At 34.0% G+C, this 144,179-nt stretch overlaps 2 protein-coding genes, 5 non-coding genes and 1 pseudogene across 12 annotated transcripts; 3 read left to right on the top strand and 5 right to left on the bottom strand.

The window, feature by feature from the left end:
• Positions 1-13,625, bottom strand: part of LOC115874498 — an 84,986-nt pseudogene extending 71,361 nt beyond the window's left edge.
• Positions 13,626-24,868: 11,243 nt separating this feature from the next.
• Positions 24,869-25,030, top strand: LOC115874836. Its single transcript, XR_004048912.1, has one exon. It is a non-coding gene; the product is annotated as a U1 spliceosomal RNA (small nuclear RNA).
• Positions 25,031-29,704: 4,674 nt separating this feature from the next.
• Positions 29,705-29,895, top strand: LOC115874841. Its single transcript, XR_004048915.1, has one exon. It is a non-coding gene; the product is annotated as a U2 spliceosomal RNA (small nuclear RNA).
• Positions 29,896-30,379: 484 nt separating this feature from the next.
• On the bottom strand, positions 30,380-46,424 carry LOC115874834. The gene is made up of 3 exons (XM_030890146.1): positions 45,960-46,424; positions 41,954-42,636; positions 30,380-30,829 (listed from the first exon to the last, which is right to left on the bottom strand). Exons 1-3 carry the CDS (start codon positions 46,226-46,228, stop codon positions 30,435-30,437), a joined length of 1,347 nt encoding a protein of 448 aa, XP_030746006.1. The 5' UTR covers positions 46,229-46,424; the 3' UTR covers positions 30,380-30,434.
• Positions 46,425-47,968: 1,544 nt separating this feature from the next.
• On the bottom strand, positions 47,969-48,130 carry LOC115874837. Its single transcript, XR_004048913.1, has one exon. It is a non-coding gene; the product is annotated as a U1 spliceosomal RNA (small nuclear RNA).
• A 2,968-nt stretch (positions 48,131-51,098) lies between these two features.
• On the bottom strand, positions 51,099-51,260 carry LOC115874835. Its single transcript, XR_004048911.1, has one exon. It is a non-coding gene; the product is annotated as a U1 spliceosomal RNA (small nuclear RNA).
• Positions 51,261-51,618: 358 nt separating this feature from the next.
• Positions 51,619-143,302, top strand: LOC115874833 (proton-coupled amino acid transporter-like protein CG1139). Of its 6 annotated transcripts, none has more exons than XM_030890143.1 (10): positions 51,619-51,751; positions 105,670-105,819; positions 105,918-105,953; positions 109,184-109,258; positions 113,907-114,057; positions 120,386-120,507; positions 126,603-126,963; positions 130,311-130,489; positions 131,242-131,423; positions 142,724-143,302. In XM_030890143.1, exons 2-10 carry the CDS (start codon positions 105,776-105,778, stop codon positions 142,975-142,977), a joined length of 1,404 nt encoding a protein of 467 aa, XP_030746003.1. In that variant the 5' UTR covers positions 51,619-51,751; positions 105,670-105,775; the 3' UTR covers positions 142,978-143,302. The 6 variants fall into 6 exon arrangements, with proteins under 6 accessions (XP_030746003.1, XP_030746000.1, XP_030746001.1 ...); XM_030890140.1 differs by lacking the exon at positions 51,619-51,751 and adding an exon at positions 100,678-100,903; XM_030890141.1 differs by lacking the exon at positions 51,619-51,751 and adding an exon at positions 100,678-100,986.
• Trnaa-ugc lies at positions 104,790-104,861 on the bottom strand. The gene has a single exon. It is a non-coding gene; the product is annotated as a tRNA-Ala (tRNA).
• Positions 143,303-144,179: the final 877 nt, after the last annotated feature.

Raw genomic sequence — 144,179 nt, 5'->3', positions numbered from 1 at the left:
CAATGAATTCTGTTCTTCTTCATTTAATGTTGACCGTTTTTTTCCTTGAAAATGGTTAATTTTTGAGAGAAGAAAAAAGTTACAAAGAGTAAATGTCAAAGTTAGCAACCAGGAGAAGTATTTTGACACAATACTGTAAAATACCGTATGATCAAAAAGAAACGGCGTCAAATACGGTTGGGGAATTACAATACAATCGATGATAATATTGATGAGGTTAATCTCTAGACGTCATTTTCTAAAAATTGATATAAACTTTAAAAATTAACGATATACAGGTGGTCCGAACTGTAGTCCTGAAACTTCGGCAGCATATTTTGCAGATAAAAATAAGTAAAAAGTTCGTATAAATGTATGCTCTAAAATGCTTAGTTTCGAAGATACAGGCTGTAGAAGTTTTATTTTTATTTCGATTTTTTCCAAATAATTGTTGAAGTAATATTAATATTGAATCTAGTTGCTCCGCAAGTAAAGGCATACAAAAAAGTAAGAACAAGCCCTGGTGGAACAAGAAGTTGGCCAAACTTAGATCGGAGGTCCGACGACTCTTTAATAGAGCTAAATCCAGTGGCGAATGGCAACTCTACAGCGAGAAATTAACTGAGTATAAGAAGGAGATAAGAAGGGCAAAGCGGTCTGACTTTAGATCCTTTTGCGAAAACATCACTTCTACTCCTGATGCAGCTAGATTACACAAAGCTATGGCCAAGAGTGGATCTATCCCCAACATGGCACTTAAGAAATCTGACGGAAGCTACACGGAGGGAGAGGAAGAGAGAGCAAATCTCCTACTTTATACACACTTTCCAGGTAGCATACCTATTGATACTTATGTAGCTCCCACTGAACCCCACAATCCTTGCAGGGAAGATTGGGGAAGTGGCCAAGCTAGTAATAACAGAACAAAAGCTGAAATGGGCGATCGACACCTTTCAGCCCTATAAAGCAGCAGGAGTGGATGGGATCTTTCCTGCCCTTCTAAAGGAGGGTCAGCAAATAGCTACTCACCATCTACTAAGCATTACAAGAAGCAGTCTAGCGATGGGATATATACCAACCACATGGAGAAGAGCAAAAGTAATCTTCATACCCAAAATAGGCAAAACTGACTGGACAAATCCCAAGTCATTTAGGCCTATTTGTCTCACATCGTTCATACTAAAAACGCTGGAGAAAGTAGTTGACAACCATATTGGAGAAAATCATCTAAAGGTTAAACCACTGCATGATAGTCAGCATGCATATAGAACGGGCAGATCCACAGAAACTGCTCTGTACCAATTAACGGAGCTAATACAGACAAGTCTGGATAGCAAAGAAACAGCAATTTGTGCCTTCTTGGATATTGCGGGGGCGTTTGACAATATACCACATAAGGTGGTCAGGCGATCTCTAGAAACAAGAGGGGTGAACAGAACTATTATTCGCTGGTTTTGGGAAATGCTGTCAACACGAACAGCAGAGGCTCAGATGGGCACCAAAACTGTAGCTGTTAAAACAACGCAAGGAACTCCACAAGGTGGAGTAACCTCCCCTTTGCTGTGGAGCTTGGTGGTGGATGAACTACTAGATGAATTAACTCTAGCGGGAATACACTGCATTGGGTATGCAGATGACATAGTCATGATCGCTCGGGGGAAACATGAAGGCACCTTGTGTGATATTATCCAAAGAGGACTCCGTATCACTGAGAGATGGTGTAGGACTGTCGGGCTGAGTATCAACTCAGACAAAACCGCGATAGTGCCATTCACCAGAAGGCGAAGTCTGAAAAACTTGAAAAGAATCCAACTAGATGGAAAGGAAATACTGCCAACACAGGAAGTTAAATACCTGGGAATAACCCTGGACAGTAAACTCCTGTGGAACAGGCATATTAAGAACACTACCAGCAAAGCCATAAAGGCTCTCATGATATGCAGAAGACTGGCCGGAAATAGATGGGGCTGCTCCCCTAACATTTTGCGCTGGATGTATACCATGATAGTAAGACCCATGATTACTTATGGAGCAGTTGCCTGGTACACAAATCTAGAGCAACGGACGGCAAGGCTAAACCTGTGCAAAGTCCAGAGACTAGCATGCGTTTGCATCATAGGAGCCATGAGAACCTGTCCAACAGCAGCAATGGAAGTCATTCTAGATCTAACACCACTGCACATTGTCATTGGTAGATATGCCAATGCGACAATGATTAGAATGGTCACTAACGGAATTAGTACTGGGAGAATTGTCAGATCAGGGGCTTGGAACACCCTCAAAAAGGAAATACTACTCCTGCAACTCCCAGTGGACGATATGCCAAGAACGTACAACTTTGACAAACATGTCAATGTAGTATTGAGCAATAAGAAGGATTGGAAGAGCGAAACGCTTGCCCAGCAGTTAAAAGACCATACCGACCATACCATAACTTGATATACTGATGCTTCCAAAACCAATACGGGAACAGGGATCGGAGTATTTGGGTCGAGAACTAATTACTCCGAACCAATGGGCACTTACCCTAGTATCCTACAGGCAGAAATCTACGCTATCGAGAGATGCGTACAACTTATCTTAGATAGGAACTATCGGAAACAAGAAATAGCCATCTTATCTGATAGTCAAGCAGCGTTAAAGGCGATCAACTCAGTCTCAATCAATTCGAAATTGGTCAAAGAATACATAGAGAAGCTGAATAAATTAGGCAAAGAAAACAAAGTCCTCCTACACTGGGTGCCTGCTCACCAAGGGATAAAAGGCAATGAAAAAGCAAATAATCTAGGTAGAAAAGGAGCGAACACTCCACTAACTGGACCAGAACCGTTCTGCTTTCCAAGTGGTAACCAACTCAAGGAGGAACTCAAGAACTTGGAAGATTCCATCCGCAACCTGGAATGGAAATCTTGCAATGGTCTAGGACACTCGAAGAAGTTTCTGAGGGCTTATGATCAATAAAAATCACAGATCTTCCTAGGTCTGAGTAAGAACAATCTTCGGATTGTCAGGGGTTTTTAACAGGACACTGTCTCCTCAATGAACACCTCAGTAGATTGAAACTAAGAAGAAACGGCGAATGCAGATTCTGTGGGAAGATGGGGAAACACCAGTACACCTCATCACTGAAAGTGCGCCGAGACGACAACCATTTGTGCCATGAATTTTGGTACGACTGATATTGGAGATGGAGAACTACCCTCTATAAAACCGTCCCAGATACTGGCTTTTGTCAAAGCCCTGGGACTGTATGATGAGTTATGATTCAAGAAAGGGGGACACAATGGATCTGTAAGGTCGAAGTGATTAACCCCCCTACCACTCATTCTAAATTCTAAAATTCTAAAACATTAATATACAGATGAAAATTGATGTCTGGAAGTTTTTTGACATGGGAAAGTTGATTTTGATGTCAATATAACTGCTATTTGTAGGGACGTCACCTACATTCGTTTTAACTGTTTTAAAGAGTAACAACTTTTCGTCCGTACCTGTATAAAACTACTTAGTGAAAAAATATACATTTCCGTGATTTTTGACGTAAAAAATGTCTCTTGTTAAAAATCGCTACGAGCAACCGATCTCAAGATATTTAGAATGGCAATAGTTAATACATGTCATTATTGACAAAAAATAAACACGTTGAATAAATTGAAATGAAAACGTTGAATAAATTGAAATAAAAAAGACACTGAAATAATGAATTTGGAAAATTATTATTTTTTTAAATTAATCATAAATTTTTCTGCGAAAAAATTTATGATAAAACCGTTTCTATTAAACTTTTGGCACAAAAAAAGTTCTAATTTATAATTTCAGTCTAATAACTATTTAGTAAACATGTTTAATTTATGACAATTATGACAGGTATTGATAATTTCAATTTCAAATATCTCGAGAACCATTACTCTTAGCGATTTTTACTAAGAGACCTTTTTTACGTAAAAAACATCCAAGATATATATTTTTTTACTCAGTAGTTTTATACAGGTACGAACGAAAAGTTATTACTCTTCAAACTAGTTAAAAAATATGTAGGCGGCACCCTCTACAAGTAGGAGTCATATTGACATCAAAATCAAATTTCTCATGTCAAAAAACTACCAGGAACCAATTTTCATTCAAATATTGACCTTACTTCAAAAATTATTTGGAAAAAATCGAAATAAAAATGAAACTTCTACACCCTGTATCTCCAAAACTAAGGAAGACATACATTTATACGAACTTTTTTACTTATTTTTATTTGCAGAATATGCTGCCAAAGTTTCCAGAATACAGTTCGGACCACTCTGTATAATTATAGAAACATTAAAAAAGTATAGAACCCCGTTTTCATACACACAAATCTATTTCCAAAAATTATGTTTTCTTAAATTTTAAACTACCTACACCAGTTAAAAATAAATTTCACTCAAAATAAAAATAAACTACAACCGTCTTAAGGGTAACTGGCAATAAGCGCCATTAAAAAATAAAGAAGAGTATAGGCTAAGTATATAGAAATAAAGAAGAGTATAGGCTAAGAGTATAGGCTCGTCTGGAGCTTCATCACGCCAAAATTATCATCTATTATCATTCCCAGCCGTCTTTGACGCCGTTTTATACTATAGTTTGTCCAAGGAGTCAGGGAATATTTCGGCAGATGACGTCCAAATAGGACAGAAAATACAATTAACCTGCGAATTAAAATGACAGACAATTGTCACTGTCAAATGTACCCTCGTTGGACAAACTTTTACTTAAATACTTTTACTTTTTAAGTGTATCAATAAGTATATTTATTAATGAATAATTCATTAATATATAAGGATAAAACACAGTTATTGTTATTAATAATAAAAATATTTTGTTTTATTTTCTTGGTTCCAATAAAAAAAAATATGTTGTAATAATATATATTCATTCATTAGTTTGGTGGAAATAAATAACAACACCCACAAACAAGGTCACCAGCCAAAAGCCAAGGTTCTTTACGAATGTCGCTTCCATATAAAGATGCGACATTAAGGTGTATACTCACGCACTTCAAAAATTTATTTAATAATTAAATATGCGTTAATAAAACCATCATTTTTAACACATGCTCTCAATAAAAGTAATATCCTTTTAGTACATGTGTTAAAACACTAGTAAAAGTAAGACAGTGATAAAGAATATAGAAATACAAATACAATAGTATTTTCCCATCACACCATTTTAAGAAACGATGGTATGAAAGAAAACTCGTATTGCTGTTTTGACTAACTATAGGCAATGATTCAAAAGTAGTTTTATCGGTAGCTTTTTCAATTTCCATTGAGAGAAATTAGTTTTTTCGATTACTTTCTATCGGGTTTAAAAGTTATGATTATCTGACGTGATTTATTAATAGAGACAAATCAATAAATTCTAAAGCCGGGTCCAGACCAAGGCGACAAAAAGTAAACACGATTTTGAGACAAATACAAGACAAACTTGAGACAAATTGTCCACTCCGCAAGGACAAAAGTACAACAAAGTCAAAAGTTTAGTTGTTGCGAATGAGTTTTATTAACCATGTGTGATTTCACTGGTCTCCTATTGTTGGCAGCACCCGCCATCCACACTCCACACTGCGCCGACAACTTGTCATTTTAATATACGAACAAAACATAGACACTTTGATATTTACCAACTCGAGACGGGACATTAAAAAGTCTCCGAATTTTGAAACAAACAAAAATGACACAAAAATATCGCAGAAATGTATTGGATTTGTCGCAATTTTGTCGTAAAATATGAATGTGTCTGTCTTGTCGTTGTTTCGTCTGCTTGGTCTGGACGCGGCATAATATTTGTTATCTTAGCAAATTAGGAGCAAGCAGAAAGTAGTCTCGACTGACTAATGAGAAAGAAAATCTAGGAACTAGTGGGGTTGCAGTCGGAAGGGTTTGACAAAGAATTAATAGAATTAACAGAATTTTTTGTGGTTGACTGGTCAGCGATGCTTCACGGTGGAGTTTTCAACACAAGCCAAATTTTTTAATGTAGTTTTTTATGAAGGTCTCTTTTGTACCACGTTAATGTCCTGAGGAAGGAATGAATAAATTCTGAAAGCTTGACAATTAACAAAGTGTATTAATTCTTTGTCAAACCCTTCCGACTGCAACCCCACTAGTTCCTAGATTTTCTTTAGCAAATTAGTATATCTGTAAATAAAATCCTCCTACTCAGGGTGCCTGCTCATCAAGGGATAGAATTCAATGAAAACGCAAACGATCTAACTAGAAAAGGAGGGAACACTACTAACTGGAGCAGAAACGTTCTGCTTTCCAAGTGGAAACTAATTTAAAGCGGAACTTAAGAACCTGGAAGACTCTATCCGCAACCTGGAATAGGAATCCTACAGAGGTGTCAGACACTCGAAAAAGTTTCTCAGAATTTACAACCGAGAACAATCTTCGGATTGTCACGGGGTTTCTAATAGGACACTGTCTCGTCAAGACCTCAGTAGATTGAAGCTCAGTATAGGTACTCTGTTATCTGTGGTAACACCAAAACACCTCAACACTGAGTGCGTCGAGATGACAACCGTTCGTACCATAAACTTTGGTACGGCTGATATCGGAAATGGCGAGCCGTCTCAGATACATAACATACATACATACTGCCATTACTCGCTGACGAGTATTTGACACGCATCAGAAGACGGTCACGCAAGGCGTTTTCTTTCATGAGCTATTCTGTGACTGAAAATGTTATGTGTCTACCGCACTCCGGACATTCAAAAATCTCATTGCTTTGTTGCTTATTTACTTTTTGGTTGTCGCTGTTAACTGAGTTTACAATTCCTCTCCATTCCGTTCTATTGTGAGCTGCTTCTTCCCACTCATTCTGCATGGTAATCCCCTTTAAGTTTTCGTGAAAAACATCCTTGTGCTTTTTGAGTTGTTCACCCGGCCCCCTCTTACCGTCTACAAGCTCACCGTAAAGCAGATATTTTGGTATGCGGTTTTCTTGCATTCTACATAAGTGACCAGCCCATCTTAAGCGGGACTTTGTAATCATGACTTCAATACTCTCGCAGTTAGTTTTTTTCAAGGACCGACACGTTTGAGACATGATGAAACCATTTGATTCTTAAGAGCTGTCTAAGATGTCTCTGTTGCAACTTGTTTAATGCGTTCATATGTAGGCGGTAGGGCACCCAGGTTTCGCTTCCATATAACATGGTGGGAATTATTATTGCTCGGTCCACTGCAAGTTTCGTTTTTGTGCTCAAGTCAGGATTGTAGAAAACTCTGTCTTTTAATTTCCAGAATGCTCTTGAGGCGCTGCTAATCCTATGCTGAATTTCAGAGTCGATATTGGTCTTTTTCGAAATCAAACTGCCGACGTAATTAAATTCCGCTACATATTCTAATAGTTCTTCTCCGATTTTTATAGCATTGTTTTGATCTTCCGGGGGAGTGCACATGATTCTAGTTTTATCGATGTTCAGCTTAAGTCCCAAAACCTCGTATGCCCAGGTATATGTGTTCAACATTTCTTGTAATTGCTGTAACGTATTTCCAACTAGAGCAGTCATCAGCGTATTGAAGTTCTGTGATGAATTTTGTACGTGTTTTTGCCCTGAGTCTTTTTATGTTGAACAGACCGCCGTCGTATCTGTATCTAATGCCCAATCCTCTCTCCTGTAGTTTGCTGTCCACTATAATGGAGAGCGCTGCCATGATTACATTGGACAGTGCTGTCTCAGATACTGGCTTCTGTCAAGCCCTGAGACTGTATAATGAGTTATAACTCGTTTTATAACTCTAGAAAGGGGAACACACAATAGATCTGTATAAGATCGCGATGATTTGGTCCTAAACATTCTACAATAATTATTAAAAAGCTTGCTGATACTCGTGACATTATTCGCAATCTAGTTTCTCCGTGTATTACAGTTATTAATAGCTGCATATATGTTTCAATGTGAGTTAGTAATAATTGATAAACTTCTAAATTTAACACTCTATTTCAATTTTGAGATACTTCAAAACACCTGTTTCAGTAATTATATCGAAGAGTACCATGTTCTAAAATAATGATGTCTACAGGATTGTCTTTACAAGAGGAAAACTGAATTCTTCATAGAAAGTTTTGCTTGTTCTAAAATGGTTAATCCGTTTCATAGAAAGTTTTGCTTGTTCTAAAATGGTTAATCCGTTTATACTTTTCCAAATATCCATGCCGTATACGAGAAAATTAAAAAATACATGAAAATGTACTTGAAACTTTACAGAGGGTAGTTCTCCATCTCCAACATCAGTCGTACTAAAGTTCATGGCACGAATGTATGTCATCTCGGCGCACTCAGTGATGACGTGTTCTGGTGTTTCCCCATTTTCCCCACAGAATCACCACAGCATTCGCCGTTTCTTCTTAGTTTCAATCTACTGAGGTGTTCATTGAGGAGACAGTGTCCTGTTAAAAACCCCGTGACAATCCGAAGATTGTTCTTACTTAAATCCAGGAAAATCTTTGATTTTTCTTGGTCGTAAGCCCTCAGAAACTTCTTCGAGTGTCTTAGACCGTTGTAAGATTCCCATTCCAGGCTGAGAATGGAGTGTTCCAAGTTCTTGAGTTCCGCCTTTAGTTGGTTACCACTTGGGAAGCCGAACGATTTTGGTCCAGTTAGTGGAGTGTTCGCTCCTTTTCTAGCTAGATCATTTGCTTTTTTATTGCCTTCTAGCTCTTGGTGAGCAGGCACCCGCAGAGTAGGAGGACTTTGTTTTTTTTGCCTAATTTATTCAGCTTCTCTATGCATTCTTTGACCAATTTCGAATTGATTGATACTGAGTTGATCGCTTTTAACGCTGCTTGACTATCAAATAAGATGATAATTTCTTGTTTCCGATAATTCCTGTCTAAGATAAGAAGTTGTGCGCATCTTTCTTTTGTAGATTATTATTGACAGAATTTTAATTAACGTCATATTTTTTGCTGTTTTAAATTATTAAAGAAACACAAAATTTATTTAATCCAATGCTACGGAAACATAAAAAATATGACGTTAATCAAAATTAATTATAACCATCTATCAAAGAATAAAATCAAAATTATATTACCATAGAAGCGCCTTTTAATTTTTATAACTTTCTTTTAATCAAAGTATTTTAGGAAACAAAAATAAATTAATTATAAATATATAAACAGTTATTATTTACAGCAACAACACTCACCTTTTTAACAGCACTTAAGAGATATAAAGGGCCATTACTACCGTTTTCTTGTTCAAAATATTCTAATAAAGTTGCATGAGTTTTTTACGGCTATTAAGCTATCTTGTACACTCCGTACTAAAAGAGGTTCTAAGCCGAACCCTGTATAACATGTAAATTATCTGTGAGAGATTAATTGTCAACTGGAAATAGAAATTCGTAAATGCCGTTAGTTGGTTCACATAACCATTATGCAATGTGAATGTATTAAATCATAAATATTAACAAATCAACGGTATTTTGTGGAGTCGAATACTTAACACTATCTGGTAAATACGAAAGAACTAATATTTTACATGGTGATTCAAAATTAAACTTGACCTAAAAAAAGATTTTATTGTTTTCACTTTATTTCTTTCTTTATTACTTAATGCATCTGAATGATGATGTAGCAAAAATGTATATTTTTCTTTGTTGCTATTTGTATGTTATGTAATTTTATTATTTTTTTTTAATTTAAATTAATATTTTATTATATTTCTTAGTTAGATTCTGTTCCAAAACAATACAGGAGGTGAAAAACTTTCTAGATATACCAGGCTCTTCAAATTTATATTTTTCCAAGTCGTTGTCTAAGTTTTTCTTCAAATTTTGTTAACAATAATAATACTTAGGGGTAGTATATTTCAACCCCATGTATTCATTTTAAAAAAGTGAAAAAATATGCAGATAGTATAGTTTTCATATAGCTATTTATTTTTCCACCATCTTTGTATTGCAATATCTTTATAATGGTTGATTTTTGACGCACAGTTTATAACAAAAACTACCGTATATGTTTAACAATAAATCACTCATCAACGTTTGTCGTATTTGATTGGAAACACTCTGTATAAGTATGAATTAATTAAATAAAATTTTTTATAGAACTAAAAGAACAGTATACAGCAACAGAGCATTCTAATTATTTATATTCAATACACCTTTGTGCTTCCTGCTTTTTAAAGGATAGGTTGCCATAACCTTGGTATTCATAATACCAATTATCAGCTATTTCAAGCACTTAGTGCCTGAGTGATTCTTTCATTTTCTTCTAGCGCTGTTATTGGTACTTAACCTTAAATATTTTCTATAACATTAAAATATTTTTTTAACAAAATTTTTTTACCAATCAACAAATCTGTTGTTAAGATCAAGTTAAAGGTAGAATTCATATTTTCTACATTTAGTTAAATACATCCAATAAATGACAGATAATACAATTTACCTGTGAGTTACAATCACAGACACAACTGGCACTGTCATGGATCTTAGAAAAAAGTTAACAATATGTTCATGTTTTTACTAATTTTTTCTAAAACGGTATGGAAATTTGAAAAACTATAAACGGGATTAACAATTTCAGAACAAGCAAAATCTATACTAATATCACAGCTAATATATAAAATCCTTAAGTGACTGACTCACTGATTAATCACGATCCTGCTCAAACCACTCAACGTTAGAAGCTCAATTTTGGCATATAGGTTGATTCTAGGGTGTAGAGGTTCGATAAGAAGGGATTTTTCGAAATTCCAGTTCCAAAGTTGGTGAAACCACCCCTCAAATATTACAATATTTTTTATTTTAAAAACGGTCAAGTTTCCGAAAAAACGCTTAAACACGTATATTTTATTTTGCTTTTTTTATATATTTTAAGATTTTTTAAAAATGTATACAGGGTGTTTCGAAAAATCTGGTCATTGATTAATCACGATCCTGCTTAAAGCGCTTGACGTAAAAACTTGATTTTTGGAAAACGGATTCACTTTAGGGTGTAGAGGTTTGATAAGAAGGGATTTTTCGAAACTCGAATTCTAAGGGGATGAAACCACCCCTCAAATATTAGAATATTTTTTATTTAGAAACAGGTGAGTTTTTCAGAAAAACTCTTAAACACGTATATTTTATTTTGTTGTTTTACATATTTTAAGATTTTTTAAAAATTTATACAGTCTTTCATAAAATATGACCATTGAGTAATCACGATTCTGCTTAAACTGCTTGATGTTTAAAGCTGATTCGACGCGAACGAAGTCGCGGGTACACGCTAGTTTTTTTTTATAAAAAACGCATTTCTCTCAAAATGTCAATAATAAAAATGTTTTTCCTATTGTAAAGGTTTGTCTGGGGGACATACTGTATATGAATGAGTTAGATTACTATTTTTTTTTTTAATTTTTTTTCCACTTTTTCTTAATTTGTTCCTTTAACACAAAATACAAATAGAGAGTATTATCACAGACTAATATAAAAAAACTTATAGTTAGCTTATGGTATTATTGGTCTGGTCTCAAAGGTAAACACTATGCATTTTGCGCGGTAGCGGTTGAATGGATTAAACCAAAATAATTTATTTACAATTCAAGCAAACATAGAGAAACTATATACATATACAGGGTCCGGCAATAGTGCGTCGGGCATCTGTAGCTCCTATAGAATAAAAAACTTGGAAATTTTGTTTAAGTGCAAACCTAAATTATGTACTAGGATGTATTTCAGGAAAATATTTTAACTTCTATAGGGTGGCTCAAAAAAGTGTGAGTGAATCGGGATAATTGTTTTTTAATGGAACCACCCTGTATAATATTGCATTTTTGGCTTCCTTTCAGATCACTTTACATAATCCTAAGATATGAGTAAATATATTTCGATAATTTCAGAGATAAATAAATAAATAAAAATTATATATTTTTCAACCTTTCTTAAAAAAAACATTAATAATACAAGAACTGTTCTGAAATCAAGAGGGTCTGTTCTTACTTTGCTATAAATATGGAAATCGTAAATCATACAGGATGTTCAAAATTCTACGCCAAACTTTCTAAAATAGAAAATAATTTTTCTTGTTTTTTTTTTAAATGAAACACCCTGTATATTATTTTTTTAATAGATGGAGAATTAAAAAATGAACATTTTTTGTATTTAGAGTATTTCAAAATTTTTAACGGTTTCGCAGATATTCAAAAAAAATCAAATTCAATTTGTACCGTATGATCGAAAAAAAAAACGGCGTCTAGTTGGCTAGGAAATGACGATCAATGACATTTCCTATATAAACGCCGTTTTTTTCTCGATCATACGGTATTTCCAGAGTAAATTTTGGAAGCGCCATATGAAATAATACTGCGTGTATCCGGAAATTCTTGAAATACATACTTTAAATACCAAAAAATGTTCATTTTTTAATTCTCCATATAATAAAAAAAATAATATACAGGTGTTCTATTAAAAAAAAACGAAGAAAAATTATTTTATATTTTTGAAAGTTTGGCGTAAAATATTGAAGATCCTGTATGATTTACGATTACCATATTTATAGCAAAGTAAGAACAGACCATCTAAAGTAAATATCTAACATAGTTTTGATTTCAGAACAGCTCTTCTATTTTTAATATTTTTTTAAGAAGGGTTAAAAAAATATATTTTTGATTTATTTTTTAATATCTCTGAATCTATCGAAATAGATTTACTCATATTTTAGGATTACCTATTGTAAAGTGATCTGAAGGGAAGCCAAAATGCAATAATATACAGGGTGTTCCATTTAAAAAAATCATCCAAATCCACTCACACTTTTTTGACCCAACCTTAGGAAATTAAAATATTTTCCGGAAATACATCCTGGTACATACTTTAGCTTTGCACTTGAACAAAATTCTCAATTTGTTTATTCTAGGAGCTACAGATGCCAGATACCCGACGCACTATAGCCAGACCCTGTATTTAAAATCTGAAGATTTTTTTTTCAAAAAACTTAAACTATACCGGGTGATTTTTAAATATTAAATTAAGAAGCAAAATTATTAACTTTTCTTAACTTGCTGATCGTTCTTTGTTTCTTTTTATTTCACTTTCTGGCAGTTCAGGTAAAACCTTACAACTCCTATATTTTTTTACTACCTCCAGTAAGTAAGCCTGAAAAATTCCTTCAATGAATAAATATAATCAAAAATAAGAATCAGTAGAAATACTAGAAATAGCAAAAGCTAAAAGTTTTAAAAAAATTATAACCAAAAACCGAAACGTTCCTTATATAGTTACAAACAACAATGATCACGTCATCCTTGACTCCTTAATATGCAACCGCAATGATATACGCCGTCCAGTCGTTTATGGAGACAACTGAATATCACACCGCATTCCACACGCCAACGACTCACACCATGCCCAAACTACTACGTACCGTGTAGGTATTCCTTCAGGTGCACCACAGCTGTCCGATGGGCTTAAGGCCCTTTACACACCTCACACACCCTCACACCCGCTTACGGTCATGTACACACTAAAAAGTACTCTCACTTTTCGAACGATTATCGGTACCGGGTACTGCCGAAATTGCGTAGGTACGTACCTGCTGGGTACTGGCGCGTGGTTCAATCAAAACCGTACTCGCCGCTGGTTTTGCCTTACAAATGTACCTACGCAAGATAGCGGTGGTACTAGCGCTGAGGTTGAACGAGTTGGATCGGGTGTGGGGAAACCATTTTCGTTACGTCATGGTATACGATGGAGATTGTACCCGGTCCGAACCCGTTGTCTTGGTTTAGGCGTTTGTGCGGTAGGAATGCAGGGTACAATCTTGAGGATGACAATTGGAGTAATAACTTTAAAAACTAGGCAACGTGAAATTGAACTGCAAGGAGATGGGAATCTCAATAAATAGGAATGTCAATAGATGCAACAGAAACAAGGAATAGCTTTAACAACAAATTTAAAATATCGGTCCCGGATTTGGGGAAGATTATAGAAATCGTATACCCCCCATTCAATATGAGGCAATCTGGTGTCTGGGGGCACGCCAGTAGTGTTACGATTCTTTTTAGTGCAATTACTAAAGGTACCAGAAAAAGAAATATATAGTTCTTTCATTTGTTTTTCAACACTTTATGACACTAGAGTAATTGGATTGATTATTTTACTCGTAATATTAAATTATCAATCCCATTCATATACAGGGTGAGTTTTCTACGATGTTCTCTATGGGTATCTCGGAAACTACTGGAGATAGAGAGTCGGTTAAATGGGGAAAGAATTGCAGTTTTGTGCGATGCATAAATATGCGCCTCTCAGATTTTTGAAAAAGTTCATGGTTTACTATATATTTCGAAAAAAGCAAATTTTGGCTATTTTATAAAAATGGTCCCTAATTCCATTATAATACATTTTAGACAAAAAGTTTTCAGATAAAAGTTGTAGACAATCACATCCTTAATGAGATTGTGTTCTCCGCTATTTTCTAAAGCCTGTAATTATTGACATATGACACAAACTTATGTTTTTTCGAGGGGTGTCTCACTCGGGTAAAAAATGTACACGTACTGTCAAAATTAGCTTTTACTGTCAAGCGACTGCCAATGACTACGAAGAAGACTGCCTATGATTGCCATGTAATTATTATAGGCGACTGCCAAGAAAATGTACATGTAATTCCAATAGTGAGACACCCCTCGGTTTTTTAAATGGAAACCATAGTTAGCCATGACTTCATAAAAAGCGTCATTTTTTAAGCTTTTCAGCGATATAAGCTATAGTATGGGTTTTTCCAAAATTTACTGAGTTATAGCCAAGTTTTTAAACAATTTCACGTAGTTAGCCATGGGAACAAGTTCAATCGAATTTGCTCCCAGAAATGCCAAACAAACTTTGTAAATTAAAACAACCAAAAATTGTAAATATGAATTTTTCAAATGAAGAAAAGCCTGTAGGATTATTGGTTCAACTTTTCTTGACCATACATTTTCGAGGATTCGTTACATACGCTTTTTAGAGAACAGTTTTCAAGACATGTTAAAAAAGTTAAATTTAAAGACTCGCGCATCAATAGAGTGGTTCCAACATGACTTTCATTACGACACCCCCCCCCCGCCCCATAATGAAAGAAATGTTAAAAATTATTTATATCATAATTATTTAAACTCAGGGATAGGAAGAGTTGGACTAATTGCATGGGCCCCCTCGATCACCTGACCTATCCATTTTAGATTTTATGCGTATATTTTTTGAACATTTTCTAAAATAACTTAAAGTGTGTGTAGTGATATTATTTTTTTAAGTTTTTGTTTGGGTAATGTAAATTGTAAAGAACCGTTTAATAAAATATTTTTATGGTCTTTTTATAAGTTATAAATTATAATAATTAAATAAATAACAGAATAAGAATACCATACCAACTAAGTGAAATTAGTCAGAAAGACAATAATTGGCTATAACTCAGTAATTTTTTGAAAAAAAAAACAAATTATAGTTTATATCGCTAAAAAGCTTGAAAAATGGAAATTTTTATGAAGTCATGGCCAACTATAGTTTCCATTTAAAAAATATAAGTTTGTGTTATATGTCAAAAAGTACAGGCTTTAGAAAAAAACGGAGAACACAATCTCATTAAGGATGTGATTATCTACAACTTTTATCTGAAAACTTTTTGTCTAAAATAGATTAGAATGGAATTAGGGACCATTTTTAAAATAGCCGAAATTTTTTTTATCGAATTCACATTCACATTGGGATATGTCTCAAAAACTTCTTAGACTCTAAGAGGAAGATAATAAAGTCGGTCTTCAATCAACGTGGCGAAAACCAAAGAAATGAGATCAAACACTTTCGACAACCAAGATCTATACCTCTCCAACCCAGCCATTGAAAGAATTGATGAATTTAAGTACTTGGAAGGTATGGTTCGCAGCGATCGATGGGGGCACGAAGAAAGATACAGAGGAAGGAATCTTGAGGGCACAAAGAGATTTTGGCATGCATGCTTGCACCTGTGTGGAACTCCTCCATAGAGAGAAAAAAAACGTCCAGCTCTTCAACAGCCATGTAAAATCTATTTTGCTTTATAGATGCGAGACATGGAACGCGTGGTTACGCGTGGTTGTTAACCAGTGTCTTCAAAGAATATTAAGAAACGAATGTTCTGGCCCAATAAAATTAACAACGAAGAACTATGGAGAGGAACATCACAAAATCAAATAGATATCGAAATTATGAAAAGAAAGTGGGGCTAGATTGGGTACATTTTGCGCAGACCACACAGAGATATCACAATACAGGCACTTGAATGGAATCCACAGGGAAGACGCGCCAGGGGAAAACCAAGAAATACCTGGAGAGAACAGTAACCTCTGAATCGCAAGTGATTGGAAAAACATGGGGAGAGATCAAACAGACAGCCCAGAATAGGATCAGATAGAAATATCTCTTGGAAGTCTTATGTCCTACAAAGGGATGATGGGAACTTGCCGAAAACGACCCACATTTTTCTTCAGTATCAAATCCTTAATTCCACCCTGATGAAAATGTAAATGAAACGGGAAGAGTCCACAGGGGCGCATCATCGCTCACATAACATACCTACCCACCAAATTTGGTCGCGATCGGACATCAACTTTTGACGTCTCTCACGTCAGAACTAACTGCCAAAGTGACACGTGTCGTACAAGGTAAAGTTGACCTTGTTCCAATCTATCGACATACCAATTTTCATTTAAATCGGACGGTTTTTTTTTTGATTTATTGATGATGGGGTTTCGTAGTGCCACAAAATGCCTCAAAATAACATGAAAAGATCGAGTTTCAGCCCCCTAGCTCACATTTACGACGCTCCAAAGATCCATTAAATCGGACGATTTTTCGCCATTGATGATGGAGTTTCATAGTGCACGAAACGTCGAGCACCATTTGACTCGAAAGACCAAGTGTGTGGTACCAAGTTATGTATTTGTAAAAAAATTTCCAAATATGCCAATGAGCCACCCTTGTTTCATTTGAAAAAATTGAGATATGATAAAAAATACGATTTAGGCATCTTTTAAGCGGCCAGGACAAGACACGAAAAATATTAGACGATCAAAACTATTTTGCCAAGGCTCCTTGATTAAAAATTAGTGTTTTTAACACACTCTAGATTGAAATTTAACATACAGTTTGTTTTTAAGCGAAAATGTCAAAAGTTGACATATGATATGTCATTCTATTCAGAGTGTGATTTTTTTATCGAATAAAGTTAAAATATACCGAGGGTGCCATTTAAAAATCAAAAGTTGTAGTCATTTTCGGTAAAACAGGAAGTGACCAAAAACAATTGAATACCGTAATCTATCGTAATTTATGTCATATACTAACATACCGAATTTCGTTTTTTTATCTAAAAAAATAAAAAAAGTAAGTTATAGAGGTGAGCCACTTTTCAGACTCGCCCGGTATAGTCGGTTTAAATAATTTAGCTCTAAAAAAATAACCCTATATATTATCAATTTTGAAACGAAAAAAAACCCTCTGATTTTGTTTGTTGGCTAATCATGATCAAAAATAAAAGCCGTCACAGTGCCCTTTGAAATAACAAACGATGATAATTTTTGAGGGACCTCCCTATATATCATTTATTAAAAATTAACCATGCAAATATTAATTTTTACAGTGAAACTTGTACTTTGTACATAGATTTGAAAGGCTTTCAAAGGCAAGAAATGATTGCAAATGAACCATCAAAATGCAAAAAACGATCTTTGAGTGTAGCAATTAACTTAGGAAACTCTCCGTTTTATATTATTTAACAAATAAACCTTAGAATCAAACAATCTAACGGATAGAATCAACAAAGTGACAATTGCGGCGGTTACAGGTCAAAGGAGACGAAGATGGATTTTTCTGGTGGATGAACAGGGTCTTTCTATCCTTGAGACATTCGATGTTATTGTTTAGCGAGAAATTCGATACGATAATTTTATTGATCGTGATTAAACAAAAAAAAAACTAAAAAATAGCACGCTTATTTCCTGTATCAAAAAGAAATTCTGTTATGTGTATAGAGTGTCACAAATTGGAGTCTCATCATTGTTATTTGGAAATAATAGAATATCAAGTTATTTTGAAGAAAACGATTTTTTTTATTTTGTTTTTATTTTTTTTTTTGACTATATTTGACCATACAAATTTCACATTCAAGTTATTAGATTTTCAATCTGAGCTTTTCTTTCATCATCAACTTTATTTTTTAAATACGGACCTGAAATTTCTATTTTATTTTTTTCAGATCTTACAATCTTCCAAATACAATGTATGGTGTACTGGACATCATAAGGAAACTGCAGGTCGCACAACGCTCAATGGAACGAAATATAATGGGAATATCCAATAGAGACCGTAAAAGAATTGAATGGATACGACAAAAGGCCCAGGTAATAGATGTCATTCACAGTCAAATCCCCTAAATGGCAATGGGCAGGACACCTAGCAAGAAAAACGGACAACAGATGGACTACAAAAATTACAACATGGCATCCACGAGGAATTAAAAGACCTAGAAGAAGACCGAACCTGAGATGGGACCATGATATATTAGGAAATTAGCAGGGATAACTTGGGCTGGCATCCAACAATAGACAACAATGGGCCCAACTATAAAAAGAATATGTGAAAAAATTTTGTTTTTTGTTATCCATCGCCATTTCCAACCTACACCATTTTTTCGATCAGAACCGTTCTACAGGGTGAGTTTTTTACGATGTTCTCTATGGGTATCTCGGAAACTACTAGAGATAGAGAGTCGGTTAAATGCGGAAAGAATTGCAGTTTTGTGAGGTCATAAATATGCGTCTTTCAGATTTTTGAAAAAGTTCATGGCTTACTAGATATTTTGAAAAAAACAAATTTTGGCTATTTTAAAATTTCTCCCTAATTCCATTATAATTTATTTAGACAAAAAGTTTTCAGATAAAAGTTGTAGATAATCACATTCCTAATGAGTTTGTGTTCTCCGATTTTTTCTAAAGCCTGTCATTTTTAACATATGACACAAACATGTGTTTTTTAAATGGAAACCATAGTTGGCCAAGACTTTATAAAAAGCGCCATTTTTTAAGCTTTTCACCGACATAAGCTATAATATGCTTTTTTTCACAAAATTACTGAGTTATAGCCAATTCTCATCTTTCTTGACTAATTTCATTTAGTTAGCCATCCATGGAAACAAAAGTTCAATCGTCGTTGCTCTCAGAAATGTGAAACTATCACATCCAAATTTTGTAAATTGAAATAAACAAAAATTACAAAAAATTATTTTCAAAAATTACTGAGTTATAGCCAATTTTTATCTTTCTTGACTAATTTCACTTAGTTGTGCGCATAAAAAAATCTAAAATGGATAGATCAGGTGATCGAGGAGCCCCATGCAATTGGTCCACCTCTTTCTATCCCTGAGTCTACATAATTATGATATAAATAATTTATAACATTTCTATCATTGGGGGTGGGGGAGGAGTGGTGTGTCATAATGAAAGTCATGTTGGAAGCACTCTATTAATGCGCGAGTATCTAAATTTAACTTTTCTAACATGTCTTGAAAACCGTTCTCTAAAACACGTAAGTAACCGGTCAACGTATCCTCCCTCGAAACTGTATAGCCAAGAATAGTTAAACCAATAATTCTATACGCCTTTCTTCTTTCTTCATTTGAAAAATTCATATTTACAATATTTGTTTATTTTAATTTAGAAAGTTTGGATGTGACAGTTTCACATTTCTGAGAGTAACTACGATTGCACTTGTTTCCATGGCTAGCTAGTCAAATTAGTCAAGAAAGATAAGAATTGGCTATAACTCAGTAATTTTGTAAAAAAACATATTATAGCTTATATCGGTGAAAAGATAAAAATGGCGCTTTTTATGAAGTCATGGCCAACTATTAAAAAACACATGTTTGTGTCATATTTCAAAAATGACAGGCTTTAGAAAAAATCGGGGAACACAAACTCATTAGGAATGTGATTATCTACAACTTTTATCTGAAAACTTTTTGTCTAAAATAGACTATAATGGAATTAGGGACAATTTTTAAAATAGCCAAAATTTGTTGTTTTTTTTCGAAATATCTAGTAAGCCATGAACTTCTTCAAAAATCTGAAAGGCGCATATTTATAACCACACAAAACTGCAATTCTTTCCCCATTTAACCGACTCCCTATCTCCAGTAGTTTCCGAGATACCCATAGAGAACATCGTAGGAAACTCACCCTGTATAATCATAAATTACTTTTTTTAATTCCACCATGCCACCATTTACAATTTGCGAATAGCACTATTTTTCTATATGCGAAAATTGCTTGCATCCTCAATTATTGTTGGTAATTAATATATTTTTTTTAATTATAGCAAAGTTTTTTTTATCAGTAAAATATGTTTTTTAAAAATAGTTTTTTACGCAACTCTACTTTTGTTACATTTGACTTTACCCACCTTCTAATAATCTATTATAGTCTAATTTATAACGAAATACTTATATGATCGAATAAAAACGGCGTCAACGATGGCTATGAAATGAACATCGATGACATTTCCCATATAAATTTACATATAAAATTACAGCGATCTTCATTTCATAGCCATCGCTGACGCCGTTTTTTTTCGATCATGCGGGATATTCTGTTGTATAAATATATAATACCTACTTGCAATTTTTATGTAGAAATTAATAAATCGAATTTTTGGAAATGCAAGCTCTATGCCTCAATAATATACGCAAAAACTGGCACCGTTGTTTTTTGGCCGTTAGAACAATACCTACCGATAGTGTGATAAAGCACAGATGACAGTCAGAAAAAAAACCGCCACCTTATAAATACGTAGTTTATCAATGTTTAGACAAATTTGTCTGTTGTGTTATGTTTGGCAGTGATGTGATGTGTTAACACTGTACCTATATGCCTAATTAAGGATTTGTGATAAAGGAATTCCAAGATTGCCGTTGGATATTGCAAGGATTCAGATATTTTGCTGAGATTTGCCAGACCAAGAAGCTTACCTTCTATTAAGTTCTCTGCTGATAAGTACCTAATTTAGTTTTTATTTGGTATTAGAGTTGTTTTAGCTATTAATTTGTTGTTATTTTTAATATTACTGTAGTTATTATTGGATTCTTGTTTCGTTTTAACTTGTTGGTACATGACAAAGCTGGGTGTTTCTTTACTGAAAATTTAGGTATGTTTATTTTATTAAAAATACGAATTACAACTATTAGAAAGACAAATTCAAATGTTGGTATAGTTGCGCAAAGCATAACATTACAGGCGCAAGGGTCTTCTTTGTAAAATAGGAATTATAAAATATTTTAAGTAAATTACCGAGGCCTGGCGCATCCGCCATTTATTGAAAAAAAACCTAAAATTTACTTTTTTAAACTGTTTATTATAACTTTAGAGCTGTAGTGTTTCGATTGATCTAGATGCCTCTGTGATGATGCAGTAAATGTTTTCGAATTTGAAGTCAATATATATTTTTTTGGTTTTTATAGATTTTTTGAATCTCTTTCAGCTATTAAATTGGCGGTTAAGATAGAGACTTAAGCACTTTAAATACACATTTTTATTTAATTTAGGATATATTTTTACATAATATAACATTACACAACAAATTTCAGAGGTGATATTTTTTTTAAATAAATACCTGTTTTTATGACTTATATTATTATAATATAAAATTCACAACTAAAAGTTAACATTTTATGTGTGTATGACACATGTATGACAGAAATCAAGTTACATTTTTAAGTACGATTTATTTGGATATGGCATGTACAGGGTGGGTTAAATTCGACGCTTTTAAATGGAAACACCCTTTTCTATATGTCTGGAGCTCAATTTTCATCAAAAACATGATGGTGAAAACCGCACATCAATGTCTGTTACCGTTTCGGAGTTACGGGGTGTTTTTAAAAAATGTGCATTTTTAACAAATCGCTGTAACTTTTTTACTATGGAAAATTTTGTATTTCTATGAACACATTTCCAAAGCACCTTTTTACGTAGAATTTAATTGTTTAAGTATAATTTTTTTAAAATTAATAATTTAAGAGTTATTAACAGAAAAATTGATTTTTTATTTGGGACACCCTCTATATTTTTAATTAACTGAAAATAATTTAAAATTACCTTCCCAAAAATATAGCACACTTGATATTTTGTTATAATCCCCTTCGAAATACAGAATTTTTAAAAGTTCGCCACTTTTAACTAGTAGGCTTTGGACCCCTTATTGATGATATGCCCTTAATGGAACTCGAAAACATATTTTCCTAGCACTATGAGGCACCGCCTCTGAACTCTGAAGTTATCAGCAAATTTTTGCAGCCAATCTAAAGAATAATTGAATAGCTAACTAAGATCCCAGTCGAGGCCGCCTGACTTAGTGCCCATGGATCTAATCCTATGGATATATTTGCCGAAGAATAAAGGTTCCTTATTCTTCCGTATAATCTAGACAAGAATTAGAAATACTTAGCAGTTATTAGAGGGTATCTTTCACCCTACTAAGTTAATGAATTCCGCGAAAATTGTTCAAAAACTGCCCCGTCTGTCCATAACAGAAGACGGTTGATATGTCGAACACCTGTAGCAAAATCTCATGTCTTGGTTTGCTATTTATTTTTATTGTTATTAGATATACCGTATGATCGAGAAAAAACGGCGTCAGCGATGGCTATGGAATGAAGATCGCTGTCATTTTATATGTAAATTTATATGGGAAATGTCATTGATGTTCATTTCCCAGCCAACTGGACTCCGTTTTTTTTCGATCATACGGTAGTTTAAATGTGATGATGTTGGTGAAATATATTTTAAATTGTTATAAAATTCTGCATCTCTCATAGCAAATATTATTTTCGTTTTAATTGATGCTCACAGCTAGAATTTTTTTACATTACAGCCGGTGCCGTTCAAAGCCTACTTATTTAAAGCGGGCGAATTTTTATACTCTATATCTCGAAGAAGAATCGAGCAAAATATCAAGTGTATTATATTTTTGGAAAGGTAATTTTAAATTCTTTTCAATAAATTAAAAATATACAGGGGTCCCATATAAAAAATCAAATTTTCTGTTGATAATTCTTAAATTATTAATTTTAAAAAAATTATACTTAAACCATTAAATTCTACGTAAAAAGGTGCTTTGGAAATGTTTCCATAAAAATACAAAATTTTCCATAGCAAAAAAGTTACAGCGATTTGTTAAAAATGCATGTTTTTGAAAAACACCCCGTAACTCCGAAACGGTAACAGATATCGATATGCGGTTTTCACCATCATGTTTTTGACAAAAATTGAGCTCCAGACACTGATATTAGTTTTTGTCTATCTCCTATAGAAAAGGGTGTTTCCATTTAAAAGCGTCGAATTTGACCCACCCTGTACAGGGTGTTCAGATAGCTACTCCACTTATATTATTTTATTGTATTTTTTAACCCCCGACTAATTTTAAAACAAAAACCTTTCTAGTATGAATTAAGTAAAAAGAACACAATCTGAAATAAAAAATGCAGTTAATGTGTCTGTTAACATTTTTAACTACAGTTGACCTAGATACAATATGAAAAAAAAAACGGCGTGGCTATGAAATGAAGATCGCTGTCATTTTATATGTAAAATTATATGGAAAATGTTATCGATCGTCATTTCCAAGCCAACTGGAGGCCGTTTTTTAGATCATATAGGTAATACCCGTGGTAATACCGTATGATCGAGAAAAAACGGCATCAGCGATGGCTATAAAATGAAGATCGCTGTCATTTTATATGTAAATTTATATGGGAAATGTCATCGATCCTCATTTCCGAATTGGACGTCATTTTTTTCGATCATACGGTATTAATTTTGTAGTGTGTTAGGTACCGTTTTCCTTATTTTATACCTATTATTAATTTATTATAAATACCATATAAGAATAAGATCAGTTAATAAAATAAAAAAACGATTTATTTTCAGAATAACTACAAACAATAAAAAAATAAACGCATCAAGAACATAAAAACATAACTTATAAAATTAAATTTTGTGGTACTTTGTACAGTTTTCACATTACTATATGCTACTTTTTTATGAAACTAAAGATGGTACACACAGATTTGTCTTAGCCTTTTTAGTTCCTGTTATATAGGGCGAATTTGAAAATGTTGCATTTCTGGACTCCCCTCATATCTCGGATATCTTATAACGCATCGAAAATATATGAAAACCGAGTTCCATAGAGTTTTTCACGTAGTATTCAGTGGAGTAACTAGGAGGCTGTCATTCTTTAAATATAACCCAAACTACAGACAAACTACTAAATTAGTTTGTGCCCAGACTTATTTTCATAAATAAGGCAAAACAAAGGTAAAGAAAAAAACAAGGTAAAAACAAAGCGTTTAAAACTAAAACAGACATAGCATTTTGCTATGACGGTAGCGAGTATCAGTGTTTCTGATCTGCTCTGACTTAAATCACAGACAACATTTAAATCTTTTCTAAAAATACTTAGATCTTTTAAAAGAGAAAGTTTTTTAAATTTCGGAATAAAAGACTTCACTAATAAATCACAAATCATTTTGAAAATGACTTAAATTTTAAGTCTTATGTCAGCTTTCGTAATATGACTTAAGTCATTAAAATGAAAGAAGTAAGTGGATAAACTGAGTTTTATCTTAGTCCACTTAGTTCAATACATTTGGATGTTATCTACATTTACCTAACAAACCTATTTGTCTCTATCAGCAAGGTAAAAACGAAAACAAGAATGTATTTGTTTATTTTCGACCACAAACTGTATTAACGATGATACGTTAGGAGCTCAGTAGATGGCGCCAGGGTTTACAACTAACTGAACTTCGAACACTTCTCCTATTGAACCGAAAAAACGAGCGAGCCCAAAGCATACTTACCTGGCGTAGAGGCTACCGTGATCAACAAGGCGGTTCCTCCAGGGTGAGGCCCTCCCATTGCACTACGGCTGGGCTGACCCCTGCGATTATCCCTAATGCGGATAACTCGGGCGCGTAATTTTTGGTAGTCGGGACTGCGTACGCGCTGTCCCGGTATTAATCTAAATGAAAAATAAAACCTTTGTGTGTGAATGGGACTTGTGATAGAGGTTGAGGAAATGAATGACTTTGCTTACATAAAATAATTAACTAGAAAGAAGTGTCAACTCTGTGTTAAATCGTGGAAACACGATACGCCACCGAAAGCCTTCGTTGTCGTCTGGAGAACTAATTTTCCAATTGACAGGTTGACATGATAAGGACATGATGGCTTAATTCTCATTTCCGTTTCCGGTTATTCAATGGCGGGTCCTCTTTCAGTTCAAATGTATTTTGTATTTTTCTTTTCATAAATAAAACCAAAAAATAATTTATTCACATATATTTATTTGAAGTATGGAACAACGTGACTAAATAAACATAAAAATATAGAGGATTGTATTGTTTCAATACCAATTAGTTAATTATATGTACTTTTAACGTAAATTAGTTAAGGTATAAGCATGACTTACAGTAATTTGTAAATAAACACACGTATTCGCAGACTTCAAGGACAGAAAACGGACACAGGGACATGAAAACGGGAGCCTTATACAAAAACCTGAAAACAGAAAAACAAATTTTTTTATACTAAAATTAACAATCTAAAAATATCAATAGGTATAAAATATAAATATACTGTTTAAAAAAGCGTCCATTATTCCCAAAGAGACCTGGCTTATAAATCAAAAAGAAGCAAAAAGAGACTTTTAGTCGGATAACATAATCAGATTATCAGTCCGATTTATTGCATTATTGACAATAAATCGCACATATTGGAGATAAATGATGTTGGCTATAGTTAAAAATGATCTTACCTTGCTGTAAATTGTTTCCATTTTCAAAAAAATCGCCGATCAAAGAGATTATAACACCATTTTCTTGCATCTAAAAAATGTAAAAACAGTGTTTATTTACTACCTATTTTTCATATACATGGGACATACCTACTACGGCAGAAACGTCATTTTCTCCAGGATTCTTCATGTAATATATATTTTATATACTTTATTACCTTTATAATTATAAATTTCAGCCGAAATATTAAATTGAACTTCCAAAACGAAACTAAACGGAATGAATTAAAATGGCGTCGAATATTTTCGACACAATTTTCGAATTTGTTCTAGAACAAATCTGAAGTTGCTCTGAAACTGAAATCTGTCAATTATAAACTGTGAAGTTAGACAATAGTTAGACAAAAACAATGCTGTCCTTGTCTAGGCGGCCATACTTGTCGTGAGGAGAATGACAGGAATGACACTAATGACTGTTTCCAATTTTCCTATTTCACTGTCACCCCCCTGTTTGCTTATTCAATTTATTTGAATTGAATTCACTCAGAGGGGATTCGTTCGAGTGAACGAGAACAATCGAGCGTTTGGTCAAAATCTACAGAAATATTTTATTCTGTAAACTTTGCGTATGATTGATTGATTTACAATTTGCAAAAAAAAAACTGAGACCGCCAATGAATTAACGGAGGTTTAAAAAAATATTAGGGCACTAGATTATATTAGTTTATTAATATTAGTAACGCATGATCGAATAAAAACGGCGTCAGCGATGGCTATCAAATGAAGATCGCTGTCATTTTATATGTAAAATTATATGGGAAGTGTCATCGATCGCCATTTCATAGCCATCGCTGACGCCGTTTTTATTCGATCATACGGTATTTATAATTCAAATTAAAGAATATAGCATAGCTAAGGAGGAGCAAATGACACTAATATTTTGTCCGAGCACTCTGCTTCTATTATCGCCGCTGTTTTAAGAAAAAATGAGATCATTGTAGCACAGATTAGGTATCCTATAAGTATACAGATAAAAATCATGTCCCTAATTCGTGGTACGAAAATTGTTTTTTATGACGATGTGCGAGTAAAATTTCCTGTGTGCAAAAATAAACTAGCGTAAAATAACAATAAACAGCGTAATAAATAGAGAGATATCGCTAAACCGAATAGCGTGCATGGACGTTAATAAGGCCAGGGGCGCTATTCTGTACAATCGCCGGTATCGGTAAATTACCGACAGCTATCGGTACGTATTTGTACATAGTAAACATGTGTTGATTGTTGTTGTCATAGTTATCGATCGGCCTTTGACAGATATCGCAAATTTGTACCGACTAGGATCGGTATCTCTATCGTGTGCTCTTGTTAACCCCACGGTAGAGATACTGATAGTCGTCGGTACAAACTTGCTATATGTCCTCTTAATGAGAGGTCAAAACTATGACAACAACAATTAACACGTCGATCATTGGCCGTACGTACCTATAGCTGTCGGTAACTTACCGATACCGATGATTTTACAGAATAGCGCCCCAGGTGTTATTTCCTTTACGTGAGGTGGTATTAACTCTCTTCATTTATAGTTATCGGATCGGAAAGAATTCTGATCGCGTCGTACAGTGGGGTATTTGACACCGATAGTTGATCGTAATTTTTTTTATGTAGACCTTATATAAATTATTGCCATTTTCAATTAAAGAGGAAATAATATGAACTAAATAAAGGATAATCGATTCTAAAAAAAAAAAGAAAGAAAAATCACTGTGCCAGTGTTTCCACGGTCAATACCACTACTGCCAGTAGTAATATCGCAACTAATACTACTAAAGCTACGACTGATCCGCGACCAATTCCCATATCACTAATGCCGTTACTAATGCTAAATTGTGCTATACTGCTACTGGCACTAATGCGAACGCCTTGTACACAACAATGTCATCGCGATTTACACCTTGCATTAGTATATCACTGATTTGCAAATTAGAGGAAACCAAGAATGTTTTTCTCATTTTATCAGCAAAGTCGTAAAAAGTCGCAGTATTTTATTTTACTGTATGAAAGCCCAATGTTTACTAAGTAAAACGTATATAGATAATATGCTGAATTCTTCGAAATGCGCAACTAAATCTCTAGGTATAAAAAAAATGTCACAAATTTAATCAAATTTTCTGAACGCCCAACTTTTAGTTGCAAAAAAATCGTTAGTATAGTGAGTATCAAAATAAATAATATGTTTTTGTAGAATACATATCTGCAGCTTGCTGAGCCATATTCAATCAAAACAATAATATAAACGTAAAAGGAGCACAAGAACAACAATAATATAATTTTTAACATAAAATTTCGCCATTTACCTCTTATCTCTGAGAAGTGACAACTATGACGTTTCGTTGAAACAATTAAATGCAACTAAACACACCCATAGGAACGCCATTCATGGCAGACATGATTTAACTTGTCATTTATCTCTTTTTGGGAAATCTTAAACACATTTGCTTTTTCGAATTTTGATCACCTTTTTCATGCTAAAACCTCACCGTGCGTCGCGTCGCTATTTAAACTTAACCTAACTTGGAATTTAAAACTTTGAAATTGTTTTGTTTACTAGGTATTTTAAAACTAAAGGGCTAAAGTGCTTATTTCCAGTGCTTTATTGTTCAACGTCTGCCAGTGGGTTTAGGGCAACAAGCAACAAATTCTCTTAGAAGGGCTAAGTCGTCATCTGCTGTAAACCAGACTCTTTATAGGTTCTTTAGTATTGGAAGAGGTGGAATCCATATTTTGGGCCATATTTATTTAATTAAAACTAATCCCAGCTACTTAAATATCAAATTACCTAATAAAACTAAAGCAATAATTCAAAACAATTCAAACATAACCTAAAATAAAAGATCTCGCCGGCCGGCTCCGGTTGTCAAATACCCGCACATGCCCATTTAAGCAATTTTTAAACGTTATCAGAGGTTATTTAGAAAAAGCGCTTGGTGTAATTGATCCGCAAATTACGTCAGGCGGTAACGTTATTACCGGGTGTTGCGTTAAAAATTGACTCGCGCATATCGTAACCATGATAAGGTACGCGTAAATACTGGATGATGCTATTCGGTTTTCCGATATCTCTCTAATAACTGTGCCGGTCAGGCGCTGTGCACAATCTTAGAGGCTATAAGTAGGCGTGCTATGTGCGCAAACTAGTCACCTAACTAGTGCCCGATTCCGAAATTTGGAACCACGAAAAACAATAAAGAAAAAACAAAGATTATAATCTGTATAATCTGTGTTTGTAGTCATAACTGTCTTTCATCTGATGAAATTGGCTGCTTGAAAAATTGAAACTTTTGAACTCTGCTACTCTGGCTAAGATATAGCCAAAAACCTCAACGGACCCACGAAGGAATTCAAAATATCTGGATAGATTACTAGAAATGTGTGATGATATAAATGATGGAATTCTCCAAATGTTTGACCATTTTGATTCAATTAATGCAGTCCTTTTATTTTCACTCAAAAATATTCGAGCTAAACGTGTTTTATTAAGTTAATAAAAATGTATGCATCAAAGTACATATCTTCCTAGATAAGCCAGCTAAACTAAAAACGCTTACATAAAAAGCTTGTTAATATGCACAAAAAACCGTGGGCCTCTTAACACAAGTGATGCTCGTCGCGTATTATATTATAGGTGTTGATTCTAATAAATATTAAGAATAGGATATAGTTTGTAAATAGCTCTTGATTTTAATACTGCGATCATTTGCATTATTGATCCATAACGCTCTCTAGTATAATTCCTACTTACAAACTGATCTGATAGATGGCGCCAGTAGCAACATCTTACCGAGGAGAATGTACAACGTCACTTGAAGTTCCAAAAACGAGAAATGTTCGGCATCGCTTCTCGGCCTTTTGGCTAAGATCAAAGTGTAGTATCTGTTCTTATCAGCTTAATATCTGATACGCCCCGCATGCGGGGCCAGTATATTAAACTGATTTTTGGAAATTGACGGAGGTTAGGGGCTTGCTCCACCTCTGTCACGGGTTGGCCTGGTATTGCAGTACCGCCAGGATCGGCCCACTTTTAACTGAATTAAAAATAGAGTTGGGGGCGGTACGGGAGGATCGTTATTGAAATTTTGCAGCTGTTGTATATCTGTGATAAATTTTAGCACATTTTTTAGTAATTCCCTATCATTTTCTAAAATTCTCATTGTTTTAACAATTCTGTTGTGAATCACTTTAATTAAGAGAATTTGTAAAGTTGCATGGCGATACGGACAATCGTTATTTATTGAAGTTTCTAGAGAATATTCTCTCAGATTGTGGCTGTTCTAATATCTGTGATAATTTTTTTCAATTTTGCCATTTTTTGGGTCCTTATTAGTAATTCAGTATCATTTTTTATTAAATATCATAATGTTTAACAATTTTATTGAAATATATGGGAATATGTTTCCAAAATCCAATTTTGTACAGGTATCTCTCACAATGTAAATTAGTAATGAAGAAAATGGTTCAGTTACGAAAGATGAACTAGAGTTAAAAAGAAATAAAAGTTTAACAACTTACTTAATAAACTAAATATAAAACAGTAATTCTATTAATATAATAACATCAGTAAAATTATTCATTACTATCCAAAAGATTTACGGCTATAAACTCGGTTTGATTTGCTGAATATTTCCGTTTCTTTGATGCTTTTTTTGCTGATATTTGTCTCCTTTTAACTATCATTTTGAGCTTTGCAAGGCCATCTTCAGACGCCTTCGTGCTGGTCCCACTACTTGGTGCATCTGCCAAAATTGGCGAAATAGGGGCCATAGTCTTTTTGATCAGTTCTAGTTGGGAGATCGATTTTAAATTACCAAAACATCTCAAAGATGTTTGTTCTGTTTGCTCGTTCTCTTCTTCAAAAGAATCGAATGCTATTTCCTTTTTGAGCTGCACTTCATACCTTTTTCCATCTTCGATGACGATCAAGGGACTTTTAGATGGTTCTTCCATTTCGTTAGTGGATTCTGTAACACAAAAAAATATTTTGTATCATACGGGATGAACGGGTGTCTCATATATCAGCTATCACTAAGGTAGAATGTGACATATTACTTTTGGTTAATGCATGTGAAGTTAGAAAGGGTTCAAGCGTAAAAAAAGAAGTGTCGCAAAAGGATAATTGCGAGTTATAGCGATTTTTAATATTTATTCTTTGATACTAAACAATGTAAATTATATCTATCAAAACTATATCAAAGTATTAGTATGAACAAATATTTTTAATCAAATAGCGATTGACTAAGTAATAGTTTTTGAAATATTTCAAAGATATAAGAAAATGTTGGTCAACTACATCGTTTTCCTGGATAAGGAAAGCGAAACCTGGGTGCCGTACCGCCGACACATGAACGCATTAAACAAGTTGCAACAGAGACATCTTAGACAACTCTTAAGAATAAAATGGTTCCATCATGTCTCAAACGTATTGTTGCGGGCCGGTGTGGACTCGACCTAACCTCACAATATGGCCCGCCCTCGGATGACCTTAACATCGCATAGACACCGCAATGATTCATTCGTTCGAGAAGAATCGAGTCCCACTGGAATGGACGAGTACATACGAGAACATTCGAAAACCTTCTCTACGCACCTAACGATCTATGGACAATTCTAGAGTTCTTTACCTGTCGGTATAAAAGCCGGCGGCGGTGGCCTACAGGGGGCAGTTATAAATATACAGTTGACGCGCTAAAATTCAAAATAACTTCTTAGTTATAAATCGTTTGTAAATAGTTCTATAAGTCTTTTATCGTTATTATTTTTGTTAATTAGTGTTAAATAAATAGTGTTTAAATAAATTGTGACTTTCTATCCACACGGAACCGAGGAAAAACGTAACAATTGGTGTCAGATGTGGCGTGTGTGATAAGAAAAATAAAAAAACTAACAATGGCTCCGAAGAAATTGTTGAAAGACTTGAAAGTGTCCGAACTGAAATCCATATTGGAAGAGAGAGAGTGCGAGACAGATGGAAAGAAAAGTATTTTGCAAACCAGACTGAGAGACGTTTTGATTGAGGAAGGTGAGGATCCTGACACATTTTGCTTTGAGCTGGAAGGTGACCTTGACTCGTCCTTACAAAAATTAGAAGACAGTTTGAATGATAAAATGACAGAGAATTCTCAAAAATTAGACGACAACTTGAACAATTTGAATAGTAAAATAACTAACTTTGAAGTTAATTTAGAAGATAAGATCGCAGAAAATTCTAAAGACATACAGGCCAGCTTCAATAATAAAATATTGAATTTAGAACAAAGTTTATACAACAAGATAACAGAAAACTCCAGGGAATTAGAAGAAAAGATAATAGATACACAAGACAAAATAGCACAGATTGAGGACGACGTTAACAGAAAAATCGAAATTTTAAAAGAAGAAATAGCGAAGTCAAATTCACCAAAATGTCAAGAAACATCGGAGGGACCGAAACTAGTCGAAAATAGGTATGCTTCAAAATCAGTTATGAAACCTCCACAGTTTGACGGAAAAACCGCTTGGGCCAATTATTTTTGCCAGTTTGAGGCCGCTGCGAGAGCGAACGGATGGATAACCGCTGAAAAGGCTACCGCTTTGACTGTCGCACTGCGAGGAGATGCGACTGATATTCTGCAGACATTGTCACCATCGGAACAGGGAGATTATCAGCAATTGGTACGACATTTAGAAATGAGGTACGGCCAAGCTCATTTGGAACATGTCATTCCCAGCTAAAAAATCGCATTCAAAAGTCAAATGAGTCTCTGCAGGAGTTTGAAGCCGACGTAGCCCGCCTCGTTCGCCTTGCGTACCCTGCTACGCCAGAGAATGTTATGGAGCGGTTGGCAGTACAGGCATTCTCCGACGACTTACGTGACAACGAGACAAGACAAGCACTTCTCCTAGCCCACCCAACGCACTTGGTGGATGCTTTAGCACGTGCCCTAGAATTTGAGGCCGCGAAACAAAGTTCTCGGTCTTTAGGAAGAGTACGGGCCATCGACGAATGTTCTGACGAATCCGTGGAAGGGATTATTCGGAAGATAATGGACCAGTACATGGGCAAGAGGACCGATTCGTTGCTGGAACTGCGGACAGGTGGGACACGTGCGAAGCCGTTGTAAGGAGAAGAACGAAGAACCGGCTTCGTCGAGGTCGGAAAACTACTAAGGGTCGAAATGAAGGGGCACACGTCGACCTGTACCCAACATGCCCCAACGAAAACTGCTCAAGTCGCCTCGCTACAACACAAATTCAACAGCATTTTTGTGGATGGTTTTGTTGATGGAGAGTTCCGGACCATGCTGTTGGATACAGGTGCGACGAGAACTATCATCAGACCGGACATTCTTAAAACATCGAAGAAGGTTAAAACAACACAATGGCGACTACGTACTGCTACGGGGGGCTCCGCTGCTGCCCATGGAGAAGTAAACCTTAATTTTGTTATTGGGAGCACCAGTTTTGAACATCCAGTATTAGTAGCAGGTATCGAAGATGAACTTATTCTCGGAATGGACATTATGACCACTAAAGGTTTTGAACTAAACTTCAAACAGGGAATTTTGAAAATAAATGAAGAAGAAGTGGTTCTACATCGAAAATGTGAGGAGACGCTTCGCGTGGTGGTAGCAGAAGATGTTTCGATCCCTGAGCGTTGTGAGATATTTTTGGATGGTTGCCTGGAAGGTAAAATGAATAATGGGAGTATTATTCTGTTGGAGCCAAGGAACCATGACAGCGAAATAGGACGAGGGATCGCTGTGGAAAAGCCCTGCTACGAGCGAAGAAGACTGTACCGGTGAGAGTAATGAACACGAATTATTATTCTGTATCCTTGAAGAAGGGAACCCTGTTAGGGTACTGTTGTTCGGTCTCCTCAGTCATTCGAAGCGTGGAAGCCTCCAAAGTTTCGACTTCAAAAATTCCGGACAAAATGGTGAAGGAGTTAGTAAACGTTAAGGGATTATCTCCCGAAAATAGTAGAAAATTGAGAAACCTGATAATCAAGTATCAAGATGTGTTTGATAAAGGAGAAGCAGGACAGAGAGGTCGTACCAATTTAGTACAACATAAAATTGATACAGGAGATGCGCGACCAATCAAACAAAATCCGAGAAGACTTCCGCTCGCCAAACGTGAAGAAGCTGATAAAATCCTTCGAGAAATGAAAGAAGAAGATGTCATCGAACCATCTAACAGCCCGTGGACATCGCCGGTAGTACTAGTAAAGAAGAAAGACGGTACCACCAGATTCTGTGTTGATTATCGGCAGCTCAATAATGTTACCAAGAAGGATAGTTATCCCCTGCCGAGGATAGACGATACTCTAGACACGCTGGCGGGGTTAACGATATTCTCTACGTTAGATCTGAAAAGTGGATATTGGCAAGTCGACATGGCGCCGAAAGATAGAGAGAAGACAGCGTTCTCGGTGGGCTCCGGACTGTGGCAATTTACCGTCATGCCTTTTGGATTGTGCAACGCGCCAGCTACCTTTGAGAGACTAATGGAGTCTGTGTTAAAGGGACTATCCTGGACTACCTGTTTAGTGTACCTGGATGACATCATAGTGGTGGGGAAATCCTTTGACCATCATCTGAAGAATTTGGAAGAAGTTTTCAAGCGACTAGGGAGTTCTGGTTTGAAACTTAGCCCCAAGAAATGTCATCTGTGTCAAGAAAAGGTACACTACTTGGGCCATGTAGTCTCCTCCCAAGGAGTTGCGGTAGATCCACAGAAGACCAAGAAGTGGAAGAGTGGCCGATACCTAAAGATAAACATGAACTACGAAGCTTTTTGGGACTATGCACATACTATCGACGCTATGTACAGGGTTTCGCCACCATCGCAAAACCATTGACCAGACTTACCGAAGGCGAGAGGCGTTTCTCTTGGGACTCAGATTCTGACGAGGCATTCCGAAAATTGAAGAAGGCCCTGACTAGTGCGCCCATACTTAGCTACCCTCTTGGCAACGGAAACTTTATATTGGATACCGACGCTAGCAATGTTGCATTAGGCGCTGTTCTGTCTCAGATCCAGGATGGTCAAGAAAAAGTCATTGGTTATTTTAGTAAGACCTTGTCAAAACCGGAAAGGAACTACTGTGTAACCAGACGAGAATTACTAGCAGTAGTTAAAGCAGTGGAACACTTCTACAAGTATCTCTATGGAAGAAAGTTCTTGTTAAGAACAGACCATGCTGCTTTGAAATGGCTGTTTAAGAATCCTGAAGGGCAGGTAGCTAGATGGATTGAACGATTACAAGAATTTGACTTCGACACAGAACATCGAGCTGGGGCAATCCATCGGAATGCCGACGCACTTTCCAGAAGACCTTGCGCTAAGGACTGTAAGCATTGTTCCCGAGCTGAAGAGAAAGAAGTGAAACTCCTAAGAACAACTGTGGTTAATGATAGTTGGCAACCCGAAGATCTTGCAAATGACCAAACCAGTGACCCAGAATTAGGTTTAGTAATTAACTGGAAAAACACAGGCCAAAGACCAACGTGGGAAGAAGTTTGCAGATATTCGCCGAACGTAAAGTCGTACTGGGCCCGTGGAATTCCTTGGTAATAGATAACGGACTACTTCGCCGTGTGATCGAGAGACCGGAGGGACAAGAAGAGAGAAGACAGATCGTCATTCCAAAGAAGAGGGTCCCAGAAGTCTTGGAGGAAGTTCACAATGGAACCAGCGGAGGACATCTTGGTGTTACCAAGACACTTGGCAAGCTGCGTGAACGGTTCTACTGGGTGAACTGCAAAGAAGATGTGAGGGCCTGGTGTAAGAAATGTGACATTTGCGCAGCCATTAATGGGCCACAAAAGCGTGGTAAAGCCCCTATGCGCCAGTACAATGTTGGTAGTCCCTTCGAACGAATAGCGATCGACGTGGCTGGTCCTTTCCCGGAGACGAACGATGGCAACAAATACATTGTGGTAGTAATGGATTACTTCAGCAAATGGGTCGAGGCCTACGCGTTGCCAAATCAAGAAGCGTCCACGATTGCTGATGCCCTTGTTAAAGAATGGATCTGCAGGTTTGGTGTTCCCATGGAGCTTCATTCAGATCAGGGAAGAAACTTTGAGTCCAATCTGTTCCAAGGCGTCTGTGAAGTCCTGAACATCCGCAAGACCAGGACGACTGCTCTACATCCACAATCCGATGGGATGGTTGAACGCATGAACAGAACTATCAACCGTTATCTGGCCAAAGTAGTCTCTGACCACCAAAGAGACTGGGACAAATTTCTTCACCTGTTCCTGTTGGCCTACCGTTCATCCGTCCAAGAATCTACAGGGCAAACTCCAGCCAGCATCGTTATGGGACGGGAAGTGCGCCTACCCTGTGATCTGAAATTTGGTTGCCGACCGGGAGAAGAAGTCGCCGGAGAAGATTATGTCCACACACTACGTCAAAGGATGGACGACATTCATCAGAGAGTCCGCCTAAATATTCAAAGTGCTAGTGACCGAATGAAGGAACACTACGACATTCAAGCTGAGCATGGAGGATACCAACCAGGGAAGTTGGTGTGGCTATATAACCCGCAGAGACGTCGTGGGTTATCTCCGAAGCTACAATCCTCGTGGGAAGGGCCATACGAAGTCATGGATAGAATTAATGACGTCGTATACCGTATCAGAAAATTGCCAAAAGGAAAACCGAGGGTAGTCCATTTCAACCGTTTGAGCCCCTACCAAGGCGAAATAGAAGATCGTGCTGGGACCGTGAGAACCTGCAGCTTTGATCCCCCTGATTCGGAGATGTCCTTTGACGATTTCATGGCCCGATACAACAGCAGTGAGAAGGCTCGCTATGGTGTAACCAAAGAAGATCAACGAGACCTCTTTTCCGTGCCTCCTGATTATTCGCTCGCTCATTGTGTGGCTCGAGATTTGCGGATGTCCAGAGGAATCGCTGCGACGTTCAATGAGAAGTTTGGGCGTGTCGGAGAACTACGCCGACAGGATCCAGAGGTTGGAAGCGTCTTGAGGCTAACCGACAATGCACATGGTCAAGCAAGGCACATCTTCTACCTGGTCACCAAGGAATGGTCCCCGAGTAAGCCGACTTATCTCAATCTATGGAAGACCCTGATTGAACTGAGAGAAGCCCTGCTAAACAACAACATTGCACGATTAGCCATTCCGAAGCTGGCGTGTGGACTCGATGGTTTGAGTTGGCGTACAATCCGGAACATGATTGAAGTCTTGTTCAGATTTACGGGAATCGAGATCCTCGTTTGCTGCTACAACCCAAAGCTGAGATCGGGAGAGAAAACTGTAGACTGCTATTTCTACCAGACTTCGCAATGTACCAGGGGCCAGCTTTGCAAATACCTTCATTCACCGTATAATCTCGGGACGAGCATGTGCCTAAGAAGGGGGCAGTGTTGCGGGCCGGTGTGGACTCGACCTAACCTCACAATATGGCCCGCCCTCGGATGACCTTAACATCGCATAGACACCGCAATGATTCATTCGTTCGAGAAGAATCGAGTCCCACTGGAATGGACGAGTACATACGAGAACATTCGAAAACCTTCTCTACGCACCTAACGATCTATGGACAATTCTAGAGTTCTTTACCTGCCGGTATAAAAGCCGGCGGCCGTGGCCTACAGGGGGCAGTTATAAATATACCAGTGCAGTTGAGGCGCTAAAATTCAAAATAAATTCTTAGTTATAAATCGTTTGTAAATAGTTCTATAAGTCTTTTATCGTTATTGTTTTTGTTAATTAGTGTTAAATAAATAGTGTTTAAATAAATTGTGACTTTCTATCCACACGGAACCGAGGAAAAACGTAACAGTATTAACGGAATTTAATTACGTCGGCAGTTTGATTTCGAAAAAGACCAATATCGACTCTGAAATTCAGCATAGGATTAGCAGCGCCTCCAGAGCATTCTGGAAATTAAAAGACAGGGTTTTCTACAATCATGACTTGAGCACAAAAACGACAGTTGCAGTGTACCGAGCAATAATAATTCCCACCATGTTATATGGAAGCGAAACCTGGGTGCCCTACCGCCGACACATGAACGCATTAAACAAGTTGCAACAGAGACACAGACAACTCTTAAGAATCAAATGGTTCCATCATGTCTCAAACGTATCGGTCCTTGAAAAAGCTAATTGCGAGAGCATTGAAGTCATGATTACAAAGTCCCGCTTAAGATGGGCTGGTCACGTATGCAGAATGCAAGAAAACCGCATACCAAAATCTCTGCTTTACGGTGAGCTTGTAGACAGTAAAAGGCCGGGTGGACAACTTAAAAAGTTCAAAGATATTTTCCACGAAAACTTAAAGGGAATTAACAAGCAGAATGAGTGGGAAGGGGCAGCTCACAATAGAACGGAATGGAGAAGAATTGTAAAGTCAGTTAACAGCTACAACCAAAAAGTAAAGAGGCAACAAAGCAATGAGATTTTTGAATGTCTGGAGTGCGGTAGACAGATAACATCACGTATCGGGCTTTTCAGTCACAGAAAAGCTCATGAAAGAAAACACCTTGCGTGACCATCTTCTGATGCGTGTCAAATACTCGTCAGTGAGTAATGGCGACTGACTGACTTTCCTGGATAAAAGAAGGATTGCCCATAACTGCATAAGAAAATATTAAATTGCTGTTTTTATTTTGTTTTGGATTGTTTTGGATTTATTTTATCAATAAAATTATTATTTTTTTTGCCAAAAATACACTCAGATGCAAAAAAACGCAACAGAGAAATTTTTGATCAAATTTAAAGTGTTATATTTTTGTTATTTTTAGCCCTATTTTCACGAATTTTTTTAGTAAGGTGTATATAATTATATCAACTTTAATTCGTAAACTCAGTTTTTTATAAACTATAGTATTTGGCATATTATACAGGGTTAATGGAGGGGTTGTTTTTTTACCCTAACTTTAAAACACCCTGTGCAAAAATTTCGTGTGTAAATTTTCCTAAAATATAATCTTACGGTCAGAACCATGACTTCTTAGCATTTCCTTTTTTGATTAATATCAATACATGCTTTGATTAATTTTTAAAAGCGAAATGAACTGATCACGATCAATTAGGTTTTTTTTTCAATTATCATTAGTTTTTAATAATATAATTTTTTAATATGACGAGATGGTTTTGTGACTGTTGTAGTAACGTCATATTACGCCGGTATTAGATACTCTATACTGAATTAAAAAAAACGTTAAAGACTAACGATACAGTATACAGCCCTTGTTTTAATAAGCATTAATAACAATAACAGAACCAACGATATTAAAGGAAACATCTGTAATACTAAAGTATACAAACAGAAAAAATAATTGTAACAAATACCCTACTACCTTGTATTGCCTCCCTTGGATGCTATAATTGCCTGTATATATCCGTTCATACTGTCATTGACGCTGCATAGGTATATCATATTGCGTTATGTTTTCCTATTCTTCTTTAAGGACCAAGCGAAGTTCATTTAATGAAGCTGTTATCGCTTCGCGACCTCTAATCCTCCTACCAAGCATTTCCCAAACGTCGTACCGGGTGGCCAACTAAGAATGGACGCCGGCTGTATCTCAAAAACTACTTATCGTATAACTTTGGGAAAAAAATTCTAATAAGTAAATCGACCAAGAAAAATCACTGGAAATTATTTTCAAGTTCGAAAAATGCCCGCTAGGGGGCGTTTCTCTAATAGCCAATCAGAAAACAGGGTTTTTCTCAAAAATATGCAGGTGAACAGGTATTTTAAATATTACTGTTGTAATCATCGAGAAATTTATAATTTTTTTTATATAGAGTAATTTGCTCTATCTCATAAAATAACGTGGTGGGGGGAGGTTAAACTTGCTTTTATTAAAATAAGGATAACTTTGGTTTGGGTTATGCTATTTAAACAAACTAGGGCTCGTTTAAAAGAGATTTTCTTCCTTAATGATCTCCAGTATAAATTTTGTTTCCACAATTTTTTTCGTAGTAGCTAGAAGGCGCTGTTTGACATCATAACAGATATTGCGCTTTTGCGCAAAAAAATTAAATAGGAGGCTATATTTCTCTTTGCACAGTTAAATAGAGCACAACATTTTCAAAATATCAGCGCAAACCGCAACTTTCTATCTTCTCTCTAACCTGAGATATTAAGAGAACAAATCATGTTAGGCTTCTGCTTAGGATTATATGGTCTAAAAATTATCGTAGTAGGCTAGGAAACAAAAAGAGGTAAATTGGTTACGTCAAAATATCAAAACATATATTTTACTTTCATTTTAATACTATTTAATCCATGTTCATTCTTGATTCGATTCCATAAATTAAAACCCAGGCATACTGAATCCGATGACCTAGATAATGTAATGTAATGCATGGAAATATGCCGCCCCAGCGTCGCTGTCTACTAAAGTAAGTGGTATCCAAGAAGCCCCACACGTTCATAGCAAAATAAGCGGCACCACTGTCTCAACTACACCAACTGCATTCATGCTGATGAATTTGCAACAAATGCAATTTCATCATGATGGATCCCCTAACAAATTTGGCAATTCATTTCTTAGAAATTATGGATAGTTCATTTCATTCAGATAATTAAAAAAGTCCAGTCATTCGCCATTCTAGAATTTCTGCGTAAACATTTACCGACCAACGGTCTTGGTACTAAATTACTTGCATCGAGGGTAGATTTAGACCAGTAGTGCATTAATTGTTAAGATATTGTTAAGATACCTTCCTTCGGTGCTATATGAAAAGTGACCCAAACGACATAAACTTTATGATATAATAATAAATAACACAAAAAACAGGTAAAACACGAAAACAAGTAAAATCAATGACGAACTTGGATTAATAACTAAATGACGTTACGTGAAATAAACCCCTAGTTTTCGACCATACGAAATTCGGCAGTTTTCTGGCGGCACAAAATTCCTAGAAATTTTAATAAAATTATTGATTGTCCGACTTTCGGACATTTTAATCTGAGAACTACTTACGTATAATTAGAAATTCGTAAAAATTTTATGTATGGATGATAATGTTACATAAACCCGTTTAAATAATTATGATGTCATTTTTTAAGAATACACCCGAAATTCGGATGTATGAAAACTGAACTTAAACGATTGGATATTTTGACGTAACCAATTTACCTCTTTCTGTTTCCTAGCCTACTACTATAATTTTTAGACCATAAAGCAGCAGCCTAATATGATTTGTTCTCTTAATATCTCCGGTTAGAGGGAAGATAGAAAGTTGCGGTTTGCGCTGAAATTTTGGAAATTTTGTGCTCTATTTAACTGTGTAAAGGGAAATATAGCCTCTTATTTATTTTTTTTGCGCCAAATGCAATATCTGTTATGATGTCAAACAGCGCCCTCTAGCTACCACGAAAAAAATTGTGGAAACAAAATTTATACTGGAGATCATTAAGGAAGAAAGCTCTTTTAAACGAGCCCTAGTTTGTTTAAATCGAGTAACTCAAACAAGGGTTATCCTTATTTTAATAAAAGCAAGTTTAACTTTCCCCCACCACTTTATTTTATAAGATAGAGCAAAATACTTTGTATCGAAAAAAATACAAATTTATCGATGATTACAGCAGTAATATTTAAAATACCTGTTCACCTGCATATTTTTGAGAAAACTCCTGTTTTCTGGTTAGCTGTTAGAGAAACGCCCTCTAGCGGGCATTTTTCGAACTTGAAAATCATTTCCAGCGATTTCTCTTGGCCGGTTTACTTTTTAGAATTTTTTACCCAAAGTTATACGATAAGTAGTTTCTGAGATACAGCCGGCGTCCATTCTTAGTTGGCCACCAGGTACATGATGGGCAGTTCATAGTAGTATATTCATAATAATCACCAAAGTGGCCTTGTTATATTAAAAAATCACTTAAAAATTGCAAATTGTTAGTGGCAAGTTCATTTCGCTCATAAAAATTAACGAAGGCAAGTATTGACATGCTCCAAAAAACAAAATACTCAGGAGACATGGTTCTGACCGTAAAATTATATTTTAGAAAAATTTACTTACGATATTATTGCACAGGGTGCACTTTAAATTTGATTAAAACTTTTTCCGTTGCGTTTTTTTGCATCTGAGTGTAGAAAAATGTCATACTTACCTAAGTCCTTGGTTTCTGGTAGAACACTCGGTAAATTAAACGATTGTTGTATGTTAAACAAATCCTTTTTCGTAATCAGATGAATTCGTTTGAGTTCTTCACTGGAAATCGTCTGTCTAATATCGTCCAGAATGATATCAAACGGAATTTTTGCAGCTATCTTCATGGCCAAATAATTATTTTCTTCTCTAGTTAACTGTAGATGTCGTAACTCTAATTCGTGCCCGATGTGCGTTTCTATATACGAAACGTCAATTTTCTCCGCACTGTGTTCAGTTTTTTTAATGCTAGCAGGGCAATAAGCGTTTATTTTACAGGAACCTTGGGTTTTGAGACGTCTGAGTCCTTTACCTTCGGGTCGATAATTTCCCGATCGGTGACACGCGTAATATATCACTGTCTTGCCTTTTAATTTTTCAATCTTTTCAACAACAAACTTCGAGTTGTTGTTACATTCAGTCTCACATTTCCACTCATCGAATTGTTGTTGGGAGAAGAACTCGATTTGCTGGCGGACGATTTGAACATTGTGTGATGTTTTAAAATGTTCGATTAACTGTTCTTTCCTGGCAACAGAATAATCGCACATGGGGCATTTAGTTGATTTTCTTCGTATTCTTTTGCTGTCTCCACAAGTTGTTACTTCGTTATGGGTTGTGTTTATTTCGTTACTTTCCTCATTACTACAAAATGATTAAAAATGTAAAATTATTTCATAAGCAACTATCCTCTAATTAGGGATGAAAAGGCACAATTACTCAAAATCTTGCACAGGGTGTCCAATTTTTGTTGAAATAATACGGTATCTCCGTTATTAGTGAAGATAGCAGGGTGCGGTTTGTACAAACCTGTCCCACTTTTTTGTTAAACGGAAGATGCTGTAAATAAAATTTTCATAGAATCTTCGTTTCTGAGCTACAGTGTTTTTTGAAATTTTTGCTATTTGGTACACCACCTGTATCTCTGTTATTCTTCAAGGTAACGAGAAGGTGAACATTTTTCCTGCAATATTTAAAAGTTTTTATTAAAAGCTCATATTTATTAGGAGGTCATGATTGATAATAAAAGAAACTAAAGAATTATTAAAAGTATACTACCTATCTGTCTCTTGTTTTATTTCGGGAGCAACTAATAAATTCTTTATATATTAGAGAAAATTAACTCTCTGCCGCTATTTGTAAATCTTGGAAGCTATCGTACCGGAACTTTTAGCTATTCCTTTAACTAATTTATGTGAAATATACTTTCAGCAAGATGGGGCTCCCCTTCACAACTTATCTCAATGAATTGGAACCAATGGACCCATATGATGGCCTCCCCGATTCCCGGATTTATCCGTTCTCGATTTCCGATTTTGGGTTTTTCGAAATATGAAATATATCGTGGTAACTACAAAAATGTCGAACACCTGGAAAAAGCTTTAATAATGCAAGCTTTTAGATTTTTGGAAACACATCCGGTTATAATAAATTCCGTTATAAAAAAAAAGAAAAATATACTCAGAGATTCAGTGGTAACAGTTCAAAAGTAAAATATATCAATCCCAAATAAAATGTTAATATGTGTATGACTATTTTACTAAATACCATTTTGATTTTTTCGTTATTTATCACGACCTATTAATAAGAAAATGATATATTTTAAATGTTGCAGTAAATAGTGAAAATAAACATAGAGTGGTATATATTTTTGAGAAGCTCATAGCAAGACGGATCATGTGATTTATAAATATACAGGGTGTTCCATTTGAAAAAACATAACTTTAGTTCATATTTTCGAAAATATTTTATTCGTAGAAAAACAAAGTACGCAATTGTATTCTAGATAAGAAGTTCTACAAGAATCAGTTTTCACCTTCTCGATATCGTCCACAATAACGGAGATACAGGGACTGTCCCAAATTGCAAAATTTTCGAAAAGCCCCTGTAGCTCAGAAACGAAAAGAGCTATGAAAATTTTATTTACAGCATCTTCCGTTTGACAAAAAAGTGGGATAGGTTGGTGCAAACCGCATCCTCCTATCTTTACTAATAACGGAGATACCGTATGATTTCTACCAAAATGGGACACCATATACCATGTTATCATTTTAGTTTGACCCACTTTTAAAAGCTTATAACTTTTTTGTTTGTTGGGTTAAAGCAGTCATTCAAAAAACATGTTGTAGCAGTTTCAGCCAAGTTTTTGCGAGTGTTGTCAAAAATGACAGTAGGTGTCACATGTCAGATTTTTAAAACTAAAAAAAACTTTTTAAATGGGACATCCTGTATATTAGTAGCGCATTAGATAGTCTCCTTTTCTCCGAATTCAAAAATGTATCACACATTAACATTATAAACGTCATATTGTGAAAATATTTCGAAAATGCATTGAAAAAGAAGGTGGTCATACAGAGCAATATAGATTATGAAAATGAATAACATATAACTGTTTTTAATTCTATAACTAGTTATTGTTCTTGTGATATGTTATTGTTATTGTTATATCAGTATTAATAAATTTGTTCATACCGATGTAACGCCATATTAGAACAGTTATTTTTTAGTGTCCGAACATCATTCCAAAAATAGAAAACAATGATTCCCCCTGTTATTTAAATGGGAAATAGAAAATCACGATAAGACGCCTCTTAATATTAATATTAAGAGCTCAAACTTTATCAGCATTTTTTTTTTCATTATCCTGAACGATATTTTCACGGTAACTAAAAAGAAAAAAAATATTTATTTTGTTGCACCCTGCTGTACAGGGTGGTCGAAATTGGTCTGTTTTAACAGAGAAAACCTATTTCCTGACTAGATAGAGCAAAACCGACATAGATGTCATGGGCTCGATTTCTGAGAAACTTTTAATGGCGTAAACCGCCTGTTGATATTTTCACTGCCAACTGAGATACGGGGTCTTTTTGAATTTTTTACCATTTGAAAAATTGCCCATAACTTTTGTATTTCGCGGACTAATAAAATTCTGTAAAAACGTTCTTAAGGCACTTTTTTAAGCACAATCCAGTGGCGGACTCAGTTTTCTTCTATACTTGCTCTTTTTGACAGAAATAATAAAAAACCTAATTTTTTAAAAGGAAATCATAGTTGGCTACGAACTTAAAAAAATGCTGGCGTTTAACCCTTTCCAACGATATATAGTTATGTGTATTTATTTCTAAGAATGAGAGAAATATTAGGTTATTTATCTTTGTATCGAAGCGGGCCTTGGTTTTGTGTTGACCTATTGCCTAATTATTTTTTATCACAATTTAATATTTTATGTTATTATTTATCTGCATAATTAAAAACCTTTGAAAGGGTAAATCAACATTCTATATTAGTATTACCAGTTACAATTAAAACGCCAGGGTTACAACTGAACTATTAAATGGAGAATTGGGTTGGAACAAGGTGCCTGCTCTTGGCCTGCTAGGTCCTGCGATTTAACTCCTTTCGACTTTTTTATGGGTTTTTATGATTGTGCTTAAAAAAGTGCCTTAAGAACGTTTTTACAGAATTATATTATTCCGCGAAATACAAAAGTTATAGGCAATTTTCCAAATGGTTAAAAATTCAAAAAGATCCTGTATCTCAGTTGGCAGTGAAAATATCAACAGGCGGTTTACGCCATTAAACGTATCTCGGAAATCAAGCCCATGACATCTATGTCGGTTTTGCTCTATCTAGTCAGGAAATAGGTTTTCTCTGTTAAAACAGACCAATTTCGACCACCCTGTACATTGATATAAGTGTGAGTAATAATTGTGCCTTTTCATTTCCTCACTAGAGGATAGTTGCCTCGATAGTTACTAAAATGTTTGTTTCTTGTAACTTATACAGCTGTTTTTCTTTAACAATGATTTGACAATACTTGAACATGATACAATAAATAAAACATAATAATATGATATTTGGTTCATGTTTCTGTATAGAAAGATTTGTTATTTCTTTGCTAAATATCTGTATATCATATCTCGTTCTTATTTATTTTATCCTGATACTTGTGATATTGAGATATTTACCGTTCGTCGCATTCTTCTTTACATCGAAATTCACCATGACAAGTTTTCATGTGATGGTTGAAGTTTTTCTTGTAACTAAAATTTCTCGTACAAATAGAACAAGAATAATTGTATACTTGGCTGTCTGTTTTCTTCATCGGTGCCAAAACATCAACACTCTGCGGATGAACTTTCCTTACGTGTCTTCTCAAGTTAAATATGTTCGAATAGTTCAAATTACATTCCAAACAACCATGTTGTGTTTGACGCTCGTCTTGTTGGGGCTCCATTTTTAGGTTAGGTTAAGTACTATTTTAAATACATACTTACTATACACTGTATTTAAGACTGCAGAAATTATACCAAATAGGAATTGAACACAAAATAGGTACACAACTATCTATTTAAAAATTCTATATATTATATTACTTGTTGACAGTAGATGATAATTTTGTATTTACATCTGTCAGCTGTTGGCAGTTGTTTGGTTGTGTTTGTTGAGGTTGTACTGAATTAGTGAAAAATGTACTGAATTGGGAAAAAATGTACCACATTTTAAAGGCGCCTTACTTTGCTATCTATAAATAATATAATATTATATTTAATATTATTCTTTTTGGATGAAGTTTGGAATAGTTCTCTTTGGACAATAGACATTTATATATTTTATATATACATGCGAATCTCATCTCTGATCTCATTGTAATTCTATAAATATTTACATGGTAACAGCAGGAGAGTTTTAAGTTTTATTTATACGCTTGGTGCATTCTCCGCCGGTGCTGCCACCATCGGAGAATATCGTAAGCAACCGATATATACAAATACACGGGTTGAAATAGCGAGTGTACTAAAAATTTGTTATATAAATATTTTTTGTGTATAATATTACAAATATACTTAATTTGTGCAAATTCTAAAAATAAGAATAAAAGAGTAAATATTTTGATGTTTTCAGAAGGTCTAACGTATTATAATTTATTATTCAAGCTAGTTAAGCGAGTTCAACTAGCGATTTTGCTAGCGGAGATATAACTAGGGCTATTTCGGTTATAACCAATTTTTTAAAGGTACATAATTATAATTTTAGATGTTCATAAAAAATTTAAGCACTAGTTGATTCAACCAAGTATACCATTAATGCTGCAAATTATAATTTATCCTCTCATAGTATACCGGGTGCGTCTCCAAAGTGGGTCATCCCTATAACTCTTTTTTAGATAAACAAACGAGATTTGGTATGTTAATATATGACATAAATTAGAATTGATTGACGTATTCAATTGTTTTCGGTCACTTCCTGATTCACCGGAAATGACTACAACTTTTGATTTTTAAATTTAACGAAAAAAAAAATAAAAAAGTTATAGGGGTGAGCCATTTTTGAGACGCACCCGGTATACCTATTTAATTTTTCGATTATGTAATGAGCACTTTGTTTCGTCGAGCTACTTTAATTCATGTTTGTTTTTGATCAAATCTTTATAATATGTTGAACAAATATATTTTCAAATTTTGCTTATTCTTAAATAAATGGCAAATATGGCAAAAGTTTTAAAATATCTCTAGTCACCAGTTCTCAATAAATGAGATAATTCCTCAATAATTTATCCTAATATCAATTAACATTTCTGATTAATTCTGGATTCATTCACATTGAAATAATATTGTTTGTTATTTATAACTGTTTTGATTTCTTTCACTCTTTCGCTGTACGAAATGCGACGTGATGAAGGACCTAGTGTTTTGTACTATTTACTTTGTTTAATGAGATCGAAAAGTGAAAATTGGTTAAATGAACTAATTTAAAATAAACACAAAGAACTAAACTTCCCAGCTCTACCGCTAAAATCTAAATTGAGAAAACGCGATAACTAGCGGGAATAACCGCTAATTTAACAACACCTCTCACAACACTGGCCTCGCTATGAATTTTACATTTGATACTGTCAAAATGACTGTGACAGATAAACAAACACTTTAATTATGTGTCACAGGTACTTTATGATTTTATTTTGAATTAAACTTTACCGGGACAGCGCGGACGCAGTCCCGACTACCAAAAATTGCGCGCCCGAGTTATCCGCATTAGGGATAATCGCAGGGGTCAAGCCAACCTCAGTGCAATGGAGGGCCCTCGCCCTGGGGGAACCGCCTTCATGATCACGGTAACCCCTACGCCAAGTAAGTATGCAAACAGGGCGTCGTAATTTGGCTTCATTTTGCGCCACAATAAAGGTGTAGTTAGTTTTAACGTTTGGCGACATCTATTAGGCATCTGTTAAATTAGCATTAGATGTTTAAAGAAAGGTTGTTGTTTTTGTTCGGTTGCATAAAACCAAACTTCATAAATCTATGGTTGCATACAGAACGCTGCGAATTGTTCTATTTAGTATATTATTATATTATTAACATATTATCTATAATTTTTGATGTGTTGCTGTAAATAATGTCACAAATAAAAAATATTTATTTTTTGATAGTATTTTTTTCTTTTACCGCAATATCCTTTAACCAATATATGTAGGTACGTATACACTTTTTACAATTTGAACATTTTTTGTATAATCAAAGGGTTTATTCCTAAGTGTGAAAACACGGGGAATAATTCCAATTGCTTATGATAATTATCCAAACATGTCATATTATATAATGTAATATAATCTTTGTATAGTCTGTTCAATGAGGTGACCTGTCATTTTAATGCACAAGAAAATTGTATTTTCCGTCATTTTTGAATGCGATGTCGAAATCTTTCCTGATTCGTTTGGCAGACTTATATATCATTGTTGCTAGTTATTAAGTTATTATATTAGATGTATTTATATTTATTCATCGTAGCTATTTTACCAACAGAACCATCGTACAATATGATCAAGCAGTTTTATGATAAAGCATGTTTTCTATGACTTAGAAATTAGAAAGAATTCTTATGTACTTTAGAGTTATTGTATTTCCACCGTCTAAGTCACAGCCCGCTTAATCATAAAACTTTTTCGTTTACTGTATTTTCTTTTTACTTTAGCATTTAATTCTATGTATGGTTAAAATTAATAATTTTACTTTTTATGTTTATGTCATAAAATAATGCTTTTATGAAGGTACAATAAAACCTAAGTAATTAAAGTTTGTAACATGGTAATCAGATAATAACTCATTGCTTTTAAGTGTGTAGCATATTATAAAGGCTGTGGACGATAATATAATTAACTGGCAACGTCCAGAGTCCAGAGCTAGCTGAACCATGCTGCAGGTTGATTATAGTGATTATGGTTTTTATTATTATTATTATATGTATAATAGTATTTTATTATAAACTAAGGTTGTAAGTTATAACCTTGCAACTGCCAAGGCGTTATTTTTTTAAAGGTGATTAAGCTTTGTAAATCGTAATAAGTTAAACCAAAAACATTAAACTTTATTGTAAAATATTAGTAATTAAACTAATTTTAGGTAATTTAGTTTTAGTGAATAATTACTAAAAGTAGTTTTGACCTAGTGAGATTTACCAGATTTACTAACAATTAGGAGTGTAGTAAAAAATGCCATTCCCTGGAAAATTGGGTTTACACAAGGGATTACAAACAAAATAGAGAAGAATGAAAAGAAGCTCCTGTCCTACCTGAACTACGTCAATTTTCAATCGGAAAATAACGGGGAAGGACGAAGCATGGGGAAAGACTCAATTCTAGAGGTGGGCCAGTCTGCGATTTTTGTGGAGCTGCTACGCTCTGCGACTGCTCCAATAAAAGCACTGTGACAAGTAGCAGCGATTTTTCGGAGCAATTAACCTATAAATTAAAAATGTAGTTTTATAGGTTAATTGCTCCGAAAAATCGCACTCGGTGTTCGGCACCGTTCGTTCATTTACTTAAAAAAGTACAGGACTGGTGTGATTATGATAGGCAACATCATCGTTTAGTTTTTATTTATTTATATCGTATGATCGAAAAAAACGGCGTCAGCGATAGCTATGAGATGAAGATTGCTGGCATTTTATATGTAAAATTTATGGGGAATATTATCGATTGTCATTTCCAAGCCAACTGGACGCCGTTTTTTATTTAGATCAGTAGTGGCGATTTTAACGTCTGTGCAATCGGGGTAAGCAAGCCTCCCGGACCCTTACGAACAAGATTCGAACTTTTCCGAACTACGGGCCCCTAGAGCTCTTTAAAATCGCGGCTGTACGATACTATACTATAGGAATATATTTCAGATATTACGTCTATTACGAAAATGAATATATTGATTTTTCTTTTGTCTTAGTTTGATAGATGTTGCTATATTTTTTTAGTCCATTCAGAAGAATTTGAGTGTTTCTAACTGGTTTCTAAGTACCAAGCACTTTGCTATAAATATCTTAAAGAGTCTGTTCATTTTCACATAGTGGTGGCCCATGGTAAAAACTTAATGTTATATTCAATTCAAAGTCGAAACTGTCAAAAAATTCTTTATTAGTGACCGGTTTCGACTATTTAGCCATCATCAGACCTTAAAAATAGATATAAATAATAAAACTTACATGAATGTATAAGATCAAATAAAAGATTTAGGATATACAACAAAACACAGATACATACCAAATTAACTAACAAATAAACATACTAACAAATTAAAATTACCTTTGTCAAAAACATCTGTTTGTGATTAATATATAATACATAAATATCTTATTTAGATTCATGAAAGAAAAAGCGAACGCTGCTACGTTTCCTGTTCCCAAACTCCCAACAGCTCCAGTCCACAGAATATACTCAATATACTATGCTCCAGTCGACTGCGACCTGCGACGACTGTGACTGGAACAGTCTGACCGGGCGACGGGGCTAGGAGCAGTTTCAGAATTTACACTATTGTCTGCTATTGCTCCTATTGCTACTCACGAGCGCAGATGTCCTAAACTTGTAAACTGCTCCGAAATGTCACTGCGATTTTCTTGTAACTGGAGCAGTCACATACTGCGACGTTGGTGGAGCTGTGACAAAGTAGCGGACTGCGATTTCACAACCCACCTCTACTCAATTCACTCAATCCTTACTGATTACAGTGATTACACGTCCTTACACAGACATTAGGACTTTCTATGTCTACTCTCTACGCATTAGGAGTTAGGAGATTTATGTAGAAGTAGAAGAATTTAATTTTAATTTGTCTTATCCGGGACAGCGCGTACGCAGTCCCGACTACCAAAAATTACGCGCCCGAGTTATCCGCATTAGGGATAATCGCAGGGGTCAGCCCAGCCGTAGTGCAATGGGAGGGCCTCACCCTGGAGGAACCGCCTTATTGATCACGGTAACCTCTACGCCAGGTAAGTATGCTTTTCGGCCGTCTCCATTTTCGTCTTCAATTGGAGGTCTAACTTACTGACGGCGAGTTGCAGGCCCCTAGCGACACCTACCGATACCCTCTGCAACTTAAGTTTCACGATTTACCCTCGTTTCATAAGGATTTACGTAAAATTCGTTTGTTTAGTGATAATATTACGTAAGTTAGAGTTAAGTTAATGGAAGACCAGTGACTGTTTCTTAAATAAACGACAATTTTTATGGTCCTTCGAGCAGGCGAGTTATAGATATCTATTCGGGTTTTGATGCAAGGTTGATAGATGGCGTGCCGATCGTTGAAGGAACGCAAATTTTTACGAACGAGGGGCCACTTTTCGTCTGTTTCGTGAGTCGTTTGAAAAAATGGCGAATAGTCGACGTCATTGCGGCGTTTATTTTAGCATACGAAGGTGTGTCTAAATTCAGCACACTTTTTCCTCGGTTGTCAATTGAGAGGAAAATGTCTTGACTAAATATTTGCCGGTAAGTGACGGACTTGGGCCCGTGATAGATGTCGCACTTGATGCCTTAGAAAAACACCACCAGCATGCAGCAAAAGCTTAAATGTAGTCATTTTAGTATAGATTCTAGTTGCTAAATAAAACAAAATCTCGTATCTTGATTGTTTTGGTTTTTAAACTTCTGTCAAGAAGATCAATAAATTGATAATCTGATTGGTTAGTCAGACAGGCGTTTACGTAACTACCGTTTTAAATAAATCAAAAACAACGTCAAGTATTTAATGTTACATATACATCATTGCAATAAGCTTTTCTCAGCAGCTCGTGTTTGAATACTATTAATTCAAATTGATCTAGTTGAGCATCGTCATCTATATTACACACATGTGTGTACGCCTATAAAACAAGGTCGAATTGTAATAGACGAAAATGTTATATCAAGCCCTAATCTTATTAATGGATACGTAGATATTAACGACAATTGCGAAGCATCAGTTAATTGGATAAGTTAGATAAATTGTGGCTAGGAATGTTCTGTAACTAGCTGTGTGCCAAGTTCAAAGGTTACCGACCTACGGCATTCGTATTTTTTCAAGCTTAGGTAGGCTGTAGTTAATACAAAGGGAGGACAGAGAATAGAGCTATCGATGTGACACATTGTTGCTAAAAAAATATAATTATTATACCGGGTGAAAAATTCAATTGTTGGAATTGAAATACCAACTAGAAAAGTTTTAAATAAGATGCCTCTTAATTTTTTGAAAAGCAATAACTTTTTTCACTTATTATTTTACACTTTATGTTTATCACGTAACAAACTATAAATAAATGAAACAACTAAAATTACTAGATGCCCAGGCGTCTTATTTTTATCAAACATCTAATGTTATCGTTTAATTTTTTATAATGTTCGACGTTTAATTTAAGTTTTCTAGTTTTTTTTTCATCTTCTGTGGTATTTAAGATTTTTTTTAACGAAGATTCAGTTAATGAACGATGAACCGTTTTGCTTATCCGCCATTTTTTAAAAGGTACCACAGACCATTTGATTCGAGTCATCACGTGAACTATTGGATTTTATATTTATATATTATTGTTGCGGGCCGGTGTGGACTCGACCTAACCTCACAATATGGCCCGCCCTCGGATGACCTTAACATCGCATAGACACCGCAATGATTCATTCGTTCGAGAAGAATCGAGTCCCACTGGAATGGACGAGTACATACGAGAACATTCGAAAACCTTCTCTACGCACCTAACGATCTATGGACAATTCTAGAGTTCTTTACCTGCCGGTATAAAGCCGGCGGCCGTGGCCTACAGGGGGCAGTTATAAATATACAGTTGACGCGCTAAAATTCAAAATAAATTCTTAGTTATAAATCGTTTGTAAATAGTTCTATAAGTCTTTATCGTTATTATTTTTGTTCATTAGTGTTAAATAAATAGTGTTTAAATAAATTGTGACTTTCTATCCACACGGAACCGACGAAAAACGTAACAAATGGTGTCAGGTGTGGCGTGTGTGATAAGAAAAATAAAAAGACTAACAATGGCTCCGAAGAAATTGTTGAAAGACTTGAAAGTGTCCGAACTGAAATCCATATTGGAAGAGAGAGAGTGCGAGACAGATGGAAAGAAAAGTATTTTGCAAACCAGACTGAGAGACGTTTTGAGGGAGGAAGGCGAGGATCCGGACACATTTTGCTTTTGAGTTCGAAGGTGACCTTGACTCGTGCCTACAAAAATTAGAAGATAAAATGACGGAAAACTCTCAAAAATTAGAAGACAGTTTGAATGACAAATTACAGAAAATTCCCGAGAATTGCAAGACAATTTAAAACGGCAATTTGAATAATTTAGAAGATAAAATCAGTGATAAAATGATGAAAAATTCCCAGGATTTAATTAATATTTTAGAAGATAAGATCGCAGAAAATTCTAAAGATATACAGGCCAGCTTTAATAATAAAATACAGGAATTAGAAGAAAAGATAAAAGATACACAAGATAAAATAACAGAGATTGAGGAAGATGTAAATAGAAAAATCGAAATTTTAAAACAAGAAATAGAAAAGGCCAATTCACCAAAATGTCAAGAAACATCGGAGGCACCGAAACTAGTCGAAAATAAGTATATCTCAAAGTCAGTTATTAAGCCTCCACAGTTTGACGGAAAAACCGCTTGGGCCAATTATTTTTGCCAGTTTGAGGCCGCTGCGAGAGCGAACGGATGGACAATCGCTGAAAAGGCTACCGCTTTGACTGTTGCACTGCGAGGAGATGCGACTGATATCCTGCAGACATTGTCACCATCGGAACAGGGAGATTATCAGCAATTGGTACGACATTTAGAAATGAGGTACGGCCAAGCTCATTTGGAACATGTCTATCATTCCCAGCTAAAAAATCGCATTCAAAAGTCAAATGAGTCTGCAGGAGTTTGAAGCCGACGTAGCCCGCCTCGTTCGCCTTGCGTACCCCGCTACGCCAGAGAATGTTATGGAGCGGTTGGCAGTACAGGCATTCTCCGACGGCTTACGTGATAACGAGACAAGACAAGCACTTCTCCTAGCCCACCCAACGCACTTGGTGGATGCTTTAGCACGTGCCCTAGAATTTGAGGCCATGAAACAAAGTTCTCGGTCTTTAGGAAGAGTACGGGCCATCGACGAATGTTCCGACGAATCCGTGGAAGGGATTGTTCGGAAGGTAATGGACCAGTACATGGGCAAGAAGGGACCGATTCGTTGCTGGAACTGCGTGACAGGTAGGACACGTGCGAAGCCGTTGTAAGGAGAAGAACGAAGAACCGGCTCCGTCGAGGTCGGAAAACTACTAAGGGTCGAAATGAAGGGCACACGTCGACCTGTACCCAACATGCCCCAACGAAAACTGCCTCAAGTCGCCTCGCTACAACACAAATTCAACAGCATTTTGTGGATGGTTTTGTTGATGGAGAGTTCCGGACCATGCTGTTGGATACAGGTGCGACAAAAACTATCATCAGACCGGACATTCTTAAAACATCGAAGAAGGTTAAAACAACACAATGGCGACTACGTACTGCTACGGGGGCCTCTGCTGCTGTCCATGGAGAAGTAAACCTTAATTTTGTTATTGGGAGCACCAGTTTTGAACATCGAGTGTTAGTAGCAGACATCGAAGATGAACTTATTCTCGGAATGGACATCATGACCACTAGAGGTTTTGAGCTAAACCTCAAACAAGGAATTTTGAAAATAAATGAAGAAGAAGTGGTTCTGCATCGAAAATGTGAGGAGACGCTTCGCGTGGTGGTAGCAGAAGATGTTTCGATCCCTGAGCGCTGTGAGATATTTTTGGATGGTTGCCTAGAAGGTAAAATGAATAATGGGAGTATTATTCTGTTGGAGCCAAGGAACCATGACAGCGAAATAGGACGAGGGATCGCTGTTGGAAAAGCCCTGCTACGAGCGAAGAAAACTGTACCGGTGAGAGTAATGAACACGAATTATTATTCTGTATCCTTGAAGAAGGGAACCCTCTTAGGGTACTGTTGTTCGGTCTCCTCAGTCGTTCGAAGCGTGGAAGCCTCCAAAGTTTCGACTTCAAAAATTCCGGACAAAATGGTGAAGGAGTTAGTAAACGTTAAAGGATTATCTCCCGAAAATAGAAGAAAATTGAGAAACCTGATAATCAAGTATCAAGATGTGTTTGATAAAGGAGAAGCAGGACAGAGAGGTCGTACCAATTTAGTACAACACAAAATTGATACCGGAGATGCACGACCAATCAAACAAAATCCGAGAAGACTTCCGCTCGCCAAACGTGAAGAAGCTGATAAAATCCTTCGAGAAATGAAAGAAGAGGGTGTCATCGAACCATCTAACAGCCCGTGGACATCGCCGGTAGTACTAGTAAAGAAGAAAGACGGTACCACCAGGTTCTGTGTTGATTATCGGCAGCTCAATAATGTTACCAAGAAGGATAGTTATCCCCTGCCGAGGATAGACGATACTCTAGACACGCTGGCGGGGTCAACGATATTCTCTACGTTAGATCTGAAGAGTGGATATTGGCAAGTCGACATGGCGCCGAAAGACAGAGAGAAGACAGCGTTCTCGGTGGGCTCCGGACTGTGGCAATTTACCGTCATGCCTTTTGGATTGTGCAACGCGCCAGCTACCTTTGAGAGACTAATGGAGTCTGTGTTAAAGGGACTATCCTGGACTACCTGTTTAGTGTACCTGGATGACATCATAGTGGTTGGGAAACTCTTTGACGATCATCTGAAGAATTTGGAAGAAGTTTTCAAGCGACTAGGGAGCTCTGGTTTGAAACTTAGCCCCAAGAAATGTCATCTGTGTCAAGAAAGGTACACTACTTGGGCCATGTAGTCTCCTCCCAAGGAGTTGCGGTAGATCCACAGAAGACCAAGACAGTGGAAGAGTGGCCGATACCTAAAGATAAACATGAACTACGAAGCTTTTTGGGGACTATGCACATACTATCGCCGTTATGTACAGGTTTTGCCACCATCGCAAAACCATTGACCAGACTTACCGAAGGCGAGAGGCGTTTCTCTTGGACTCAGATTCTGACGAGGCATTCCGAAAATTGAAGAAGGCCCTGACTAGTGCGCCCATACTTAGCTACCCTCTTGGCAACGGAAACTTTATATTGATACCGACGCTAGCAATGTTGCGTTAGGCGCTGTTCTGTCTCAGATCCAGGATGGTCAAGAAAAAGTCATTGGTTATTTTAGTAAGACCTTGTCAAAACCGGAAAGGAACTACTGTGTAACCAGACGAGAATTACTAGCAGTAGTTAAAGCAGTGGAACACTTCTACAAGTATCTCTATGGAAGAAAGTTCTTGTTAAGAACAGACCATGCTGCTTTGAAATGGCTGTTGCAATTTAAGAATCCTGAAGGGCAGGTAGCTAGATGGATTGAACGATTACAAGAATTTGACTTCGACACAGAACATCGAGCTGGGGCAATCCATCGGAATGCCGACGCACTTTCCAGAAGACCTTGCGCTAAGGACTGTAAAGCATTGTTCCCGAGCTGAAGAGAAAGAAGGAAACTCCTAAGAACAACTGTGGTTAATGATAGTTGGCAACCCGAAGATCTTGCAAATGACCAAACCAGTGACCCAGAATTAGGTTTAGTAATTAACTGGAAAAACACAGGCCAAAGACCAACGTGGGAAGAAGTTTGCAGATATTCGCCGAACGTAAAGTCGTACTGGGCCCAGTGGAATTCCCTTGGTAATAGATAACGGACTACTTCGCCGTGTGATCGAGAGACCGGAGGGACAAGAAGAGAGAAGGCAGATCGTCATTCCAAAGAAGAGGGTCCCAGAAGTCTTGGAGGAAGTTCACAATGGAACCAGCGGAGGACATCTTGTGTTACCAAGACACTTGGCAAGCTGCGTGAACGGTTCTACTGGGTGAACTGCAAAGAAGATGTGAGGGCCTGGTGTAAGAAATGTGACATTTGCGCAGCCATTAATGGGCCACAAAAGCGTGGTAAAGCCCCTATGCGCCAGTACAATGTTGGTAGTCCCTTCGAACGAATAGCGATCGACGTGGCTGGTCCTTTCCCGGAGACGAACGATGGCAACAAATACATTGTGGTAGTAATGGATTACTTCAGCAAATGGGTCGAGGCCTACGCGTTGCCAAATCAAGAAGCGTCCACGATTGCTGATGCCCTTGTTAAAGAATGGATCTGCAGGTTTGGTGTTCCCATGGAGCTTCATTCAGATCAGGGAAGAAACTTTGAGTCCAATCTGTTCCAAGGCGTCTGTGAAGTCCTGAACATCCGCAAGACCAGGACGACTGCTCTACATCCACAATCCGATGGGATGGTTGAACGCATGAACAGAACTATCAACCGTTATCTGGCCAAAGTAGTCTCTGACCACCAAAGAGACTGGGACAAATTTCTTCACCTGTTCCTGTTGGCCTACCGTTCATCCGTCCAAGAATCTACAGGGCAAACTCCAGCCAGCATCGTTATGGGACGGGAAGTGCGCCTACCCTGTGATCTGAAATTTGGTTGCCGACCGGGAGAAGAAGTCGCCGGAGAAGATTATGTCCACACACTACGTCAAAGGATGGACGACATTCATCAGAGAGTCCGCCTAAATATTCAAAGTGCTAGTGACCGAATGAAGGAACACTACGACATTCAAGCTGAGCATGGAGGATACCAACCAGGGAAGTTGGTGTGGCTATATAACCCGCAGAGACGTCGTGGGTTATCTCCGAAGCTACAATCCTCGTGGGAAGGGCCATACGAAGTCATGGATAGAATTAATGACGTCGTATACCGTATCAGAAAATTGCCAAAAGGAAAACCGAGGGTAGTCCATTTCAACCGTTTGAGCCCCTACCAAGGCGAAATAGAAGATCGTGCTGGGACCGTGAGAACCTGCAGCTTTGATCCCCCTGATTCGGAGATGTCCTTTGACGATTTCATGGCCCGATACAACAGCAGTGAGAAGGCTCGCTATGGTGTAACCAAAGAAGATCAACGAGACCTCTTTTCCGTGCCTCCTGATTATTCGCTCGCTCATTGTGTGGCTCGAGATTTGCGGATGTCCAGAGGAATCGCTGCGACGTTCAATGAGAAGTTTGGGCGTGTCGGAGAACTACGCCGACAGGATCCAGAGGTTGGAAGCGTCTTGAGGCTAACCGACAATGCACATGGTCAAGCAAGGCACATCTTCTACCTGGTCACCAAGGAATGGTCCCCGAGTAAGCCGACTTATCTCAATCTATGGAAGACCCTGATTGAACTGAGAGAAGCCCTGCTAAACAACAACATTGCACGATTAGCCATTCCGAAGCTGGCGTGTGGACTCGATGGTTTGAGTTGGCGTACAATCCGGAACATGATTGAAGTCTTGTTCAGATTTACGGGAATCGAGATCCTCGTTTGCTGCTACAACCCAAAGCTGAGATCGGGAGAGAAAACTGTAGACTGCTATTTCTACCAGACTTCGCAATGTACCAGGGGCCAGCTTTGCAAATACCTTCATTCACCGTATACATCTCGGGACGAGCATGTACCTAAGAAGGGGGTGGCAGTGTTGCGGGCCGGTGTGGACTCGACCTAACCCTCACAATATGGCCCGCCCTCGGATGACCTTAACATCGCATAGACACCGCAATGATTCATTCGTTCGAGAAGAATCGAGTCCCACTGGAATGGACGAGTACATACGAGAACATTCGAAAACCTTCTCTACGCACCTAACGATCTATGGACAATTCTAGAGTTCTTTACCTGCCGGTATAAAAGCCGGCGGCCGTGGCCTACAGGGGGCAGTTATAAATATACAGTTGACGCGCTAAAATTCAAAATAAATTCTTAGTTATAAATCGTTTGTAAATAGTTCTATAAGTCTTTTATCGTTATTATTTTTGTTCATTAGTGTTAAATAAATAGTGTTTAAATAAATTGTGACTTTCTATCCACACGGAACCGACGAAAAACGTAACATTATATTTGCATTTTATATCCGATTCAACTTGTATCCGATGACTTCCGATCTGATTACTCCCACACTGATATAATCTGTATTACGACTTATGCTAGGTTAATTGGTTAATTAAGGAAATTTGCGACCAATTTTGAATTAAGTTATACTGCAAAGACTAGCATAGACTATGATTTGTCGTTGTCAATTATAATTTAAAAGTAAGAATATGTAAAAATATTATTTTTATAAAGCCACAAAGGAGAATAACAAATTGATAATGATTAAATAGACCATCCAAGAGATAATGAAATTAAAAAAAAAAAAAGTTTTAACTGTCATAATTTACTAGGAAAAAGCAGTTCTAGCATAATTCAATAGGTTCAAAATTTACACGACCATTAGTTTTTACCTTTTCGATAAGTTATGAGATCGTTGGGATACGAGAGGTGCTTAGACATTTTCATTTTCAAAAACGTCTTGTATTTCGAAAATGAATTTTACTTCGAAGAGCAAGTAAATTAGTGGATATACCTAAATAAGCCAAATAGGTATCTTTTTTTCAAGTAATGATGTTTATAAAATAGGCGAGTATTGTTTTAACAAATACTTATACGTATATTACGTCAAAGTGCAGAGACAACATTATTTTTGATGTCGACTGTAAAATAATGTGAAAATTTCGGGAGTTATAAAAAATGATATACAAATACATAAAACATGATAGAAAGTTTAGCAAATATTATATTACAATCAAAAATAACATACATGCATACATATAAATTTAAAATGTGGTAAATACAAATATGAGGTATGGGTGCAAAATATGACATGTGCATTGGTGGCTTACACACTGGATAAAATCAAAAAAATTGCTAATCAATTAAAAAATGCAATAAGGAAGTTAGCGTCTTTTTAACTTATATTGATAACAACTAAAGTATACTAAAATCAATAAATTTTACAACTAGACAATTCCATAATTTCGGAGAAAAAAGAATATTATCATATGTATCGATTTAAAGTCTAAAGCACTTCGCTATTAAACTCTTAAGAAACTCAAGAAATTAAATTTAATTAACTAATCCAATCCCGTAAGGACGCAACTGAAATAAAAATTACAGAACTGTTTTTATATGAAAAAATACATCTTGATACATGGAAGACGTGTACTCAATTTTATAAAGATATTTAAAATAGTATCAGTGTTATTATAAAAAAAAAACTGATTTTCCTGAAAACTTTACCGCCCTGTATAAAAATGGGAGGCAACATTACTTTTGATACTGTTAAATAATATGATAATTAAGAAATATATAAAAAAATTGTGTACAAATATATTAAACAGAGAATACAAAATTATATACATACATATAAAATTAAGCGTAAGTACCATAATAAGGATAATACCTTATTGTTTACGAATACAGTGTGAGCTTACAAGACTCACAGTTACGAACAAAATAAAATGAAATATTCATGACATATAACACACCCTATTAAGGTGCGTATGAAATATAACACACCCTATTAAGGTGCCCTATTAAGGTGCGTATTCATTATCCGCACGAACGAACGAACGAACGAACGAATGTTCGCTAGTGGTATGGACGGGGACCGCACGATAGGACCGCACGAGAAGACCGGAGGCATTTGTTGGCGAACGCCTTTGATGTACCGACTCGAAACGGATGGTCGAGCGAACGAACGAACGAACGGCCGCATGCGTTCGGTCCCCGTCTAAATATACCGCACTTTCATTCGTTCGTTCGTTCAGATAATGAATACGCACCTTTAGCTTCACGGCTTATACAATCGAATAAATCACATAATATTTCTCTCACCTACATACTTGACTTAAAACTCAAAAAGTACTCACCAATATCTTAAACCTAACAGATTTTAATCAATTTTCAACACTTTTAATACTTCGAAGCGTATTTTAACATTATGGATCATTTTATTTACGACCTATACCTCATTTCGGCCTTTGAACGACCTTGCCCTATTCCATATTCCTATAACGCCGGCTAAACTATCGACATGTTGACAGGCAGGTTATCGAATCTATGCGGCTCTAGCATGTCGTTTTTTCAAAGATGGGTCCCATATAAACGCGGCCAGAAGTATTTTCAATACTAAAAACGATACTGAAAACCTGCCTTACTAGGGCTCCAACGTCATAGCAGTGTAAGCAAGTGTAAGGTCCTAACGCTTTAAACCACGCGGCCACCGGACTTGAAAGATTCCATGTAAAATTCTTACTTAAAAGATAATGTTTAGTGAAAGTACTTTTTTATTTATGAACATTTATTTATTTCTGATAACATAGATACCGAGGGGTAAACCGCAGAGGGAAAAGTGTACACCGTAATTCCTTTTACTCAAATAATTCCTCAGAGTTCCTCGTAATTCCTTCGGAATTCCTTGGAATTCCTGGTCTTCAAGGTCAAGGTCAATCATTCAAGGTCTTCCTTGGAATTCCTTGGTAGGAACTCGGTAACTCTTTCAGTCTGAACCAGCGTTGCCACCTCGGTTTCGCAGTTCCGCTATGAATTTTCTGGTGATTTTTATAAATGTCTAATGTCTCTATAAGTACTAGATCTAACAATAAAAAGTACTATTACGAGATTTACGTTTTTTTAGTTAAATTTTAGTACCAATAGGGGATCATGAGGTAAAAATACTGGAAATATGTCGGCACTTACTTATTAAAATTAATTTTTCTCGGGATTTTTTGAAAATGAGAGGTACCTAGTTATACTCGTATCTATAGGAAAGGAAATTAATAAAACTTCAGTTGCACGTCATAATACGATCACCAGTAAATTCCATAAGATTACGCATGGTATCATTGATGAAGTGCACCTAAAGTTGTATTAATTTTCCTATAGTATATACCTAGGTATTATTCCGAGGAAATGAAAAAATCAACTTTACACTTTCTGGAGTACTGAATAAAAAAATCTTATGAGGATTTCTTTAAAATGGCGAAATCAGGGAACGTTATAAGTAGATCTCTCGGGGGTGGTTCGGTCGTACTATTGGAAAATATTTTAGATATATAATCGAGGGTACAATATTAAATTAAAAGAATATCTAACCTGTAGATATTTGATATTGGGAAATTTTGGAAGCGAAAACGAAAAACGGATAGTAAAAAATCGCCTGCAAAACGTTTTTCTTTAAATTTAGTTATGTTTACCTGTTATAGTATTCATGGTTTACTAATGTTCGTTAATTTTTTATAAAGTTGCTTGTAATTCCTCTTAATTCCTGTGGAATTCCTCTAAATTTCTAAGGAATTCCTTGGAATTCATTGGAATTCTTACGGAAATAATTGGAATTCCTAGTAATTCCTATGGAATTCCTTGGAATTCCTGTAGAATTCCTTCATAGTGTACACCATAATTCCTCTGCGGTTTACCCCTCGATAGATACATTATCTGTAAAAATTTCAACTGTCTAGCTATAATGGTTCATAAGATAGACCTTTGTGACAGACGGACGGACAGCGAAGTCTTAGTAATAGCCTAATAGGGTTCCCGTTTTTACCCCTTGGGTACGGAACCTTAAAAAGCTAAACATGTTTTACACACATCACATCCACGAATATTTCTTGCACGTAACTATTTCTATTCTGTACGAACGAGTGGGAGTAGCGAAAAACACATTGTTTTTAGATTAACAATTAATTTAAGTATTGTGGTTTGTGGCGATATATATAATTTTTCTTAGATTTGGAGTTTGGTGTGTAAAAAAGAGGACCTTTTCAATACGTGAGAGAAAAGAGAACAGTACAATCAAAAAGAGTATTGTCCTCTGGAATAGGGGACGGTTGGCAACCCTAAATAATATTAATCTATTTTAAATTAAACACGTATGTACGTATTTTAAATTAGGTTTATTGTTAGACTTTACACATTTCACTGTATTAATTTCTTTATATTCTAAGATTCTATGCAAGTAAAGAGATTCCGTTTTTATTGATTTTAGTTATTTCTTATACAAGACGATAAAATGATATTTTATCGTCGACCGAAAAGATTAATTCACGAGTGAATTAATTTCGGGAGACGATAATGCAATTTTATCGTCGTGTATAAAATTATATTTTTTCCATAGCGAGTTACGTTTTAAAAAATATTCAGAAATTATTCTCTTTCGTGTCGATTGCTGACTGAATTGAAGCCAGAAATGGCTCAAAACGAAATAAGTAAATTACCAACAGATATTCAGGCTGAGGCGACAAACGCCATATCCAAACTACTTCCATTTAAATCCCGAATAACTTATGAAAGGAATACAAAAATTTTCAAAAATGGAAGCAGTTAAAAAACGTGCGAGAAGAAATAAAGTTTTTAACCTATTCTCGCTGTTAAAGTCATTTAATCTACCCTTGCGGTTAAAGAACTATTTTATCTACTATTTTTGATAGATATAAGGCAATTTTAACAGTTGTTATGGAAAAAAAAATAAATTCGGTATTAGAAAGTTAAAAGTGAATTGAAAAACTTGATACATATACCTATTATAAGAACTGCATTGTGATGTGTGTGATAATTTATCTAATGAATATTGTAAATGATAGTGTACCGGGGTGGCCAACTAAGAATGGACGCCGACTGTATCTCAGAAACTACTTATCGTATAACTTTGGGAAAAAAACTCTAATAAGTAAATCGACTAAGAGAAATCGCTGGAAATTATATTCAAGTTCGAAAAATGTCTGATAGCCAATCAGAAAACAGGGTTTTTCTCAAAAATATGCAGGTGAATAGGTATTTTAAAGATTACGATTGTAATCATCGAGAAATTTGTAATTTTTTTGATATAGAGTACTTTGCTCTATCTCATAAAATAAAGTGGTGGGGGAAGGTTAAACTTGCTTTTATTAAAATAAGGATAACTCTGGTTTAGGTTAGCCGATTTAAACAATCTAGGGCTCGTTTAAAAGAGCTTTTCTTCCTTAATGATCTACAGTATAAATTTTGTTTTCATAATTTTTTTCGTGGTAGCTAGAGGGCGCTGTTTGAAATCATAACAGATATTGCGCTTTTGCATAAAAAAATTAAATAGGACGCTATATTTCTCTTTGCATAGTTAAATAGAGCACAAAATTTCCGAAATATTAGCGCAAACCGCAACTTTCTATCTTCTCTCTTAATGGGAGATATTAAGAAATTAAATCATATTAGGCTGTCGCCTAGGATTATAAGGTCTAAAAATTATAGTAGTAAGCTAGGAAACAAAATGAGGTAAATTGGTTACGTTAAAATATCAAAACATAGATTTTCGTTTCATTTTAATACCATTTAATAGTTATTTATCCATGTTCGTTCTTGATTCGACCCCCTAAATTAAAACCCAGGCATATTGAATCCGATGACCTAGCTGGCCATGGAAATATGCCGCTCCAGCGTCTCTAACTACTAAAGTAAGTGGTATATGGTATCCAAGAAGCCCCACACATTCATAGCAAAATAAGCGGCACAACTGCACCAATTACATCAAATACACCAACTGCATTCATGCTGATGATATTGCAACAAAGGCACTTTTATCATGATGGATCCCTAACAAAATTGCCAATGCATCTCTTAGAAATTATGGATAGTTCATTTTATTCAGATAATTAAAAAAGTCTTAATTCGCCATCCTAGAATTCCTGCCTAAACATTTACCGACTAACAGTCTTGGTACTGAACTACTTGCATCAAGGGTAGATTTAGACCAGTAGTGTATATTGTTAAGATTCGCACTTTCGCTTCGGTGCTATATGAAAAGTGACCCGAACGACATAAACTTTATAATATAATAATAAATAACACAAACAACAGGTAAAACACGAAAACAAGTGAAATCAAGGACGAACTTGGATTAATAACTAAAGGACGTTACATGAAATAAACCCCTAGTTTTCGTAATATGGCGGCACAAAATTCGTAGAAATTTTAATAAAATTATTGATTGTCCGGCTTTCGGACATTTTAATCTGAGGCCTACCTACGTATAATTAACCAAGAAATTCGTAAAAATTATATGGATGGACGATAATGTTACATAAACACGTTTAAAAATTTATGACGTCATTTTTTTTAAGAAAACGCCCGAAATTTGGATGCATGAAAACTTAAAACTGAACTTAAACGTTTTGATATTTTGACGTAATCAATTTACATCTTTTTGTTTCCTAGCCTACTATTATAATTTTTGGACCATGTAATCCTAAGCGGTAGCCTAACATGATTTGTTCTCTTAATATCTCCGGTTAGAGAGAAGATATAAAGTTGCGGTTTGCGCTGAATTTGGAAATTTTGTGCTCTATTTAACTGTGCAAAGAGAAATATAGCCTCCTATTTAATTTTTTTATGCAAAAGCGCAATATCTGTTATGATGTCAAACAGCGCCCTCTAGCTACCACGAAAAAAATTATGGAAACAAAATTTATACTGGATATCATCAAGAAAGAAAAGCTCTTTTAAACGAGCACTAGCTTGTTTAAATCGGCTAACCCAAACCAGAGTTATCCTTATTTTAATAAAGGCAAGTTTAACCTTCCCCCACCACTTTATTTTATGAGATAGAGCAAAATACTTTATATCAAAAAAATTACAAATTTCTCGATGATTACAATAGTAATATTTAAAATACCTGTTTACCTGCATATTTTTTAGAAAAACCCTGTTTTCTGATTGGCTATTAGAAAAACGCCCCCAAGCGGGCATTTCTCGAACTTGAAAATAATTTCCAGCGATTTCTCTTGGTCGATTTACTTTTTAGAATTTTTTTCCCAAAGTTATATGATAAGTAGTTTCTGAGATACAGCCGGCGTCCATTCTTAGTTGGCCACCCGGTACGTTGTATATTATATTAGCTTGCATGCGACTTCGAGTTTAGTAATATTTTTAAATATTCACCATCAAAAATTCATAAATATAGGAACAGTATAGACTAAAGTTGAAACATGATCAAAAATCACGATATTTCGCGCAATGTGAAATGTACTAAATCTTATTTAATTTATTGGCAGTAATGTTATTGATAATTTTATGTTCGATTTAAAATTATTGAAAAATTATGATGGAAACTGATATTGAAAAAAGGAAGTTGTTGTTGATTGTTGATGTGTGTGTCTCCCGACTTATTAGGAATAATTAAGAAATATTTAAAGAAAAATGAATCGAAAAATAAAAATTCCTTTCTATTTATATAAGATAACGCACGCATCCTGTTGGCAATATTATAAATTGAGGGATTCAATGGATATAAAAGACTATTTTTGTCAATTTTTAAAAGCACTTTTATGATCTGTTGAGATAAGATTAAAACTTTTACTGTTATACTTAATTGAAAAAAAATATGCATAACAAATGAGATGAAAATAATAATTTTATTGGTAGTGATTATGCTATGGACTGTATATAGAATATCTAAATAATTATATTGGGTCTTTCAATCACAATCAAATCTAGAATGCAACTTCATCGAAAGCAGAAAACATTCGATCAATGTGTCCTACTAGTCACAATATACGAAACTTAGACGCTTTAAACTGACATATAAGAAATTGTCAGTCACATAACGCTCAATGGAACGAAATATGCCGGAAATAACAAAGAAAGCCCATAAAAAATAGAGCGGATACGACAAAAGGCCCAGGTAATAGATTATGTCATCCACAGAAATAAATGTCATAAATCTTCAATAAAAAATATTAAGGGTTCAATAAAGAAAAAAATTATCACGAAATAAAAAAGTACCTATAATTAATATCTTTGATAACAAAAAAATAACTTTCTAAGATATACAAATACAAAACCTATAAAAAATTGAAGACAAAGAAAACAACTTATACAAAAATTACTTTTCGACGGGTTTTTCACAAAGTTCACGTTCACAAGGGTCAAGTCATTAATGAACTCGGAGGTTGAAAGAGATATATTATTGTGTAAAAAAAATGTAAAGGTCTGAAAAAAATGTAAAGCAATAGGTGAATAAAAAATGAAAATTTTAAAACACCTACGTATATTCTTTGTTACTTGCGTTATGACCTCTGGAGGGTGGGGGGGGGGGTCCAGACGACCCCTGGATCTCTCCCATACATACGCCACTGCGGTATATAAAATATAAACTTCTATGAACACGAATCTATGTATAAGTAATTTAACAGTTCAACACAAATAATATGTAATATTCTATACCAATTTGCTATTCTGGACTATTCCTAATATTTCTCAGAGACGTTTTGGACAATATTTCCATTTTTATAGAATAATTTTAATTCAAATTTCAAAAAAGCAAAGACAGGTTTAAAAAGTTTAATCTAAAATATGTAAAATCTTATTTCACATTTTACTGAAAGTTATAATTTTTATTCTAAATAAAAATAATTCCAGCTGTTAGACAGTACATAAACTTTGTTTTGCAATCTTTTCCAAAAAATTAAGTGTAAGATTTGAGCAATCAAAAAGGGTAAATCTTATTTATATATCTTTTATATATCATTAATCTGTCATAAATTATTTTTAATAAGTGCATTCGAAATCCTATTCTGTTTATATTCAAATACATATTGTATCATTGAAAAGCTTTATCATGAAAATACCTTTGGAGGTTGGCCTAATGTGATTTCTCATCAGTATTATTTATTTAGCACTGTCTATAGTTTAATCATATAATCTTATGATCTCATCTCACTGTACGTTTATATAAATAGGAAAAAGTCTTAAAAAGGTTACGTAGTTTATTAATTCTTTCAATTTTTGAGTAATGTATTGAAATTATGTTTCTGTGCCAATTCATGCAAATGTCATTTATTAATGAAATGTCGACCTATATCCTATAATTAATTTCGTTTATATTTATATATCTAAATTATAAGAGACTAATAAAGACGACTAGGTGTTTATCATTTTTGGAAATTTCCTACTTTTATTGAACTTTGAACTCGTTTCAAAAATATAGAATATCAGTTGACATTAATCACCCAAACAAAATAAAATATTTGTTGCTTATTTACTTAAATTTGTTTTATTTATTACTATTATTACTTAATTTTTATACGAGAACAAATTATCAACACACTAACATGAGTATTCACATAAAATATTGTAATTTTTACAAATTTTTGCTAATCAGTAAATTGAATCATAGTTGTTGAAACTTAAAATACTAATTGGGTTAATTCTAACAATATTGGATGTAGAGTCCTACTAAGAATTGATACCAAAACTTAAAAATTTATTTGGATTGTATTGTTGAAACTGAATGTTTATATCTTCCATGACATTTTTCAAAAAATGTCTAATATATAAAATATGTATTATTTATATTTTTCAAAATTAACCAAGCTGTTTATTAATTTATCTAGAAGTATAGAGATCATACCAAATAAAATTTTAGTCACGTGATTAAGTTTGACCGGCACAGCGTTGCCCACTTTTATATATTTTCTTTTAATCAAAATATTTTAGGAAACAAAAATAAATTAATTATAAATATAAAACAGTTATTATTTACATCAACATAACTCACCTTCTTAACAGCACTTGAGGGACATAAGAGGCCATTACTACTGGTTTCTCGTTCAAAATATTCTAATAAAGTTGCGATTAGTTTTTTACGGCTATTAAGCTATCTTATAAACTTCACACTAAAAGAGGTTATAAAAAGAACAATGTTACATTTTTAAGCTTAAAGTATCACAACACTATTTAAACCAAAAACTCGTAAAACAAAACTAATGTGTCAAAACGAACGACAATGTCAGGAAATAAATAAATAAATGTGGCAACTTGACATTTTTTACAGCAGAGATACCACCTGAATCCCCAGCGCGAAATTTAAATCTAGTTAGTCAGGACCAGGGTTCGGAAAACTACATGTTACTTTTAAAAACTACATAAACTACATTACATGTAGTTAATGTAGTTTATGTAGAGGGTGTAGTTTATGTAACCTATGTATGTAACTTTCAAATATGGTTTGTGGTGAGGCTATAATAAGTTGAAGCTTTAAAAACACATAATGTATTTAAGAAAACAGAAGAAATATGGCTTTAAATATAATATTTACATCATATTATCTCTATTACACCTCATACAAATGAAAATTATTCATAATATCAATACATAGTTTATTAACGTAGTTTTCATGTAGTTAATGAACGAGAAAAGACGTAGTTTTTGAAGAAAAACTACACGTAGTTAATCAGGTAAATTACGTCTTAATTAACTACTTCCGAACCCTGGCCAGGACGGCGCACCGTGGGGTATTTGACACAGATAGTTGATCGAAATTTTTTTATGTAGACCTTATATAAATTATTGCTATTTTTAATTAAAGAGGAAATAATATGAACAAAATAAAGGATAATTCGTCGATTCTAAAAAAAAGAAAGAAAAATCACTGTTCCAGTGTTTCCACTGCCAATGCCACTAATGCCAGTAGTAATATCGCAACTAATACTACTAATGCTACGACCGATCCGCGAGCAATGCCCATACCACTAAAGTCGCTACTAATGCCAAATTGTGCTATACTGCTAATGGCACTAATGCGATCGCTTTGTACACAACAATGCCATCGCGGTTTACACCTCGCATTAGTATATCACTGATTGGCAAATTAGAGGAAACCAAGAATGTTTTTCTCACTTTATCAGCAAAGTCGCAAAAAGTCGCAGTATTTTAGTATGAAAGCCCAATGTTTACTAAGTAAAACGTATATAGACAATATGCTGAATTCTTCCAAATGCGCAACTAAATCTCTAAGTATGTATAAAAATGTCACAAATTTAATCAAATTTTCTGAACCCCTAACTTTTAGTTGCAAAAAAAATCGTTAGTATAGAGAATATCAAAATAAATAATACGTTTTTGTAGAATACATACCTGCAGCTTGCTGAGCCATTTTCAATCAAAACAATAATATAAACGTAAAAAGAGAACAAGAACAACAACAATTTATAATTTTAAACATAAAATTTAGCCATTTACCTCTTATCTGTGAGAAGTAACAACTTTGACGTTTCGTTGAAACAAATGAATACAACTAAACACACCCATAGCAACGCCATTCATGGCAGACATGATTTAACTTATCATTTATCTTATTTTGGGAAATCTTATACACATTTGCTTTTTCGAATTTCGATTACCTTTTTCATGCTAATACCCTACCGTGCGGCGCCGAATATGTCCATTGTTGGGGGGCAATAATGGATTTAGAAGTCGCGCCCTCGAATACATAACTAAAAGTTTGATATCAAATATAGAGTTATCCCAACTTTATTCAGAACCCTTAATTATTTTTAGATCATAATCATGATTATATGTCCAACGTTCTCATTCATATACTTGGGCATACGAGGCTTTGGGCCTTAAGCTAAACATCGATAAAACCAAAATCATGTGCACTACCCCGGAATGAATAATGCTATAAATATCGGAGAAGAACTATTGAAATATGTAGCGGAATTTAATAATTATTACCTCGGCAGTTTAATTTCGGAAAAGGCCAATATCGACTCTGAAATTCAGCACAGGATTAGCAGCGCCTCAAGAGCATTCTGGAAATTAAAAGACAGTGTTTTCTACAATCATGACTTGAGTACAAAAACGAAACTTCCAGTGTACCGAGCAATTATAATCCCCACCATGTTATATGGGAGCGAAACCTGGGTGCCGTACCGCCTACACATGAACGCATTAAACAAGTTGCAACAGAGACACCTTAGACAACTCTTAAGAAGCCAGTGGTTCCATCATGTCTTAAACGGTCCTTGAAAAAGCTAACTGCGAGAGTATTGAAGTCATGATTACAAAATCCCGCTTAAGATGGGCTGGTCACGTATGCAGAATGCGAGAAAACCCATACAAAAATCTCTGCTTTACGGTGAGCTTGTAGACGGTAAGAGGAGGCCGGGTGGACAACTGAAAAGGTACAAGGACATTTTCCACGGAGACTTAAAGGGGATTAACATGCAGAATGGAATGGGAAGAAGCAGTTCACAATAGAACTCAATGGAGAATTGTAAACTCAGTTAACAGCTACAACCAAAAAGTAAAGAGGCAACAAAGCAATGAGATTTTTGAATGTCCGGAGTGCGGTAGGCAAGTAACATCACAAATCGGGCTTTTCGGCCACAGAAAAGCTCATGAAAGAAAGAAAACGCCTTGCGTGAACATCTTTCGATGCGTGTCGAATACTCGTCAGCGAGTAATGGCAGTGTGTATATGTATGTATGCCCAATGTTCCACGAGTACTTCATACATCTTAAACACAGTTAAAAAGCGAATATCTATTATATAAATAAGGTACTAATGCACTTATATTTATTATGTTTTAATATACACAACATTTAGGCAGACTTTTTTTTATCTAATTATATATCTATCAATAATTTTCGTAAGCTTATTGATAATAATTGATATATCGGTTTCTTAATCTTAAATCTTTGTCATTAAACATTTTTTTTAATATTCTAGGGAATTGTGCAAATTGCTGGTTTTCTGCAGAATTAGCTATTTTCTGCAGAAATAAATAAGTAGGTTTCTAAATATTTGAGGCAGTAGAGTTTCAAATTAAGACTTTATAGTAGAGATTGCTGATTGAACGATCAGTGTCAACAACGAACGAAGCAACCTATTGACAAATCCAGTGTTCTATAAAGTTTTAAATATCTGACAGTAGAATTGAAATTTAGGACGATACTGATTTTGGCATGCATTCTCAAGAAGCTTTTAGCTATTCGGGCTATTTAGGTTAGACGTCGTTGGTGCATCGACTTTAATGGGATGGACGAGAAGAGAAACAATTCTCTAGTTCTCTACAAATTGTATGTCTAGACTGTGTGAGATTTAATCTAATAGTGTAACATATACTTATAGCATAACTTCAATTATCTACAGTAGATCGTAGTTCCTGATTATGGTTTTATTATGGTTTTTATTGAAACGTTTAAATAAGCTTAAACGTTTTGTCTCATTGCAGCCTTATTTAGAGTGCTTCTTTTTTCAAATAAATACAATTACAAGTAATACAATCTGATCGAAAAAACTGACGTCAGCGATGGCTATGAAATGAAGATGGCTGTCAAAATTATATGGGGAATGTCATCGATCGTCATTTCCAAGCCAACTGGACGTCATTTTTTATCGATCATACGGCATGGAAGACTATGTAAATAAATAAGGACAGTGAGTTTTGCAATTTTTTAGAGTACTACCTACCTTTGGTACTACTATAATTTCAAACTTTGCCTATCACAATCTTACATTTGTTTATTTATTTCATATATTTTGACTCTTGAATTAATTTATGGTCTCGAGTTTTTTTTTATTCATTTATATCTCATATTTTACGCACACAGAAATTAATTCTACAAGTCTAATTTAGGTTTTTTATAATTTTAATAACCTTACTTTCTAAGTATAACTAAATAACTTAGGCTGTAACCTAAGTAACTTAGGCTTCTAAGTATAATTGAGTAAATTAAATTGGCATAAATTAGACATATACTCAGAAATGACAAATACCACATACTACCACTTATTATCAAAGGTATCATTGAAGGGGCGAGGTCCAGGAACAACAGGAATGAATATTTAAGAGTCCATTTCACTAGTCCGAAAAAGTAGCAAAATAAGCGTTCGGCATTTAACGTCTTATGTAAAACTGGCTAGGTATTTTTACACAAATGAAGAAGGAAATTAAAGATAAAGGATTATATTGTGTCGATATATATATATAACACATTTTTAGATAACTTCTTTATTTTTAAGATTTTGATGGTTAAACATCAAAAAATAACAAAATATACCTTATGTTTGGACCAAAGATATTTAAACTCAGGAGATACAATGATCCATTCATAAAACGCTCTAAACCTTCATCACACATTGGTTTGCGAAAATCAACGAGTGCGAGAGAGAATGGACAAAGAAGGGAATAGGGTATCGGCGCAACGGCAACAATGCAGTTGTTTACAAAGATTAGACGGTTGAGGTCAATTTCCAGTGGCGTGCCGATCGACCGACAGTATTTTAAGGAAATTAAAATAATTGTTTAATAAATTAAAAAAAAATAATAATAATAATACTTACAGTACGTCTGTCCGTTCTGTGACTACGGGGTATCCGTGAGAGGGGAAACGATATTCTCTCGATGTTTTTCGTAAAAAATTAGACGACGCGTCCCATCAATAAAAATTCGACAAATTTGCAAGTAGCCAATAAAATGAGTGGGCGGAGCGATTTGCGGTGACGTACTCGTCAAGTCGACGTATAAAATATATTGCTGTTTATTTAAATGTTTTTTGTCCGCATTCCTTTCATAGACACAGATCCAGCAGACGAACTGTACATATTTGTCGCATTGTAAAAAGTTAAGGGAGGATATTAATGGGAAAAACATAAGTTGAGGAAGGATAGCGAAATAAATAAAAACCGGTATAATTTTTTATTATAATAATGTAATGGCTTTTCATATAAGAATAATTATTAAAAAAATCAATAAGCGTTTTTTACTTTATTTTATTAAATAAAATATCAAATTTTGGGTGTATTAGTAAATGCAGTTTCAATATCTTGTTCCAAACCTTGTTCATCTCCGGTGAATGAGACTCCCTCTATTAGCAATAACAAAATAAAATAGTTATTTTAACCTAGTAACACAATATTTTACCAAAAACTAATATTTGTAGACTTCACATATTTTTGATAAAAACTTTATTATTATATGTATATTTATTATATACCTATATGAATTTTACAAATACTAAAATGTGTGTCTAAAGGGATCGCACCCCAGTGTAACCGGAACAGCAACCAATGACGGGCATATCAGAAGAACAAGAACCTCACAAATCAGTCGAAGAAATTATAATTTTTTAAATGATTTATTGTTATGAATTTAGTAAATGATTTTTAATCTGTAAAGGATTGAAATTTAAAGTTATTAGAAATATTATTCCACAAATGTGGCGCTATGAAACTGAAAGATTTTTGGAAGTTAGCTGTTCGGTGTTGAGGAATTTTAAAATAATGCACTTGCCTAGTCGAATGATCATGGTCAACGTAGTGAAACAATGAGAACAAATAGGGAGTCTGCTCTGTAGTTAAAATTCGATAAATGAATGTCATTAAATGAAATTATTACAAATCTAAACAAAATTATTTGATATTATAATACAGTCATCAGAAAAGTCTAGCGATAATTTTAGAAAATCATAAATAAAATAAAATGGCGATTATTTAGTAAACGGTTCTTCCCTTAGTCTTAAAAAAATATTTAGTTTTTTTTTCTCTGGTTTGCAAAGGAAAATTCATATTGTTTATAAATAATAAAAAGTGCATGTGCAAAGAATTTCAATACACTAAAATGTAAAAATACAACAAAATGTAGTAGTCATAAAATTCATGTAATAACTACATTAATTATATGTATGTCAAAAGATGTCTATTTACATTATAGCAACCAAAATTTAAAACAAAAGCCGTATTAAATTGTAACGGCAACAAAAAAACAAGGCCGCAAAATTCCATTTTTAGTACACCCCAATAAAATTTTCACAAAAGGTAGGTAATGATTTGTCAAACCCAAGTGGGTACCTAGATTATACTTATTCAATACCCTTTCTTAAAAGGGAAACAGAAATTGTTATTAGTAATTAGTACGTACCACATGTACCTTTTTTCTACAAATAATTTAATTAATAAATATATAATTTAAAAAACATAATAAATTAATAAATATACAATTTAAAAAATAAACCTAAAAATAAATATAATTTAGAAATCTGCTATTTTTTATCTAGCTCTAGGTCCGCCTCTGATCTACAGAGAAGAGGATATAATAATATACCTAACCCTACTTATTTTTATTTACCGGTGAAAAGTTAAATTTGGATTTAAATGATACACTCTCTTGTACACAATACATGAATGCACCATATTTTTAAATTAATGTCCACAGAAGTCCACAAAATAACGCAAAAATACTATAATACTGCAAATAAAGAATACGGAGCTTGATCGGCGGCATAGCAACAACGCTACAGGAGAATCTAGGAACTTTCATTCATCCTCGAAATCCGTTGTACTACGCCGGCATATTTCTAAAACTGACGTTGCCAAACTGCTTTTTATTATTAAAAGAAACACGATCATGATATTTTTATTCCATTATAAAATTTAAAATAGTTAAGCAGTTAAGCATTAAATGAAAAAATTGACGTTAGCAAATTAATGTACTTGATATATTATAGAAATATAACGAAATTATTTATTACTTAATAATTGGTTGTGGTATTTAATCGAATACTAATACCAATATACAGGTAAATCTGGCAAATGTTTTCGGTGTAAGAGAGATGCGAAAATAAGGATAGAATAATGGCCGATGAAAGAAAAAGGTAAACAATTGTATCTCTTGAGTTTAAATATTTTTGGTTTGGACTAAATTTCGTCGAAAATAAAGAAATTATTTAAAGATTGAATTTTTGTGATTACAGTCATGTATAATTCATATGGTTTGCTCGCTATCTTATGGCAAATGCTGAAGCTCTGCAAGTTTTAATCAAGCCTTAATCAAAACACGTGTATTCGGAATTTTTGGTGTGACTTAACACGACAGGATCGGGCTAAGCTTTAGGCAGATTTCTGAAATATATTATATATTTCCTTCAGCCATACACCCGCTTTACTAGACCCCTGAGAGCAACCCGAACAGTACAGCGTAATAGACTCTTAAACACTCGTTAGAACAACAGATAAACAAGAAGAATTCGCTATAGTTATCACCAATCTTTGTTGAGAAGAGGCTTCTGATAAAGAAGACCAAAAAAATATTTATAAGACTAAGGTTTTTTTTAATTTTAATGTTTACAGAGCTGAAAACAAGAACTAAAAAATCTTTATACAGGTATTATACGATAGACACTGTATATTTAACTTGCCATAAATATATAGATACTTAGATACCTACTCTTAAAAACCTGAAAGTAACATTTATCTTTCTACTTTTTCTTATTGCATTCTATGCAGATCTGTAGGCGCTATTTGCATTTTACAGCGACTTGCAATTACTCCTCTTCAATATGTGCATAAATTAAATAAAGGAAAAGGGAAATAAAACACAAATCACATTGCACATCAATGTCTTCGAAACGGCCAGGAAATTGCTTTTATCAATTAAATTCTAACTATATAACAGTATGCAAGGTCACACTCTCCAATGATAAGAGAAAAAATAGTTCTTGTTTGTTCCTAATATTTGTTTTACGTCATTAGTAAACCTTAACCTTTTATTTTCGGGATCGAGATTTGATTTTGTTTGGTCCAGGAATGATACCATATGATTTTTTTTTCTATATATCTCAAGCTGTTAAACACATTTTTTGTATGTTTTCTATAAATTAATGATAATCATAATAGTTTATTGGTGCATTATACAAAGTATTTACACAGGTCAATATAAAGGAGTAGTAAAAACATAATATAGTAATAAAAATAGTATTAATTAATATAATAGCTATATAATGAGAGAAACAATACTATCCCATCATATGGAAGAACATCTGCCTATGGTAAACAATGAAATGCCTAATGGAAATCCTCCATGACTAATACCTGAAACTGAAGTAATATTAGACCTGAATAAACTTAAACGTTAAGACACGTCGCTTGAAATATACCAACGACATTTCCACAAAATACTAGACCAGTACAATGAAAAAACTGTCGTCGAGCCATCAGTATATGGCTCCAAACAGTGGCGTAGCGTGAGTTAGGGGCGCCCGGGGCGGGGAGCATCTAAGAGGGAGGTTTGCCGCCCCTACAGAATCCGTCTGCCGCCTTTATAACAAATTTTTGTCGCTCCGCAGGTACTTGGAGGGTCGCCGCCCGGGGCGGCCCGCCCCCCCGCCGTGCTACGCCACTGGCTGCAAAACACAAACTGGTGCTGGATGTGCAATTATTATCAACGGGTCAGCTTTCCAATGGACTTTAGCACATGAAGCATCAGCTTTCTTCACAGACATTTTGCGACCTGGAAAATTTTATCCTATGTCATCAAGGAATATAATCACATTAGAGTGGTAATTGTTTCTGACTCTTTGGAGATCGTGTCTAAAATTAATGACATATTTGTCCAAGATCGTCGGAAATAAAAAATTCAGACGCTTATTCGACAGTGCAGCGAAAAGGGAAAAAAACTCACCTTTGGATGGGTCCCAAGCCACACTAATATACTTGGCAATATAATAGCAGATGAAGCTGCTAGAAGAGATTTCATTGATTTTCCTTTTCTTAGTAAATATGATTTTAAAGTACTATTACATAAAAGAATAGAAAGGGAATGGCAGGATGAGTGGATAGGTAAACCTGCAACGCTTCGTGCAATAAGATAGGATCCGTCAACCCCATCCTTACATCTTGCACTAGGATGGGCGCATGAATCTAGAGTGCATCGTCTTCGTATTGGGCATACTGTTGTGACTAATGCATATCTGCCTAAAAGATAGAAAGATACGTAGAAAGAAGTAGATTCCATATACATGGTGAAATTCGTAAAAATTTAACTGAAGAAGAAAAAATTAAAAATAATTTGAACTTTATGAAAGATATTAATATATACCATTGTTTTTTTCCTACTTTATTTGTGTTTGTTTTTTGATCTTTTGTCACTCAACTGGAAATGTTTATGTCAATGCAGATTTTGAAATTTTGAATTGTCCTTGTAAGAGTGATCCCCTGAGGGATAATTGAATTGTTATCAATAACGATTTGTACATGGCTAATGATCCTGGAGATCGATGCCTAGAAAATAAAAAATTAAATAATTAATATTTTTGTTTTGGAAATTTTATGAAAAATGTACAAAATTATCATTAAATATGATTTAATCACTGATATAAAAAAATCACGGGACGTAACTGTTATCAGAAGCCATACAAAACCCTGAAGATTTGAAATGTATCGGTAAGTATCATATTTGTTTAGTAAAATGCACTAAATTGAAGGTATGTGTAAAAAATACGTTGTCACCTACTATATCACTCCAAAACGTAATATAGGTCCCAGTCCCCAATGCCCAGTCCCAAATTTATGAGTGCCCTTATTAAGTCCACTCATTTTATTTAATTGGAAGACTAAACTACAATTCGTTTCATCCTATTTCAAGATAATTTCTTTCCTGTAATAGTAGGGGAGCTGAAGATGACAAATAAGGATTTACTAGAGCGTCGCGTCGTGGGGATCCATCGTATTGCGAATAGTTGATGTTATAACGAAAGAAGGTTATATTATGATGTCTCTTTTAATGATGACAAAGAAATACTTCGATCTATCAGGAAATTATGTTATTTCCGTTATTTTTTATAGTTTTGGTCAATTTTTCCCTATATTTATTTGTTGTTAATGTTCCCTGATAAAATCAGGGAACTACCCGTAATGCAATGCAAATGTAAATATAGTTAATCCAAAAAAGGTTTTGGGAATAATCTCATTATATTACCGTCACTTTTTTCTGTTTCATTTTTCACGGAAAATAACATTTAGAAAGAAAAAACTGAAACATTGCACCACAGATTGTACTTAGATTTTTGACATATGACACACAATTGTTATATTAGCTAAGTTATTGTTCTTCACCAACTTAGTTTACAATAGTGCGCAATAACAGCAAATTGTGTCAAAAAAATAAATAGTAGTAAAACAAAAATATATGGTTAGTAGTGCCACAATTTGTATAATAATTTTCATTTAAATTTCAACGAGTACAATCTAAATATTCTCTGACACAAATTGTGAGAATTACCACCACACTTGTTCGCTATTTTCTTATAAAATCAAGCATATTTAACTATTTTGAAGATCTTGTAATAGAAATAAAACCTACAACGTGATCCCTAGTGCCATTTTAGACGCAAAATGCATCAGTGCCTTCTACAATTGTCGGGTTTATTACAATTCTCTTCCGTGTATTTAAAAATAAATAATAATGAACTGTTTTACATGTACGTCCTAAGACAGGGGGGGGGGGGCGAAGACTGAGGGCAATCGCCACCCTGGCTATATGGCCAGTCCGACCAGGACAAGTGTGTCTCCTACACGATGTGGCAAATGTTCATGTGTTCAACATTGGAAGGTGTTATATACTATTATTTAGTATACTTATTATACCGGCTTTAATATCATAATCCCCGCTTGGGCACCGGGCACCCCGGGCCGGCGGAAGGGCCGGGCGACCCGGGCGACCGCCCGGGGCGCCGAGTGTGAGGGGTGCCACGCCAGCAACTAAAATATTTAAAAAACATTGTTCGTGGTATTTTACTTATAACTGAAAAGCTATCAACTTTTTATAAATAACCCTTCTTTCTATAATTCTTGTTTTTATAAATTTTCTCTAAACAAACTGTTTCGGGTCAAGAGCCAGCAAAATTGACAGTTTTAGACTGCTTGTTGCTCAAAATTGCACTTTGTCTACTACCCACACCCTTTATTTGTTAATGGCTGATCTGCCCTAAAATTATATGAGACAATATAAATAGGATCCCGATATCCTTATAATAAAAAAAAGCTTGTAATAAGTTTGCCTCATTAATAAAAGTGGGAAAAATAACAATCTTTTGGTGATTTTAATTGTTCTGTATTGAATATGTAGTAATGATAATAACATGATAAATGGTAGCAGAATCGTAGAAATTTTTCATTAAAGCAAGACAAATGAATGCATCTCAAATCTCAAACCCTGGCTGATCCTTATTTTGAAGCCGACAAAACTGTATTTGATCATACCTATACTGATTCTGCACGAAATAATTGATTGTGAAAAAGAAAAAAAAAATTCTTAAATTCTTATAGAAAAATAATGCAATTGCTTGCAACTAAATAGTAATGTTTTTAAAGATCACTTATACTTATCATTTATATACCGGGTGCGTCTCAAAACTGGCTCACTCCTATTTTTTCAGATGAAAAAACGAGATTTGGTATGTTAGTATACGACATAAATTAGGATTAATTGACGTATTCAATTGTTTTTGATCATTTCCTCTTTCACCGGAAATTAATAAAACTTTTGATTTTTAAATGTCAACCTCGGTATATTTCTACTTTATGCGATAGAAAATGACAATCTGAATAGAATGACATATCATAGTGTGTCAACTTTTGACATTTTCGCATATATGGATTATATGAAATTGTAACATACGGTTTATAACGACAATTTGACTCGAAATATCAAGTGTGTGGTACAAAATTATTCGTAAAAAACTATTTTTCCAAATATGCAAATGAGCCACTTGTTCCATTTGAAAAAATTGGCATATGATTAAAAATACGATTCGGGCATTTTTTAACCGACCAGGACAAGATACGAAAAACATTAGACGATCAAATCTATTTTTCCAATGCTCCTTGTTTAAAAATTAGTGTTTAACACAGCCATGGCACTCTAGATTCAAATATAAAATACGATTTTTGAGCAAAAATGTCAAAAGTTGACATATGATATGTCATTCTACTCAGAGTGTCATTTTCTATCGAATAAACCAGAAATATACCGACGGTGCCATTAAAAAATCAATAGTTTTTCGTTGAAACAGGAAGTGATCAAAAACAATTAAATACGTCAATCATTCCTAATTTATGTCATATACTAGCATATCAAATTGCGTTTTTTATCTAAAAAAATAAAACTTTCAAGATGCACCCGATATAGAAAAAACAACAGCGGACTAAGATTGAACGAAGAGAAGAATTTTGAAGTACCTTTAAGTGAAATTTTATTGTTGAAGTAGCATAAATATGCTTAATTATTATGGTAACATGTTAAGTATTATGGGGGGCAGGTAGGGTATTCACCCGGTCTCAATATTTCCCTTCCGCCGGCCCTGTGGGCACCACTACGATAATGCATATTGTTACTTTTTGTCCAACTTTCTCACTTTAGGTTCTCACGCTAACAACATCTAATTTAGTCGAAATTGATATAGATGTAAAATAGACATCGTTTAAGTGGTACTACCCGCATTCTAGGCTTACCGTTTAGTACTTATAGATTGGCAACAATTATGAACATATCAAAGTCTAAAGGAACACGAGACGACCGCTTCAAAACAATTTTGGCAAAAGCCACACATTCGTGGTAAAGTTCAGACTTTGGAATGTTTTCTCCTTTTGTACTTTCCTCAAAAACGTAAATATTTTGATCGTGATAATTATACGTTTTTAAATTTAAACCATATTGCTTGTTGACTGTGTACATGAACGGTGAAAGCGTATTTAGAAAAAAAAGATATAGTAGTGACAGGGAGAGAATGGATATGTTGTGCAAGAAGGTTTTGGGTGCCAAATTCTGGACACTGACCTACGACATTTTCAAAGGTCCGTCGCGTTAAAAGCTGCATGTCGAACTGGAGCCAACTATTTCCTAATAGCCATTTTTTTAAATTCAAGTGCACTTCGTTTGTTCTTCACTTATATATAGATATACAGATTATATATAGATGACGTTAATGATTATATTAATATGTTGTTTTTCTTATCATTGCTTCCAACTATTAATAACCCGAACAGACTTTTTAAATATAGACGATAAATAAATTTGTCTCTTTTATATAATTCATATTTTTGAGACATAAGTAACACTTTGGTTTCTATTTGGTGAGCGTTCCAACCGCAATATAACTCTTTAAGAAAGCAAAATCTGTCAATCTGAATTTGCAAATAAAACATAATTATAAATTCTTCATTCAACTTCTTCTATATAGGAGATGCGAGACCTTACTGTTGCTAGGGAAGCCCCTAGTCAGGTGCTAGGGGGAATCCTCTCTTGCACTATGGCTGGGTCTAAGGAGCATCTCATTGTTTTGTCCCTAGCTGTAGTGTCGTGGCCAGGGAATTGCACCAAGTTGTATGGACTACACTGTCCGTCATATACCTGGCACTCTCTACTGTCTGTAGTCATGTATCATGGGCAGGGCATGTGGGGGGGGGGTTCTTCCCCTTCATGCTTTTTGGCCGATTAAATAGTCCTGAATAGTTTACAGTTTTTAAACAGAATTAACCAGTATGATTGGTGATTTGTCCATAAAATCGTTAGTTTCGCGGCGTCAATTTTGTGTACTGCAATCCTCGCTGGCATGAAAGGAAATGAGATGGGAAATGAATATATTGACTTCTTTGAATAAGAAGACTAAGGAAGGATACTTTTGGTGCCGCGCATTTGCCAAGTCATTATTAAATTATTACTGTCTAATATTGGACCTATTGAATAAGAAGACTAAGGAAGGAGCATAATGCTATCCATGTATTCATGCATGGTGGGCGGAAAAAGCACTCTAGGGTGGGGATCCTTGACAGTTCTGTTTGACGATTCATTTGACACATTTGAATTTGATTTGAAATTTTGTGGATTTGTCAGTCTTTACGGAGCTTATTTTATGTTATTTATTATTTATTCTACTACTGATAGTTGTATAAAGGTAGCAAATCTAGATAGAAATTGTGGCAGAACTTAATTTAACAGTGACACTATCGCGATTTATCGAAAAAGACTCTAAAATAGTTGGTTGTGTAGCGTGGGGTAGATCTCGGCAAAAATTGAGTGAAATAATGGAACAACTTTTCGCTAGTAAGTGACTATATAATGTACATACTTGTAGTAAACCGATCATTTATGAAATTCACTTAAATTAACTAAATTATATATTTTTCTTGCATTTTAGCTTTTATTTATTACTTGTCAAAGATTAGATGTCAAAGAATTTAGATACGTTAATTTGACTTACCTGCTTCAGTAGCGTATCGGATGTTTGTGTTAATAAATACTTATTATAACTTATCTATTTTATTAGAATTATATATTTTTATAACAATTTTAATAACTACCAACATTTATTCACAACGTAACATAAAACAACAAATTATTGAGTCTACCCCACGTCTACCCTACATCATAGTTTTACATTTTTTAAATAAAATTAGAACGACACTGATAAACCGGAATTTAAGTCGGCCATATTTGAGGCCCATCGCAGTGTACCTAAGATTTTTGATATGCTCCTTCCTTAGTCTTCTTATTCAAAGATTGACTTATACAAACGAGTGAGACTCGTAATCATTCTTTAATAGTTGACGAACGTACGTCTTATTGGATAGTTTACAGTTATTGGTCATGGATTGCTACACAATGCTACACATTTTATAGTCAAGTTCTGCAAAATCAAATATTGTCTTGTTGCAACCCTGCGTAGAAGGGTGTATACCTTTGTAGGAGGTAGATGCCCACACCTCGAAAGATGAACATCTGTTGTCAGAGGAGGATGGGAATTACCCTGTCCTCTCTACAACAGGAAGATCCCCATATATGATGAGTTATAGACTGTGTGATGAGCTATAAATCAAGAGACGGGGACACAATAGATCTTTAACTTTGCGGTGATTAACTCCCTCACCTTCTTACTACATATTTTACTTACAATATCTATACTTTTCTAGCGGATTTATTTAATTTTTTTCTAAACAAAAAATAAAAAAGGATTTTGAAAAGAACTCTTGTGAAATTTTCAAACTTCTTTCTTCAATTTTCAAAGATCATGTGCTACGGTAAGACATTTTTTAGAATTTCTAGTGTTAAGTCCTGTTGGTGCCAGGACTACATCTTCATTTCATTCCTATATGTTCCAATTCGTTGAGTGTTTCTTCAGCGAGTTCAATAATATGTGGTTCAAGTAGGAACTATTTTAATTGGCTAACTATTCAAAAATGTGTTTGTTTTAGAACATCGAATTATTAAAAATTCATACCCACTTCTAACTACGTGATTTCTTAACATAACAACATGTAATTTGTTATGAAATTTATGTTTGAAAACACTCAGAGATTAATAACATTTTTTAACTCATTTGGATGTTTTTTTATTTTTACTACACCGGAAAAGTCTAGGGATATTACAATTTTATCCAGCCATCATCAGTAATTTTATTTTTTGCATTTCTGATATAATAAAATTAAAATAAACAAATAGTTTACAGGACGTATTGGAAATAAAAATGCGAAATTTACCGAATTTTTCAAATTTACCTTGATTTTTATTGAACTCAAAAAAATATAAACATTTTTTTTTATTCTAAACTGTGAATTAAAACGCTGCATTCACGGCCCGAACCAGATCCCTACGAGTTTCACGAGGCATACCTATTCTCAAAATTCTTCTTTGGACCGCGTCCCATACGTGCTCGATGGGGTTGAGGTCAGGAGATTGTGCCAGCCAGGGTAAGATGTTCTCCCAAAGTCATTGGCATATGTAACACGACAGGCTCAAGAATTAAATCACGACATGTGATTCCTGTTAGAAACCTTTCAAGAAAAACGAGATCGGTTTTTCGGCCTAACTGGACTCCTCCCCAGACCATAACTGTTCCACCTCGATAAGGGTACACTTCCTGAACATGATCCAACCGAATAAAATTTCCCGGTTCTCTCCATACCCTAAGCCTTCTCGAATGCGGATGAATTCCAAAGCGTGACTCATCCGTGAAGAGAACATTGGCCCATTGTTCATTCGACCACTGAACGTGATCTTGAGCCCACAAATACCGTACCTCGCGATTTTCTCTCGTTGAGCTCTCCAGGGGCGTCTGCTTCTTAAGTTGACCTCTTTTAATCTATTGCGAACAGTGTCAGGACTAACGGTTACATTATGTGTTTCCTGGAAAACTAAACTAAGCTCTGGTGCTGTAAGAGTCGGTCGGCGTCGAGCATTTAATTGTAAAAAATGATCTTGCTGAGGAGTAGTAATGCGATGTCGCCCTGTGTGCCTTTCAGCAACATCACCACTTTCACGGTAGCGTGCACTTAATCGCGATATTACACTTTGCGTTGTATTTAATGCTCTAGCTACGTCGATTTGGCGCATTCCAGCTTGGAGCATACACATGGCCCTTAGAATTTCGTCTCTTTTAAGATGTCTACGCTCCATAATGTCGTTTAATACTAAACAGAGTTATTTGAATGAATTTTGGCCAGTTATCATAAAAACATAACCAGTACAGGTTAAATTCGAACAATTGATGCTAGGTGCCTTTTATACATTTGACAAAAAATGCACAAACACTTCTGCAAATATCCCAAATTTAGAAATAACTAGTGTGACTACTTCGTTTCAATCGAAGTAGAAAGAATCGGCCTACAAATATGTGGTTGTTTATTCAAAACATTTATTTTTAACTTTAATAAAATGATATCCCTAGATTTTTCCGGTGTGTGTATTTGGAACTACTAATAAAAAGCTCGGGATCTCCACTACCAGAAATCAACAGAAGAATTAAGTTAGCATGGAGTAATTGTGGAAGATACTCAATCATATTCAAATCTAGAATGCCACTTTATCTAAAGAAGAAAACATTGGACCAATGTCTATGTAGTACTACCAGACATGACTAATGTATGCGAAACCTGGACACTTAAAACGGACATCATAAGAAAATTGCAGGTCGCACAACGTTCAATGGAACGAAATATGCTGGGAATAACCAAGAGAGACCGTAAAAGAATAAAGTGGATACGACAAAAAATTCAGGTAATAGATGTCATCAACAGAATCAAATCCCTCAAATGGCAATGGGCAGGACAACTGGCAAGAAGAACGTATAACAGATGGACTACAAAAATTACAGAATGCATGGTACCCACGAGAAATTAAGAGACATAGAGGAAGACCAAACCTTAGATGGGACCATGATATTAGGAAATTAGCAGGGATAACTTGGGCTCGCATAGATAACAATAGACAACAATGGGCCCAATTGCAAAGGCAGTATCTAAATCTGTGATGGAGGCTACACCATAATTGGAAATGGTTGAATAAGCTGAAAATGATGATGATGACTTTGATTTTTAGCAGATACGTCTATTAAAAATCGTCGACGTTTTGTTCAAATGACATTACATGTTACATGAAATTAAAATTCAAATTAATCACAATTACCGAATGTGGTACATCCTACCAGCCTAAAAATTCCGTATATTCCTGAAGAGTTATGCTGTCAATGTATTATATGTATGAATAATTATCTGTGGATTATTCCATTGGTTGGCGAAACGCGGATCCAGTTAAAAGTAAATTGTTTTGGTGTATTGTCGTGAATTAGTGTTTTATTTTTCTATCACTGAAAACAATGTTTCAACGCAGTAGTGTTTTAAAGAAGGCTCATATCTTTGTGACGGTTTTTTTTTTGTAAAATGTAACTTTCATGGTATCCAAATAGAAACCAACTTGTCGGTGGCATTGTACCCATATAACACAACACAATCCTATAGATATCTTGAGGATATCCACCAAGGATATAGTAAATATCTTATGGATATCCAAAAACTAAAGGAGGATATTTATGGGATACCAGATGGGACAAAAAAAGTCATCTTCAAGACATCCCTAGGCAAGCCTTTTACGATTATTTGGGATATTTATAGGATAAGACAAGGATGATGTTGGGAGCATTATAGAATATTTTTTGGATATTATATGAGGACTGTTATTTGACAATACTTACTTCATCCTTAGTTTATAGTAAAAACGTTCGCGATTTAGTTTTATTTAGCCACATTTTGACGTTATTCATTGGATATTTTTATTAACAGCTCTAAAATATACCTACATATTATGTCAATGAATTTTGCGTCAAAATTTAGAAGTTTATTTGTATGAGTTAAGAGCTTTCAATTTATACTGTACCAATTGGCTTGAAAATTACGATCGATTACATTCCCCATATAATTTTACATACAAAATAACAGCAATCTTAATTTCCAAGCCACCTCTGACGCCGTTTTTTTCGATCGTATGGTATTATACCAGATTATACTACCCTTTATGGAGTCTAGTCTAGCAGTTTATGTCTAGCAGCAACAGTTTACATCAAAGTTAGCACACAGGATACAGGTATAATTTCTAACACCACACATTCTAGAAACTCACAATTTAAACACAAAAATAGGATTTCTGTTTGAATAGATCAAACACGAAAATGGGTTTAGGGATAAAGAACAAGCGCTTTTCAACAAATTTTCACCTATAATTTTGTCACAAATTTTTCATTGTGAGACCCTGAGTCGTTCGTCGTTTTTCGAAATTAGTTGAGGTTAGGATAGAATTTCTGCTAGAACAAGGCTAGAACTATGAGTATAAGAAAAAACTAAGTCAAACTTAGTTTTGTTAGTTTCAGTCATTTTTAAGCCCATTCAATATCGACAAACGACCGAATTCACCTCGAATTTCACTAAATCAAAGAACTGAATAATACACGATGCAAAAACAGACAATTGTCGAGATGGATTGTGGGAAATTTTTTGCCCGGGCGGTTTAAATTCTCTGTATTACTGGGAGTGACCAAGCTCATAAATATCCAGATTATCCAGAAGATACCAACAGGGTATTTTGTTGCCTTGACGTAATATATATCTATCTGTATGGTTTACTGCATTTTATGTAATATAAAAAGTAGTACATTATATATTATATTATTAATTTTCCTAAATATCTAGACGATATTGTTAGGATATTTTATTATCATGAGCATGTTTGGATATCTCAGTTGGATGTAACATTAGATATACGAAATATATCAGAAGATTCCTATCCTTCAATAAGAAGAAGAGAGACAGCCGTTCCCACCAAGACAATTAAGCTGACATATACTTTTTTACTTTTTATTCTAATTCATTTTAATTAGGCAGTTGATTGTCAACCATCATAGCATACACATGTACTAAAACCAATTTTTTGTAATAAATAAATTTTTAAAAAAGCATTTCTGAGTGTTCGAGAGTTATTTGGCGCAGTCGGTAGGATACACAGAATTCCCGTATCGAACGTGAATTTTCGTTTTAACGATTGACTGTGAACAGATCCTAGACAGTTGTTCGCGAAAAGTGGAAAGTGTACTGACGGCTCTTCAAAAATCAAGAAACCGACCTCGTATTGGACCAATACACAATTCGCTCGAGCAGAACATCGAAGTTTGGAACAACATTGTCCAAATTTGCGAAGGAACCATCAGCGAAGACTACATTGCAGACCTGGTGAATTTCTTCATAGAAAGGATGCTCAGAATCGCTCTCATCTTACTGTAAGTACAATTTATGGAAGAACTTTCTGAAATTTTTGAAAAATTAAGTTTTAACAAACCTTCAACTGACTCTCAACCAATTAACGAAATTTTACAAAGAAATTTAAATTCGAATATAAGCAAGATGACTCAAACTTTCAAAGCTGAATATTTAAATTGTTTGCCTGAATTCGACGGCAATCCTAACGAATTAAATAGGTACATATCTATAAGTGAATCGTTAATAAATAATTTTATGACCATAGTAATCCAAATAAATTTGAAAATACATATTTAATGAATTCTATAATTTCTAAGCTTAAGGGCAACGCCAAAATAGTTGTAAGCATTCAAAATACAGCCACATGGGAAGATTTAAAAACTGTTTAACCAGAAACTTTGCTGATCAAAGAGATGAGTGTTGTCTCAATAGAGATCTAGTAATGTTAAGACAATTGCCAAATGAAAAGCCACAGCAATTTTTCGATAAATGTTTAAATATTTTAAATCTTCTATGTAGTTATGTTGACATTCACGAATCAACTACTGAGGCAAAAAACTTAAAGAAAAATTTATATCAGGATATAGCTCTAAAAACTTTCTTGTCTGGGTTACGAGAACCTTTGGGAACTACTATACGTTGCATGAAACCTAGTACTTTGGGAGAAGCTTTACAATACGTAATTTCTGAAGATAATATTCATTATTTTCAAAATTTTTCTAGTAACAAAAATATATTTAGGCCACCTGTGGCACAAATACAACAATTTAGACAACAAATGCCACAAGTACCGCGACCTAATTTCGGTTCTTCTCAGAATTTACCTTTAAATTCGCATACACAAAATAATCAATTTAGACAAAATACTTTTCCTAGCCAACCTATAAATATAAGGCCTAACCCTAACTATCAACAACCTAAATTTTTTACTAACTCCCAAGTTTTTAAAACACCTTCAAATGTTAATGTATTTAAACCCAATCCTGGACAAAGATTTCCACCACCTACACCTATGAGTGTCTCTACTAGAAACACTACAAACGTAAATAGAGCGGGTCCGTCAACATCAAACCAATATAGAAATAATTTTTCTAACCAAAATCAAAATCGTAATTATTTTAGTAATGTTGGTAAAAATCCAAATATTATTGTCGAAGAACTTTTCAATACAGAGGCAAATCAAGAAGAGACATATGATCAAAATATTGAATACTCTGAACCTCAAGATTACGAGGAATTTAATGTCAATTATCAAGATATCAATGAAACCGAAATACAGACAGATATTGTTTCGAATGTTGACAGACAAAATTTTCACGATACTCCTACTCCCAATCAAGACACATAAAACCGAAAATAATTTCATTAAACACAACAAATTCAAGTGAATTAGCATATTTAATTTTTCCTGAATATAATATAAAATTATTGATCGATTCTGGATCGACCAAATCATTTATCGATCCACAAGTCGCTAATAAATTTTTTCCAAATTCAATAAAATCAGATCCGTTTATCGTAACTACGGTATTTCAAAAATCATCACATAAATACAGCGCTGAAATTCCAGCCTCCCAAATTTTTAATTTACCGGAAACAAAATATCTTAAATTCTACTTATTTAAATTCCATAATATTTTTAATGGGCTTATTGGACTTGACATTCTTAAATTTTTACAAGCCAACATTAATTTTAAAGATGGATATTTACTAACACCATATGCAAAAATTAAACTGTTTTTTCACGGAACTCAAAATCCAGTATATTCTATAAATGTTTCACCGAGATCACAACAACTCATTAAAGTTAGAACTTCTATTCAAAATGGCGAAGTTATAATTCCTCACACAAAAATTCAAAATTGTGAAATTCCTGAGAGTTTAACAATGGCTTATAATGGCGAAGCCATAACAACTATTTTGAATAGTACAACTAACAGTATTGTGTTAGACTTGTCCGAGCCTATCGAAGTTTACAAACTCGATAGAAATGAAATCGAAAATATCGATCTAAATTTATTTACTCAAAATCCACCCAGCACTAATAATAATACTGAGAAATCGCCTTTAGATTTATACAGCGAAAATCTGCCTAACGTAAGTAATCCACCTAACGACGACAACAACTCCATGCACGTTGAACCCGACCTTGACCGTCACCGTGAGATAGATGAAAATGCTGACGATCACACAATCCATTCTAACGCGGAAAATCATCCTATCTTCGGTATTCCAATAATAGAAACTGCAGTTAATTACGGGGCAAATCAAATAATTATTAACTCAGTATTACACTCACCAGCAAATCCTAAGACGAAAATTTTATTTGGAAAAAGAAACGTATTATTTTGCAACTTCACAAAATAATTTAGAAAAAGATATAATCGATTTTGTCAAAACCTACATAAATCCTGATACATTATATTATTTATATTTCGAAAACCCTGACCTGTATGAACCCTTTTCAAACACTCTTCAAAATTACTTCAAACACTCTGCATTAAAACTCAGAAAATGCACTAAAAAATTAATCGATGTAACTAACAACGATGACCTGAAAGAAATAATCCAGAATTATCATGAAAGTAAGTCTAATCATCGAGGAATCGATGAAACTTACAATAGAATAAAAGAAAAATATTATTGGCCCTTTATGAAAAATTCTATCCAAACTTTCATCAATGATTGCGAAATTTGCCAACAAAGCAAATATGAGCGACACCCTATAAAAATACAGATGAACATTACACCTACTGCAACAAAACCCTTCCAAATCCTTCATATGGACACTTTTACACTTGAACAAAATAAATTTTTAACAATTATCGATAGTTTTTCGAAATATGCCCAAGCATATCATCTCAAATCACTTTGCAGTACGGAAATCGTAAATAATCTTATACAATTCTTTTCTCATCACGGAGTTCCAGATCAAATCATAACAGACAATGGTACCGAGTTTAAAAACTCAGTTCTCTCAGAGCTGCTAGCCTTACACAAAATAAAAATACATTTTTGTTCAGTTAACCACCCCCAATCTCAAGGTTCAATCGAAAGGTTCCATTCAACCTTGATCGAGCACGTTAGATTACTTAACACAAGAGGTTTCTTAAAAACACCAATATCACACAAAATTGTATATGCCATTTTAGCGTATAATAATTCGCTCCATTCTGTCACAAAACTCAAACCTATAGACATCATAAATGGACATATTACCGAAAACAGCCCTTTTAATTTAGATATCGATAAAATATTAATTAACGACTATGTCAATGATCATAAAGAACGATCCCGTTTATTATACTCAAAAATAAATGAAAACCTAGTAAACGAAAAAGAAAAACGAATAAATAAAATAAACGAAACCCGTGACGACCCGGAAATATTCAATGACACTGAAGAAGTAATTGTCAAAAAACACACCAGACAAAAAACTGCCAATAAGTTTGGCAAGAAAACAAAACTAAAGCAGATTAATACTAAAAGCAAAACGGTCTCTACTGATGCTCAAGATAAAATTCATATGGACAACTTAAAACGTCCTCTCAAAAAACCTTTTAAATTTAAACCCTAAATGACCGATAATATTTATTTTCAGCATACCCGTAATTCTGGGGATGGAAGATAAAATAGAAATCAAGAACTTAGTGAACAACCCCGGTATATATCCAGCAAAAATTGGAACGGCTAAGCTTACACAATATTATTATAAATTAATACATTTTTACGATCTTCAGCCTCTTATTGAAGAAATTGATAAGTTAAAGTTACAATCTGAAAATATAAAACTTCAAATTAGCAAACATACAACATATTTAAACGATTCCTCAAATTACATAAAAGTCTTAAATTTTATCGAAAACAAATTAAGTGATAAATTATCTGAATTAGTTCCATATTCTCCAAGGAAAAAACGTGGACTAATAAATGGTTTGGGATCTATTTTCAAAGCTATCAGTGGTAATCTAGATGCTAGTGATGGTGAACGATATGAAAAACTAATATTACAACTTCAAAATAATCAAAATAAATTATCAGAAACAATTAAAATGCAAAATTCGCTATCTATAAAATTAATCGATAATTTTAACAATACATTAAAAAATATAATGCATAATGAAAAACTGCTTCAATCTAAATTAGAACAAATTGCATTTATAATAAATGGAACAGTTCACCGCGAAAATTCTATGTTCATAAAAGATGTTTTAAATCAAATTATAGAACTATATAATATTATTTATTCTATTACACAAGATATTGAAAATTCAGTTACGTTTGCTAGACTAGGGATAATGCACCCGAGTATAATTAAACCATTGGAATTCTTGGAAGAACTGAAACGTATACAGAGTGGCTCAAATACATTTTTATTACCTATCGAACTTGATCATAAAAATGTTTTGTTACTAGAAAAGTTAATTAAAATAGAAAGTTATTCTTTTAAAAATAAAATTACATACATCTTAAATATACCCATTATTCACCCTTCGGATTTTAACTTATTTCACATTTATTCCGTACCAATAATGGGAGAAAGTCAGTTTAAGGCTGTAATTCCAAAAAATAAATTTCTAATAATGAATAAATTGTACTACGCGTACTCGAGCGATTCCTGCACGAAGATCTTCCAAGAGCAATACCTATGCAATGAAGTGGAACTACTAGAAATCCAAGAAGTCAACCCCTGCACTGTCCAGTTTTTGAGCTTAAAAAACCTTTCCACTTGTCAAAAACACAATGTTCGCGTCAACCGGCCGATCATCAAACATATCGAAAATTCAAATCAGTGGATTTTTATAATCCCCGATGAAGAAAATATCAAGTTACACTGCCACCATCAAGAAGAAATTTTGAAAGTAAACGGAAGCCTTATAATTCATATTCCAGAGGGATGTGAACTCTCAACTCCTAACCAAAGAGTTAAGAACACTGAGATATATTCTAAACAAAGTTTTAACTACCCAAAGATAAACACCCTAACCAGTTCGCCACAAAATATGGACCTAACAATATCACTGGAAAATGTCGAGTTAGACGAACTACAAGATATAAGAGGAAAAATACTTCAAAATCAGCCGAAAATAGATAATACTGATTTTTCAACATCTCCTAGTATCTGGACAATCTTTATCTATATATCAATAATCTTATTGATTAGTTTTTATTTAATCAGAAGATTCATATCAAGATATGTCTACAAGAAGCCCGTACGTCAAGAAAATCCATTAGATGTTCAAATCCCACTGTAACCCTTGGATTTGAATCTACAGAGGGAGGAAATATATCAGAAGATTCCTATCCTTCAATAAGAAGAAGAGAGACAGCCGTTCCCACCAAGACAATTAAGCTGACATATACTTTTTTACTTTTTATTCTAATTCATTTTAATTAGGCAGTTGATTGTCAACCATCATAGCATACACATGTACTAAAACCAATTTTTTGTAATAAATAAATTTTTTAAAAAAGCATTTCTGAGTGTTCGAGAGTTATTTTACGACAGAGATATCCATAGGATATTCTATTCTGAGACATATACAGGATTTCAGGATGTCTGGAGGATATCCTATAGATGTCTTTATAAGACGATCTTATAATGGGACATTCCAACCTTCTATGAATATCCTGCGGATATTGTGTGTTATATGGGTACTTTATTTCTATTTTTTACTTCTGACGAGAGGGAGTGATACTCCTTGTATCCTTTAAGCATTTTTTTCTTGATCTGCAAATTGGTTTACGAGTAAAAAGCCACTGGCAAGATGGTTTCCATTTGGATTCTAAGGTAGTGATATTTTACAAAAAAAATAACAGATTTATTCGTTATGACATTTTTCTTATCCTGGACATAGATTAAGTATTACACAGGGTGTCCCAGAAATAAGTGCAAGTATTTTAACTGGTAATATATTTCGGCCTCAGAAACACGCCTATGAGGTATTTTTTGCGAAAAAAAATGAAAATTTGGAATTTTTTGAAAACATTTTTGTATTTTTTTTTTAGTTTTAAGTTAAAAAACATTCTTTTCTTAATAATATGGCAACATAGGTAGTAGATTAATTTTACATGAAAGAAAATTCAGAAAAGATCCAGTGGTTTTCAAAATTTAAGCAAAAAAGCGTTTTTTTTTAATTTTCAAAGTAAAATAACTCGGTTATTTTTCACTTATTTGAAAAACGGTAAAGAAAAAAAATGTTTCTTTTAACCAGATCTACCACCCCTTGAAATACTTGCACTTATTTCTGGGACACCCTGTATATGTAGATGTGTCACTTACTTCATCTTGCTGATAAACGCCGCCGTTACCTCTGACATTTAATAGGGCTATGGCGATGTCAGATATCGTTTTTTTTTCTCGAATGCATTGTTGTCTTTTGTAAAAAATGTATTTCCAATTGAAAAAATTCTTAATCTGTGGCACAGCGTTTTTGTAGCGATTCATCATACGTATGCGCTCTGCATTCGGTCCCTTTAAATAGGCTATTTAAAGGGACCGAATGTATCCTTTTTTAACTAAATTTCTTCGTCTTACTGATAAATCTGTGTTAATCTGTGCCCTGTATGAGTCCAGAACTGATAAAACTTAGTTAATAGCCAAAAGTAATAATGTATTATTTGTTAAATGCAATGCATAGTATATTTATGCAATTAATCCAATAGAAAATGCATATCCTTTAATTATATTTCATTTATCAAAGTACGTAAATAACAACAGGAAAACAAAACACTTTTATCGGCATTTGACCCGAAACGTCAGCGAATTTGATGCATTCATATTTTCACACCGAATCCAATCTCGAGCAAGTTATCTACTTGGACTTGGACCAAAAATTCTCAAACGAACCGGTTTGCGAAAAAAACTGGACCGGATTTTTGCGAGAAAACTATCTTTTGAAATTTAAAAATAAACCTCATCAGCTTTCGGTTCCTTCGAGCTTCAAGAGCGGCAATAATGCAATGAGAACCTTCATGCCCTTCGTGGAATCGAGTAGGCCGGTTACAAATTGGCTCGAAGAGGGCAATTATTGTAAAATGGCGGCCGGTCCAGATCTGGCAGGGCAAGGTTTGTAGGGGAGTAAGGGGTAAAAATGGACTTAGAGATAATTTTATTTTATAAAATACTAAAATTGAATTCGGATGGAAGGGAGTAACCATAGAAATGTATCAAACGATTAGATTTTTACATTGAAGTACTATTAGACTTACAATTTAAAAATATTTTTACAAGATACAGAGTGTCCCAAATAAATAAAAAAATACCAAAGTTGTATTTTTTTTTAAATGGCATACCTTGTATATAATTACATATTTAGTTTCTACCATTAAAATAAAGGTAAATGTTATTAAGGTTTACAGCACTTTAATCTTATCGTTGTTGAAATATTGACGATTTTGTGAAAATGCAGTAACAATTTTAATGCTTCATTTTTCTAGGCATATTTAAATAATTTAAACCAAATATTGTACTGATGTTTTTCTATTTACTAAATTTTGTGTTGTGTTATAAAAATAATACTACCTTACACAGAATGTCTAAAAATTTATTTTAAATAATTACTAGATGTAAACGGCAATCACTTGTTTAATTTAAAAGGAACACCCAGTATATTTTGCATGAATCCGATGCACAATTTAATTGTCTGTCAAATTGTATTATACTATATTTTACCTATCTCTTTAAATTTTTGTAGAAAATGCTTTTTCTTATAATTTAGACCTTATGGATCAATATACCCATGGAATATTGACATTTTAGATTTTTTTTTTCAAAAATAACAAGTTTACAAAATGTACAGGGTGGGTCAAATTCGACGCTTTTAAATGGAAACACCCTTTTCTATAGGAGATAGACAAAAACTAATATCGGTGTCTGCAGCTCAATTTTTGTCAAAAACATGATGGTGAAAATTGCATATCGATATCTGTTACCGTTTCGGAGTTACGGGGTGTTTTTCTAAAACATGCATTTTTAACAAATCGCTGTAACTTTTTTGCTATGGAAAATTTTGTATTTTGATGATAACATTTCCAAAGCACCTTTTTACGTAGATTTTAATGGTTTAAGTATAATTTTTTTAAAATTAATAATTTAAGAATTATCAACAGAAAATTTGATTTTTTATATGGGACACCCTGTATATTTTTAACTTATTGAAAAGAATTTAAAATTACCTTTCCAAAAATATAACACATTTAATATTTTGCTCGATTCCTCTTCGAGATATAGAGTATATAAAAATTCGCCCGCTTTAAATAAGTAGGCTTATCTGTGAGCATCAATTAAAACGAAAATAATATTTGCTATGAGAGATGCAGAATTTTATAACCATTTAAAATATATTTAACCAACACCAACACATTTAAACTATATGTATATAATAACAATAAAAATAAATAGCAAACCAAGACATGAGATTTTGCTACAGGTGTTCGACATATCGACCGTCTTCTATTATGGACAGACGGGGCAGTTTTTGAACATTTCTCGCGGAATCATTAATTCAGTGGGGGTGAAAGATACCCTCTCATAACTGCTAAGTATTTCTAATTCTTGTCTAGATTATACCGAAGAATAAGGAACCTTTATTCTTCCGCAAATATATCCATAGGATTAGATCCATGGGCCCTAAGTCAGGCGGCCTCGACGGCCAACGGCTGGGATCTTGGTTTGGGATCTTGGTTCAATTATTCTTGAAATTGGCTGCAAAAATTTGCCGATAACTTCAACGTTCAGAGGCGGTGCGTCGTCTTGCTGGAAAAATATGTTTTCGAGTTCCATTTAGCCTACTAGTTAAAAGTGGCGAACTTTTAAAAATTCTGTATTTCGAAGGGAATTATAACAAAATATCAAGTGTGCTATATTTTTGGAAAGGTAATTTTAAATTATTTTCAGTTAATTAAAAATATAGAGGGTGTCCCAAATAAAAAATCAATTTTTCTGTTGATAACTCTTAAATTATTAATATAAAAAAAATATACTTAAACTATTAAATTCTACGTAAAAAAGTGCTTTGGAAATGTTTTCATAGAAAAACAAAATTTTCCGTAGCAAAAATGTTACAGCAATTTGTTAAAAATGCACATTTTTGAAAAACACCCCGTAACTCCGAAACGGTAACAGTTATTGATGTACGGTTCACCATCATGTTTTTGATGAAAATTGAGCTCCAGACACCGATATCAGTTTTTGTCTATCTCCTATAGAAAAGGGCGTTTCCATTTAAAAGCGTCGAATTTGACCCACCCTGTACAGATGCTGTAGACCATTTGTTTAGGAAAAGAAAAATATTTAAATCTTTGTAAAAGAGTATACCAATACAATATGCCACCATTACTTCCGCCCATTATTTGGGCCTATTTTTATCTATTGTCGACTCTACGGGCCCAAGTGATTCCTGCTAATTTTCCCATCTCAGATTTGGTCTTCTTCTATTCTTCTATCTATTGGCTTTATAATTGGCTATTCTTCTATCTAATTGCTATAATTGGCCCTATAATTGGCTATTCTTCTATCTTATCGTATCTACTCTATTTTTACGGCCTTTCTTTGTTATTCAGTGCTTAATTAGTGCTAGTATAAATAAATATAAACTTGTGAATTGTAAGAACTGCGATAACTTATATTCACAAAAATTATCAAAAGCCAGTTTATAAACCGAACAAATTCCATATTTTTTCTTAAATCAATTATTTCTACAGACTACAGGGTGTTTCAAAAAATATGTGCCATTTCTCGTGGGGAGATTCCTTACGTAAACATTAGATTTATTTTTCATATCAACACATATAATGGCAGATTATTATAAGTGCTACATATTTTAATGCTAAATAAGTGCCGATAAATTCATCAGAGACGTGCATATTATCACTGGAATATTTTTCAAAAAAAAGCATGTGCGCCACTGATTTTTTTTTGGTATCTAAATTGTCGAGGCGTTTTAATGCCAATTAAAAGTTATCTTTTGATATTTTGTCGAATTCGGCTTCCTTGATGAGATAAACGCAATTGTATTAATAACAATTAATAAAATTAAAATAAGAATAAAATTAATAAATTATATAGTTTACCTAATTTATTATTAAATATTTTTACTATTAGTTATTATTACTATTAGTCCAACCTACAGCAATTTCAAATAAAAAATAATAGTATTTAAGGTAATTTTTATTTAAAAAAATTTTAACATCCTGTAGAGTTACAGGATGAAAACTATGCATTTCCATAGGCATGTTTATAGGAACTTTTTTCATATTTTTTGATGAGGAATCAATGAGTACTTATTTAAAAACTTTCGCAAGTTAATGATATTAAATGTTTTTAAAGGTTTGTTATTAGACTTAGATCAAGGCAAACTAATAGAATTGCGTTGATCTCGTCAAGGAGGCCGGAATCGACAAAATATCAAGAAACAACTTTTAATCGGCATTAGGGCTCTAACTCACTGACGACCAGGTCGCAACGACCTGGCCGTCGGCTGGCTGGATACATTGCGTTTATATCTACGGCCAGATGAACGACCAGTTTCAACAGAGTTGTCAGATCTAACAATTTTTTACGTTTTACCAATTAGAAAATATTGTTTCAGAAATGTTAAAATATCCGAGTTAACTAAAAAGCGAAGTTGCTATTCATGAGCTTATTAAATGTTCTAATATTAAATAATGCATTTAAAATATTCTTGGATTTTTCGTTAATAAATACTGGTGTGGTAAATGGAGCAAGTAAAATCTCCAACCCCGTTATTTCCATGTTTTTCAAATCCGCGATGCCTGCTATTCCATCAGTAGTTTCATAACAGAATATTCTACATCTTACGTCTATGTAATTTAATATGTGTAGAGTGAGACATGTATCTCGAGAGATTTTCAGCTTTATATCCAAAATTATATCAATAAAGGACAAAGACAGTATTGTTCCTAAAGGTGCGTCCAGACATTTTAGCCCGAATGAACCGAGCGCGCACGAACAAGCAGAACAAATAGGCTGAACAAAGAGCATTTTGTATGCGCGACCGACAAAAAGGGAGATATTCTGTTTCTTTTTTCTACTGATATGGACTTCTACTGATGGCTCTTATCGACTTTAGAAGTAAACATATTAGGGCCATCGTAAAAAAGGTCGTCAGACACTGGCTCTAAATATAAGCAGGTAGAAAGTTTAGCTTCCAGTTATTTCAATGTTTACAATATAAATTCCTCTTTTTTATTGTTACTGAGAATCTACAACAGTAATTATTACTTCTATTTTTATGAATGTTTAAGTTACTTTTACTCCTAATTTTTTTAAAAGTAATGTACTTAGTAGAAATATAGTCCAATGAACCCTGTTTGAAAAACGTTAAATATAATATTTAAAATACAGTTGTCCTCCTTGTACATGACTACAATACAACTAAAAAAACTAATTTAATAATAAAAACATGTGGTTGTAGAAAAACTTTAAATATTATTTTTTTAAATTTTTTAACCATCGAAACTCGAAGGTATAATAACAGGTATCATACCAACCATAAATAGAGTAGGTATGTCATATAAAAATGTTTTGAATTTTTACTAGAATCGACCCTTGACAAAAAAAGGGACTAGATTTAAGTTTCCCTTTGATCCAGTCTGTACACTATTTCTTTGGATTTTCTGCACGTGTGCAAAAATTACACTAAAACACTATATCTTATAAAAGGAAAATAAAATATTGTGCGTTGAATTTGAGGGATTTCATCTGAAAAATTATTAATTTGGAAGAAAACCGGCAACAAGCGGCAGAAAATAATAATATTTTAGTGCAGTCTACTGGTCGCAACGACCAACGGACGGCCAGGACGTTAGTGTGCGCTGTCTCATTTGATTTAATGGTTTTAAAGGTAGCAGCGGCCTGGCCGGTGCGACCTGGTCGTCAGTGTGTTCGAGCCCTTTAAACTGTTTACACTATTTCGCTAGCAAGACAAAAAAAGTCAGTGGTGTACATGCTTTTTTTAGAATAGTATTGCAGTGATATCCCATATGCACGACCCTGGTGAATATGTCGACACTTTTTTAGCTTTAAACTATATTTATAGTAACTTTTACCCTCAAAATTTCATTCGAAACGCTAAAAGTATTTCAAAGAAAATTATAACAAATCAAAAAAATATTAAGCCTTTAACACCCTGTAGCTACGAAACAAAGCGGAATCGGACTTATATTAATATGAAAAATAATTCTTATTTTTACGGCACATTTTACGGCATTTTATAGCACATGTTTTTTGAAACGTCCTGTATAATCAAATAGAAACAAAAATAAACTCAAAAGATAACGAGATATTAAGTTTTGTCCCGGTACGTCCCAGTTTCCCCTACAAGAAAGCGTACTCATTATTTTAGTCTGGGCCCGAAGTTGCACAGCACATGTAATACAAATCGCGAATGGACTGACTTCCTCTCGTCGTTCGAGCGAAGCAGCTTTAAATTTTTCGATTAAACTGTGTGCGTTTATTTTTTATTAACTAATTTAATTATTTATTCGAAATACAACATAGCCGGTTATAGTGATCGTGTGATCTAGTTAGTGGCTAAGGAAGATCTGTTCTTTTAGGTAGTTATGTGGTGTGTCTTTATTGCATGTCTAGTTTGGCAAAGAAAAAGAAGTTTGCATTTTAAACAAAAACACTTTTTTGAGTATGTAAGTTTTTCTGTACATTTTTTTTAATTTTATTTAGTGAAGGGTTTGGGTTTGTTTAAATTTCTAAATTTTACACATTCTGGCTCTTTTTTTGTCTGTCCGACTTGATTCTTTTGAAATGTGACAATTTTTTTTAAAGCCATTATTAAAGCCGTCATTTGGTTATACAGGGTTAGTCTTAAATAAATGCATATACAGGGTATCCCAATATTCCGTGGACATAGTAATACTACGTATTTTTGGAATCAAAACAAGTTCATTGCGGACAATTTACCTCTATACAAAAGTGCTTTGTTTGTCTAGAAAAGTGCTAGAGACTATCAAATTTTAAAAAAATAAACACTTTTTTTTAAAGATATTTTAAGAATTTTTTTTTCGATTTGAATGAGATTTTGAGTGTCTATATTTTTCTAAGTGCTTTAACATTTGGCTTTCACAAAAATCAAGAAAAAGTACGGGAACGATGAAAACTACCTCTCAATCCCTGCATAAATTTTGTGTATTAATATTTTCAAACTCCACCGACGACTGATTTTCTTTTCGTAAAATAGTCCCTCTAGTATTTAGTATAAACGCTACTATAAAAAAAACGCTACATCGCATAGTTTTTGTGAAACAAATTTTTGGAGAATTTATTTTTGCAAAGCAGACGTACAAAATATACAGGGTGGTCCGAACTGTATTCCGGAAACTTGGGCAGCATATTCTGCAGATAAAAATAATTAAAAATGTTCGTATAAATGTATATCCTAAAATGCTTAGTTTCAGAGATACAGGGTGTAGAAGTTTCATTTTTATTTCAAAAATTTTTCCAAATAATTTATGAAGTAACGTTAATATTTGGATGAAAATTGGTGTCTGCGGGAGTTTTTTGACATGCGAAATTTGATTTTGATGTTAATATGACTCCTACTTGTAGAGAGCGCCACCTAGATATTTTTTAACTGGTTTGAAGAATAATAACTTTTCGTTCGTACCTGTATAAAACTACCGATTAAAAAATATACATTTACGAGTTTTTTTTTTACTTAAAAAAGGTCTTTTGGTAAAAATCGCTACGAGTAATAGTTCTCCAGATATTTTGAATCGAAATTATCAATACCTGTCATCATTAACATAAATTAAACATGTTGACTAAATAGTTATTAAATTGAAATCATAAATTTGAAATATTTTTGTGCCAAAAGTTCAACAGAAACTGTTTTATCATCATTTTTCGCAGAAAAACTTATGATTAATTTAAAAAAAATAAAAATTTCCCAAATTTATTATTTCAGTCAAATAACTATCTACTTAACGCGTTTATTTTTTGTGAATAATCACATATATTGACTATTTCCATTCTAAATATCTTGAGAACGGTTGCTCGTAGCCATTTTTACCAAGAGACATTTTTTACGTAGAAAGTCACTGGAATGTATATTTTTTCACTCAGTAGTTTTATACAGGTACGGACGAAAAATTATGACTCTTCAAAACAATTAAAACACATGTAGGTGGCGCCCCCTACAAATAAGAGTCATATTGATATCAAAATCAAATTTGTCATGTCAAAAAACTCCCAGACACCAATTTTCATCCAAATATTGACGTTACTTCAGAAATTATCTGGATAAAATCGAATAAAAAAATAAATTAAATTTTCAGAACCACTTTATATCCTCTAAACTTTATCTACCACCTATGTTACCATATTATCAAGATATTATTTTTTTAACTGAAAGTTAATTGAACACTAAATCACCACAATACACCAAAACATTTACTTTTACACTGTGTTTCGGCGTATTGTGGTGATTTAGTGTTTTATTTTGTTGTTGTAACACCAAAGGTTCCAACCCCAACTGTAATGAAAGTTAATTTTTTCAAAAAATACAAAAGTTTGAACATTTTTTTTTTTTCGCGAAAAATCCTCATAGGCGTGTTGGGGTCCAGTATGGGATCGAAATATAGCACCACGAAAAATATGTGCATTTATTTAAGACTCCACCTGTATAAGTTTAAACAATAGAAGTGTTTTCTTATCTACTATTTTGATTCTTGTCTATATATGTGTCCGTATTTCTATTTATGTTATTATTTAAATTTATTTTTATTTGTGTTTGTTTTGAATTTATTTTATTCTAAAAATATATGATTAAATTTTTGGGAAATGTAAATTGTGTTTAATTTTTCTGAAAAAAAAAACTACTACGCGGTAAGTCTGGCAGGTTATATTCCATTTTGATATTATTTTACTACATTTAATTAGCTACTTAACTTTATTATAATAATAATTCTATTGTCTTTATTTCTTTTTCATGCTTTTATATTATGTACCTATAAGTAATTTTATATGGTATGTAAATATGCATAAAGTATAACATTACTAATATCAGTTACAAAAATTAGCAGAATCAGGCTGCGAGGAAAACAATATTAGAATTAAACCTGTGCAAGCAGTGTTGTCAACTTTCCGAAATAGAATTTTCCAGGAAAACGGCCAAACAATTTTTCATTTTTTCTAAAAATTCCCACGAATTACTCAAAATCATGATTATAGACAATATTGGGAGAAGGGTGTGTGTCTTTCGTTGCATTTCATTTACGCTTTTATCCGACGAACTAGACATTATACTGACGTGTTAACGAAAAGCCATTATTTTCCAATAATAATGCAACGTTATCAATCAAGAATTTCTCATGAATATGGCGTGTGGGTTAAAATTTCCCACTTTTCTCTGGATCTCGAAATTTCCCACGAATCAGGAAAATTCATACGAGTTGACATCACTGTATGCAAGGATAAAAATTTGTAATATCTTTTTTAATACACCTACTCATTATTAGCATATGAGATTGAAACAAATATTAGATTAACCACGATATTTGTTATAATCGTACGTATACAGTGTGTTCAAAATAATTAGACAGAATATGTAAAAAAACATTAAGAACCGATTAAAAAATATCACTATAGTCACTACCTTTTTTTTAAACTTTGTATCTCGTATTAATTATGACAAAACATATAAATTTAACAAAATACATATAGTCATGTTTTAAAATATCATGAACGATCGAAAAAAAACGTCGTCAGAGTTGGCTTGGAAAAGAAGATCGCTGTCATTTAAATGCCATTTTCAAGCCAACTTGACACCGTTTTCTTAGATCATACGTACATAATATGCTATACAAAATAAGTTCAATACCGTAACCGAGTTGAAAATTGCTTTAAATAATTATTCTTAATAACGCTGAAATTGTAGAAATCTTCGATGTCCATTTTTTGGAAAATTTAATTGCATATTTGACATTGTTATTATGCAATATGATAAAAAAAAACGGTGTCAGCGATGGCTATGAAGATCACTTCTTGAGCAAATATCAAATTATATGAAACTTATTCAAATCATATTATACATTGTTAATAATTCATCATAATTATTTCAAGAAGTAATTATGATGAATTATGTGCTTTGGGTTTCAACACAGAACAACTTTTGGACATTTTTGGTATAATTTTTTATATAAAAAAATGCTTACTATCAACGCGTCAAACCCTGAATAATGGTATAATAGAAAATAAGGAAAATAAAAGATTGTTCAGAGATTTTTTCTGCCGATTTTTTGTACTTATATTTTGCATTGCATGCAGATTTTACGATTTTACCATAATTTGCATGTAATTTCCATGTAATAAAACTGCATAATTAGCAAAGTTAATTTTATTGTTAATTTTATTTTATTTTCCAACTTTGAATTTGTGTAGAATATGAAATTAGAATTAAAAAAGAGTTCATAAAATATAAAAAAGTTTTGGAGATGCCGGGGATCGAACCCGGGGCCTTTCACATGCAAAGCGAACGCTCTACCACTGAGCTACATCCCCTGTTGAAAAAAGTAACGAGTGGGATCATTACCTCCTCAGTTTGCTCGAAATTTCAATTTAAAAATTTATATTTTTGTTTCAAACGTTTAAAAGTGCCTATTAATTTTTATTATATGATTGACAATATAAACGGGCGATTTCTTTTACTAAGCAAAAAACTATCTACTGTTACGTCTATGCATAATTTTTTTTTCAAACGTCACAAAAGTATTAATTTTTCCGATGCGATGGACAATATAAAAAAGTAATTTTAACGCCTAGGCATAAAAAAAGTAAAGCACTTTTACGCCTAAGCATAAAAGTACGAAAATATATTATTAATCTGACATAAAGTATCAAATTCAACGAGCGTAACCATAGTTTCTTTTCTTGACATATCGTTACATACAAGGTATTAATACTTTTTAATCTTTTTATATTATTCGGAACGTTTGAAAAATTATTTGTAGCGTTTGAAAAAAGATTGCATGTTCTTTTCGGAATAAAAATGACTTTTTGTGTCTCGGCTGTATGTCGTCAAACGTAATATTTTGGTTGTACTACTTTTTTTTGATCGCAATGGTATCTAACAGTCTCGCCACATAAAGTGTCATTATTACTCCTAATAAAATAAATACCGTATGATCGAAAAAAAACGGCGTCAGCGCTGGCTATGAAATGAAGATTGCTGTCATTTTATGTGTAAAATTACACATAAATGACGTCTATGGCTTGACCTCGCCAAAATTATCATCGATTGTCATTCCCCAGCCGTCTTTGACGCCGTTTTTTTTTCGATCATATTGTAAAAACAAATTCTTTTTTCTAGGGAAATTTAACCAAAATGCAACATATAGAATAACCATTTAACAAGAAAAAGGGAATAGATAGATAAATATATTATAAGGGGATAGGCGTGTGGCTTCGACTACAAGATGACCCAAGAAACGTTAAAGCTGGAACCTATAGGTGGTAACAAGTAAGTGATTTGTTTTTCTTTATTCAATAATTGAATAGTGTAAATATTTTTTAAGTAACTATCAGTAGTTGAATAGTCACAGGACATACCTTTTTCAGAGATGCCAGTGAGGCTTCGACATTATTGGAGAAACGGTAAAATACAGATAATTTTTTTTCTTCACCTTTTTGTTCAGCTTTTTAAAATGGTGAAGGGCAACATATTAATTTTTTATGATACTTTTTTATGCTTTTTGTTCACTTGCTTTTGTTAAATCTACTTTAGCTCCAGCATTGATTCATCCTTTCGAGTGTACAAGATAATAATAATTAATACTTACCATAATATTTTTCAACATCCCTGATCAATTAAAAAGAATAAGTTTACTTATTTTTTGAATTTTTAAATTAATAAGAGCAGAACAATTTACGAAATTAGTTATAGTAATAATAAAAAGTTATTACTCTGATAATAAAGTCATCAAATTTACAACAGCTGTATGTACGTTGGATATCTTTATAGCATTTTTCTACGACTTCTCAGAAAAGTTTTGCCAAATTTACTTTTATATTTACCAGTATATGTAAATGAATCCTTAAGGCTCCCACAGACGCTCGGTTTTTTGCACAGGCAAAACTGATTTGTGCAGGCATCTGGCATATCGGCACATGTCTGGGAACTTTTGGTCGACTGTGCAGGCTCTATAACCTGAGCGAAATCACACCCTGCTTGAATTTGTGAAAAGGTATGAATAGACAAAGTTTGGCCAGCAAATTCAAAACTCTACCGAGTTAAGCCAATTTCACTGTAGAAAAAATGTTCTGAAACTATTAGTAGGTATGTCACTGTTAATAAAATTGTGCTATAAAACTGAATGCGACAGACAGTTTAAATTGTACAATCTATCCTGCACAGTTAGTTTGTATTAATGAAATAAGGGTCTGTGAGGGTTCTTAAAGTTTTTGCACGTGTGTACCTCGTATTATATTGATTACTTTAATTATTGACCAATATTATTCTTTATATTTTATCATATACTGTAGCTAAAACGATACATGATATCAAAGGTGTAGAAATGTCGCTCAAAATTCATCCACTCAAAAAATTATAAAGAGTAATAGTATATGATTAGAATGTTTTATAATCAAGTAGCCCCTTTTGGAGCGACGCGGGAAACTCTATTGGAATTTGATTAGCTGTCACACAAGTATCACACGTCCAACTTCATCTTAAATTTTTTGAACCCACCGTTAATGGTACATTGTCTAGCGCCAGAAACATATCTGCTCTTTATATTACAATTTGTAATAAGCTTTGGTAATTTAAACTTCCATTATAGCCTACATATTGTATACCCATATAATAATTGTAGAAATATGTAGCAATACCTCCTTAAATACCATCGTCATTTTTGGGGTGATGTCATTACTAGTAGTATGGAATTGTAAAATCTTAGTATCTTTTACCGCATTATCAGTCATATTGCGATATTTGAATCAGTTATAGTCCAGTAAATAAGGACACGAGAAGACTCAAACCTCAGCTTAATTCGTCGACCATGACTTTTTAGGCGGATTGTGTAGGTACCTTTTGGGGAGTAGTATTAGAGGAAAAAAGTTGTAACACGGTAACACACTCATATCGTATTTATATTTGTAAACAATGAGATATGTTATTAAATAATAATAAGATGAATGTAAATAAATATTGATCAATTATTAAAGACGCCTAAAACTGTTAATCAATAAAACTAGTACTGTATTTTTATTTTTCTACTTGCTATATTAAAATTCTTTAGTATTTTTAGTTGATCCTTCGTATACGGCCACCGTTCTGACTGATTAGCACTTCCGCTGCTGATAGGGTAAACGTACAAATTTTTTGTCACCTCGAAGAGTCACGGGCCGCCTTTGAAGTCAAAATAACAATAGAATTCCTTAGAGTGAACCAACTGTATATGTATATATTCTTTAAACTGTGGTTTAACAGAACTTGGGTTTTTGCAGTTTTTTACACAGTACTTTTTTAGATATTTTGAATGTCATTTTTTCACATGTTATCACGGGTTTGGGCAAGTACAATTTAAATTTAACTCACTAGATCGCAATAAAAACCTTGGAAAAGTAGTTTTTCAAATAGGGTGGTTTTAATTTTTAAAGAGTTTGTAATTTTTGAAGATTCTGACTTTGATAAGTGAAATGCTATCTGTTCCTCGATCTAAATTTATTTACTTTATTTAAGTAATTGATCGATTATAATTCTGGCCTAAAAATCACTTGAATTATATTAAGACGTTGTTAGTCAGGAATGGATACAGAAATTTATTTTAGAGAGGGCCTGTAGTGTATTTTAGGGGGGGGCCAAATAAACGGTAATGTAGAATATGCTTTTTAGAGCGCCATTTTTAACCCAAAAGCCTAATATTTAACCCAATTTATAGATTTTAGGGGGGTCCCTGGCCCCATGGGCCCCCCTCTGTATCCGCCACTGGTTAGAGTTCATTCAACCTATTTGAAGAAAATGGTGTTTAGTTTTAACTAGATAAGAGACAATCGATTTAAACGTAATGTTTTCGGGCTGGACGAATTGTTTTTAATAACCAGCTAACTACTTATCAAATTTTCGCACAATACCTTGGAAAATGCTAAAACTAGGTTTATATCAGTTTATATGAGTATTTATGCATTTATCTATATGTTGAAGGTATTTTCCAACATTTTTTTAATATTGGCAATCATATATCATGCACCAAGCCTGTACATTGGATGTATATCAAATGTATAGCTAGTATATCATAATCATACAGCCTATATATCATGCAGTATATCTAGTGTACGTTTAGTATAATTGGTTTTGAAACGGACATTGTCATAAAATATTTCAATTTTAAAACAACAAGCACTTGCAATAATATAATTGTTACTACTTTTCCATTTTCAAAGCCACTCTGGATTAGTCTATGTATATAGAGTCAATAAATTATACACCTTTCTTAGAAATAATCCTGTGTATGTGATTAATGTCTTCTTAAATTCTGCGACGTTTGGCAACAGTACTCGTCTCGACTAGCAAGAAGTGCCTTTTGTATGGCGACATAACGACAAAAAATAAAAATCGCAGGAATCCGCTAGTGGTGACGTCACGTCTCTTTGAACCAGCCAGTATTGAGCTGAGCATTTAGAGTTAACTATGGGCTTCAGTAGAAATTTAGAGAGGTATTCGTTGTGCAGTTTTTGTTTAGAATGGATTTAGAATCCAGGTGAAGGGTTTTGTATAAACTTTATATTTTTTATTTACGTTTAGGTCTATGTTTTGCACTTTATTTTTGTTTTACGTTTAGTGAGGTTATTGTTGAGTTAATTTGATGTTTATATTATTTTTTTAGGGACCCGAATAAGGCAGAAAGAGCATCGGACGACTATGATCCGCACGTTTACAGAGAAGTTGAGGCACCAACAACGTAAGTACCAAGTACCTACCTACACTCACCGGCAGGAAAAACGGGCACCTTGATATTTTGATGTATTTTAAAGTTTTATATATTGTGTTCTAGCGGACCGATTTTGATGATTTTTTAAGCAGTTTGTAACTGAATTATTTGACTTTTTAGTATCTTTTTCTAAATTAAAAATGAAAGTTCTCACCTGTCTTTTATACGAGAGAAAACAAAATGTAGATATTTTGGCACTTAAGTGACATAAAGGGCCATTACTACCGGTTTCCCGTTCAAAATATTCTAATAAAGTTGCGATTAGTTTTTTACGGCTATTAAGCTATCATATACACTTCGCACTACAAAAGGTTTATATTACATATACATGATCTGCTAGTAAACATTTTTAAGCTAAAAGTATCACAATATTAATTATTTAAACCAAAAACTCATAATACAAAACTAAAGTGTCAAAACGAATGTCAATATCAGGAAACAATTAAATAAATGTGGCAAGTTGACATTTTTAACAGCAGAGCTACCACCTGAATTCCCAATGGGAAATTTAAATTCGAGTTAATCAGCCCGGCGCCGAATATGTTCATGGTTGGCAACAATAAATTTAAAATCGCGCCCTCGATTACGTAACTAAAAGTTTAATTGATATTAAATATAGATTGTTTTAATTTGATGTAATTTATTATCAAACAAGCTGATTTTTATTTTTATACCTATGTAATGTTTTATACAGGGTGGCCCATCGAAAACGTTCTGCAAGGCATAACGGCCAAGGTAATTTTTTTTTCAGAAAATTCAAAAACACGTCAATTTTGTTTGTGAGGGGGACAACTTTTGCCCCAAAAATTATTGCAAAATCTTCAACCCTCTAAGCGGGGGTGTCATCCCCCAATTTTTTTCAAATGGAAAGGGGGGTCAAGTGGTACCGCAATGAAAAGAGCTTTCTATTCTCTATACTTTTCCGCTTCGTTTTTGAAAATCGGTAGAGTCATTGAGAAAATATAAAGGATTGAAATTTGAAAAGTTTATTTAAACATTTATCAGAGTAAATGATAAGGATAAATTCCTTCAACCAATTTGCTGTTTTTTCTTATTATTTCCAGATGTTTACGCCTTTTTTCACTTGCCACAAGGTTGAACGATCAGGTAGGGTAGTTGCTAGATAGCTGGTCTGTAACTTGTGCGTGCAGAAATTGTGCGCCACTTGCAGAAAAAGTGGAAATAATCGAACTAAATTTTAAAAATAATGAATGTGGCAATCGGGTTGCGCGGATATTCAATGAACGCCATCCTGACAAGTTATGGCAAAATTGTTCGCGAGTTAGTAGCAAAAACTGGTTTCGTTATGAATAAAATGAGGTAGAGCGAAAATCCTGTAGTAAATGAAGCTATGGAGGTATTCGTATTGGGCCAAGTTGCCATGGATAGTACGCTGAGTACAAGAAAATTAGTCACTGAGACCGGCGTGAATCGTACAAGTGTCCAAGGGATATTAAAAAAACACAAGTTACACCCGTACAAAATTCAGTTGGTACAAGAACTCAACGAAGACGATTTTGATCGTCGCTTGCAATTTTGTGAAACTATGAGTGAACGAGTGGCGAATGATAATAATTTCCTATTTAATGTGTGTTTTTCGGATGAGTGTACTTTCTTTTTGAATGGTGTAGTTAATCGGCACAACTGTCGGTACTGGGCTAACCTAACCCCAGGATTTTTCACGAGGTGCACACACAAAACCCTCAGAAATTGAACGTGTGGGTTGGTATTTTTGGAAATTCTATTGTAGGTCCTTTTTTTCTTCCTGGAAATCCAACAGATGATATGTACTTGGATTTACTGAAAAATACCATCGACCCAGCCCTAACTGACATCATAGAGAACAATCCTGGATACGTTGAAGCGGAACTGATATTTCAACAAGACGGTGCATCTCCACATTGCTCTCAAAATGTGCTTAATTTTTGAACAATAACTTTCCCGGTCGGTGGATAGGACGAAGGGGTGCAATTGACTAGCCTCCCCGGTCACCCGACTTGACTCCTTTAGACTTTTTTTATGGGGAGACATAAAAAGTAAAGTATATAGCACTCCACCCGCCTTATTAGAAGACCTGCGAAGACGAATTATTGATGTTTGTCGCGAAGTGACCCCGCAAGTTCTTCAGAATGTTCAAGAACGGTTTGAAAATAGTTTGTATTACTGTATGGAAGTTGACGGGCAACATTTTCAGCATTTGCTTCATTAATAAGTTAAGTTTTTTTAATTAATTCAATTTATGCGTTTTTTTGCAAAAAGTACTTTTCAAATTTCAATCCTTCATATTTTCAAAACGACTCGACCGATTTTTAATAGCGAAGCGGGGAAATATAGAGAATAGAAAGCCATTTTCATTGCGGCGCCACTTGACCCCCCTTCCCATTTGACAAAAGTTGGGGGATGACACCCCCGCTTAGAGGGTTGAAGATTTTGCAATCATTTTTGGGCCAAAAGTTGTCCCCCTCACAAACAAAATTGACGTGTTTTTGGATTTTTTGAAAAAAATATACCCTGGCTGTTATGCCTTGCGGAACGTTTTCGATGGGCCACCCTGTATTGAGGATTACAAATAGTTTTGATATAGCTTAACACAAATAGTTAAAAATAATTTATATTCAATATTAACATACTATAAGAGAAAGCCATAAAAGTTGGTGTGCACACTTTTACTCCGTTTATCAAATAACACGAACTGTGATTGGTCAAAAATGTTCAAATTTTCGCTTTGGCGATAAACATGAGAGATGGGTTCTCTCACAAAATAAGTTTTTGTTAGTATAGGTAGGTCCGACAATAGCAGGAAAATTCTGAATGCTTTTATTGGGCATTCTTAAGAAATTAAATTATTTTTCAGTGTTAGTGAGCCTCATTTCATTTAATAATTATGATAAGCGCCTCGGTATTTACGGTTTACAAAAATATCCCGAATCAAAACCTTTTAGTTTTATTTTTTTTTGTTTAGTGTAATAATAGAAGAGTCGCGAACAACAAGTAAGTATATTTTGTAACACTTGCCGCCTTTCGCCTTTGAAGCTGCACGCAGCACTAATAATTCTGGCTATACCAGTTATTACTAATTTTTTATCACACTTTAAAATGTAAAATTACTTATACACTGTGAGTCTTAAAGAAGTGCAAATATTTTTAGGGGTTGTATACTTCGACCCCGGAACCACGTCTTTGAGGTTTTTTATAACAAAAAAAGATGTTAAAAATCGTGAATTTTCTTTTAAATTTTCCTGTATATTTTAGAATTTTTTTAGAACTGCACTTTTAGAACTGGTTATGGCACTAAAAGGGATGCAAATACAGAAAAAATCTGGTGGCTGTCATTTTTTTTAAATAAGTCAATTTTTTAAAAATTTTCTAACTTGAATAACTCGGTTATTTTGGACTGATTTGAAAAACGGTAAAGAGAAAATATGTTTCCTGTATCGAGATCTACCAGCCCTGAAAATATTTGCACATATTTAAGACTCACCCTGTATATAAACTGGAAAGAGAATATCCACTTCGGAATAGCGTTAAATGTTCCAAATTTGTCCAAAAAAGTAAGGTTAGTCATACAGTTGTCAAAATATTCGTTATCGTATGAAAACTTAAATTTATTTTAACTTTCTCCGTTGACGGACAGAGGTTAAACATTTTCAAATGAAAAGTGGCGCGAAATTACTATGAACGTTGAATGAAAGAATTGGGAAGATACGCAACCTAATGATCGAATTCGTGACAAGGCTGATTTGATTTCTCCTTACGTCTCCAGTGTTTACGGTGGAGCCTCTACGACCAATGCATAAAACACTCATTTTCTCTAATTCGGCTAGCGAGGGCATATCAAAGACACTGGAAGCACCAGTGTTGCCATATTAAAATATGTAACATCTGTAATACGTTTGACGAAAATATCTTTGGATGAAAAATCCGCGTTTATGTATTGAAAATTTATTCCTGTTAAACATAGAATAAACAACACAAATAAAAATTTATTTATAGGTACTGAATATTTCGTATGATTGAAAAAATTTGTTCAGTTGGCTTGGAAATGACGACTATTGACATTTACAATAATATTTTACATATATGAAGTAACAACGATCTTCATTTCCCAGCCAACTCTGACGCCCGTTCTTTGTTTAATTACATAATATTAAGTATATCAAATTTTTTAATGATAGAATTTCCGCAGTCTTTATTAATGTACTGTACCCAAAATCCGTAAATCTTCGGATTAATCAGTAGTTTTGGCAAACCTGTGTCCGGTAACCACTCACACTGTCGACTGAAAGCAGAACTACGGTCTGTTGCGGTACAGCATTTCTGACAGGCTGACGCATGACGGTAACGCCAGCTACATTTCGGACAGGTTTTGTGCCATGAAATCGCCCATAGGTTGTGCATCTTCTTATTTCTTCAATCAACGCTATGACCAATCAGAGCACTGTCGGATAATCGTATTAATGGATGGACAGATGCACGAAAATCCACACACAGTCTTTTCTTTAAATTGGCCTTTTTTTCTTTGGGCAGACATTACTCAAAACATAGTCAAAAAATCTACCCAGTTTATATGTATATACAGCCTTACACTTAATAAATATACTTATTTTCTGGCTTTCAGGAATGCAGAGACACTTATTCATCTGCTGAAAGGATGTCTGGGGACTGGAATTCTGGCAATGCCAGAGGCTTTCCTGCTTTCCGGGATGATAAATGGTATAATTTCCACGTTTCTTATAGGAATACTTTGCGCTTACTGCCTTCACGTTTTAGTAAGTCAACATTATAAGATTATTCAGACTCTTGCATGCATCAAAAATCACGTTAACTAAAAAACAATAAATAATTGATAATTTTAAAAGTTTAAATTCTTGCATCTGTATTTTTTAATCAGTTTCAAATGCCAATGCTTTCTCTTGAATTTGGAATACCCCGTACAGTGTGTCCCATTTTGGTTAAAATCATACGGTATCTCCGTTAATAGTGAAGATAGAAGGGTGCGGTTTGCACAAACCTCTCTCACTTTTTTGTCAAACGGAAGATGCCGTAAACAAAATTTTCATAGCCCTCTTCGTTTCTGAGCTACAGGGTCTTTTTGAAAATTTTGCAATTTGGGACACCTCCTGTATCTCTGTTATTGTTAAAGCTATCGAGAAGGTGAAAACTGTTTATTGTAGAACTTTTTACGTAGAATACAGTGGCGTAGTAGTCAGTCTACCAAAAGAATATTTTTAAAGATATGGACTAAAGTTATGTTTTCCTAAATGGAACACCCTGTATATTTATAAATTATATGATCTGACTTACCATAAGCTTCTCAAAAATATATATCACTATATATTTATGTTCACTATTTACTGCAATATTTAAAAGTTTTTATTAAAATATCATATTTATTAGTAGGCCATGATTGAAAAATGATGAAACTAAAGAATTATTAAAAGTATACTGCTATCTGTCTCTTATTTTATTTTGGAAGCCACTAATAAATTCTTTATATATTAGGGAAACTTAACTCTCTACCGCTATTTGTAAATCTTGGAAGCTACCGCACAGGAAATTTTAGATATTCCTTTAGCTAATTTACGTGAAATATACTTTTAGCAAGATGAGGTTCCAACTCACAACTTTGAAAATATTAGAATTTTGCTAAATTATTATTTCTCAAATTAATGAATTAATCCCAACATATGGAACCAATGAACCCATATAATGGCCCCACTGATTCCCGGATTTGTTCGTTCTCGATTTCTGATTTTGGGTTTTTTTGAAATACCTATAAAGTATATCCTGGCAACTACAACAATGTCGAACACCTGAAAAATGCTGTAATAATGCAAGCTTTTAGATATTTGCAAACGCATCCCGTTATAATAAATTTCGTTATAAGAAAAAGAAAAATATATTTACAGATTCAGTGGTAACAGTAACACAAAAGTGTAATATATTAATCCGAAATAAAATTTAAATATGTGTAGATTATTTTAGTAAGTATCTACCATTTTATTTTTTTTGTTATTTATCACGGCCTACTAATAAGAAAATGATATATTTTAAATATTGCAGTAAATACTGAAAATAAATATAGAGTGATATACATTTTTGAGAAGCTCATAGCAAGACAGATCATATTATTTATAAATATACAGGGTGTTCCATTTGAAAAAACCTAACTTTAGTTCATACTTCATACAAAAATATGTTTTTCGTAGAAAACCAGTCTACGCCACTGTATTCTACGTAAAAACTTCTACAATAAACAGTTTTCACCTTCTCGATACCTTTAACAATAACAGAGATACAGGGGGTGTCCCAAATTGCAAAATTTTCAAAAAGACCCTGTAGCTCAGAAACGAAGAAGGCTATGAAAATTTTGTTTGCAGCATCGTCCGTTTGACAAAAAAGTGGGATAGGTTTGAGCAAACCGCATCCTCCTATCTTTACTAATAACGGAGATACCGTATGATTTCAACTAAAATGGGACACCCTGTACAAGTTTCATTAAATTTCAGAGAAGTTTGGTTTGGTTTGGTTTGGCAAACAATAATTCACCATATACCGGGTGCCTCTCATAAGTGGCTCACCCCTATAACTTTTTAATTTTTTTAGATGAAAAACGAGATTTGGTATGTTAGTATATGATATAAATTAAAATTGATTGACATATTCAATTGTTTTTGGTCACTTCCTGTTTCACCGGAAATTACATACTACAACTTTTGATTTTTAAATGGCACCCTCGGTATATTTTTACTTTATTAGATAGAAAATGACACTCGGAATCGTATGATATAACATATATGTCAACTTTTGACATGTTCGCTTACAAAAAAATCGTATTTTAAATTTCAATCTAGAATGCCATGACTGTGTTAAAAACACTAATTTTTAATCAAGGAGTCTTGGAAAAATTAGATTTGATCAACTAATGTTTTTCGTGTCTTGTCCTGGCCGGTTAAAAGATGCCCAAATGGTTTTTTTAATCTTATCCCAAATTTTTCAAATGGAACAAGGGTGGCTCATTAGTAGGTATATTTGAAAAAAGCATTTTTTACGAATAATTTGGTATGACACGCTTGGTATTTCGAGTCAAATTGTCGTTATGAACCGCTTGTTACAATTTGAAATAAACCATATGCGAAAATGTCAAAAGTTGACATATGATTATGTTGAATGTATCGATTTGTTCGTATATTTTCTCAAATTGCTTGAAATCTAACGAAAATTTTTTGGAGAACCGATTTTGATTATTTTATAATATTTTATGTTGTAGACTCAAACGCGTACTTTACAAAACTGTTTTGTTTTTGAGATTTGCACATTTTGTTCTCGAGATATTCGCTGCTAAATGTATCGATTTGTTCGCACATTTTCTCAAATTGCTTGAAATCTATTAGAGATATCATTCTGCGGTTTTTATCAGTGGATTCTATGTAAAATTAGCTATCGGTAGTATATTTTAGTTGCAATCTGAGACATTTTCATTTTTTACAAAATCGACAGGGGGCGCCGAGGAAATTTTTTGACGAAAACATTTTGGAGAACCGATTTTGATTATTTTATAATATTTTATGTTGTAGACCCAAACGCGTACTTTACAAAACTGTTTTGTTTTTGAGATTTATACATTTTTTTCGAGATATTCGCTGCTAAATGTATCGATTTGTTCGCACATTTTCTCAAATTGCTTGGAATCTATTAGAGATATCATTCTGCGGTTTTTATCAGTGGATTCTATGTAAAATTAGCTATCGGTAGTATATTTTAGTTGCAATCTGAGACATTTTCATTTTTTACAAAATCGACAGGGGGCGCCGAGGAAATTTTTTGACGAAAACATTTTGGAGAACCGATTTTGATTATTTTATAATATTTTATGTTGTAGACCCAAACGCGTACTTTACAAAACTGTTTTGTTTTTGAGATTTGCACATTTTGTTCTCGAGATATTCGCTGCTAAATGTATCGATTTGTTCGCACATTTTCTCAAATTGCTTGAAATCTATTAGAGATATCATTCAGCGGTTTTTGTCAGTGGATTCTATGCAAAATTAGTAGTCGGTAGTATATTTTAGTTGCAATCTGAAACATTTTCATTTTTTACAAAATCGACAGCGGGGAGCCGAGGAAATTTTTTGATGAAAAAATTTTGGACAACTGATTTTAATTATTTTATAATATTTTATGTTGTAGACCCAAACGCGTACTTTACGAAACTGTTTTGTTTTTGAGATTTGCACATTTTGTTCTCGAGATATTCGCTGCTAAATGTATCGATTTGTTCGCACATTTTCTCAAATTGCTTGAAATCTATTAGAGATATCATTCTGCGGTTTTTGTCAGTGGATTCTGCGTAAATTAGCTATGGGTAAGTATATTTTAATTGCAATCTGAGACATTTTCTTTTTTGACAAAATCGACAGGGGGGTCCGAGGAAATTTTTTGACGAAAAAATTTTGGAGAACCGATTTTTATTATTTTATAATATGTTGTAGACCCAAATGCGTACTTCACAAAACTGTTTTGTTTTTGAGATTTGCACATTTTGTTCTCGAGATATTCGCTGCTAAATGTATCGATTTGTTCGCACATTTTCTCAAATTGCTTGAAATCTATTAGAGATATCATTCTGCGGTTTTTTGTCAGTGGATTCTGCGTAAATTAGCTATGGGTAAGTATATTTTAGTTGCAATCTGAGACATTATCTGTTTTGACAAAATCGACAGGGGGGTCCGAGGAAATTTTTTGACGAAAAAATTTTGGAGAACCGATTTTTATTATTTTATAATATGTTGTAGACCCAAATGCGTACTTCACAAAACTGTTTTGTTTTTGAGATTTGCACATTTTGTTCTCGAGATATTCGATGCTAAATGTATCGATTTCTTCGCACATTTTCTTAAATTGCTTGAAATCTATTAGATAATCTTAATCTTATGCTATTCTATTCAGAGTGTTATTTTCTATCGAATAAAATAAAAAAATACCGAGGGTGTCATTTAAAAATCCAAAGTTGTAGTTATTTCCGGTGAAACAGGAAGTGACCAAAACAATTGAATGCGTTAATCAATCTTAATTTATGTCATAATTAACATACCAAATCTCGTTTATTTATCTGAAAAAATAAAACAGTTATAGGGGATGAGCCAGTTTTGAGACGCACCAGTTGAATGAAATTAATTTCGTTTCTATATTTTTTCTAATATTAAAATTAAAATACCACGGACTAATTTTCGTTGAATATCTATTCTATAATGTAGTATGTCTCTGATTTGAAGTGGACATCAATTAATTCCAATAATCTATAAGCGTGCGTGACGTGAGCGGAGTTCCAAACCAAATTTATAATAATTGTTCCAATTAAAAGTATTTAAAAATTTATTTTCTGTATATTCTTTTCTGTGAATTTTTTCGATATTTTAATAACTATTCTGCTATTCGGGGAGGAGACAAATCCAACAAATCAGAGATCATTGAAATCGGCAAAGCCGATCTTGTCTTGATTTATAAATAGAGTTATAAATGATGTCTCTCCAAAAAATCCTCTATTTTCGCCACTGCAAGAAAATCTATAAAATAAAATAGTTATTTTTTGCAAACACTTCTGCGTGAATCCCAAACGGAAACTACTTGTCAGAAGTTATGTTTACAGTTATGGTGGGTTCATACAGCCAAATAAAATAAAATAAGAATAAAATAAAATAAAATAAGAAAGTTGGTTATATGGGATACCGTACATGCGTTCATACAGCCAAATAAAATAACAAATAAAATAAGAAGTCTTTATCTTTTAACTTCTTGTTTTATTTTATGTGAAAACGGCTTTGCGCACGCTTAATTCTAACCTACAAATATTTTCAGTTTGGATTTAATTTATTTTATAATTTCACATAAGTAAAATGTATAATATAGTAGGCAACGAATAAATAAATATACTATAAATAGTAAAATTACTATAAACAATCGTAAAAGTTAACTTTTATCCAGCCTCATCGTACTGCGCATGAGCAAATATATATTTCTTATTTTATTTTATTTGACTGTATGAACGCACACAAATAAGACTTCCTTATTTCTTATTTTATTTTATTCTTATTTTATTTTATTTGGCTGTATGAACCCACCATTATACAAATTTGCCTAACGAACAAAAAAATGCTTAACGTTTCGGAGAGTTTATCTCTTTCCGTCGTCGGAAGCTATTTAAAATATTTAAATTCTACTATTCGAGAACACTTTAGTTTTTTAAAACAGATACGTCTACAAAAACCGTTGACATTCTGTTAGAATGACATTTTGTATTATAAATGATGTAACTGATCGGACTTGACTCTATTTATTTAGATTATATAAAAAATGTGATCGATTCTCATTTTCAAGCCCACTTAACGCCTTTTTCCGATCATACGGTACTTAAAATCAAAAAAGAGAAACTTAAAGGTCGGGCCACAGGTCGGGCAAGCAAAATCAATACAAATTTTATTTGTTTTTCCGTCTCTTCAAAAAATCATAAAAGCGTAATGGGAACAAATGCGAAACTCATAGGGCATTGTGTCATTAAAACTTTTATATTTATTGATTGCTTTTACTGGCTATATGTTATACGATATGACATATAGATCTATATGTGATATATGGTGTGTTAAATTTTAGGCGAGAGTTTAATTTTCTGGAAGCATTCGTATACAAAAAAAAATAAAACAGTTTATTAGAAATTAAATGAGAGATAAATATAAAACGGGACAATTTTCAATAAAAATTATTTATATTTCATTCTTTAGGATATATTAAAGTTGTTAGTATAATGGTATATCAAATAAAATTGGATTATATTTAATATACAGTATTTTCCCGGATTGTCTTTACAAGAGGAAAAACTTTTTTATTGACGTTTTGAGAAAAATGCAAAAGTTTTATATAAGTTTTTCTTTACAAAAGTTTTTATATAAGTAAAAATAAAAAAAAATCCTTTTGTAAAGACAATCCGGGGATATTATACTGTACGTCATACATCTGGTATTATTTTGTTGGCAAATTTATGTTTATACATTTTCTGAATATAAATTATATTAGTTTTAAATGGTTAAAAATAATTTACAGGTGAAAGCCCAGTATATACAATGTAAAAAATTGAAGGTTGCTTTGCTTACTTATCCAGATTCCATGAAAGTGGCTTGTGAAATGGGTCCACAGTGCCTTAGAGGCTTCGCACCTTATGCACCGTAAGTACTTGTCAAAAAATGAATATAATTCAGGCGCCAGCCCTCAGCAAGTTGCTAACCGGTCTTTAAAAATCAATTTAAAAAAATTGACCTAATGACATATATTAATAGTGGACTCTAAAAGCTACGTAAACATAGTAGCTTTTTTCGTTTTCCTGTTATTACCGATTCTGAACCGTCCTAGAACTGTGATGCGTATGCGCAGAAGGAAATATGAAGACATTATTTCATTTGCATATGCGCTGCAGAGTTCTAGGACGGTTCATAATCGGTAATAACAAGAAAACGAAAAAAGCTAGTATCAAACTGCAGCAAATGTCACCTATTCGATTCCTATATAAAATTCACTACAAATTACGTTATTGCAGCACAATCGGTCTTATCCACTTATACAGGGTGGCCCATTAGTCGAGGAAGTCCAATATCGTCGTCAAAAGTTTTATACATATATTGCAAGATTTATAAAGGGGCGTTTCCTAAAAATATCCAGGGTATCACATAAAAAAGTTATGACAAAGTTTTTTTTTTAAATTGTATCCCTCATTTTCCTGTAGATAATAGGATTCGGCATAAAATTCTGCATATAGTACACTATTTTTATTTGAATCACTCTACGGTGTTGGGTTGGGATTCTATTACTTATTTACTAAAAACTTTGGTTAAAAACATTATATCCGAAAACTGGTAAAAAACTATAGTGAATATGACTTTATTAACTATATATTTATTAATAAATATATTTTCCTAAACAAGAACAGAACAAATCCGCGTAGAAAAATTTACATTATTCCATCAGAGTATTATTTATGGCATCATCAAAATCGGAATATTTAAAATGCTATATCTCAATTTTTTTCCATTCAACACTCTGTATATTATTTTTCTGTCAGATGCAGAATTATTTTTTTACTGTTGAACATTTTTTGTATTTAAAGTGTTTCTAAATGTTTGATGGTTTCGCAGATATTCGCAGTATTATGGCTCTTCTAACAGTAAATTTTTGTAATCCTCATGTGTAATGTAATACAGCGAATATTTGCAAAACGGCTAAAAATTTAGGAACACTTTAAATACAAAAAATGTTCACCTTTTTTTCTACATCTGGAAGAAATGTAATATAAAGAAAGAAAGAAATTGCTTTATTGTCATAAAAAAATTAAACAATTTTGTTGACAAAGCTTAAAAAAAGAATATAAAAAACATACAAAACTTCACTTAACAATAAAAAAACATATAAAACTAACAGTAAACATACAAAACTAAAACAATACTTTATACAATTATAGAAATTGTACATTGTCAAAAATTTATTTAATTAAATATAAATAAAATATAAACATACATGTAAATAAACAACTGTATATAATGTCAATACTAAATTTAAATGGATAGAAAACAAAATCATTTCTTAAATTTAGTGAATGTGTGTTAAATTTAGAACCCTAGATATTAATAAAAAAATCGTTAACCGCGTAAAAGGCTTTCTCCAGTAAGTATGATCTCAAGGCTCTGCGAAATGCAGGAAAGGATGAAATGGAATTAATTTCAGATGGCAGATGATAGTGCATTTTTTTTTGCATTGTACAATTGGGAACTCTTTACTAACTCAGAGTGAGGGGTTGGCAGATACATGTTATGCTCTGCGTTCCTAATTGGATAGCCATGAACTGGCTCTAGAGAAATACTCGATACGTGCTTGCGAACTAGGCAGACGGATTCGAGTATGAATAGGGAAGGAAGAGTTAATATTTTATATCTTCTAAACAAGTCCCGGCAGTGAGCACAACTGGTTAGCCTCAGTGAATATCGCACAGCTCTCTTTTGTAATTTGAAGATACGCTCAAATTGAGTCGCACAACACGCACCCCAGAATGGAAGTGCGTATCGGAGATGCGACTCATAAAGGGCATAATAGACTGTCCTAGATGTTGACAAATTAAGCACATTAGCAACTGATCTAAGTGCGAAACAGGCAGAACTTAATTTTTTAGCTAAAGCATCGATTGCAAATCCCATTTTAAATAGTTGTCCACAACAAGGCCTAAAAATTTCACAGAATCAACGACGTCAATGGTGGTATTATCAAGTTGAAAAGGTAGCAACGTACTTTTATATGATAAGACTTTAGTTTTAGAGACGTTGAGACACAGATAATTAGAATCGCACCATGTTTTTATGTTGATTAAGTCACTGGAAATGGTTCTATGAAGTGCCGTGGTGTCCGGGCTGCTCCATGTGAAACAGGTATCATCCGCGAAGTGGTATTGCATTTTACTAAAGAGTGTTGCATTTAAAACAAATGAGATACAACCATAGACTTAAAATAAAATATAGACTGAGCATCTCATTCATAAATAGCTGGAACATGCGGTCAGACAATATCTTGTTATTGTTTTGTTATTGTTTTAGGTTATAACGAGTGCGACACGAGCGATAGATAGGTAGTCTCTGTCGTAACGGTCGTTCCCTGACGACTCTGCCGAGAAACACAACACTGTCTTTCGTTTCTCAAGTACACCTGAACTCTCCGTCTCATAGCCGGGTAATTTTTTTATTTTAATGAAACTATAAATTAAAAATATATCGTATTTAACCTTTTTTATATTTTATTAAGATTTAGGACAGGTTTTTTAAATAAAAGTTTAGAAAAAACGTCTAAGAGTCCAAAAAGGATAAAAATAATAAAATACACGTTATAGAAGAAATTTTATAATCGAAATTATGTAATTTTTGAAATTAATAATAAATTATTAATTTTAGTCAAACATTTACAATCCCTAATATTAATCAAAACAGGATCTATTCCACAGATATAATAGAGTCGGCGACAGGGAGAGAAAAAAAAATATGATTGTTGTAATGTTTTTTCTGGTTAAGTGATGTCTTATGTAAATTAGAGAAAACATAAATCTGTTCCATTAAAGCAAGGAAGATGATAGGAAGTGGATAAAATGAATACTACATTTATTTAACTCGGTACTGTCTTTATTATACGGGTGCGTCCCAAAAGTGGCTCATCCCCATAATTTTTTATATTTTCAAATAAAAAACAAGATTTAGCATATTAGTATATGACATAAATTAGAATTGATTGACGCATTCAATTGTTTTTGGTCACTTCCTATTTCACCGGAAATGACTATAACTTTTAATTTTTAAACGGCACCCTCGGTATATTTCTACTTTATTCGATAGAAAATGACACTCTGAATAGAATGACATATAATATGTCAACTTTTGACATTTTCGCATATGGTTTAATTGTAATTGTAACACGCGGTTCATAACGACAATTTGACTCGAAATACCAACTGTGTGGTATCAATATATTCATAAAAAAATGCTTTTTCCAAATATGCTAATGAGTCACCCTTGTTCCATTTGAAAAAATTGACATATGTATGATTAAAAATACGATTTGTACATCTTTTAACCAGCCTAGACAAGACACGAAACCTATTAGACGATCAAAACTATTTTTCCAAGGCTCCTTGATTAAAACTTAGTGTTTTTAACAACACCATGGCACCCTGGATTGAAATTTAAAATAGGATATATTTTTAAGCGACAATGTCAAAAGTTGACATATGATATTATGTCATTCTATTCAGAGTGTCATTTTTTATCGAGTAAAGTAGCCGAGGGTGCCTTTAAAAATCAAAAGATGTAATCATTTCGGTGAAACAGGAAGAGACCAAAAACAATTGAATACGTCAATAAATCCTAATTTATGGCATATACCTACTAACATACAAATCTATTTTATACAACATACAATTTTATCTGAAAAAATAAAAAAGTTATAGGGTTGAGCCACTTTTGAGACGATCCGGTATATTAAAAAATATTGTTTCATAATGTAATATCATTTTAAAATTCTTGTATGTTATTTTAGATTCTGAAGATAATTTTAGAATAAACCGGAATATATTTTTAATAAAAACATTATTAATTATTAATAGGGTTATAATTATGATTTTGTTACAATGTAAGTAAGTAAATAATGTAATGTAAGAGAAAAAATTCAGATTTTACATTTTACTAAAATATTATCTAAATAAGCGCCTTTCTACAACAACGCCACTGACTCCCAATGGGTAAATTGAGAGTTGCCTACCGGTCAAAAGTCGTTTCAAGACTTAAATGGATTATTAAAGTCAAATTTCTTGCAAATTTGGCACTGGCGAACCATATTTTATAGTTTTTGAACAGAAAAAGTCAATAAAATAAACACTTAAGGACTACAAGCTAAGAAAATGCGTTAATACAGCCGGGGAGATAGCGGCAACAAAGCTTTACCGCACACGTGCGACACGTACTACAAGGTAATAAATGAATGAATAGGCTCCCTCGCCTCTAATCGGTGTTGTCATATTGTAAAGAACTTATCCTTATTAAACAGTATCCCACTTATAATTTAGGAGTATAAGGACTATTTAATACATCTATGGAATATTAAAACCTACTTTATTAAACTGTAGTATTAATATCTCAATATATGTGTATAACAAGAAAAAAAATATTGATAATATTAAAGACGTGACAACATAGGCTGGATGAGGAAGGCTCGGTCGACTGTACCCAGAAGTAAACATGTTTACAAAAAAGGTTGTTTGTCCGCGTTGAGATGTAAATAGTGTAGTCTATATTTTATTTTAAGTCTATGGATACAACATTTTAAATATTTCGATTTTGGTAATGCCATAAAAAATATCCTGTATAGGATAATGTAAATTTTTCCTACACGAATTTATTCTATTATCCTTCATGTTTAGCAAAACAAGTTATATTCACTCTAGTTTTTCACAACTTTTTGGATATAATGTTTTTAACCAAAGTTTTAGTAAAAATAAGAAATAGAATGGAAACACCGCAGAGTGCTTCAAATAAAAATAGTGTACTATATACAGGATTTTATGGCAAATCCAATTATTTACAGAAAAATGGGGGGGGGGGGTGCAATTTAAAAATACTTAAAACTTTATCATAACTTTTTTATGTGACTCCCGGTATACAACAAAATATTTTTAGGATATGCTCCATTATAAACCATGCAACATCTGTATAATTTTTTTTCATATGTTCGTCAACAGCGATGTTATTAGACTTCCTCGCACTAATGGGCCAGCCTGAGTACGAACGGCACGTGCCCTTCCATTTAAAATCCTTACCCAATTTTAAAAAAATATCATACCAAATAATTTCAAGTTAGGATGCAAATATCTTGCTGTAGCAAAACCCGCCTTATCCGAATTAGTTTTGTGTTTTTTCTCTTTAAAAATTAAATATTAATGTTTATTCAGAGAAAAACGAGATACAAAACAATGATTCCATTCAATGGCCACGTTTTTTCCTAAAATAACGCTTGAAACATTTGCTAAAACAGTTTTTGCGTTTTTCTCGAAACTTTTTGGGATCAGACGGGTTTTGCAACTTGACGCCTCAGTTCATAACTAAACAATATAACATTAAACTGTCTTTTAAGTGTAAAAGTACTCTAAGAAGTAGCGATGGAAAAAACGGATTAATTTTAATAATCGAGTATCGAGTTTCAAGCGACTTCAACAATCGAGCGATCGCTCGAGCGAAATTTCGCTCGTATTTAGAAATACGGGTTGTACTCCTGACGTCAAGCAGTAAGTTGCGCGCGCAGGGCTCATAATTTTTCGGTGATGAATGGCAAGTAGCAAGCGACGAGTAATTGCCTTGATTTAGTTTATTTTTGCTTAAAAATAAACTAAATCAAGGCAATTACTCGTCGCTTAGTAAGTAACAAGAACGTAAGAGTAACAATGCTTATTGTCGATATAGGTCGTAAAATTTTATCACTCAGATACGCAATGGATAACGTCGTATAAATTTGCTACCTGCAATGTATGTACAAAATTCGCTCGGCTTTTTATCGAATATGTCACTCATTTCATATTATTTCATTGCTTGCCTTCGTCGCTCGTAACTCGTCACTTGCATCGCTCGTTCATAATCGGGCGATGTAGGTTATTTCACTAATCGAGTACTCGAGCGCATTTTCGCTCGAGTTATCCCATTACTACTAAGAAGTTAGAAGAAAATAATTCTAATTTTCTGTTTTGTAGAGGCCTGACCAACTTCTTCCTCATCTTCTACCAGATGGGCATTTGTTGCGTGTACGTCGTGTTCGTTGGCAAGAACTTGAAGTACGTCGGGGACGTCTACACCTCGTCGCCATGGAGCCTCTACCTCTACATGGTGCTCATCTTCGTACCGTTCGTGCTCATCCTCTGCATCAAGAATCTCAAATTGCTGGCGCCGTTCTCCGTGCTGGCCAACGTGATTACTCTGATCACGTTCGGAGTGGTTTGCTGGTACATTTTCCGTGGCCTGCCTGATTTCAGCGACAGGCCTGCTGTGGGGGCCGTGGCGGATTATCCGCTGTATTTTGGAACCACGCTGTTCTCTCTGCAAGCTGTGGGAGTGGTAAGTTCAATCAAATATATTTATCCAATTTAATCACTCGAGGAGGAGATGTTCTAGATGCATTTTGTCAATATTTATGAATTTTGGTAAATAAAGAAGAACGTCTACACTTCTTGCAAGAATCTAACCGAAAAAACAGTATTCTTTAAAAATGGACAAAACTCATGAAAACAGCGTACAGACTTACATGTGAAAAAGTTTTGATGGTATCCATTTTCCACAGTAAATTTTTATCAAAGCCACCCAATGATTTTTCCCTCATATTTTACCGTTGAAAGAGCCATATGAAATAATACCGCGAGTATCTGCGAAATTGTTAAACATTTAGAAATATTCTAAATTCTAAAAATGTTTATTTTTTAATTCTCCATCTAATAAAATAGTAATCGACAGGGTTGTTCCATTTAAAAAAAGAACGAAGAAAAACTATTTTATATTTTAGATAGTTTGGCGTAAAATTTCGGGTATAAAATACAGGGTATTGTATGATTTAAGATTCCGATATTTATAGCGAAGTAACTACAGACCATTTAAAGTAAATACCTAATATAGTTTTGATTTGAGGACGGTTCTTGTATTTTTAATATTTGTAGCCGACCACTCAAAATTAGTTATTTGGATCATAAATGACCTAAATACAAAATATTTTCATGGTGTCTGTCTGTCCGTCCGTCTGTCCGTTTTTTTTGTTTTTTTTTAGATTTAAGAGGTGAAGGGGAGAACCTGCAACAGGTACTCGCCTGGGAAGACCTACTATGTGCCAGACGAGTTATGTGGGATTTTTACCTCACTAAAACCTAACCTACACCTCTGTCCTCTCTCCAGAAACGTTCTTTCCCCGGCGGCACTCTTTGTAAATACTACTTCGCCGGGGCGTTCTTATTTGGTGTTACTGCTGTCTATTCAAGTGCGAAGATCTTTGAGTATGATCTCAGCATACTCCGCTACCTTGTTCCATGTCTGATGGACAAGCCTAGATTTCTCTCGAGTTCCGTCCTTATCTCCTCGTATAGAGGGCATCGGAAGAACACGTGCTCCGCATCTTCGGTCACCACGCGGCAATGGTGACAGTTCGGGGAGTCACATCTCTTGAATCTGTGCAAATATGCTCGAAAGCATCCATGCCCAGTCAAGAGTTGAGTGATGTAGAATCAAACCTCCCCGTGCACACGGGTGATCCATTTGGTGACATCCGGAATTAGTCGATGTGTCCACCGACCTTTCGTCGAGCTGTCCCATCTCACTTGCCAGAGACGATGACTTTCAGGCCTCTCTTCTTCACAGAAGACCTGTCGCTGCTCGGCTTTCTTCTTACGGTGTTGTCCCTGGCGTTCTCCCGCCAAGATGTCGATAGGCAGGCTAGATGCCACTACACTCAGCGCATCCTGTGATACCGTCCGGTATGCTGACGCCGCTCTGATCGCTGAGAGTCGGTGGACTGATGTCATTGTCCTGCGGTATGTTTTTAGTTCTAGCGATTCTGACCACACCGGTACTCCGTATAGCAGGACGGAGGTAACTACTGTTGCAAGTAATCGTCTCCGGGTTTGCCTGGGGCCTCCGATATTGGGCATGTGAGAGTGCGCCCTGAACTGCTCCCGCCTTCTTGCTGACGCTGGAGATATGCTCCTTGTAGTTGAGCCTCTCATCCAAGACCACTCCAAGGTACCGGATATGAGGTTGCGACTGGATATCATGGTCGCCTACTCTGATGGTGATGGTCTCCATTTTCTTCCGGCTACTCACTAGGAGTGCTTCAGTCTTATGCTCCGCCAGCGACAGGTCTGCCGATTGCATCCACTGTCTTATCCTCCTGATGGTGATGGAGAATGCAGCTTCCAGCTCCTCCAACTATTTCGCCACAAGGACAACCACCACGTCGTCCGCGAAAGCCACGAGTGTTGTGTTTGCCGGTAATTCAAGGTGGAGCAGACCGTCGTACATAACATTCCACAAGACCACTCTTGTGGAATGTTATGTACGACTTTCCAGGACAGAGCCCTGAGGTATCCCTCCCGTGACCCCATGCACAGCTGCTCCCTGCTCCGTCTCGTAAAGCAGAAGTCGATCGCTGAAATATGATCTGACCATCCTTCGTAGGTAGTAGGGTACACCCGTGTGCTCGAGAGCCTCCAAAATGCGATCCCAGCGGGCTGAGTTGAACGCGTTCTTGATGTCCAAGGTGACGATGAGGCAATACTTCCGTCTGTCCGTCTGTCAGTCTGTCCGTCTGTCTGTCTGTCCGTCTGTAACACGATAACTCAAAAAACGCTAAACCGACTTTAACCAAATTTGGCACAAAAATACTGTGGCACCCGAGAATCTGGCCATTAGTTTTTGGTGGGGGTGGGGGATTGGTAAGGGGGTATGCGAGGGGGTTAAAAATTTTAAAAAATCGTAACTCCAAAATTACAGTAGCTAGCGAAACGCGGTTTTCAATTTAAGATTAAGAATAATATTTGTAACAAAATTTGTAATAACATCAAAATCAGTCAAAGTCGCAGTTTTTGAGATAAAAAAAATTGGAAAAATTCCTTTACTTTGAAACTAAAAGAACTGCCTACCAACTTTTTATTAACATATTTAGTATGGGCGGCTATACGTGCCTCCCGGCGCCAATTTTTTTAAAAAAGGCTGAAAATATACAGGGTCGCTGATATGTATGGGAACGGTCGATTATAAGGTAAAACATAAGAGGTACCGCAAAAAGTTAAATATAAAAATAATAGTTAGTTTTTAAATGTCCATTAGCGGGTAAAAAATTTAAGTATACAGGGTCGGTCATAAAGTCGTGGCACATAAAAGATTCATTTTTTAAATGGAACCCCCTGTATATTATTGCATATTTTGGTTCTTCCTTCCATTCTAAGCAAAAATCGAAATACACACAATGTACCTTAAACCAACCGTTTCCGAGTTATTGACTTTTGAAAATATTAATTAAACAATTCGATTTAATTATTTTTTTAATGTGTTTCATTTAACGATGCAATTCTGCGGAAACTGTGATACTCATAGTTTTCAAGTTAGCATTTATAGATGTATAAAATGAGATTATATCAAGTTGTTTGATGACTGTTTGATGACCATTTTTATAACTGCTCCTTCAACATCGCAACGAAGCTCTGAACCTCTGAATGGTATTGCTCAGCCAAGTTTGTCTTTTTTATCTGCTTTTTCGTTTTTCGTTGCCTTTTGTGTCCAGACATCGTAACATAACACCCACGATTTTCCAATATTTTTAGAGTACGCATATTCAATTTTAGACTATAGCATGAGATTATGATTAAAATATTGTTATATTTTTTTTACCTTCTAGTTTTTGATAATTTTTTTTTCATTTCTAGGTTATAACATTAGAAAACAACATGGCCACTCCCAAAAACTTCCGAGAGCCTTGCGGAGTACTAAACGTTGGTATGAGTTTGGTAACCGTCATTTATGTTGGCATGGGCATGATGGGCTATTGGAAGTATGGAGATCAAATAGAATCCAGCATAACGATGAACTTTCCAATCAAAGAACTGTAAGTTGCTTCATTGTAATGATTTTTTTTTAAAATTGATAGTCAATATTATGAAATTATTATACTATTAGTAAATTTAACATCTGGGACTTAATTGGCCTTTTTAGGGATCCGTACCCAAAGGGTAAAAACGGGAACCCTATTACTAAGACTTCGCTGTCCGTCCGTCCGTTCGTCTGTCACAAAGGTCTATCTTATGAACCGTTGAAATTTTTACAGATTGACTAGACAGTTGAAATTTTTACAGATAATGTATCTATGTTGCCGCTATAAGAACAAATACTAAAAACAGAATTAAATAAATATAAATATAAATATAAATAAAAAAGTACTTTCACTAAACATTATCTTTTAAATAAGAATTATATTACATAGAAAGTCCTGGGTGGCCGCCTGGTTAAAGCGTTAGGACTTTACGCTGCTATGATGTTGGAGCCGTAGTAAGGCAGGTCCGAATCCTAGCCAAGGCGACTTTTTTTTAATCGTTTTTTTTTAATTTTTACATATTTATTATTGATTAATACAATTTTTAGTAATGTGTTTCTTCATTTTTTTTAAATCACTTATACGCGTATTCAAAATTTCAGCTAAATCGGAAAAAAAGTTTATAATAATATAGTGTCTAATGTATAGATAATGAATGGTACGGAACCCTTCGTGCGCGAGTCCGACTCGCACTTGACCAATTTTTTTCGATTGAGAAGTGATATTGTAAAATACAGTGTAACAATATAAGATGTTTTCTCTTGCAGGTTGGCTCAAATTATTATTATATCATACTCAATAGCTATTTACATCTCGTACGGCTTACAAGGCTACGTTCCAGTCCAAATTGTTTGGACCAACTATATTGTCAAGCGACTAGATAATACCAGTGAGAAAATGAAGACTTGTTACGAGTACCTTTTACGTATAGCTTGCGTAGTCATAACATGTGAGTATATGCCCTATATTTTATTAAATCTCAAGAATATACTGCTTACTGATTTATCTCGAATCTTTTATATTGTTATACAGGGTGTTTCAAAAAACATGTGCTATTGTGGTGGATTTGTGTTTTTATATCGTGGTGGCGTGGATTTGTTTTTTTATATCAGCATAAGTCCGATTATACACGTGTGGCAAAATTTCATTAGCAATAGGAGCTTTTCAATACGACAAAAAAAGATGGTAAGGCTGCAAAATACACTGCAGTATTAAGTCCTTGACAAACAGAGACGGATAAAGTGTCTTTTCCCTACCATTGTATAGGGGAAGTGATCATAGAAGTGATACGACGAGAGAGCTTCTGCGTGAGGGGGCGGGTCTTTAAGACGCTTGTGTGGGGGCTACCGGCTACTAATAGAATAGAATCGAAAAAATAGAAAGACGAAGGACAGTGTTGCCATTCTGTTAAATCAAAATTATGTTGGCTTATCCTAAATCCCGAATCTTCTAATCCCATTATCTTGCCTACTTAATGAAATATTAAATAAAGTACAAAACAATTTTATGAATGTTTTCTCTAGGCACATAACAATTTCTTTCTAAAACAAAAAGTAACATGCAGAAGCAGAACTTTGAAATCATTTCTAAAATAGCAAGTGCAATTCTATGAAATGACAATACTGTACGATCTTCCTTCTAGTCGGCCCGACACCGACCGGTCAGTCGGCGGCGGCGACAAAGGAATTAGACCGAAAAAAACTTTATAAAGTTGTAGCCGAACAGGGTTGCCGAGTTTGTTAGATTATAATTCCATACGAGAACAAAATTCTCGGTAGATCTTCAACAAAAATCAAAAGTACAGAAACAAAATAAAATATTATATTTAAGTCCAAAATTAGTATTCGTATGTGTCGTAATACTAGATCACTCAAATAAAATACAAATACAGTAAATATAACAAGAATTAGAAATAGGTAGGTATATTATATTCAGTGCGAGATTCTGAATCATACGTTCTACTCGCCTGGGGTAGTTTTGTTTTAAGGTTCGACATTTCGTGGTTTAGAGGTTTAGCAATTTCAAGGCCACGCTTTTGATTAGAAAATTTTGAGGTTTGGATATGAGAATGGGATGGGACAGTGATTTCCCCAGTATGGTCTTGGGAGATAAGCTAAGGCTCGCGTGGGCAGGGTAGGGTTCCCAACCGTCCCGGTTTGGCCGGGATTAACCAGGAATCAGAAAGTTTGTCCCGGCGAAAGTTTTGTCTTGGCCGGGACCTGGAAACTAAAAAAGTGTGTACTACACACATAATATATTTTAATTTCTAATATTTAATGTTTTGTTTCAATTATTTAAAAGCTTAAAAATAATTGTCCCGGAATCGCCGATGCTCAAGTTGGGAACCCTAGGGCAGGGGCACGTCCCTGCGTGACATTAGGGAAGTGGCAGGTAAACGGTGGTTAAATATAACACAAAACAGGGAGACATGGAAAAGGATAGGAGAAACCTATATAGATAGGAGAAATATATCCAGGAGTGGATGAATCCGGGTTGAGGAAGAGGTATATTATTTAATATTAAAAAAAATATATTGAATTAAACAATATTAATATATTAATAAAAACTATAACAAGTAGGGATAGCAGTCACTTATTACCTTTGTACAAATTTTGATCAGTGATATCTAAAATTAATTTCATTTTAATGGGAAAGCTGTAGCAACTCTCAACTCTTTTTTCACATTAATATATTTTTTTGATAGGAAAAGCACTAAAATATTTATCCGTATTCAGTTTGTTTCTTAACTTAGATTTTGTTTTTTGTTTATATTTTTTTGGGGAAAATATGGGTTTAACTTTAGTAGATGAATGAAACAAAATCTTTTCAAAAGATATCAACTTCTTCGGGCATATCGCCAATACCGCGCCTAATAAAGAGTAATAAGGATTTGTAGGAATATCTTTGTTACTCTGCAACTAGACAGAACGATGACCTATGATTACTAAATAAAATTTAATAAACAATAATAAAGTCAGATTAGACTAAAAACGCAGTTGAACATATCGTTAGATTTTTGTTTATATCGGTAGATCGGTAGCTTACAGACGAAACCGGTAGACCTGGCAACTCATGGACTGAGGTGAAGGCGTTTTGCGGAGGCGCGGGAAGGGAAATAAAATAATGGCGATAAAGGGCAGGTGGATGGGTATCATGGGTGGATGGGAGGCGGCGGAATTTCCAAAATTTGTTCTTATTGGAGTTTGTCTAACTCGACAGTCGTAGTGGAAGTGGAAACGGGAAGTTGTTGTCCATCTCTGTTTAAGCTTAGACTTTCTATAGGCGTTTCATTCCAATGCATGTAATTTCTATGCCTAGATATCATATTACCGGACCTGTATATGGATAGGTCCATGTACGCCACTGACTTTTTACTCTTATTGGCGAAATAGTGTAAGCAGTTTAATGCCGGTAAAAGTTGTCTCTTAATATTTTGTCGATTTCGGCCTCCCTGATGAGATAAATACAATTTTAATAATTTGTCTTGATCCAAGTCTAATAGCAACTTTTAAAACATTTTAGTATCATTAACTTGCGAAAGTTTTAAATAAGTACTCATTGATTCCTCATAAAAAAATATGAAAAAAGTTCCTATAAACATGGGTATGAAAATTATTATTTTTTTGTAATCTTAAATACAATTATTTTTTTATTTTAAATTGCTCTAGGTTGGACTAATATCTAGTAATAATAACTAATAGTAATAATATTTAATAATAAATTAGGTAAAATATACAATTTATTAATTTTATTTTTATTTTAATTTTATTAATTGTGATTAATAAAATTGCGTTTATCTCAAAGAGGCCGAATTCGACAAAATATCAGGAGATAACTTTTAATTGGCATTAAACAGCCTACACAATTTTGACGTCAAAAGAAAAAAGTCATTTGTGCCACATTTTATAAAAAAAAAATATCCCAGTGATAATCCATATATGCACGTCCCTGATAAATTTATCGACAGTTTTTTAGTATTAAAATATGTAGCACTTATAGTAACTTTTACCCTCAAAATTCATGGTACAAAGAATACAAGGTATGATCGATAGCGGCTTCAATTTCGTTCAGTTCGCGCATACCACCTGTGACGTCACTAGGAAAATAATGAATAAATAAAAAATAAAGAAAGTTGACAGGAGATCTGCATTTTTTGGGGTTATGATTAAGAATTGTTTATTTTTAAGACTTTTTAATTCGTTTAATTTAATAATTACTAAAACCAGCAGTTCCAAAAATATATTTAAAAATAATAATTATCTATTAACATGGATTTGGACCATAATAGGTAAGAATACTAAATTTATTTCTATATTCGGTATAAAATTGTTTATTAGGTTTTTAGTTTGCGATGTTTATGGTAAATAATTTTCATGTTCATTGCCTTTGAATTCACATGAGGACAGAGATGAGGATATCTATGGAAAAGTAACCACAAGAGGAATTGTTACATCATTTAAAAAATGTTGGGAATTTTATTGTTTCCCATCGAAAAGTAGAAAATGCCAAAGTTTATTATAATTAGTGGAAGTAATTCCAAGGGTAAAGTTTATTATAATTAGTGACCTGTGCTTCTTTTTATATGTAGATGTTTCAGGTTTTGAGAATAAATCGGTTGAACGAAACCCAAAATTTAGAGGAAGTATTTGCATACCCAGAATATGCCCATCAAGGATTATATAGCTCAAATTTCCTTTAATGGTAGGCAATTATTCAATGCAAATTAACTTTTTAAGTGACTGAAATATTAAATAGTTTACAATATGGTATATCACTAAAAATATATTACTTTTAGGTACAATTAGGGCCCGATACATTTCAAAAAGTAGAATATTATTTTATATTAAATGAGGTATTGTACCAACAATCAATTTATATTAATACCGGAGATTAAAAAATAACAGAGTAAATAGTTCTTTTTTTTATACTACAAAAATAAACTATAGAATACAACAGTATTTAAAAAAATAAATAAAAAGTGATGTTCCGACCGAGATTTGAACTCCGGTCTCTCGCTTCCTAGCCCGACTTCTTATTCATTGCTCCACAGTAACTTACTTAGCGATAATTCAATGACGGTATATAAACAAAAAAAACAGGTTTATAACAATATCTTGACGATTTGAACTGGCGCGCGGAGCGTGCTGACCAATAGCGCCTGTTATCACCTGTGACGTAGCGACCAACCTGCGCAATATCATACCTTGTATTCTTTGTACCATGCTCAAAATTTCATTCGAATCACTAAAAGCAGTTGGTAGAAAATTATAATAAATCGAAAAATTATTAAGACTTTAACAGCATGTATCTGCGAAACCAAGCAGAATCGGACCTATGTTGATATGAAAAATAATCTTATTTTTACGTGAAGAATCTCCCCACGAGAGATGGTATATGTTTTTTAAAACACCCTGTATATTAGATTATTCTAGTTCTTCTTTGATAATGTCCTGATAGGTCATATTATTTCCATTACACTTTTCTTATTCATCTCACCCACCACCCCCCAAGTATTTTCTATATATTTCAATATCTTTCTAGATTTGAATATATAACTTTTTCACTTTTTTCCGTTCTAATGTTTAGTATGTCACTGATTTGCATTGGACATCAATTATTACAAATAATCTAAAATCGCGCGTGAAGTGAGCTGTCAATTACGGAAGATGGCAGAGTTCCAAACCTAATTTATTTAAAAAATATTTTTCTGTATAATTTTTTCCGTGAATTTCTCCGATATTTTAGTATAGTTCATCTCAAATAAACTTTTAGTCACGTGATTAAGCTTGACCGGCACAGCGTTGCCCACTTTTTCATATTTTCTTTTAGTCAAAATATTTTAGGAAACAAAAATAAATTAATTGTAAATATACAAACAGTTATTATTTACTCAGATGATTGAGCCACGATCTCTTTGTCTGCCCTTTTGCATACGGCTTTTAAAATAAATAAATATGACATTTCACAAATCGGCATGCAAATATGCCATAATTTTGTTTATTCTTCAAATTTCATTTTTTAATAATTTTTAAAATTTCATGCCTCTTTCGCGTTGTCTGTCGGCATTTTAGCACACTAGAAAAATGTCTGCCAACAATTTTCCACGTTTCTTAATAATAAATAAAAGTTATTTTCGCAATTATAACTCATGTATCTTATAATATTTCTGGTGTCAAAATTTCACCCTTTCGATTGGCCGCCCCCGTTTTAAGCCCCGGGATCGCGCTGGCAGACATGACTATTTCATAATGGCTACACAAAAGGATACTTCACACAAAAAATTAGCCATGTAACGATGATAAGGTTTTTTATGTAGCCAGCTCTTAGACTATATGTCTATGGTTGGCAACAGTAAATTTAAACGCGCCCTAGATTACGCAACTAAAAGTATAATTAATATCAAATATAGTTATTCTGTGTCATTCTTGAGTTATAAATAGGTGTAAAAGTAAAACTCGACTTTTATTTATTTAGATATCAGCTACACATTTTCATACAAAAGGTTATTCAAAATAAATATAAAAACCTTAAACCAGGATTAATATATATTCTGTACCAGTAGACAGAAATCCCGATAAATAATGCTTTTAATAGCATTATATTAAAATCTTCTATCTTTATTTTTAGCCGAGATGCGAGTTCAGGAATTGCGGAATTCGAAAAACACATTAAAAAATAAACTTTCTTACGAGATTGTTTAGATTTGTACCACTTAATTTATCTTGGCTCTAAAATTATTATTACTAATGTGATTTAAGTGTGTTATATTTAGAACTTCCAGTATTGTTATGAGGATGTGTACTAATTGAATAGTTCCGAACTATGATCATTCGGAATCCTAGGTACAGTCCAGCAAAACAGTATGTGATAGTGACAGTCAGTTGTGCATTATGTTAATTCAAAAGTAGATTGCTTTCTGTCATAGATAAATGACTTATGATATAAAATAGATAGCCAATTTTTCATCAACTGTTATTTTTATTTAAGTTTCCTAGACATGGCTTTGGCTTTCTGTTCATCATGTGTTTGATTTTGTCTGTCCAAATATACTAGTTTGTTTAGTGAGAGAAAATATGCTCTCACTAAACAAACTAGTATAACATAAATGGGACGCAGTTCAATCTGAATCCAGTTGAGACTTGAATCTATATTATAATAGCAAAATAAAACACGAATTCACCAAACACCAATAGGCTTTACTTTCAATTCTGAACGCGTTTTTTTTTCTTATCATGTTAGCATTGTCAGTAAATGATGATGAAAAACTAAATTATATTACTTACAAATTGAGCAATAATGCAAAACTGTTTATGTGGTCTTAAAACTTAAGCTTTAAAATTAGAGCACTGCACTCAAATTTAAGATTGATTTGCTTAATTAATCTTTTTAGATCTCGGGTTAACCGTCAATCGAACGATATTGGAACGATATTTAGACATAACTTGAGGTATTTTCGGCAATTTGAAAGGTCTTTAGAAATTATAAACTTATACCTACGTTTTCCATAAAATAATATAGGGTTATGATCATTACATACAACCGTATTTCTAATGAAGATTATTTCTATATCTTTTTAAAGTTAATTTCACTTTCACATTTTGTTTTCCACTTACCATCGAAAGATACGAAAATGAAAGAAATTACATTAGGAATGTAGCTGATAGTTGTTGTACTCTTTTTTTTTGCGTGTTATATTATATCCTCTTCTCTGGTTGGTTCTTGAATTCTTTATATTTTTTTTTTGGTTTTGTGTCTGCATATTTTAGGCAGATATAAACATTTTGTTAATAGTAGCACAGATTAAGTATACTATATGTATACAGATAAAAATCTTATCCCTAATTCGTGGTACGAAAATTGTTTTTTATGGCGATGTGCAAACGAGTCAAATTTCCTGTGCGCAAAAATAAACTCCCGTAAAACAACAATAAACAGCGTAATAGAGAGATATCGCTAAACCGAATAGCGTGCATGGACGTTAATAAGGCCAGATGTTATTTCCTTTACATGAGGTGGTATTAGCTCTCTTCATTTATAGTTACCGGATCGGAAAGAATTCTGTTCGCGTCGCGGTCGCGTCCGCTATTTAAACTTAATCTAACTTTGAATTTAAAACTTTGAAATTGTTTTGTTTACTAGGTATTTTAAAACTAAAGGGCTAAAGTGCTTCTTTCCAGTGATTTATTGTTCAACGTCTGCCAGTGGGTTTAGAGCAACAAGCAACAAATAATTCTCTTAGAAGGGCTAAGTCGTCATCTGCTGTAAACCTAAAGCTTGTTTCATGTAGACGCGAATTGCGAATTGCGGAAAGCGATTCGCCAAAAAATATTCGCAAAATTTGGACCTATTTCATACAGTCGCGAATTTTTAGGGACATTTCATTTTTGCTCGACTGAAAGTTACCAAAAAAGATCATAACCTGAGATAACTTAATTTCTTTTTTATTCGTGTTACCGACCTTTATTTTATATTTTATAGCATACAATAGCTTACTTCGGGTTTCTCTTATTACCTATTCTGAACCGTCCTAGAACTGTGATGCGTATGCGCAGAAGGAAATATGAAGACATTGTTTCATTTGCGCATGCGCTGCAGAGCTCTAGGACGGTTCAGAATCGGTAATAACAAGAACCCGAACAAATCTAATATGAGTTCAAATTTGTTTAATGATTATGAATATTCATTACGATTGTGGGATTGGAACAGAAGGCGTAAAATTGTCATTTACTTATTGTTAAAACGTAGAAGAGAACGGTCATTTGGGACATGTGAAATATTTAAATTTCGTAAGCAACAAGGGTGCTTATCGCAATTTAATTCAAGAAATGAGGACAAAAGATGAGAAAAAATTTAGGAATTTTCACAGATTGTCTGTACAGGAGTTTGATAACTTGGTTGAAAAATTGTCATCATATAGCAGTGTCGTCAAAATAATCGATAACCGATCACAACACCATTCTGCGCAAACGCGAACCTTAAAATCGCGCGAATATTCGCAAAAAGTTGAAAACACTTTAACTTTCCCGCCCCCCAAATTTTAAATCTTGCGAATCGCCAAAATCTTAAAATTTCTGACAGTACACAAATTTCTGATCATTAAAATTGGACCAATGAGAGCAGTTTCGCAAAATCGCGATTCGCGATTCGCGTAAACGAATCGCGACATTTCGTTTACATGAACAACGCTTAAGTGTCTTTATAGGTTCTTTATTATTGGAAGAGGTGGAAACCATATTTTGGGCCAGCTACTTAAATATCAAATTACCTAATAAAACTAATGTAATAATTCAAAACAATTCAAACATAACCTAAAATAAAAGATCTCGTCGGCCGGCCCCAGTTGCCAAATACCCGCACATGCCCATTTAAGCAATTTTTAAACGTTATTTAGAAATAGCTCTTGGTGTAATTGATCCGCAAATTACGTCAGACGGTAACGTTATTAGTGGGCGTTGCGTTAAAAATTGACTCGCGCATATAGTAACCATGACTGACCATGATAAGGTACGCGTAAATACTGCATGACGCTATTCGGTTTTGCGATATCTCTCTAATAACTGTGCCGGTCAGGCGCTGTCATAGACTTAAAATAAAATATAGACTGAGCATCTCATTCATAAATAGCTGGAACATGCGGTCAGACACTGTCTTGTTATTGTTGTGTTATTGTTTTAGGTTATAACGAGTGCGACACGAGCGATAGATAGGTTGTCTCTGTCGTAACGGTCGTTCCCTGACGGCTCTGCCGAGAAACACAACACTGTCTTTCGTTTCTCAAGTACACCTGAACTCTCCGTATCATAGCCGGGTAATTTTTTATTTTAATGAAGCTATAATTATATTAAAAATATATCGTATTTAAACTTCTTTATATTTTATTAAAATTTAGGACAGGTTTTTTAAACAAAAGTTTAGAAAAAACAATTTAGAGTCCAAAAAGGATAAAAATAATAAAATACACGTTATAGAAGAAATTTTATAATCGAAATTAGGTAATTTTTGAAATTAATAATAAATTATTAATTTTAGTCAAACATTTACAACCCCTAATATTAATCAAAACAGGATCTATTCCACAGATATAATAGAATCGGCGACAGGGGGAGAAAAAAATATGATTATTGTAATTTTTTTTCTGGTTAAGTGATGTCTTATTATGTAAATTAGAGAAAACATAAATCTGTTCCATTAAAGCAAGGAAAGGTGATAGGAAGTGGATAAAATGGAAACTACATTTGTTTAATTCGGTACTGTCTTTATTATACCGGGTGTGTCCCAAAAGTGGCTCATCCCCATAATTTTTTTATATTTTCAAATAAAAAAACAAGATTTAGTATGTTAGTATATGAAATAAATTAAGATTGATTGACGCATTCAATTGTTTTTGGTCACTTCCTGTTTCACCGGAAATGACTATAACTTTTAATTTTTAAACGGCACCCTCGGTATATTTCTACTTTATTCGATAGAAAATGACACTCTGAATAGAATGACATATCATATGTCAACTTTTGACATTTTCGCATATGGTTTAATTGTAATTGTAACACGCGGTTCATAACGACAATTTGACTCGAAATACCAAGTGTGTGGTATCAATATACTCATAAAAAATGCTTTTTCCAAATATGCTAATGAGTCACCCTTGTTCCATTTGAAAAATTGACATATGTATGATTAAAAATACGATTTGTACATCTTTTAACCGGCCTAGACAAGACACGAAACCTATTAGACGATCAAAACTATTTTTCCAAGTCTCCTTGATTAAAACTTAGTGGATTGAAAAAACTGGATTGAAATTTAAAATAGGATATGTTTTTAAGCGACAATGTCAAAAGTTGACATATGATATGTCATTCTATTCAGAGTGTCATTTTTTATCGAATAAAGTAGCAATATACTGCGGGTGCCTTTAAAATCAAAAGATGTAATCATTTCGGTGAAACAGGAAGAGACCAAAAACAATTGAATACGTCAATAAATCCTAATTTATGTCATATACCTACTAACATACAAATCTGTTTTTTATCTGAAAAAAAAAAAAGTTATAGGGTTGAGCCACTTTGAGACGACCCGGTATATTAAAAATATTGTTTCATAATGTAATATCATTTTAAAATTCTTGTATGTTATTTTAAATTCTGAAGATAATTTTAGAATAAACCGGAATATATTTTAATAAAAACATTATTAATTATTAACAGGGTTATAATTATGATTTTGTTACAATGTAAGTAAGTAAATAATGTAATGTAAAAGAAAAAAATCAGATTTTACATTTTACTAAAATATTATCTAAATAAGCGCCTTTCTACAACAACGCCACTGACTGCCAATGGGTAAATTGAGAGTTGCCTACCGGTCAAAAGTCGTTTCAAGACTTAAATGGATTATTTAAGTCAAATTTCTTGCAAATTTGGCACTGGCGAACCATATTTTATAGTTTTTGAACAGAAAAAGTCAATAAAATAAACACTTAAGGACTACAAGCTAAGAAAATGCGTTAATACAGCCGGGGAGATAGCGGCAACAAAGCTTTACCGCACACGTGCGACACGTACTACAAGGTAATAAATGAATGAATAGGCTCCCTCGCCTTTAATCGGTGTTGTCATATTGTAAAGAACTTATCCTTATTAAACAGTATCCGACTTATAATTTAGTAGTATAAGGACTATTTAATACATCTATGGAATATTAAAACCTACTTTATTAAACTGTAGTATTAATATCTCAATATATGTGTATAACAAGAAAAAAAAATATTGATAATATTAAAGACGTGACAACATAGGCTGGATGAGGAAGGCTCGGTCGACTGTACCCAGAAGTAAACATGTGTACAAAAAAGGTTGTTTGTCCGCGTTGAGATGTAAATAGTATCGTCTATATTTTATTTTAAGTCTATGGGCGCTGTGCACAATTTTAGAGGCCATAATTGGGCCTGCTATGTGCGCAAACTAGTCACCTAACTAGTGCTCGATTCCGAAAATTGGAACCACGAATAACAATAAAGAAAAAACAAAGATTATAATCTGTATAATCTGTGGTAGTAGTATCAACTCTCCTACATCATAATAAGCCGTCCCTAAAGTATATCTTCTTTTTATTCTATAAGTTGTAGTACGTGAATATTAAATTTGCCTAGAAATGCTAAGAGCTGTACCTAAAACTTTCTAATAATGCGCATTAACTTCATTAATTAACAATAATCGTAATAAATCTTAATAAACTTTTCTTTTTCAGTTGTTCTGGCGATGACAGTGCCCCTTCTTGGACTCTTCATCTCCCTCGTCGGTTCCTTCTGCCTCTCAGCTCTGGGAATCGCCTTTCCTGCCATCATAGAACTTTGCGCAAATTGGCCAGAAAATTCCAACCCCAAGACCTTACTTTTCTGGAAAGACATGCTGCTCATCGTCATTGGTGTTGTTGGACTGTCAGCTGGCAGTTACAGCGCTATCTACGCCATAGCTCAGAAACTTGCCTCTGGAAATTATTAGGAGATAAATAACGTGAAGTTGTTATTGGGGTTATCCAGAAATTACGTCACACGTTTTTTTAAGAATTTTAGACATCTCATTACATCTAGATCATCATATATTTATGCAGCTCTTTCATTCGGCCAAGTGATGTTACAAACAATCATGTTATAGTAATAGCACAGAGCCTATTCAGTACCAGCTAGCGATCATTGCTAGTGTTTTTAAGTATTGTCATCAGGGTTCGGAAGTAGTTAATTAAGACGTAATTTACCTGATTAAGTGTAGTTTTTCTTCAAAAACTACCTTTTTCCCGTTCATTAGCTACATAAAAACTACTTTAATAAACTACGTATTGATATTACGAAAAAAAATATCCTAAATTTTCATTTTTTATTTAAGTAAAGAATTATAAAAAACAGAATATAATGGTTAACACAATATATTAAAATTATTATAAAATACGAAAACTCAAAACATTTTAATACAACTAAAATACAAATATAAAATATCTATAAGATTTTAATCACCTAATTAGTAATCTTTGTCAAGACTTTGTAGAAAGTACAATATGATCGAAAAAAAAGGGCGTCAGCAGTAGCTATGAAACGAAGATCAGTGTCATTTTTGGTGTAAAATTATATGGATAATGTCATCGATCATCATTTCCAAGCCAACTGTACGCCATTTTTTTTTCGATCATACGGTAATTTCAACCTGATTTATAATATGGTCATCAGTTTAATAATTTTCCGTTTTATGAGGGGTCTAAATAATAAGATGTGAATATTATATTTAAAGCTATATTTCTTCTGTTTTCTCAAATACATTTATATGTGTTTTTTAAAGCTTTTACTTATCTTTTACCTCACCTCAAACCTGCCTCAAACGTTTGATATTTGAAAGTTACATAAACTACACCCTCTACATCGATTAACTACATGTAACGTAGTTTATGTACATTTTAAGAGTAACATGTAGTTTTCCGAACCCTGATTGTCATCTGCTGCGCCTATTCTTGTACACAAGTCAGTACATAGAGCTACAAGCTCGATCGTATTTTTAAATGAAGCATCAATGGTGCTCAGAACTCTTGTTCTTACAAAGCATGATATTAAAGTTTGCAGAATTCTATAAACTTTGAAATTATAAACAAATACCTAGGTATGGTTTATATCAAATAAACTTTTAGTCACGTGATTAAGCTTGACCGGCACAGCGTT

The sequence above is a fragment of the Sitophilus oryzae genome, unplaced genomic scaffold (assembly GCF_002938485.1).
Source record: "Sitophilus oryzae breed Bouriz unplaced genomic scaffold, Soryzae_2.0 scaffold_1297_pilon_pilon, whole genome shotgun sequence".
Taxonomy (NCBI): Eukaryota; Metazoa; Arthropoda; class Insecta; order Coleoptera; family Curculionidae; genus Sitophilus; species Sitophilus oryzae.
This window is presented reverse-complemented; position numbering and strand designations above follow the sequence as displayed.

Bases quoted from the DNA above. Each gene is read 5' to 3' on its own strand.
- LOC115874833 (XM_030890143.1), top strand. From the start codon at position 105,776: ATGACCCAAGAAACGTTAAAGCTGGAACCTATAGGTGGTAACAA. The intron at 105,820-105,917 runs GTAAGTGATTTG...TACCTTTTTCAG, and splicing joins GAACCTATAGGTGGTAACAA to AGATGCCAGTGAGGCTTCGA. The intron at 105,954-109,183 runs GTAAAATACAGA...TTATTTTTTTAG, and splicing joins TCGACATTATTGGAGAAACG to GGACCCGAATAAGGCAGAAA.
- LOC115874834 (XM_030890146.1), bottom strand. From the start codon at position 46,228: ATGGAGCCCCAACAAGACGAGCGTCAAACACAACATGGTTGTTTGGAA. The intron at 42,637-45,959 runs GTAAATATCTCA...ATCATTTTGTAG, and splicing joins AAAGAAGAATGCGACGAACG to TAATGAGGAAAGTAACGAAA. The intron at 30,830-41,953 runs GTAAGTATGACA...TTTGTGTTACAG, and splicing joins ACCAGAAACCAAGGACTTAG to AATCCACTAACGAAATGGAA.